At 37.8% G+C, this 144,179-nt stretch overlaps 1 protein-coding gene across 1 annotated transcript; it reads right to left on the bottom strand.

The window, feature by feature from the left end:
• Positions 1 to 47,439: 47,439 nt before the first annotated feature.
• On the bottom strand, positions 47,440 to 104,184 carry DPMS3 (dolichol-phosphate mannosyltransferase-like protein). The gene is made up of 3 exons (XM_089390590.1): positions 103,894 to 104,184; positions 103,674 to 103,781; positions 47,440 to 47,823 (listed from the first exon to the last, which is right to left on the bottom strand). The coding sequence occupies exons 1-3, from the start codon at positions 103,993 to 103,995 to the stop codon at positions 47,758 to 47,760; spliced, it is 276 nt and encodes a 91-aa protein (XP_089246716.1). The 5' UTR covers positions 103,996 to 104,184; the 3' UTR covers positions 47,440 to 47,757.
• Positions 104,185 to 144,179: the final 39,995 nt, after the last annotated feature.

Below are 144,179 nucleotides of genomic sequence, written 5' to 3'. Positions count from 1 at the left end.
ATAAGTGCCAGTACGGACTTGTGCTCCCACGTACCGTCGAGTATATTTTGGGAGACCCCTATAGGCTTAAATCCTTTATCCATAGGAAGCCGTGTCTTCCGCCCTATCGATCGCAATGTACTGAACACAGCATTCGGGAAGATTGACTGCTGTACCATAAAAAGTATTCTGCAGTTTTGCGATTGGTTTGGTACTCCCTCTACCTAGACTTCTAGAGTAGTCCCTTTCGTTCCTTTTCAGACTCCTTAACGGAAAAGGTCCATCTGAGCACTTGTCACTTCAGGCTCATTAAAAATCGAAGGAGACTAGAGTCATCTTTTGTTTTTTCTCGACTCTTAAAAACTGAAAAAACAAGTTGTGTCAAAGCGTATAAAAATTTATTTTAAACAGAATATTCATTACCCCTTTCCTACGTTGATCTTGGGTTGAGAAAATGGAGTCAACCAACCAAGGAATTCCCCTTGGAGGAAATCCTAGTCCCTTCTCCTCTTGGGGAGATGTTGGTGCACCCCATATGGCCACATTGTCGCTTCCAGGACTGACAATTGGTTTGCCCGTATGGCTCTTCTCAACCTCTGTTGTTCAGAACACCATTATTCCTGAACAATCGAATCAGCAATTAGACGAGTCCAGAGTTTCCCACCAACCTTCTACTTCTTCTAATTCTTCCTCTCCTCCCTCCTCTTCGCTTGATGGGGCTGGTAAAGCCAAAAGTCAAGTTCCTAAGGAGAAGAAGGAAAAGAAGAAGAAAGAGAAGAAGAAGAAGGAGCCAAAAGCGAATGGGGGCAAACGAGTGTCGTCTAATGAAAATCCACACACTGCACCGACCAGGCCTAAATCGCCATGTGTCATTTGCAAGGGAGACCACTATCACAGATATTGTCCTTGCATCCCTCGGATCTTAAGGGACTGGTCTCCCCGTTTGCACAACCCAGTGTCGTCAACCTCTGATGATCATGTTGAAAGCACACCGTCAACTAGTGAAAGTGAAGCCCTAGGACAAAAAGGGAAATGTAGATTCCCTTGTAAACTGTGCGAAGGCGATCATGCCGTCCACCGTTGTCCCTTCTTAGACGAAGCTAAAAGAGTTTTGGATGATCATCTGGTATCACCGTTACGACTTCCTCCTGGATATAAAAAACTCTTCCCGAGTTCGTCACTAGTTGAAAATCCAGCTGACCCGCTCAGGTGGTCGGCCGAAGCATCTGTCATTGAAGATGAACCATTTGAATCCACACCAGACGAAAGTCAAAAGGTCAAGGTGGCAGTTGACCCAGTTTTGCCTTCAGAGGTTCCATCTTCAGATGATACAGTCACTGAAGAGAACAAGGATGACACCATCCAAATTCTCTTCATAAACACAGACTCCGACGAACATGGGGGAAATTTACCCGTTCCTTTACCGCAGGAAGGAATTTCGTCAGAGCCGCACCCTGCCGTCTATTTGGTCCCACCTCCAAGCAACCTAGTTGTCTCCTTCGACTGGAATCAACTAGGCAAACCCCGTTTACCAGCTAGCGTACCATTCCGAATTATTGTTCAAATATATAGAATGGTTATGGTTGGTACCATTATAGATGAGGGGGCTTCTGTGAGTATCCTTTCCTCAACTACTTGGAAAGCGCTTGGTTCGCCATCGCTTTTGCCTGAGATGAGAAATCTGACAGGCTTTGATAAAGGAACCAGTCGACTGTAAGGGATCCTTCCCGATGTGCCCATAACATTGAGAAGGAAAACAGTTCACATGAACGTAATGGTAGTTCAAGGACCCCTGGAATACAATCTACTCCTTGGACGAGACTATATTTATTGCATGGGAGCAAATGTCTCCTCACTCTTTAGAGTAATGTGTTTTCCGCACGAAGGAAGAGTGGTCAAGCTCGTGGACCAGCTTTCATTTCCCGGATCATACAGAGCAAATAGTCATATACCATCCCTGAATGGTCTTTTCACGCAAGAAATGTCTCAATCTCCAGTCCATCCTCCTGATGAGCGCGAGTGATTCGAAGGGATATGACTAAAACCCAGGGGGCATGCATCCTGGTCTGCTTCGGTAGGAAAACCTCAGGTATAGGATAGGTTTCCGCGAGAGAATATGACCTCTGTACTCCCGTCTGTGATTGGAAGGGGGAGTTGGACTGGAACAAGATTCTCTTGTCAAAGTTATGTGAGTTGGCGAGCACCGCCGCTCACCTTTGTTTATCTCGGTAGACATCGCCGAAGAAGTGTTTTGTTTGCGCTGTGAATAGAACAATATTTGGGTAACTTGTAAGAGGTAGGCCTCTCTCGGTAAAACAAATGTTTTAACGGACTAAAGAAGGGGTAACCTTGAAACTCTGTTTTATACCTGGGGGCATGCAAACCTTTTGGAATGCAAGCGAAGAGCGACTATTTATTTTTTAAATTTTTAGGACCTCTAACCCTTTAAACCCGTAGGATTGGTCGTTTCCTAACTTGCATAAAGAAAGGATGTGGGGCAAAACTCTAAAAGTTGTCATTTTTATATGAGACATTCTTATCATACGACTGGATTAATTGAGCAATTTTAGCACATAGTTCAAACTCGTTAAAAAATAAACATAAGACATGAGCAAATGTTTCCACCCGTGTTTAATCTCATTAAAAAATGAACTATTCCCCGGTAAATAACCATCGTGAATGTAGTACTTCAGCCGTTAAAGCCTTGGTTGTGTTTGCACCGTCAACTCCACTTTTTCATTGGCCGATCATTCACCTCCATTTGATTTTTTACCCATTTTGAGGAACAGCTGCGAAGAGTGATTTCACTAGCCATCCTTGTGACACTGCCGTGATTGGAAAATTCCAAACCTTACCTGGAATCAGCTGCTACCCGTTTTATCACTCGTTCCTCAAAAGACAAGTCTCCTTTAAGCTCTTTTCAACTGACTCGTAAAATATGAAAAGATTGCCGAGTCTTTGGCCTTCCAGCTCGTTAAAGGGACAGGAAGTGCTATCCCTCATCTAGATTTTAATCTTTTTGGACCTGAGGGATTATTACACAAAAAGATCGAGCGCTTGTTTTGTTCGGCTCGTTAAAACTATCGAAAATTCATCCCTTCTGTATTGTTTTATACTTTTTCGGACTTAAGGGATTAGATGACGAAAAAGTAATTTTGGAGTTACCTTTACGTTCCTTTTCAGACTCTCTAAAATTGAAAAGGACCGAGTTATCTTTGTCGTTAAACTCGTTAAAAGATTAATAGCGACAAACTTGTCTTTAGACGAGAACGAGTTTCACTATCGCTAGGCTCGTTAAAACATAGCGATGGGTTTGCCCGAAGGGCAAATTATAGAACAAGCATATGTTATCCTCCTCAAGCTTGACAAAAATAAAGAGGTACTGGTCAGCAATGACTGGGGAAAATTGGGAAGAAAACTCAAAGAATCTTTATTGGTAGCAAGTCGCTCTTGAACATGACACTTCCACTCCGTGTCCGAATCGGGTTGGGTTGTTTCATTCACCGGTCACATCGCCATGGTCACGCCATACCATCCACATTTGGGGTTAATGCTACCAATCCATCACATCAGTGTCGCCGATATGTTCAAGAGAAGTCATCCAGAAAAGTCACCTGTGTCTCACCCACTACCATACATTATACTACATTCTTTCATGACCGCCACCATGAACATTATATCATCAGATTGTTTTCACCTCCATCAAAATCATTTGCTTCGTTCTGTGTCATTGATGTGGGATTCGTTAAGGCCCTCCTATGACGGATCACTTCTTGTCGACATCAGCTCATTATCCAAGAAGTTGGTCTAGGAACACCCCATTCAGTACTTTGAAGCTTGCATGCCTCAATGGCAAGTTTCTCACTTCCGACGACAGGTTTACATCAATGACCTTCGACCGAAAGATTTTGCGTGGTGTTTGACGCCAAGTCCTTTATTCACACCACGTGAATTGTACTGCAGTACCTTGAGGATCATTATCATTATCGGTGATTCCTCTTGACTGGTAATCAAGCGATGTCTTTCCATGTTCGACTTCAAAACATTTCTCACATGGATCGACTTGTACTTCGAGTAAAGATCGGACGAGATTGAAGACCCCGGATCTAGTTTCATCCATCCGAGCTGCGATATATATTCAGGGAAATAAAGACATCAAATGTACAGCATTGCAGCACAGATAATCATCCTACCAAAAGGATGATGGCTCTATCAGAATCATCAGTCTACCCTCAGACGATTGTCTGTCCTATGTACATGAAAATGAATTTATAAAGCTGAGCATGGGAATGCCTGCCTCAGCTAGATCATGAAAATAGTATGAAGATAATGTATTGTATTGTATCTTATTACAGGTCTCCTCCTAGCATTGAAAGAACTTTGGATCCTCATAATAAAGCATTTCACCCGACACCAAAAGGTTAACGGCCTCATACTTTAGGGGGAAACTGTTATAGACATTTTTGTGCCCTACAACTCTAAGCATGAAATGTCCATAAACCAAGGGCTCCTAAGTCCCTAAAAGTGTTGTTCTAACCCCTAAAGGAACAAGGTCAACAGATTACAGCTTCTCCCAGAAGTTCTCCACCGGAAACTGCTCAGAATAAGTCAAAACAGGATCATTTCAGCTGCTCCACTGGCTAGGTGCGTTGCATTGCACCTAAATACACTGTGAGGGTGTGTTGCATTTCAAAAGTCCCTTCTATGGGGTGTGATGGGCGAGAAATGACAAATGGCAGTGTCATTCCGCGAGGTGGAGAGACAATGGAAGCTTCCAGAATCTTCTCCTGTGACACTTGCCTCACTGAATTCGACCAAGGATGAGTAAGAGGCCTTCAGTCTCCAAGTGGAAGCAAGAACTAACAGAGAGAAGACACTAATCAAATCATAAGCTGACTCATCCTCCTTACAGATATCTATATATGGATCCCTCATCCCAGAGATCCAGAGGCTGGAATTTTGCATATTGTAAGGAATTGCTGTTGGTTTTTGAGACAAACATCAGAGTATTGGGTGATCTATGCTTTGTTTGAGGTGAAGAGGGGCTTCTTTGCTGGGAGGTTGATGCTGGGTCAGGAACCACCGGTTGTAACTCCTCCTGGATCTTTTCTTGTTTATCAATAAAAACTATTTTATTTTTTCCTCCATGCTTTTGTATCATTGATGCTTGTTACATTTGTATGGTTAACTTAAATCTGATCCTAAGTTGTTTATGAATATAGATCCATGTCTTTGTATAGTGTTCTTCTTCTGTGATCTTACAGGTACTTTGTGAAGCTGGGCAAGTAAGGGAGTAGGTAGCTGGAGACTATCAAAGAAGAGAGGGATTAGATCAAAGGATTAGCGCAAGACACAGGTTGGTTCTTTCTATTCCTCTCTATCTATAGTTCATAAAGGAAATACAAAAGTAGTTTTTCTCTGTTTGTTTCTAAGGCAACTGTCACACCTTAGTGGGATAGAGCAGTTCTAGATAGACACTTTTCCCTGTAACACTATCATTCATATTTGGTTGGTCAAATAGATACCGCAACCCACAATGATCACTCATCAATATAAACCTCCTGCCCAAAAGATAGTGTCTCCACATCTTCAACGCATATATGATTGTTGTCAACTCAAGGTCATGTGTGGGCTATTTCTGCTCGTGCTTATTCAGTTTTCACGACTCATAACATCACATGTCCATCCTGCATAAGGACTCCACCAAATTCCTTCTGGCAAGCATATTGCATACTACAAACTCTTTGTCTGGATATGCAACCTTTAACATTTGTGCACGTGTCAACAACTACTTGAGATGCTCAAAACTAGCCCCACACTCCTCTGTCCATTCAAACTTCTTACTCTTTCACTACAATGATGCAATAAGATAAGCAATCTGCGAGAAGTTCTTGATGAACCTCTTGTAATATCCTTCGAACCCCATGAAATACCTCACCTCATCTACATTCATGGGAGCTACCTACTCCATGATGGCCCTTATCTTTTCTAGATCTACTACAATGCCCTCCTTGGAGACAACACGCCCCAAGTAATGTACCTTTGTCTGAAAGAAACACTTGCTGAGCTTAGCATGTTCTTCCTCATTTTTATAATATACCAATATATCATTAATGAACACAATAACAAACTTATCCAAATACGAAAAATAGACTATTCATCAAGCACATAAAATTAGCTAGATCATTAGTTAAACCGAATGGAACTACCACAAACTCATAATTCCTATACTTAGTCTGGATCTCAAATAAATCTTCAATAACATTGTTTCTCCCTTCAATTGATCAAACAGGTCATAAATATTTGATAACGAATACATGTTCTTGATGGTCACTTTGTTCCATTGCCTGTAGTCAATGCATAATCTCAGAGTACCATATTTCTTCACAAACAATACCAGTGTGTCTTATGGTGATACACTTGGCCTAATGTATCCCTTGTCAAGCATCTCTTTCAGCTACAACTTTAATTCTACCAACTCAGGTGTTCTCATCTTGTAAGTTGTTTTTGATGTCGGAGTTGCCCCTGGCACCAACTCAATAGAAAAGTCTACTTTCCTGTGAGGTGGAAACTCTGAAATATCCTCAGGAAATACATCTTGGAACTATTTTAGAACTGGGTACTTTCTCAAAACATTTGCATCCTCAACTTCTTTATCTTTGTCACTAGAAATGTGCACTTCAAATAACACACACCCTTTCCTACGGCTACGCTTTTCGTACATATTCGTCATCATCCTAACTGATGTGGCTTTCTTCTTTCCCTGTAAGACTCTGGGTTCTCCATTTTCATCCAAGCACTCAATAGATTTTTCATAAGAATCCATCTTGGTTTTATGAAGGTACAACCAATCCATTCCCAACAACATATTGTATGATCCCAACAGTAATACATTCAAATGTGTTGTGGTAGGCATACCATTCAAATCAAATTCACAAGCTCTTACCCAATGGTGAACTTGCTTATTTGTACCTGTAGCCAACTGTACTAACCAAGATTCTGCATGTAATTCCTTACTCAAACCACACTTATCCACCAAGTCAGGACTAACATAACTATAATTAGATCCAAAGTCAATCAAAATAGAAATAAATTGTTCACAAAGCTTACTGTCCATCTCAATGATAGTTGTCCGATGGTATGCTTGTTTGTTATCCAATACTGCACAGATATAAGGAACTCTCTGACCAACATCCCTAAAAATTTGTGCATCCTGTGAACTATATATCTGAAGCCTACCACCCTGATTCTGTGGACAATCTCTCCTACAATGATTGTTTCCATAATTCCAACACTCTATAGGCATCCAGCCTACATCCTTATTCTGCTCCTTAGATTGAAATTCATGTCCTCAGTTTGATGCATTGAAATACTTAGATGGCACTACATTCTCTTTATTACCTGTACCCTAAGGTCTTACTCGCTTCTTGTCCCACTTTCCTTTGTTCTTTTCATTACCTTTCCAGTCTGGCTTAGTTTCATATTTATGCTTCGATTTCTCATAGAAATTCCTTATCTTCCGTATGGTCTCCTCCAATGATCTAGGCTCATCGAACTCAATCTTGTTTTTGATTGCAACCAATAATCCACTAATGAATCTCTAAATCTTGGCCTTCTTCTCCATGAGGTTAGGCACATACCTTAGTAGCTCTAAGAACCTGCTAGTGTACTCATCATATGTCATCAATCTCATCTTTAGCTCATAGAATTATTTTTCCTTGTCATCAAAGTATCTCGTTGATAGGTATTTATTCTTGAATAGTAACTCAAACTCACTCCAAGTAAGTCCTCCTCATGAATACATATGCCATTCTTCACATCTTCCCACCAAATGTATTCTTTCCATTTGAGACTGAATGTAGCTACTCTATCTTTCATGTTCTTTGAATAATCATGTAACCTTAAGAACTTCCTCATGCCAAGAAACCATGCCTCTACACCATGTGTTTTCTTCATCTCTCCATTAAAATTAGGTAGATTTTCTTTCTTAAACTCATCTAGAAATTATCCCCTATCACTCCTCCTGTAAGGATGATAACGATGACGATCATAGTGTCTATCTAAACCAGAACTAGAATAGTACCTGGGTCCATCACTTCTCCTATCCAGAGTGTCCAACAATCTGCCATCTCTCGCTATGTCATCTATATCTGATTTGTGTCATCCATATCCCCCATTAGTTATATCCTCCTACTCATGGTTGATCTAACATGGTCCCTGTTGCTGCAAATCTGACAAACTCTGAAGTATCACTGCATTTACCTCTGCTTGTTTCTTTTGTGCATGTATGATTTTGTCATTGTCTGCCTTACAACTCCTTATTTTTTCCTTTAAGCTTCTCAATGTGTCTACTAGATCAAAAGAATTCCCAACACCATGTTTCTCATTTGATCCATAAGGAGAGTCTTGGGAACTATAGTCTACCATCTTGCTAGTCATCTTTCATATTCTTCGTGGAAGGTACATCATGTCAGCTAAACCAAATCACAATAAACCAACGTACCTTATCATAGTTCGGGGAGGATACCTCATATGTAATATCAACCAATCAGTGTGATACATGTATAACATAATCACAACAACATATAGAAATACAACTCATAAGAATATAACCCTATAGCCACCATTGGGTATCCATCTAGGTATATATATGGGGCCCTCAGTTGTAACCAAATTATATTCTTCATTCATACATTTTATATATATATACTTGTATCCTCAATGGACATATTCATATTCCAAGAGTTCTTGATTATTTAACTTGTAAAATACGAATTGTGTTCGTTCCATGCGTAATGGCAATGTAGAAACAATGTATTCATATTTGCAATGGAAATGAGTAGAGATGGGAGACCACTGATTTCATTGAGTTGTTTGAATGTATGGAAAATATTAAAATGGGAATAAATACAAATGAAAACTCAACATAAATGGGAATTTAATATTATAATAAGATATGGTCAACATCAAAGCTCCATGCATCTTAGAAACCCTATAGGTAGAGTCCAGTCATCGATCATGCATGACCATGTCAACCACATATACCATGACCTCATGCATGGCAACATCAACCGTACCAATGTATATGGACAATGCACAACCCCAAACATAGACGATACACCAACACATATGTGAACAACACATTAGCATAACCATGGACAAAACACAGGCATAAACACATACAATCAAGATTAAATGAGAAATACGTGTAACAACATGTAGCAACATGTAACCAAGCATACAAGAATGATACATGTAAGTGACATTTAACAACATGTAACTAGTCATACACTCATGACAATGCACTCCACAACAACAACATCAACTTCCACATGGCGACATCACTACAACCATGATCAATGCCATGAAAATGCAACAAGCACATGGTCTCACAACATAAGACACAAATATGCAACCGAAATGCAATCACAACCAACACCCATCCCATCTAGTCTAAGGGGTGTGTTAGCACTTTGTAATTTTCTGAGGTTACAGAAGAAAATCACAAAGGTAACCACAAACCTACTTTGGAAGCTGAGATCTAGCCCTGCCAGCTTTAGAGAGGACTCTCTCTGTAACATTTAACTTTGTTGTATTGAATATTGCACTAGTTATGAATTTTAAGGTTTGATTTATACTTGAATGGTTGGTTGATAACTAGATTACCATTGGGCTATGGAGTTTGCTTCATAAAGTACGGATCAATTTCAATGTCTATAGATAGATATCACAGAGCAGGGTAACCAAACTGAATGGAATATTTTAGTTTATGAGATGAGAAAAGAAGAACATATTAAAATTCACTTTAGATATAGAGCATTCTTACCTGAATTCTATATTTAAAGATCAGTAGAAATCATTGAAATTATTTGTAGCTAGGAGCAGAGTGTAGATTTAAACAAATTACGTCATTTACTTATCTATTGAATAATTCAGATTAAGAAACAAATATGTGCGATAAACAAAGAAATATAAACACATAAGATGATAGAGGCACTCCACCAACAACTTGAAACAATGATCCTGTGAAAGAGCTTTATGTATTACTAGTAAATTAGTTGATGCTTCATCAATATAGAATAGTGTTATTCTATTTAAAAACCAACCCTCGATACTTCTAAAGATGAAGTATTTATAAATTAATTTACAAAATATCCTGAGATCTTCTATTAAACTAATATCAAATCCCAAAAAAGGAATTGATTTACAAAATATTCTCTAATAATCTTTGGAAAAATCTGAATAAAAATTATTACAAACAATATCTACCAAAAACATGTAGATATTTCCCAAAATATAACTAAGTAATAGGAATTCTATACTATTTGTGATCTTTTGTTCAGGATTTAAAGTGAATTGTTGTTGACTGTGGTTATTTCTAGAATAATCCTGCATAATAAACTAAAGATATGATAATATCTCTAATTTTCTTGCTAGAAACTCTGAACTGCCTGTAAGTATTGTGCATTCAAATCTGGAATTGGGCATTCATATTTGGAATTGGTTTACTAACTGCTGGAAATCTGTTGTTTCTGGGCATTCTGGTGGTGACTAACTGGGCCTTTAAATGAGCAATGTTGTTTTTCTTGGTGGCAGATGTCTATGTTGTCCTTTCTATTGCATTTTGTTTAATGATTGTGGTGTTGAATATATGCAGCAGGTTGTTGATGTCCTTCTGGAGATATGATGACTGATTGTGCATTGTCTTATCCATCATATTTTAAATACTTTGTTTTGTCACAAAATATTTGGATTTAAATAATATATTTAAATTAATATTTCCAAATATTTAAATCAGTCATATTTTCGAATCCATATACTATTTCAAAAATCCATGGCTTGTTTTCTAAATCCATCTATTGTTTCTCTTCCCATGGATTTTGAAATTCATGTGTTGTTTTCAAAAACCATGTCTCGTTTCTCCTTTTACCTTCCCCTGTAAATTTCCTTTTAGTCCTGGAAACCTTTGGATGGATTTCCAAAACCATGTGTTGTTTTTTTAAATCCAGGTTGGTAAAACATTTCTATTTTGAATTTTACCCATGTAAAAACAAAAATATCTTGTTTCTCTATAAAAACTCATTTTTATTTGTCCTCTTATGTGTAAAACTCGTTTACATGAAGCTCCCTATTTTTTCTCACCTATGCATTAATTTCATGAACATACGATTGCAAAATTTCCCTTTTATTTTCTTTCATGAATTTATTTTCTTGCACCCATGAATTTATTTTTCTTGCCTATCATTTCATTTCACCCACTTAGCCTTCTATCCCTCAATTTCCTCTAAAATCTGATTTCTGATCTCTTTCATTCAACCTCCCATATTTCTTTTTCTTGTAGCTGTAAAATTATTTTACTCCTTTGCTTGTCATTTCATTTCACCCACTTAGCCTTCCATCCCTGGATTTCCTCTAAAATCTGGTTCTGTATCTCTTTCATTCAGCCTCCCATCCACACAGCATTGGTTTCGTAATCGCATGAAATTCCATTCCTGCCATATTTATAAAAGTCAAACCAATACAGTTAATGGATTTGAGAGGGGCTGGGTAGTAAGCGGTTTAAGGGGAGGGGGTGTGAAAAAACATGAGGGCTAAGGGCCAGTAAAAGTGAAAACCACTTTTCAGATCCCCCTTTGGTTAAATGTCGAAGGGGATGGGGTCTGAAACATATTCATAACCATGGATTATAATATGCACACACCGTTGGGGGGAATTAATGCATGAGTGCAGGGTGGGCCATAGGCTTTGAATTTTGACTTTGGGTGACGTATAATGAATAAACGAATTTTTCATGTTTCTTTTAGAGTTTTGATTATTCATTTATTTTTTGAATTTATTTTAATACTTCAAAATAAATGATTTCTCACTTATGTCGTCTTCTTTGCTTGTGTATACTTCAACTTGCTCCTGCCTTTGATCCAGGAATTGGATTTGAGTGCTCTATATATACTATTGGAAAGTTTCTTCTGAGCTCTTTCTAATGAAAATACCTGCAGTCTAGTCTGATCCAAATATTTATATGAAAAAATCTCCCTAAATCTTAGTACTTGGTGTCGCTTTGGAAATAATTTGCTGGAGTAAATGTTTTTTTTTTTTCTAGGTAAAGGCTACTTCTATATTAAAGGAAGATAAATATTTACATAGATTACATCATCCAAGGGGGCTGTGGCCACCCTCTAACAGTGACATCTGGGACAGACTTTCGAACCAGTGATACAAAAATACACAAAATTGTCCATATGAGTTTCTTGGACAACAGACAGTTTTGTGCTTGGAAAGCCGAAAAACAGACTCTATTAATTTGTTGCCTCTAACCTTTAACAAACAGCCACGATAAGACTGAGAACTAGATCTGAGCGAAACCGAACTTTTGACCAAAAAAGACATGAACAAGTATACAAAAAACCTTGAGAAACGCCTCCGAACAGGATCAGGTTAGGTGACTGGGCGACGTTGGTGGCTACCTCTGCAGCGAACTGGGCGGATCAAGCCAAATGATTGACTCCTCACCATCCTGAAGTTGCCCCTCCGAACCCGGATGAACTGAATCCTGGCCCTCATTTCTGCCCTGAGCACGGTTGTTTATTGGCAGAATTTCTTGCACTGACTCTTCATGGGTTGAGTTCTCCTGATCTCGAGCTTACTGAGGCTGGCCGATTTGTTCTATGGCAGTCAGAGGGCGGGGCACACGATAAACTCTTCCTTGCATGTCCCCCAGAAGGATATCACTGCCCTGGAAACTTGCTGAAGCAGGGGAGGACCATGAGGGATTAACAGGTGCCGCTTCTGAAAGATAAACAGAGAAATTGACAATTACATCCGATTGAAGGATCCTTCTGGGAATTCTGAGGCGGAATTTCTGATAGGAATCCAGCAGCATCAGAAATTCCTCCTCAGAGCTGGAAGACGAGGGGGGGATTGCTGCCATGGGAGCGATTGGATGCGGCTCCTCCTCTTCATTCACATTTCGAACCCCTGAACGACCGCCTCGACGAGGCACTCCTCTGCGACGCATCACGGCTCCCAGTTTAAGCGATTTGAGACTCTGCTCTATTGCCTGGAGACAACACTGCAGAGAATTTTCTTGCCCACCTCCCGCGTCAAACAACATTCTCTGGACAATGCAGGTCTGGGCAGTGCTATTATATAACCAAGACTTTGCAATCACCGTATGCTGCGGACGTGACTCCATTACACCAGATCTCCTCGAGACAAGAGCAGGCTCGTTCGGCTTGAATGCACCCTCTACCGTGTTCTGCATATCCTTAATTCCGTTTGCCTTGAGCATTGAATATATCCCTGTCTTCATCACTGGCTTGTCCTGGCTTGTTGCCTCGGCCTTTCCACAGATGTTGAGGCGCGAGCTTGCCTTAATGGCACGTAAGGACACCCACATCCGGGTGCATTTCCTCAAATTGAGCTATGTCCTGAGAGATTAGCTCTCTGAGCTGATCCCTTTGTACTCTGGAAGGTAAGTTGTCTAGTGTTCCTTCAAAGTGATTGCTTTTTGCCTCCACTCCTTGCTGGAGTAAATGTTATTTACAACATCTCAAACATAATATGATCAGATATAATCAAACGATCCTTTAAAAATTATAGGACCCTAACAGTGGCTCCAACTGGGAATAACACTCTCCTTGTGAGGTGTCAATAACAATGTAGACTAGTAGTCTGATCCATTGGGCTGACCTCAAATCTGCAACCTGTTCTACCATAAAATCTCTGCGACTGAAACTGTTAAACTAAAATCAAAACCATTATGCACACTGAAAACTGAAATCTGAAATACACACTGAACTGAAAGTTGTACTGCTATCTGAAACTGAAAATACTGCAAATATGCTCAGAGTACTGAGCTTATTTGCACACTGCTACCTACTCTAATCTAATGAAATGACTGTAATATCATGTAATAACAAATTTCCAATGCAACCAGTCACGCAGATGACTACTAGTTTGAAGCTTGCATTCCATTTCTCCAAATAGAAAAATAAACACAACAAATGGAAACTCAAAATTCTGACTGGAGCCTTCTTCATAATCCATAACCAACACAAAATTCAGTTTTGTTCAAGGTTCCAGTAGTTTTTCCAAAAGATCCTCAAAATCATGGAGAATATCATAAACTATCTCCAAAACGTATCTATCCCTTTTTGAATTTTCTAGCGTTGTGTTTTCAAGGGATGTAAGATTATAAATATTGTGTTTATCATCTGTAGGATGTAAAACAACTTGTTGTTCTTCAGCATCTCCTTGAAACTCACTGATACAATTCTCTTGTATTGAAAAGGTGATTGGCTGAATTTGTTGATAATTATGTTCACCTTCATGTGACTTTGTTTGAAAATTGGCCTGTGCAGGTTCATTATGTACATTGTCCACACATACATCTTCAGAAATATGAACTTGACAATCTTCTCTTTGAAATAAAATTTTAGAAAGTGAAAATTCAGAAGAAAAAATTGAAATACAATCCTCATCCATATCATGATCAGATAAAAATTTGCAAGGCTGATGTAAAGTATTAAGTATTGGTTCCCAAGAGACTATATGATTTTCAATCTCATGGTTACTTAATAACTGTGATTTTTGAATAAAGGAGTCTCCAATGTAACAGAAAACAGGGTCATCATCTATATAAGAAGGTTGTTGCCCCATTATGCTAGTTTCATCTTGCTTTGTTGCTTCACCAGTGATCTTATAATTTTCTTTCAACTCTTCAAATGTAGCATAACATAAAGGTAAAGAGCTATAATCATCATGACTTTCTTTCAACATCTGAAATGTGGCATAACTTAGTGGTAAAGAGTTACCATTAGCATAATTTGCATTGTTTTCTTGATGTTCAATGTCTAAAATATATACATGCTCATCTGTCTCAATATTTTCATCATGTTTTTCATCATTGTCATAAGTAACACACACATGGTTATTGTTTTACTCAATTGGCTGAAATTCAACATCCTCTTGTTGATAGCCTTTCACCGGTTGTTGTTCTAAACTAGTTTCAAATTAATCCATAAAACAACAAGTTTCTACCTTTTGGTGATGTGACCCAACAACCTCTCCTTCTTCCTCCATATCTCCTTGAAAAGGAGGTACATTTTGTTGTCCATTAACAATAGGTTTATCTTGAAAAATACATGTGTTCATAACCCTTTCAATGGTTTTCATTAATGTCTCTAACTTAAGGTTTAATAAAGGAGGAAACTCCTCTTTAATTACTTTCCTTCTTTCAGCTTCCATTCTCAAACTTTTAATCAATAGGTTCATTTTCGACATCAATAACACTTTTTTGCATATCCTCCAAAGTGGAAAGGTTTCTTTCTCTGAGATAATACGCAATCTCAGCATCAAAACCATTTGGATAATGAAGCATAGTCAATCATGGGTGAGGCTTTATATCAGTAGGTATGGAATCATAAACACTGTTGAATCTGGTTGAGAAATATTGGATTGTCTCATCATGTTGCCTTTTTAGATTCCAATACTCATCCATAATCTGAAAGGGGTCCGTTTTGACCTCCCATCTATTAAGGAAAATACTTTGAAACTGTTGGAAATTAGGAATACTTCTAGCTGTCAAACTTCTATACCATTTCCTAACTTGTCCTGAAAGGCTTTGAGCAAACAACCTCAATTTGACATCTTCATGATCGACTTCCTCCAAGTCAATGAAGTCAATGACTTTGTCTACATGTTTCCTTGTTGTAATATTACCTGTACCATCAAATTGGGGTAGCCTTTGATCATAGTTCTTTGGTATCTCATGCAAAGGGAATGATAGATTTAATGATGCATACTGATGCATACCGGACAGTGGTCATAACTGAGGTCTGAGCTGAATTTGTACTAGCTAGACTATGTCTATTATTTGGATCTTGTTTGAGACAACCAATATTAAGATGAGATGCATTTTTAGCTTCAAGGGAAGAATATACATTCACCAAAAGGGGCTCATGTGCAGATTCATCATCTTGATTTTGATTTAATAGACCAAAGAGAATCCTTAAGATACTTTTAGGAAAAGACAGAAGGTGATTGTCAAAAGATAATACTTGACTTTAGTAAATTCAGGTCTAAATACTTGACTTTCACATGTTGTCTTCCCATCCTTGTGTTGACAAGGCATGTCCTTCTTTGAATCTAATTCGAAGTTTCTTAGAACCTATTATGTGAAGCCATCGAATCTAGATTCTTTGATAGTGGAGTCACCCTAAAAACTTTCAAGCTCTGGATACTTTGAAAGTGGAGTTGCGAGGTGAATGATACAACCTCCTTGTGTCTGATCACTATCCACCATCAGTAATCATATCTGAAACTTGATATACTTTTCTTAAAAATATAAAATGTTCAGGTCACCAGTATGGTCGCCAGAATGTTACCACTCTGTAATTTTCTGAGGTTGTAAAAGAAAATCGCAAAGGTAACCACAAACCTACTTTGGAAGTTGGGATCTAGCCCTGCCAACTTCAAAGAGGGCTTTCTCTGTAATATTTAACTTTGTTGTATTGAATATTACGCTAGTTATGAATTTTAAGGTTTGATTTGTATTTGAATGGTTGGTTGATAACTAGATTACCATTGGGCTATGGATTTTGTTTCATAAATTACGAATCAATTTCAGTGTCTACAGATAGATCTCACAGGGCAAGGTAGCCAAACTGAATGGATTCTTTTAGTTTATGAGATGGGGAAGGAAGAATAGATTAAGATTCACTTTAGATATAGAGAATTATTACCTAAATTCTATATTTAAAGATCAGTAAAAAATATTGAAATTATTCGTAGTCGGGACCAAAGTGTAGATTTATACCAATTATGTCCTTTACTTATATATTGATTAATTCAGATTATGAAATAAATATGTGCGATGAACAAAGAAATATAAACACATAAGACGATAGAGGCACTTCATCAACAACTTGACACAAGTATCCAGTGAAAGAGCTTTCTGTATTACTGGTAAATTCGTTGATGCTTCAGCCATATACAATAGTGTTTTTATGTTTAAAAACCAACCCTAAATACTTTTAAAGACGGAGTATTTATAAATTAATTTACAAAATATCTTGAGATCTTCTACTAAACTAATATCAAATCCCAAAAAAGGAATTGATTTACAAAATATTCTCTAACAATAGTTGGAAAAATTTGAATAAAAATTATTACAAACAATGTCTACCAAAAACATGTAGATATTTCCCAAAATATTACTAAGTAATAGGAAGTCTATACTATTTATGATCTTCTATTCAGACTTTAAAGTGAATTTTTGGTGGTTGTGGCTATTTCTGGAAAAATCCCGCATAATAAACTAAAGATAAAATAATATCTCTAATTTTCTTGCTATAAATTCTAAACTGTTTGCGAGTATTGTGCATTCAAATCTGGAATTGGTTTATTGACTACTGGAAATATGTTGTTTCCAGGTATTCTAGTGGTGACTGGGCCTTTGAATGAGCAATGTTTTGTTGTTTTAGGCATTCTAGTGGTGACTGGGCCTTTGAATGAGCAATGTTGTTTGTCTTGTTGGTAGATGTTTGTGTTGTCCCTCTTTCTACTGCATTTTGTTTGATGATTGTGGTGTTGAATATATGCAGCAGGTTGTTTGGTTTATTGACTACTGGAAATATGTTGTTTCCAGGTATTCTAGTGGTGACGGGGCCTTTGAATGAGCAATGTTTTGTTGTTTCTAGGCATTCTAGTGGTGACTGGGCCTTTGAATGAGCAATGTTGTTTGTCTTGTTGGCAGATGTTTGTGTTGTCCCTCTTTCTACTGCATTTTGTTTGATGATTGTGGTGTTGAATATATGCAGCAGGTTGTTGATGTCCAGATGACTGATTGTGCATTGTCTTATCCATCATCTTTTAAATACTTTGTTTTGTAACAAAATATTTGGATTTAAATAATATATTTAAATTAATATTTCCAAATATTTAAATGAAATTCATAATTTAGAATTCAAAGTATTTATTAGAATGATTTATAAATCCATCATGTTTTCAAATCCATATACTATTTCAAAAATCCATGGCTTGTTTTCTAAATCCATGTATTGTTTCTCTTCCCATGGATTTTGAAACCCATGTGTTGTTTTCAAAAACCATGTCTTGTTTCTCCTTTTACCTTCCCCTGTAAATTTCCTTTTACTCTTGTAAATCTTTGGATGGATTTCCAAAACCATGTGTTGTTTTTTGTAAATCCATAGTTGGTAAAACATTTATATTTTTACTTTTATCCATTTAAAAATAAAAATATCTTACTTCTCTGTAAAAACTCATTTTTAATTGCCCTCTTATGTGTAAAACTCCTTTACAGGAAACACTGTATTTTTTCTCACTTGTCAATTACTTGCATGAACATACGATTGCATGAATTTATTTTACCTTGTAGCTGTAAAATTATTTTACTCTCTATCATTTCATTTCACCTACTTAGCCTTCCATCCCTGAATTTCCTTAAAATATGGTTTCGCTTGATCTCTTTCATTCAGCCTCCCATCCACATTGGTTTTGCCTAATCTCTTTCATTCAGCCTCCCATTCACACAAATCGCGTGAAATTCCATTCCCTCCATATTTATAAAAGTCAAACCAATACAGTTAATGGGTTTCGGAAGGGGTGGGTAATAAGCGGTTTAGGGGGAGGGGGTGAGAAAAAATGTGAGGGCGACATCTGTAAAGGCTAGTATAGGGGGAGGGGGTCAGAAAAAATGTGAAGGCGACAGTTGTAAAGGCTAGTAAAAGTGAAAACCACTTTTCAGAGCCCCCTTTTGGTTAAATGTCGAAGGGGATGGGGTCCGAAACATATTCATAACCATGGATTATAATATGCACACATCTCTAACGTTGGTGGGCCATAGGCTTTGACTTTTGGATTTTTTGTGACTTATAATGAATCAACAAATTTTTCATGTTTTTTAGAATTTTGATTATTCATTTATTTTTGAATTTATTGTACTACTTCAAAATAAATGATTTCTCACTTATGCCTTTTTCTTTGCTTTCTAGTGCAGACTTCAACTTGCTCTTGCCTTTGATCCAGGAATTTGATTTGAGTGCATGATATATTGTTGGAAAGATGCTTCTAAGCCATTTTTGATAAAAATACCTGCAGTCTGATCTGATCCAAAAATTTATACGCAAAATCCTCCTTAAATCTTAGTACTTGGTGTTGCTTTGGAAATAATTTGCAGGAGGAAATATTATTTACAACATCTCAAACATAATAATGATCAGCTATAACCAATGATCCTATAAAAAATTATATGACCCTAACAGGGTGAACCATGCTCTGATACCACTCTGTAACACCCTCCTCCCACATCTACCCAAGTAACCAGCCAACTAGAGTAAACATGGGATGAGAGGCCACTATGATATGATTCGACTTTCTAAGTCACGTTAAGGAAATGGAACGAACGGAAATACACCATACAGACCTTCAACATTAGCATTAGGACCCTCAAGAACCATCCCAACCTTTCTGCCAATCAGCCCCTGGGTCCCACTGATATTTTAGACCATTTGACCCCCAAAGCTCCCATGCTATAGGCCTGCCAGCATCTAGGAGGCTTTGGACGCTCTCATGACAAGGCATTGCAATGTCCAAGGACTATTTTGCTCAGTGTTTTGCCAGCGTCCCCAAGATTTGAGCCAATTTTTTAGGCTGAGAGCCCAAGTCACTGCCCAGAATTGAATGACACCTTCAGAACAGAAAGATAACGATGAGACAATGAAGAAAATCAAATATTTGAACAAGTTGTTTATTGGACCCCTACTAGCCATGACAGGAGTTTTGTCAAACATATCATGAATATGTAATCTACAGGTTTAAATAACATATCTAAGCATAGCGATCTCATACTTAGCTGAGAATCACTAAGAAGCATTGATTCCTCAACAGATTAGTTTCCATCTCATCCATTAGGTCATAGATATATTGTTCATCCATTTACAAGTAAAAGCATGATGAGATCCATACATAGTTATTTTCATAAAACATATACATAACCAACATAATAGCACAGAAATATACCAAGGAAATCACAACCATATAATCCACATATGAACCAGTATAATACTCATAGAAATACAATGATAAATAACCTCATATTATTGATGATGTGAAAAATAAACCCGATATGGGACTTCCATGTTTCACCTGACCATAGAATGGCTGAGCCAAATATCTCTTCAGCCATTCACTGTCGTGCCATATTCCAAGCATGAATGTGGGATCTCATAGAACACATCAATCCAAAACCATCCAGGGCTTCCAGAGGCCAACTACCTCAACCCATCAAACAGTGATTCCACCTCATAGTCAGACATCACAAAACCATCATCATATTGGTCTCTACCCAAACCTTCCAGGGCTCTAGAGAATTTGCTCCAACCAAGGCTTCCAGAACTAGTAACTCAACCCACAGTTGTCATCGGGCTTCCAAAGTGTTTGTCCAACCAGGGCTTATAGGAACTAATAACTCAACCCAAGCTAAAGGAAACATGAGAACCAACCAAAACAAAACAAGGAAATAAACCCACAATCTCCATGGTTATCCAGGAAATGGCAAGGTTAGGAAATCCATTGTCAATCCAGGCAATCATTCATGCCAGTGACAGATCATGACCAATAATCCACATGCATATGTCATGCATTTCAAAACTACTACGGAAAGCATACATGAAACTCGGTACCTGCAAACCAAATCTATTGTAGTTGTTGATTCTGATGTCCTCTTGCGCTTTCTTTCTCTTCCTTTGCTTTCTTTCTCCAAAACTCCAAGTACACCACACTCTCCAAGAGTGCTCCAAGAAAACTCTAAGTATTCAAGAGAATTAGAGAGAGAATAATGAGAGAGCTCCAAAATTGAACAAACAAAATTCTGTGCACTGATCCTCATAAGCCTTTTTATGAATGAGGCCTCTATTTTCTTCATTTTCCTCCTCACATGCAATATGTGACTTTTCACCTTCCTTTTCTCCTAATTTCCATTATTACTATAAATAAATGTGCCAAAATTTCATTTTGTCTTTACAACGTCTTAGCCATTGCCTTCGTCAATTTCCTCAGCCATTAACAACCAAATGAACACCCACACTAGGATGTCATGCCCAACATTCAGCTTGGAATAAGTGTTTCATCAACCGTGGTTATTATTTTTCCTATATTATTTTTATTACACGGAATTTTCACGAGGGTTGTTACATAGGGTTCAAGAAGTTTGTTGGTGGTGGAAGAATTTATGGAAGGATAAAGCACCTCCAATGTGCACTTTATTCCTTTGCCTCATCTCAACTAGAATATTTTAACTCGGGATAGGCTTCAAAAGAGAAATAAAGCAAGTCAAAGCATTTGCATCCTCTATAGAAGTAATGAAGAAACTTCCTACACTTTCTTTTAAAATTCCCTACTCAAGACAGTTATGGAAAGAGGTTGAACATCAAACCCCACTTTGGCATATCGGGGATAAAGCAACCTTGGAGGATCACTTTCAAGAGTACTTTATTAAAATATAATTGAAGGAATATAAAACACTTTCATATATCATGCTTATTCAGGGAATCTAGTTGGCAAGGAATGCCAAGATTTTTGAGGATGTTCAAGCTCCCACTTTCAAAGTTTCATTACAAGCTCTTTCACGATTTTCTTCTTATAAGCCTAGTATAAAGCCAAAACCCAATCGTGCGATTGGAGAGGTGATTATAAACAAGGATTATGTGTGGAGCTTTTGTAATGGAATCTACCAAGGGCCAAAACACTTTTACAATCTGGGTTTTACTACTAAGGATCACTATTTCACTAGTAAGGAAAACCTAGTTATAGGGTCCAATAATCAAGGTGAATTTAGAGCATTACTCTTCCTATTGAAGTGTGATTTAGAGAAAAATATAATGCAATTACAAGTGTTTGGAGACTCTAGTATGACAATCAAATGGATGAATAAAGAAATCCATGTCCATAGTACTTGTCTTTGACAACTAGCATTATAATTTTAAGGGTATCTCTGGTCTTTACATGTAGGAACTAAATAGCTTTTTTGATTCACCAAGGAAGATTTGCACTTGGATGTGTTGATTTCTAGTAGCATCGGATGTGCTCCATGCCTCAAAATTTGCAGGGAGGCTAGGACACATGTATTCCACAATACCTAGAAATCGTTTTGGGAAATTCCACTCAGAGACAGTTTTATTAAAATAATTAATTATTTTTAATGAGTGCCTAATTCTAAACTTAGGAAATTAAAATAATTAAAAGGTATTAATTAAACTAGGGGTGAAACTTCTAGAAGAAGACAAGGATAAGTCAATATGATCTAAGCCATTGATTAGAATCTAATCTGGGTCGTTGATTACTCAACTAGAAGATTATAAAGGACTTAGATGGGCATTTGGAAAACACACCAAGCAGATGCCCAAGTAGATCGATTTTCTCACTGGTCGAAGTTCGACAAGAGGAAATCGAATCAAAGGGAGAGTTGCAAGTGAGAAAGAGAGAGGGTATCAGCATTAGTCGGGAGTGCAAGAGTAGAGGGAAGGCGCAGAGCAAAGAAGGGATAGAACAGAGGCAGTGACATTGGGACTGCACAGTCACTACGCAAAAGGTGACGCAGTGAGGGCACCAAGTCCTCTCTAGAGTCAAAATTTCACTGTGAAGCATGAGAACATTGTCTGTAAAATTTCTCACAGGAATTTCTCTTCTATTCTACTAGTTGTATCTTGTACATGAGATTTTGTTGAAGATCAATAAAGAAACCCTCATCTACTATACATTAGGTTTTTCTGGGGACAATTGTCCAAAAATAATTGTCATTATAATTATACTTGTGCTAGTATTTTTCGTTGCATTTACTTTCCGCAATATTTTTTAATTGTGAAGATTGCTGTAGAATTTATTTCGATATTTGTTGTAGAACACTATGAATAACTTATTTCTGAATTAATAAGTAGAAAAAATATATCAATCACTGCGATTGGATTTCTATTAAGAAATTTTCAGAGGATGAAGATTTTCTTATCTTGAATGAAGTTATTAGGGATATCTAGCTTCCTCAAGGTCTTATAATGTTTTAGACTTTTGACCTTTTTTTGTTATTGATCCATAATATGTCAATTGATGAAGACATTATTTGATATTTAAACTTTTGGGGCAGCTTATGAAAAAGATGTTGTTAGCGGGCATGTAGGCCACATAAAACTAGACATACCTTGTATGTGCATTAACACTTAAGGATAATATTTTCAATTTATCTTGAATAAAAAAGTACATTTTTCTTGCTAAAAAAATCAAGTTAAGCCATTGGTAGAATGAAAGCAATGTTGCAAATGTTATGGTTTCAACATATTGTATTCAGAAGGAAGGAGATACCAAATAAAAAGTGCATAGAGAATTTCATCAAGATAAGAACAAAAAGGACCATAGTTTAAATTCAAAGTTGAAATCAAATTTAAAAGAAATGTTGTTAAATAATTCAATAATAATTTTATTATATGTTAATAAACATCAAGGAAGGTGATATAGAGTAATGAAAGTGGAAAGAGGTTCAAGTTGGTGAATAAATCCAAAACTAAATTATAATTATTTTAAACAAAAGAGATAGCCAACTAAGCATTATCTTCTTTCCTCACTTCACTAGATCTATTTGATAGTTACAAACCAATTTGTTGGAATCCTTGAAGTCATGTAGACCAATTTTAAAAAGATATGGATGACGACAACAAATTTGAATCACCTATTCAATTATACAATAACCTTTTAAGGTGATGCAAAGAGTTGCAACATTATTGCTTCTTCTCTACTTTGAGAAAGCTCAAGAATAAAGTTGCTTTGAGCACTGAGCTCATTATATAGGATAATTACAACAATATAATAGGAGAGCATGTGACTTAACCAAAATATGGTGTTCTTGATCTTGCATCATTACTTACCAAAAATACAGTGTTCATGGTATTTCATTACATGATGAGCTTTATAAAGGCATTTACACATTCATGGTTTTCGCCTCAATTTCTTAGGAGTTAAACTGACTAAAAGCCCTAAGTTGCGTATCAATAAATAATGTCCAGCATCATTATATGATCAATTTGCCATGAATTCAGTCCAATCAAGCAATTTCCTTGTTCTCAAGGAATGGTTAACAACAATTTTGAACAAGGTTTAATTGATAGATGGGAAATGATAAGGTTTGTGATGTCACAATCCACACATATTGGAAGGAAGGGCCAAACATTTATAGCAACATATTCCATCCAAGCACTTTGGTGCACATGGTCCCAAATTTTTGACACATTTATCGATAGAGCAGCAATCTTTCCATGGTGTTCACTAACTTATTCACTTCTATAGGTTTTCAAATGATAGTCAATGGTAAGGGTCACTTCTACAAATTATCAAATGATAGTTGATGGTATGGCTATGTTAAAATTGGAAACTAGGGCCAAATTCTACTTTGCACAACTCATTTTATGGAGATGATTATTGCATTGAATTCCACTTTTCGAGAAGACAAAATCGACCTAAAGACCATCAAATTTGGATAAGAAAAAAATTGTTTTTGAATTGATGCCCACCATGTGAAAATTGTCAAGGTCAGCCACATCAACATGTAGGCTCATGAAGCCCAAGAGACATGTCACTTCATCCTCATCGATTTGTATAAATAAGAGAGACCTCCAACCTCATTTGGCACCATCTTATCACACACAATCATCTATTTCCTTCTTTGATTGGTCCGTACAGCTTACTGAGCATATCTTTTCTCTCACATGTGGGGCAAGAAGGACGAAGTACAGGGCTCAAATTTTGAACTTTTGTTGCAGGTTTGGCCAATGTTGACCAGGAACTTTGGCTAAAAATTTGACTACGATTTTTGTGTCAAAGTTTTGATTTTGGAGAGTTGCATCTACTAGCACAAAAACCAAGAAATTTTGAGCACATTTACCGACGCTAATCACGAGGTTGACAGTAGAATTGACCACAGACTTTAAGTGTGAAATTTGACCAAGTTTTATCGTTGATTTTGTAATTTTTTTGGGATGACTTTGAAAACTTCAAAAGGTCAAGTTTGACTTCCTTTGACCGATCTATAAAGAAGACTATTTGATGTTTATTTGACCAGCATTGACTTTATGGTTAGGGTTGTTGACTATTGCAGAAAATTACAGATTGACCAGGTTGCTTTGATCATCATTTGGCAAGTCAATTTTGAATTCATTGTACTCTCTCTCTCTCTCTCTCTCTCTGTTCAACATTTGATATAATAATAAGAGGAATTGATCAAAGGGTTTTCCCCATCTTGGGGTTTTTCCCTTGCATCCGCCAAATCTAGTGTTCCCTTGTCTTGGTTTGTCTTCTGCACTTTGTTGTTCATGTTCTATCTACAGTTATTGTCAATGTGATTTATGGTTAAAGTTATTTATGTTGGAAAGTCATTTGGAAATTTTCATTGGGCTACTAAAATTACATTGAAGTAATTGTGCTAAGCATAGATCATACAATTGTTAACTAAAATTAACATGGTATCAGATCCCAGGTGAAGACAAAGTCCAAGCAAGAGAGAGAAAAGCAATCACAAAGAGAGATTTGTTGGATAAGGACAATCGTCAATGGCTTCTACATCTTACTTCAAGGCTAAGGATAAGCTCAATGACAAAGATGACTATCATGCATGGAAGATGAATTTGGACTTAACTTTGGAAGAGCGTGATGTAATGGACTATGTGCACGGAAAAGTGGTGGAGCCTCCTTCAAATGCACTTGTTGCTATGAAGACGAAGTATAAAAAAGGGGAGATCACTCTCATTGCTTTTGGAGGTCTTCCAATATCATGGGATGTATTTGTCACCGTTGTGCTCAACAATGACAAGATACCTGGTTTCGATGAGTTATTGGCTAGAAGCACTCAAGCGGAGACTAGGATGATGGAGAGAGATAAGCCCTCCAATAGAAATGAACCTACTACCTTCTCTGCTCATGCAAAAAGGAAGAATAATGTTGGCCCAAGGAGACAAGGACAAGGATTCAAGAAGGAAGAAAAGGAAGGTGCTACAATTGCAACAGGTTTGGCCACTATGCTAGAGAGTTTCCTCACAAGAAGAATTATCCAAGGGATGATGACAACAACAACCACAACAATTTCAAAATCAATGGAAATCAAAGGAACAACAAGTTCAACAACATAGGAAATAGAAATGCTCCCATTGCTTGAAATGGAAATGATAGACCTCCCAAGAGGACAATAAATGTCAGGTATGATGGAAGTAATGTTGTAGAAAAACAAGATGAGTTTCGCTCTATCCACTGCCTCTCCTCTAGATACGTTGGATCATTGGTTGATTGATAATGGAGCCTCAAGACACTTCACCAAGTACAAGGAGGTCGTCTCAAATTTGGTTGAAAAGAAGACTAATTTGAAGATCATACTTGGGGATAATGCCACCTACCCCGTGAAAGGGATAGGTATTGTCACTCTTCACTTGAATCAAGGTCAAACCATTCATCTACAAGAATTTTTGTATGTGCCCAATTTGAAGAACCTGGTGTCTACTCTGTGATGGAAGACAAAGGCTTCAAGATAACATTCATTGATGGAAAGTTATGTATTTGGAAAAGAAACCCTAAAGATTCATTTACTCTTGGATTTAGGGTTGATGGTCTTTATCAAGTTGGAGGAAGTCCTTTGGCAACTTTGGCGAGCGATACTTCTCTTCAATTTGAGATATGGAACCAAAGATTTTCCCACTTACATTACAAAGCCTTACTTTGGGTAAGGAAGATAGTCACAGGTATGCCCAAGTTCAACATGAATCATGAAGGTGTTTGTCAGGGTTATGCAATTAGAAAACTTACAAAGGGATCATTCCCTTCTAGTGAAAGCAAGACTACCAATATTCTTCAATTGGTCCATTTCGACTTGTCTAGTATGTTGACTGTAACATCATTGGGAGGATATTTTTATTATGAAATCTTTGTGGATGACTTCTCATGCAAAACATGATCTACTTCTTAAAGAAGAAGGATGAAGTGTTCAAATTTTTCCATTCTTTCAAAGCCTTTGTGGAAATAAAACAGTGAAGAAGATCAAAATATTGAGGACCGACAATGGAATCGAATATGAATCAAATGAATTCAATGAATTTTGCAAAGAGGTTGGCATTAAGAGAGAGAAAATCATTCCATACACTCCTGAGAAAAATGGAGTTGTTGAAAGGAAGAATCAAACAATCATGGAAGCCACTTGTGCCATGCTCCATGATCAAGGTCTACTGAAGTTCTTATGGGGAGAAGCTGCCAACACTGTCATGTATGTTCAAAATAGCAGCCCGCATCAAGCATTGGATTTCAAAACACCCGAGGAGGTCTTCACTGGTAAGAAACCAGATGTTTCTCATTTTATAATATTTGGTTGTCCTGTGTATTTTCATGTCCCTAGAGAGAAAAGAAACAAGTTGGAAGCATCTGGGAAGAAGGGTATATTTGTTGGCTACAATGAAAATTTAAAGGCATATAAAATCTGTGCCTAATGAAAGAGATGTGGAAGTAAGTCGTGATGTCACCTTTGATGATGATACTTCCCTTGGGAAAGCCAAAGATCTTCCCATTCCAAGGAAGGACAATGATGATACTGCTGAAAATCAAGATGAACCTCCGATAGATGAGCCTATGCCTGATGTTCATGGTCTAATGGATCATATTGATCCACCTCCGAGAGATCCCTCTACCTCTAGGAAATGACCTCTATGGCTCAAAGATACTCTCGAAGATCTTGAAAGACATACTACTCCAAGAGTGTAGGAATTTACAGGGTAATTTCCTCAGATAGAACACCAAAGGACATCACTCACAAATAGATCACAGATCAATACACTGGTATTCTTGTCGTGGTTAAAACCCTCAAAGATGTTAACAATCTAGGGCTTGAGCCAACGCGGCTACTTCAGGCAATTTATTAATGTAAAAGAAATAAAATTTACATAAGATTCTCTCATGAACGGTCACCCTACAAATGACGCTCCATGCTCTTTAAATAGAGATCATGGACCAGTCGGGTGTTAAGCCACAGATCAAATGTTGGTAATACCGAGGAGAGAATGAACCGTCGGATCATTTCATGTCTAGAACATATCATGATCGTCAGATTGTAAGTTACAAAAGTACATAGTAAAGAAACACACTTTACCTAACTCTACACTAGACCAAGTTATACTTAAGTATTTCCTATGTGTCAGAATATCCTAACATCCCCCCTTAAGAACAACTTGGGATAGGATTGAAGGATGTACAAATGTGACACAATAGGAGAAGGAAGGAGGCATTAGAGCCTATCCCCTTTTAGTGACAACTTCCTGAACTCCAACCATAAAAGGTAGTTTAGTTAACTTCGCCTCTGTGAGAGCCTTTGTAAAGATGTCTGCAACTTCATCATCAGTTGAACAATATTGCACTTCAAGAAAATGGTCATGAATGATCTTTTTGATGAATTGCATGTGTAGCTCAATGTGCTTGTTGTGTTGATGTTGGACTGGATCTTTGCATAGTTGAATGAAACTTTGATTATCACACCAAAGTGTAGTCGGATGTTTCTGCTGAAAGCCAAACTCTGACAGGGTCTGACGAAGCCACAAGGCTTCATTACTAGCTTCTATGGTGCCACGATACTCTGCTTCTACTGAAGAAAGATAAATGGCACTTTGTTTCTTGCAAGCCCATGTAATAGGTCCGGAAGCAAGAGTGGAGACATAACCTGCAGTAGACTTCCGATCATCAGGGTCACCAACCCAATCAGAATCAGTGAAACCAACCAATAGAGGAGATGCTTCTGCACTATAATGAATCCCAAACTGAACTGTACCTTGAACATAAGGAAGTATTATTTTTGTTTCTTTCCAATGACTTTCATGTGGGCTTTTCATAAAAAAATCAATAAGGCCAACAGCAAAGGAAAGGTCAGGACGGGTATGGGTCAGATATAAAAGTTTTACTACACGCTGATGATATAAGGTAGCATCAACTTCAGGGGAAGTACAAGTCACTGAAAGTTTGGCTCCAGACTGAAAGGGAGAAGGGGCTGGCTTACATTCTTCCATGTGAAAGTGGCGTAGAAGATCACAGGCATACTTGGACTGGGAAAGGGAAATACCTTCCTTGGATTGCAAGACTTGAAGACCAAGAAAATAATGCAAGTATCCTAAGTTTGTCATTTCAAACTGCTTTTTAAGGTTGGACTTCACATGGTTTATAAGGTTTGGATCACTACTAGTAAGGATAAGATCATCAACATAAGGAACAAGAATGATAAGAGACTTACCCACATTCTTGGTGTAAACAGTGTTCTCAGAATGACACCTAGAAAAGCCAGTATCTAAAAGAAAGCTATCCATTTTGCCATACCAAGCCCAAGGGGATTGCTTGAGACCATAAATGGATTTCTTAAGATGACATACAAGGCTGGATTTTTTTTGTATAAAGCCATGAGGTTGTTCCATATAGATTTCTTCATGAAAGTCCCCATGCAAGAAGGCAGATTTAACATCCATCTGATGGACTTCCTATTTGAAAGAGGAGGCAAGGGAAAGAATAAGGCAAATAGAGTTCATTTTCGCAACAGGGGAGAAGGTTTCAGTATAGTCAATGCCTTCAACTTGCAAAAAACCCTTAGCAACAAGATGAGTTTTATGTTTATCAACTTTTCCATCTGGTCCAAACTTTGTTTTGTAAACCCATTTGCATCTAACAAGTATTCGTCCCTTTGGAAGAAGAACAAGCTCCCATGTATCATTTTCCAATAAGAAATGATATTCTTCATTCATAGTTGTGTCCCAATCTTGGTGGCCTAAAACTTCTGAAAAGGTATCATGATCATAATTCGCTGAAGCTTGAGCCAGTAAAGAAGAGGCTCTATTGAACTGAGAACGTGTACATCATTGATCTGTAGATCACCTACAAGAGCACTTGCTGCATCCCGAGTAGCACGGACCCATTTTGGAAGCTAAGGAGCTAAAGGATGATCCTGAAAAGGTGGGGGAGGATTGTCATTCTCACTGTCATCATCTGAAGAGAAATATTTTCAGAAGTAGAAGGGATAGAGAGAGGTGGCACATCCGTCGAACTAGGCTCGTAGGGCGATATATTTTCAGCAAACTTTACATTTGTTCTAATGATAACATTTTTGGACTTAGGTGAAAGAAGTCTATATCCTTTGACATCTTCAGAATATCCAACAAAAATACATTTTTCACTCGTAGGTTCTAAGGCTTTATGTTTCTCATCTGGAATATGGGCCCATGCTTCACTTTCAAAAACATGAAAGTGACATACATCTGGTTTAATTGAGCTCCATGCTTCTTCTAGAGTGAAATTCTTTAAAACCTTAGTAGGAGTGTGATTTTCTATGTAATTTGCACAATTAATTGTTTTGCCCAAAAACTAAGACCAAGCCCTTTAGATTGAAGCATACAATTAGCCATTTCCTTTAAGTTGTGATTCTTCCTTTCAGCTACACCATTTTATTGTGGAGTATATGGAACAGTATGTTGCATTTGAATTCCATGCTCAGTGCAAAAGTTGATGAATTTGAAGTTAACATATTCTCCGCCATTATCAGATCTTAGCTTAAGAATTTGATGTCCAGATTGTTTCTCAACAAAGGCCTTAAAGGCCAAGAACATGTTAAAGACTTCACTCTTGAGTTTTAAGAAGTATACCCAAGTGCGTCTGGAAAAATCATCAATGAAAGTTAAGAAATACTTTTAGCCAGAGAATGAAACAACTAGAAGTGGACCACATAAATCACTATGCACAAGTTGTAAAGGGGCTTAGGTGTGCCAAGAAGCACGTTTTTCAAAACTATCCCAATGATGTTTTCTGAGCACACATCCGGAACAAACACCATCTCTGCAAGATACCATAGGAAGACCTGTCACCATATTTTCTTTACATATATTTTGAAGGAAGCGATAGTTTAAGTGACCAAATCGCTCATGCCAAAGTTTGCTCACTTCATCATTATGAGCAACAAATACCGAGGGAAGAGTTGATGACCCAAAGTTGTTAAACTTATACAACCTCGTAGAATCATCAGCAATTCCAGTAGCTAAAATCTTTCTATGATCTCTTAGGTCTTTAATTACAACATTGTGAGGTGAAAATTCCATTGTTTTACCTTCATGTGAATGAGTTATCTGATATACAGATAGAAGGTTGCAAGATAAGGTTGGAACACATAATACATCATTAAATTGACCATTGTCTACATGAATAGTTCTAGTCCTTACAACACTAAGAGATCTATCATCACCAGCATATATATTTTTGGTGTTACAATCATTTAAAGAAGAAAACATGGCTTTGTTTTTTGCAATGTGATAAGAAGCTCCAGAATCAATGAGAGGCTCATGAGAATGAGAAGAAGAAGATACATTTAGTGCATAACCATACCGAGATTCTTGACAACCACATGCAGAAAGTGTTATTCCTGGAGATGAAGTTGAAGTTGAAGAGTGCTCCAAACGGATGTTATGCTTCTTCATTGTTGCTTCCAAGGCTTCCATCTTCGTAAAGCATTTGGATTCTAAGTGGTAATCTCGATTATAAAAGTTGCAATGTATATCAGTCTTCTTCCCTTTGTTTTTATTTTCCTTATCATTTTGTTGAATTGATTTTTCATTTTGAGATTGAAAGTGCTTAGGACTCTTGGTTGGTTTAGGACCATTCTTTTTAGGATGTTGCTTCTTAGGATTCTTTGAACTTGGTTGCTACTAGGTGGCTAAGGCTTTCTTAAAAGAGTTTCCAAGATTAAGAAAACCAAGATGTAAGAGTTTTTCTTGTTATTTTATTAAAGAAACACAAAAGGCATCAAAAGAGGGGGAGTTGTAGTCTTGTCCTTGAGAAATAAAGGCTTCTCTAGTAGAATGAAAGGTGAAAACAAACACAGAGTAGGTTGGTTTCAACTTAGTAAGAATTGAATAAATAAGGCTACCATCTTCTTTCTTGACCTTAACACCTTCCAAGAGAAGTCTAAGGGTCTTGAACTTGGACAAAAAATCTTCAATAGAATAAAAATTATTGGAGTCCAACGTAAGGAACTCATTTTCGAGTTGATGGGCTTTAACTTCATCTTTAATTCCAAAAACTTTATTGAGTTGTTCCATTACTTCACCAGAGGTATCAAGCTCTGTGATATGCAATCTAAGGTCTATAAAAATAGACATCCCGATCAACCCACGTGTTTGATCTTGCCTATTTTCCCATTTGGATTGCTTATCTTCATCTTTAGGTTTAGAATATTGGCCTGAGGCTATTCTGTAAAGACATTTACTTCTAAGTAAATCCTCCATGTAGGACACCCATTGAAAGTTGTTGGTGTTGTCAATAATAACTTGGCATGGACTTTCCATTTTAACAGAAACCGAAGCTGAAGATGCTGAAACTAAGTGTTCCAATGGAAATATCTCGAAAAAATAGTCTGTTTAAAAAAAACGGCTCTGAAAACGGCTTCCGGATGAAGAAGTTATGGCTTTTTGAATAAAAGTTATTGAAAATGTTGACGAAGTGCATGAATGTGTGGAAGTGAATAATAATGTTATATTTTTAAAAAATGAAAGTATCCTAAGTCTATGATTTCAAACTACTTTTTGAGGCTGGACTTCACATGGTTTATAAGGTTGGGATCACTACTAGTAAGGATAAGATCATCAACATAAAGAACAAGAATGATAAGAGACTTACCCACTTTCTTGGTGTAGCCAGTGTTCTCAGAATGACACCTAGAAAAGCCAATATCTAAAGGAAAGCTATCCATTTTGGCATACCAAGCCCAAGGGGATTATTTGAGACCATAAATAAATTTCTTAAGCCGACAAACAAGGTTGGATTTTTTTGTATAAAGCCAGGAGGTTGTTCCATATAGATTTCTTCATGCAAGAAGGCAGATTTAACATCCATCTGATGGACTTCCCATTTGAAAGAGGCAACAAAGGAAAGAACAAGGTAGATAGAGTTGATTTTTGCAACAGGGGAGAAGGTTTCAGTATAGTCAATGCCTTCAACTTTTGAAAAACCGTAAGCAACAAAACGAGTTTTATGTTTATCAACTTTTCCATCTGGTCCAAACTTGGTTCTGTAAACCCATTTGCATCTAACAAGTATTCGTCTCTTTGGAAGAGGAACAAGATCCCATGTATCATTTCCCAATAAGGAACGATATTCTTCATTCATAGTTGTGTCCCAATATGGGTGGCCTGAAGCTTCTGCAAAGGTGTCAGGATCATAAATCGCTGAAGCTTGAGCCAGTAAAGAAGAGAGTCTATCGAACTGAGAACAAGTACATCATTGATCTATAGGATCACCTGCAAGAGCACCAGCTCCATCCCGAGTAGCACGGACCCATTTTGGAAGCTGATGAGCTAAAGGATGATCCTGAGAAGGTGGGGGAGGATTTTCATCCTCATTGTCATCATCTGAAGAAGAAATATTTTCAGAAGTAGGAATAGAGAGAGATGGCACATCCGTCGAACTAGGCCCGTAGGCCAATATATTTTTAGCAAAGTTTACATCTGTTCTGATGATAACATTTTTGGACTTAGGTGAAAGAAGTCTATATCCTTTGAAATCTTCAGAATATCCAACAAAAATACATTTTTCACTTTTAGGTTCTAAGGCTTTATGTTTCTCATCTGGAATATGGGCCCATGCTTCACTTTCGAAAACACGAAAGTGACTTACATCTGGTTCAATTGAGCTATATGCTTCTTCTAGAGTAATATTCTTTAAAACCTTAGTAGGAGTGCGACTTACTATGTAATGTGCACAATTAATTGCTTTTTCCCAAAAATTAAGACCAAATCCTTTAGATTGTAGCATATTATTAGCCATTTCCTTTAAGGTGTGATTCTTCCTTTCAGCCACCATTTTATTGTGGAGTATATGGAACAGTATGTTGCATTTGAATTCCATGCTCAGTGCAAAAGTTGATGAATTTGATGTTAACATATTCTCCGCCATTATCAGATCTTAGCTTAAGAATTTGATGTCCAGATTGTTTCTCAATAAAGGCCTTAAAGGCCAAGAACATGTTAAAGAATTCACTGTTGAGTTTTAAGAAGTATACCCAAGTGCGTCTGGAAAAATCATCAAAGAAAGTTAAAAAATACTTGTAGCCAGAGAATGAAACAACTGGAAGTGGACCACATAAATCACTATGCACAAGTTGTAAAGGGGCTGAGGCATGCCAAGAGACACGTTTTTCAAAACTATCCCGATAATGTTTTTTGAGCACACATCCGGAACAAACACCATCTCTGCAAGATACCATCGGAAGACCTGTCACCATATTTTCTTTACATAGATTTTGAAGGGGGCGATAGTTTAAGTGACCAAATTGCTCATGCCAAAGTTTGCTTTGTTGAAAATAGCAACAAGAAATGCTAAAAATAGAAATGTTATAAATAGCATTGCTATAGATAGCATTTCAGGTACCAGTGTTGAAAATAGCAACAAGAAATGATAAAATAGAAATGTTAAAAATAGCATTTCAGGATAGATTCCAATTTTAATTAGTCCCTAAATTAAAATTGAGAATTAAAATTTGAACTTGATCTCAGCAACTGTTTGTAAAATAATTAATTAAGTCATCTTGAGTTAATTAGTTGGAAAAAATCAAACATGAAGCCTATGTGAAGACATGCAATAGTTATCCCTTTGATTGAGGAAGTTATCCCTTAATTAAGGAGATCGGGATGAGTTGTACTTTGAGTTGTAATTAGTTAGCTCAGTGAACTCAGTTAAGTCCAATTAAATTAGTTCCAATAGTTTGTGGAACTGATTGTGAGTTCAATTAGTTAATGCATGCATTCATGCAACTAGTGTACTTCAGATAATTGAATATTCTCTCATAAATAACTCATGCATGTCAGTTTAGACAAAGACCGAGTTGAGATTAAAGGAAGGGACAATGTAATATCAGTTGAAGGAATTTTCCTATATAGGAAACTCATTCATGCAGAAGGAATTATCTCCTTCAGGATTGCGTAGTTATTTCAGAGGTCAGAGCAGTGCGTGAGGGATTATTACACACAAGTGGCAGCTTGAGGACCCAGGAGAAAATGCGCAAAGAATAGGAGGCTTGGAGGACTGAAGGAATGCATATGTGTTGTCTATTCTATCTATGAGCAGCGATGAGGGATTGCACTGAGAGCTGGATAGCTTGTGAGCTAAAGCTTTGTGTAATCCTGAGATATTTCCACTTGTATGATAATACAGAGATTGGGGTTTTTAGCTGAGGCTTTCCCCAGAGTATTCTTCTGTGTTTCATGTGTATGATTTCTTCTTCTCTATTATATGTGTTCCAATTGATCTTGCTCAAATTGATTAAGCTTCTGCAAAGTTTGATAATAGAAGTAGATCAAGTATTTTGCTTTAGTATATTGCATTATCAGGTGATCTACAGTCAGAATTTCTACACAGTATTGGAGCAAAGGTGATCAAAGCAGAGAACAGTATACTGTGAAGGGAGAAGTTCGAAGTTTTGAAGTTCTTGATTGTAGGTACAAAATTGATTTCTTATCACATCTCAAAATTCACCAATGGCGTTCAATGGCTTGAGACTCGAGTATGCCCTGGATGACAGGTCCAATTACATAGCCTAGAAGGATCGCATGGAAGCGGTATTAGAGGACAATGGTTTGAAGGACTTCATTTATCAAGAAGTCCCCAAGCTAGCAGCAGCTAATGCTACAAAATTGGCGGAATGGAAGAAATGTGTGGCGAGAGCAAGGAGGATTCTTCTAGAGGGAGTTCGAGACTATTTTGTCTCGAGTATCCATGGGAAGGAGATTTCATTTTCAATGTGGAAGACATTGAAGGATCTATATCAGAACAGCAGCAACCAAAGGAAGTTGGTGTTGAAGGACAAGCTTCGAAAAATCAAGTGTGAAAAGGGCGACACGATCTCTACATATTTGAACAAGCTCACCCCCTGCAGAGATAAGCATGGAAGTGTAGGAATCACGACAGCCGATGATGATATGGTGAGTCTTTCTCTCCTCGATCTTCCTAAGAGTTGGCATAGCTACTAGGAGTCAGTGAATGGAAGAGAAAAACTGCCAGATTGGGAAAGACTGTGGTCGGATCTGATGTGGGAGGAGATCAGGAGGAGCACCAGAGATGGTTCTTCATCCAAGGAGGATGAAGAAAGTTTCTCCTTAGCGAGTAAGGCAAGGAAAGGGAAGGAGAAGGGTTCTCATCCCAAATCAAGTTCTTCTCATGGAGGGAAGAAGATTGAAAAATCTAAAGTGAGATGCTTTAATTGTCATGAGGTGGGCCATTATGCAACTAATTGTCCATTGAAGAAATCCAAGAAGAGATCCTTGGAAGGATCTGAAGGTGGGGCATTGGCCTCTCAATTCGAATTGGATTTTACCCTCATCGCATGCATGGTTTCATCGATGATGGGTTGTGGTTGGTTTCTTGACAGTGGAGCCTCATTCCACATGAACGGCGATAAGAGTTTGTTTAGTACCTTGGAGGAGAAAGACCTCAAAATACTCATAGAGATGGGTGGCGATAAAAGGTACCGTGTTTCAGGTGAAGGTACGATTGCTTTTCAGAGGGAGCATGGAGCTCACATCACCTTGACATATGTGAAGTATGTTCCAGGACTGAAAAAAAACTTGGTATTGATCACGATGGTGGAGGACAAAGGCTACGATGTTGTCTTCAGTAAGGGAAAGGTTTTCCTTAAACACATCACCATGGGTCAAGTGAAACAAATCGGATCACAGGTACAGAACCTATATGCTCTTGACGTTAAAGATGCATGCAAAACCTTGAAGAACAAGGAAAATGTTAGAGACTTGGTGGTTGAGAGCGAGAGTAAATTACCTCTCAAAATGCAGCGCCAGAGAAGCCTCAGACAATTTTGTAGGATCCAACAATTGGAGGAGCCAAGTGGGCAGAGGGATCACATGCATCCATACCTCCAGGTGGGAGGTGGGGCTATGTGAAGTGATAGTCCACTTCACATCCCAAGAAGGATGAAATAAGGGCAGGATCCTTGAGGTACTCAGCCTCGTTGATTAGACCTTGCTACGGGAGCCCCGACGAGGAGTAGCAGGATTGGCTAAGTGGGTAGAGACAAATGTGGATGGAGCAGCAAAGGAAGATTCAGCATCAGAGAGTGTTTCTAGCCCAACAGGGAGGTCAGTTGGGAGATCAATTACTTACTTCTCAGTAACTAAGTTACAGTGAAGTAGTGGGCAACACGATGCAACATGATGAGAGGAGGTGCAGTGCGGATGCAGTGCTGAGAGATAGGACTAGCAGCAATATGGATGCAGCAGGAGGAATCAGTGTGATTGATGCAATCAGAGATCAAAGTGACAAAGGCTAGAGCAGTCAGATATTGAAGAGCACAGAGGTGTAGAGTTTTTAGTCGACAAAGGCAATAGTAGTTAGAGACTTTGATGACAGAGGCATCATTCTGATTTAGGTTGGATATTTTTAGTTTCTGGAATTGCTAGAGCAACAACACTTGAGAGAAGTGTTGCATGCAGAACATTCCAAATGTTCAGGATTGGGTTCAAGTTGAATGTCTTTCTTGTTGAGAGGGAGTGTTGAAAATAGCAACAAGAAATGCTATAAATAGCATTTCTATAGATAGCATTTCAGGTATCAATGTTGAAAATAGCAACAAGAAATGATAAAACAGAATTGCTAAAAATAACATTTCTATAAATAACATTTTGGTATAGATTTCAATTTTAATTTGTCCCTAAATTAAAATTGAGAATTAAATTCAAATTTGATCTCAGCAGCTCTTTGTAAAATAATTAATTAATTCATCTTGAGTTAATTAGTTGGAGAAAATCAAACATGAAGTCTATGTGAAGACATGCAATAGTTATCCCTTTGATTGAGGAAGTCATCCCTTAATTAAGGAGATCGGGATGAGTTGTACTTTGAGTTGTAATTAGTTACCTCAGTTAACTGAGTTAAGTCCAGTTAGATTAGTTCCAACAGTTTGTGGAACTGATTGTGAGTTTAGTTAGTTAATGCATGCATGCATGCAACTAGTGTACTTCAGATAACTGAATATTCTCTCATAAATAACTCATGCATGTTAGTTCAGACAAAGACCCAGTTGAGATTAAAGGAAGGGACAGTGTACTATCAGTTGGAGGAATTTTCCTATATAGGAAACTCATCCATGCAGAAGGAATTATCTCCTTCAGGATTGCGCAGTTATTTCAGAGGTCAGAGCAGTGTGTGAGGGATTATTACACACAGGTGGAAGCTTGAGGACCCAGGAGAAACTGTGCAAGGAAATAGGAGGCTTGGAGGACTGAAGGAAGGCATATGTGTTGTCTATTTTGTCTATGAGCGGCAGTGAGGGATTGTACTGAGAGCTGGATAGCTTGTGAGCTAAAGCTTTGTGTAATCCTGAGATATTTCCACTTGTATGATAATACAGAGATCGGGGTTTTTAGCTAAGGCTTTCCCCAAAGTATTCTTTTGTGTTTCATGTGTATGATTTTTTCTTCTCTGTTATATGTGTTCCGATTGATCTTGCTCAAATTGATTAAGCTTCCACAAAGTTTGATAGTAGAAGTAGATCAAGTATTTTGCTTTAGTATATTGCATTATTAGGTGATCTACAATCAGAATTTCTACATGCTCACTTCATCATTATGAGAAACAAATATCGAGGGAAGATTTGATGACCCAAAGTTGTTAAACTTATACAACCTTGTAGAATCATCAACAATTCCAGTAGCTAAAATTTGTCTATGATCTCTTAGGTCCCTAATTACAACATCGTGAGGTGAAAATTCAACAGTTTTACCTTCACGTGAATGAGTTATCTGATATACAGATAGAAATTTGCATAATAAGGTTGGAACACATAATACATCATTAAATTGACCATTTTCTAGATGAATAGTTCCAGTCCTTACAAAACTAAGAGATCTATCATCACTAACAGATATATTTTTGGTGTTACAATCATTTAAAGAAGAAAACATGGCTTTGTTTTTTGCCATGTGATAAGAAGCTCCAGAATCAATGAGACGCTTATGAGAATGAGAAGAAAAAGATACATTTAGTGCATAACCAGATCAAGATGCTTGACAACCACATGCAGAAAGTGTTATTCCTAGAGATGAAGTTGAAGTTGAAGAGTGCTCCAAATGGATGTTATGCTTCTTCATTGCTGCTTCTAAGGCTTCCATCTTCATAAAGCATTTTGATTCTAAGTGGCCAGCGTGATTACAAAAGTTGCAATGTCTATCAGTCTTCTTCCCTTTGTTTTTATTTGCCTTATCATTTTGTTGAATTGATTTTTCATTTTGAGACTAAAAGCGCTTAGGACCCTTGGTTGGTTTAGGACCATTCTTTTTAGGATGTTACTTCTTAGAATTCTTTGAACTTGGTTGCTGCTGGGCGGCTAAGGCTTTCTTAGAAGAGTTTCCAAGATTAAGAAAACCAAGAAGTAAGAGTTTTTCTTGTTATTTTATTGAAGAATCACAAAAGGCATCAAAAGAGGGGGAGTTGTAGTCTTGTCCTTGAGAAATAAAGGCTTCTCTAGTAGAATGGAAGGTGAAAACAAACACAGAGTAGGTTGGTCCCAACTTAGTAAGAATGGAATAAATAAGGCTACCATCTTTTTTCTTAACCTTAACACCTTCCAAGAGAAGTCTAAGGGTCTTGAACTTGGACAAAAAATCTTCAATACAAGAAAAATTATTGGGGTCCAACGTAAGCAACTCATTTTTGAGTTGATGGGCTCTAACTTCATTTTTAATTCCAAAAACTTTATTGGGTTGTTCCATTGCTCCAGCGGGGGTATCAAGTTCTGCGATATGGAATCTAATGTCTGGAGAAATAGATATCCCTTTCAACCCACATGTTTGATCTTGCCTATTTTCCCATTTGGCTTGTTTATCTTCATCTTTAGGTTCAGAATCTTGGCCTGAGACTATTCTATAAAGACCTTTACTTCTAAGTAAATCCTCCATGTAGGACACCCATTGAAAGTAGTTGGTGTTGTCAATAATAACTTGCCATGGTCTTTCCATTTTAACAGAAACTGACGCTGAAGATGTTGAAACTAAGTGTTTCGATGAAAAGATCTCGAAAAATTAGTCTGTTTTAAAAAAAGGGCTCTGAAAACGGCTTCCCGATGAAGAAGTAATGACTTTTTGAAGAAAAGTTGTTGAAAATGCTAATGAAGTGCGTGAATGTGCAGGAATGAATGATAATGCTATATTTTAAAAAAATCTCTCCCCCTTTCCCCCTCTCTCTCCGCCTTTCAAAACTTAATCTAATTAACTCACTTTTTAAAAAAAATTATGTGACCCATTTTTATAAATAAGTGAAAGTTACTTTTACAATGGTATTTATGAGCTACCCACTAAATTGTAACTTAAATAAAAGATAAAGAGACTTTAGAATTATAAGTGACTCAGTTTTTATAATGAGTGAAAACGTTTTTACTTAAACTAACTTTAAAACATAAGTTACATGTGTTTTTTGAAAAAATAACTCAACAAAAACAAAAACTTGAACTCAAAACCACACAACCCAACCCAGACATACAAAAAAAACCAAACCTTATGGCTTGAAGTTAGCTTTTACCGAAAACTAAATATTTTCCTCAATGTTTCTAATTTTTCGAGATCATACTAAGGCGGGGCGAAAAAGAGCATATGCATGAGAAAAATCCTTCATTTTGGTTTCTGAATTGCCTAGATTGTACAAAGTCGTGGGGCAAAGAGAATACACAGAAATGAAAGGTATAGATCCAGTAATAGAAAACAGAGAGATAAATAAACTGAAATAAATAACTAAAACTGCAAATAAAAACTATATACCTCCATATCTTAAAAATGACGTAGTTAGGGCTACCATAAATTTTTTTGCATGAAACAAAAGCAGTTCCTCACTAGAACAGATGCTCCTAACACAATAGAGTAGTCCTCTTGGCCCGAAAGCGGTCAGAAACAGTAGATCTAGGGAATGACAGTCGGATGCAGTTGTACCGGCTTCGGATTTGGATCACCAATGGATCGGCCCTCAAATAGCTCTGATACCATGTAGGAATTTACACGGTAAGTTCCTAAAATAGAACACCAAAGGACACCGCTCACAATTAGATCACAGATCAATACACCAGTATTCTTGACGTGATTAAAACCCTCAAAGAGGGAAACAGTCCACGGCCTGAGCCAACGCAGCCACTTCAGGCAGTTTATTAATGTAAAATAAAGAAAATTTACATAAGCTTCTCTTATGAACGGTCACCCTACAAATGACCCTCCATGCTCTTTAAATAGAGATCATGGACCAATCGGGTGTTAAGCCACAGATCAAGTGATGGTAATACCGAGGACAGAATGAACCGTCATACCACTTCATGTCTAGAACATATCATGACCATCGGATTGTAAGTTACAAAAATACATAATAATAAAAAACACACTTTACCTAACTCTACATTAGACCAAGTTATACTTAAGTATTTCCTATGTGTCGGAATATCCTAACAAAGAGGGACATTTTGTGAAACTAAGAAGTCGAACAAGTATCAAGGGTACTTGGCTACTATGAGTATTATCGTTGAAGCTTAACCATGCAATTCGAAGAAGCTGTAAAACACCAAGCATGGAAGGATGCGATGAATGAGGAATATGAATCTATCATGAAGAATGATGTCTGGGAGGGGGTGCTTAAACCAAAGGACAAGTGTGTGGTCACCTCAAAATGGCTTTGCAAAATCAAACATGACGCTGGTGAGAGTGTTGAAAAATATAAGGCCAGGTTTGTTGCTCGAGGCTTCTCTCAAAAAGGAGTGGACTATGATGAGATATTTGCACCAGTTTCCTAATATACCATTGTCTGATCTATTATTGCTCTCTCTACCAACCAAGGATGGAACCTACATCAAATGGATGTCAAGACAGCTTTCTTGCATGGCTCGCCTAAGGAGGAAGTCTACTTTGAACAACCTCAAGGGTTCTAAGTACAAGATCAAAGGACACGTGTGCAGGTTGACGAAAGCCCTCTATGGGTTGAAGCAATCCCCTAGGGCTTGGTATGAGAGGATTGATAGCTATCTTATGAAGTTGGAATTTACGAGGAGCTATGTTGATCCAAACCTATACTTCAAATTTGAAAAGGACATGCCTCTCATTTTGGTCTTTTATGTAGATGATCGCTTTTTCACTGGTGCAGACTCTCTCATTTATCAATGCAAAGAGGGAGTTGACTTCCGAGTTCGAGATGAAAGACCTAGGACTGATGCACTACTTCCTAGGCCCAAAGGTCTAGCAAAATCCAGGCAAGATTTTCCTTTCTCAAGGAAAATACATTGAGAAGTTGCTAGAGAGATGTGAGATGGTGAATTACAAGTATGTGTCTACTCCAATGGAACTCAACTTCAAGAAACAATGTGTAAGTGTTGATGGGCTCGAATTGAAAAACCCTTCTAAATATAGACAACTTGTGGGGGCCCTAATGGTGGTCGAGGTGCAGGCGTGGTTGATAAGCGCTCAAAACCGGTTACTATCTCCTCTAATTCAGGTGGAATCCCTTCATCAATCTCAGGCAGTATATTAGTCATTTACCCCTAGATCAGACTTTTTCTTCATAAATGGAACTAACTCATTAAGAGCCGCATTAACAAAAGGTTTCTTTTAAAAGGTTGGATGCATTATTTAATAAAGATGCGATGCGATATTATCGCAATCGCACTTCGCAGTACACAAGGGTCGGGGCCTTTATACCATAGAGTATGCCGATCCGATGGAACTCAACGATCACCGATCACAATCGCAATGCTCTCGGGTCTGTTTCCTTCCGTCCCTTTATTAACAAGCGATGCGATATTATATTGTCGATCCAACGGTCCCAATTACTCACCGATCCGACAATCCCAATTACTCACCGAACAATAAAGTTGCTCGACGTTCCCCCGTCGTAGATCAAACCTCCAGTTGATCCGACGACCAATAGCGATTTCGGGCGCACAAACTGCACGACCCTTAATCAAAATCCGGACCCGATGGAAATTATAAATCGCCAATTTAAAAAAAGTTTGGGTCCGACCTCTCGCTTAACACCCATTCACTTTTTCAACCCGAAATCCGTCGGATGATGAGGCCCAAGTGATCTACAGCTTGCAGGATTACACTAGCGCGCAGGTTAGTCAATGAAATCAACGGTGTAGGATGACTGTGGTACGTCGCTTTTGCTTTAGGAGCTAACTCTTCCAACCCTCCGATCCGATATTGCCTTATGGACCTGATAAGGTTATAAGCCACAGTTTATAGAATTTCAGGTCCGGATTTCATAATAAACGCCAATTTCCAATGTAAATCAGACTCCGCTTACGGGATTTCTGTTAATGCATGAATTAAAAACCCAGGGCCGACTCGTTGTTAACATGACTTAAGAAATAAATGGAAACACGCCAAATCTATTAAAACTCTAAGATTTCAAAGGCAAACTAATATTTCTCTAATACACAGCAAGAATTCGGAGGTTGCTAATATCTCCAGGATTGAACAATTTTAATAAAAATACACAAAGATATATGAGTTCCGCGCATAATCCAATCAGTCCAAATCCCTGTTTCATCATTCGAAACTTACATTAATACACTCCACTCTAACTATCAAATCCTTACACATTGGATCGAATCTACCTATTTTACACAAAAATCAAATATGAACAATATCAACCTTAAGGCTCTCAACTAAATCAAAACTATTTTAATTAATTACAGAATCATTCAATCCTAAATTCTAGTTTAAAATCCTATCTAGAAAGTTGGTAAATTGATGGCTAAAGGATCCCATTCCTTTGCTTGTAGATTCTTTTGTATTTTTGGAATAAGTTTGAAGACTTTTCCCTCCAAGCCTCATGCTCCTGCATCACCTAATGTTCTTAGTAAACTCACGACCGAACATATGCTTCATTGTGAATACGTCGAGTGAATTTATGGTTAAGTCTCATCGCATACATTGGGTTGTTGCTAAGAATCTCTTAAGATATCTTCATGGCACAATCAACTATGGGCTGAAATACACTGCTAGAAATTTGAGCCTACATGGATATATTGATGTTGACTGGCCACATCGGGATGTTGCTTCTCATTGGAATCCACTTTGATTTCTTGGATGAGCAAGAAGCAGAAATCGGTTACTCTAAGCATTGTCGAGGTCGAATACATTGTAGCTAGTATGGCCTATTGTGAAGCTATATGGTTGAGGAAGCTCTTTAGTGAACTATTTGAGCATGTGTTGAATAGCACTTGTGATCTATTGTGACAACCAAAGTGGGATTCACCTTTCAGAGAATGTTGTGTTCCACGACTGCTCCAAGCACATTGATGTCAAGTACCACTTTATCCATGATATGGTACAACGGAGAGCAATAAGGCTCCAACTCATCGAGACCAATGAGCAGATTGTTGGCATTCTCACGAAGCCCTTAGGGAAGGTCAAATTCTTAGCCTTCCAAGAGAGACTTAAGTCATGGAAGGACCCTCCCATAAGGGTCTTCCTTGAGTTGGACATTGAGCTCTGGGAGCTCCTAGGGGCTTGGGGTACTTCTTGGAGTTATGAGCGACCAAAGGGTGAGTGGTTCGCCTTCCCCTGTGATACCCCATGATGGTTGACATGTGTGTAGGGTGAGTAGTTCGCCTTCCCCTACGATTGATGATATATGCATAGGATGAGTGGTTCACATTCTCCTGCAGATGCCCCAGCATACATCCTACCCATGTAGTCCAAGACTCATGGGAAGTACCTCTCATTTGGCCAATAAGTTGGGAAAAGTGAATAAGGACCATATCACTACAAATGGATGCATCGTATATTGTCGTACTCCCTATGTCTAGGATGCATGGTGTTCAACAACTTGATCTAGGATCAAGTCTAATTGGGGTTATACCCTGGGACTGCCTTTTTTCAGTGGAGAGTGGTAAGGTCTTGTGACTCACTCTCGATCGATGATTCTTCATTATATATATATATATATATATATCAGTGTTCAGCAGAGTTGAGATGGGATGCAGAGATGTACATGATGGCAGGAGTCATGATGATGGATGGATTGGCAAGTGAAATTATCCCTAGTTAAGGAGTGTTAAAATTGGCAACTAGGGCCAAATTCCACTTTGGACATCTCACTTGATGGAGATGATTATTGCATTGAATTCATGTTTTCAAGAGGACCAAAATCGACCTAAAGATCATCAAATTTGGATAACAATATGTTTTTGAATTTATGCCCACATATGCAAATTGTCAAAGTCGGCCACATCATCATGTAGGCTCATGAAGCCCAAGATACATGTCACTTCACCCTCATCGATTTGCATAAATAAGGGAGACCTCAAACCTCATTTGGCACCATCTCATCACACACAATCATCTCTCTCCTCTGACTAGTTCGTACAACGTATTGGGCATATCTTTTCTAGACTCTCACACGTGTGGCAAGAAGGACAAATTGGAGGAAGAATTATAAAGCCGAAATTTTAGACTTTTGTTGCAGGTTTGGCTAGTGTTGACCAAGCACTTTGACTAACAATTTGACTGCAATTTTTTGATCAAAATTTCAATTTTGGAGAGTTGCATCTGCTGGCACAAAAGCCAAGAAATTCTGAGAAAATTGACCAAGGTTGACCGTAGACTTCAAGTGCAAAATTTGACCCAGTTCAACCACTGATTTTGTGATTGTTTTGGGTTGACTTTGACAACTTTAGAAGGTTGAGTTTGACTACCTTTGACTGAGCTCCAAAGAAGATTGTTGCCGACTTGACCAGCATTGGCTTTCTGGTTATGGTTGTTGATTATTGCAGAAAATTACAGATTTGGTCGCACTGCTTTGATCATCATTTGGCAAGTCAATTTTGACTTTATTGTACTCTCTCTCTCTCTGCTGAACATTTGATATAATAATAAGAAGAATTGATCAAAAGGTTTTCCCCATCTTGGGGTTTTTCCTTGGGATTTGCCAAATCTGGCATTCTCTTGTCTTGGCTTGCCCTTTGCATTTTGTTGTTTATGTTATATCTACAATTATTATCAATGTGATTTATAGTTAATGTGATTGTTATTGGAAACTAATTTGGAAATTGTCATTGGGTTGCTAAAAATACATTGAAGTAATTATGCTAAGCATAAATCATACCATTGTTAACTAAAATTAACAGACTATATGACACAAGAATAATAAAAAAGCAGGACAAAGACACAATCCCCTATTCTTCTCTCATTTTCATTCCTCTATTTATTCTCTTCTCATTTTCATTGCTCTTTATTAATATAATAGAAATTATTATTTGGCATCAACCCAGTTCATAAGAGAAGAATTATGGCAAATCATTTTTATTGGTTGGCAAATCATTTTTATTGGTTTGGAAGTGATCACTAGGAGAGCCATTTTTAAAGATGATTTATTTTGACATGTACTCATTTATAAAAGGTCTTTTGATGCACAACTTATATCGAACTATATTTACAGTGCCAAATTCTTAGGATCCAAGAAAGCACGTGTGTTAAAAGGGTAAGCACCCATGGAATAATGTAAACTATTTTCTCTGACAAGCAAGGAAAGCATAGTTTTAAGACCGCCTTAATCCTTATCTGCCCAAATAAAGGTATATATTTGGGGTCTACAATATCCCTATGTTTTCAATAGCCTCAAAAGCATGGATCCTATACGAGGCTACGGGATATGCTTATAAATGTTATTGAAGAGGCTAAAAGAAACATAAAGAGCACTCTATGGTTGAAATAGAAGCATGTGCCCTAAGCACTTCATGACTAGTCATACATACACCCCTTGGAGAAAATCTGAGTAAGCACCATAATCAGAGTTTTACAAAGTGGAAAGAAAGTGAATTGCATGAGCACAGTTTAATAATAGATGGTACTCTGCATAATCTCAGGTTTCTTAATTGTGAAACTTCAACAAACCCTTGTTTGGTGACTTCTATTGGTGTTTTGTCCCAGTTCTCTGCAAAACATTAAGCTTTATTTAGACAGCTTGAGAACAATGAATAGCAAATTAAGTACTTTTTGCTTGCCATAAGAACTTTCACTTCAAATACAAATAACTTATTAAAAGGGAAAATGCAAAATAAATATAAAGGTGGTTTTAATGAAAATTAAAGAACCCAAATAGATATCATGCAATGAACAGGTCCAATTGTTATGGTAGCCAGACCAACGGATAGATTTCTTCTTGGTTCAAATTAGCGTTACCAGAATCACTGGTTATTTGTGTATTCAAAAAAAACAAGACACTTGTTTTCTGCCATTTCCTTTTCATTTTTTTCTCAAATTTTATGTCAGGCCCTTCCTGAGTACTCAAGAAAAAGAGAGCTTTTTGTTGATTGCAATTGTTTTGCAGTTTCCTCTCCAATTTTATTTTTCAGACCATTCCTTAGTATTAAAAAAAAGGAGAGATTTTGTTTGTTCCCAATCTCTTTCAATTATTTCTCAAAACTTATTTGCAGACCCTTGCTGAGTTATTGCCATATACATGTTTTACAACATTGGTGTTAACTGAAAAAACAGAAAAAAAAAACTACAAAAATATGGCTTCCCAGGAAATAAATGATTTTAAAACTATCTACTGATCATTTATCTCCAACCAATTTATTTCACTTCTTCAGACTCTGCATATTCTTTAGAACCACGATAATTTGCTGTTACATTAGATAGGCAATAACTTGTATAAATCCAAGATGTAGATGGTGTGACTTATTTAACCATCATGAGAACTGACATCCACCCCAGATTTCTCTAAAAACGCCTTGGCCTCAGCAACATCCTGCATATGTACCATGCGAAAGTTAGCCCAAATGCTAAAATAAAGCTGGAGGGTTGGAATACCAGAATAACAAATGCATCTGAGCTCATAGGGACATTAATCATGTATGGTGAGAAAATCAAGTCCTACAGGATTCATGTTCAAAAGCCATATGCTTCTTGTGATGCAAACAGCATTCATCATAGACAACGGCTTTACAATTATCTAAGTGAAGAAAAATGACGACAGCTGCATATCCAAATGACACCTAAGCCATATTACCAAAAAGGAATCAACTAAGAGGGAACCATAAATGCACACGTAAGTTTATTAATTGCTAACAATGGGCAATGTTTTGCAGTTGCAGCATAAAACAGTAGTAGCAAAGCCCATATTTTTAAAGTGAACAGGTCGAGTAGTTACCAAAATAAATGATTCAAATCATATCCACAAACATCCATTTGAAACTCACAATTTGCAAAGGGAAGTGATGGGTTTGAAATGTGAAAGAATCAAGTCCTACAGAATTCTTGTTCAAAAGCCATATGTTTCTTGTGATGCAAATAGCATCAAGAGCTATACAATTGTCCAACCAAAGACAAATGACCACATCTGCTAATCAAAATGACCCCAAGGCATATTACCAAGAAGGAATCAACTAATAGGGAATCATAAATGCACACGTAAGTTTATTAACTGCTAACAATGGGTAATGTTTTGCAGTTGCGGCATAAAACAGTAGTAGCACAAACCCATATTCTTGAAGTGAACACGTCAAGTAGTTACAAAAGAAGATGACTCAAACCATATCCACAGACATTCATTTGAAACTCACAATTTGCGAAGGGAAATGATGGGTTTTGAAATGTGAAAGAATAAAGTCCTACAGAACTCTTGTTCAAAAGCCATATGTTTCTTGCAATGCAAATAGCATCAAGGGCTTTACGAATTACAATTATCCAAGTGAAGGAAAATGACCACATCTGCTAGTCAAAATGACACCCAAGGCATATTACCAAGAAGAAATCAACTAATAGGGAACCATAAATGCACACGTAAGTTTATTAATTGCTAACAATGGGCAATGTTTTGCAGTTGCAGCATAAAACAGTAGTAGCACAAGCCCATATTCTTCAAGTGAACATGTCAAGTACTTACAAAAAAAATGATTCAGACCGTATCCACGAACATCCATTTGAAACTCGCAATTTGCAAAGGGAAATGACGGGTTTGAAATGTGAAAGAATCAAGTCTGTTAAATTTGGAAACTAGGGCCAAACTCCACCTTGGACAGCTCATATGATGCAGCTGATATTTTTATTGGATTCCTCTTTCTGAGAGGTGTAGGATTGATCTAAAGATCATCTCATTCTGACATGTACAAATCGAATTCTGAATTTAGTTCGTTTATGGACAAATTGTCAAGGTCGGCCAGCGATCTAATGTAGGCTCAGAAGCCCAACAGTCACATCTATTTATCCTCAACGTTGCATATAAATAGAATGTGTATTTGCCTCATTTGGACATCCATCATTCACACGCATCTCTCTCTCATCTGATTGGTTCGTACACTTTTCTGGGCAGCGTCTCTCTCCACTTTTCTAGTTAAATCCCTAAAATTCTAGAATATAGTTACCTAAGGTAAATGCCATAATTATTGTACATGTTTATTAATAATAGTATATTCATTTAATGTTATTGGTATAACCTATATTTCTAATAACTAGAATACTATTTATTGTTCTTTAAGAATATTAGAACTATAAATCATTAAGAAAATATAGATTATTGTTTATTACTTATTATTTTAATTTCGAATGGGCCTTTACAATTAAAAAAAAAAAAAAATTATAATAATTTATTGGATTTGTACCTTTACCTATTGTAACTAAACTCTAAGAACATTAGCAATTTATTACCATTTAGTTATAGTTAAATAATTTGGGAATATTAATAAATATAGGTTTTATAAAGATATAATTTATTAATGACCATTATATGTAGTTTACCATGACTAATTTACCATAATTCATTAATAACCATTATATCTTTACCATTGGATCCTCAGATATAAACAATTATTATTAAATAAATACACAGTTACCAAATTTTAAATATTAATAGTAATTTAATACTTTTTATTTATAATTAATTAATTTAGGAATAATAATAAATATAGGTTTTTATTAAATATAATGACCATTATATTTAAACATTATATTTATTATTTTCAATTAACTAACAATAGTATGTTTCTGTTAATAATAAAATTATTAGTTTGACTTTGATCATCAGGTCAAAATTAGCCGTTGGGGTCTCTGCACACTCTATTTATTCAAGCTGAGCCGGATCAGTTCTTCAACTTGTCCTGACGATGAACCACACTGGTTGGTTAGAAACGCGTCGACAAAAGATTGATTATGTGATTTTGCCGAAGATTCTAAACAATACATATATGATGTTTCAGCTGACGTTTCGGCTGACGTTTCCATATTTGGGATGTGACGTTTCTAAACATACCCATTTCGAAAACTCCAAAACGTTTCTTTCGTGCTACTAAGCATCTCATTCATCTTTATCTCTCTCATCTTGATTGGGTACGGATTTTTGGGCCTCTCTCTCTCCACACGTGCAAAAGGAAGACTGTCTTTTCCAGCTATTGCGTAGACCAGATTTGACTGAAATTTCAAGAGGTTGACTTTGACCAGCATTGACCTTGTTTGACTTCAATTTTGTGAGGGAGACTTTTGTTTGGGTAGGCCGCTATTCTAGGCACAAAAACCGAGGCAATATGACCCCAGCATTGACTGCCCTAATTAAGGTTGTTGCATTGACTTTTGTTGACCAGATTTGACTAGTTATTTTCACACTGTTTTTGGGCTAGTTGACCAAGGTTGACCGAGCTGTTTTTAAGGTCAATTTCAGTCCAGTTGACCAGCGTTGACTTTTGGTTGGGGATTTCTATTTCTGTTGTTTTGACTAATCAGTTTAGGCAAGTGAATATTGTAAATTGTACTCTCTCTGTTAAACTTTTGAAGAATTATAAGAAGAATTGATCAAGGGTTTCCCCACATTGGGGTTTGTCCCTAGCTGGTGCCATATCTTGTGTCCTCTTGTGTTGGCTTGTCTTCTACTGTTATTGTTTATGTTCTATCTGCATTTTACTATCATGTTGATGTGATTGCTATACTGGATATGATATTGGGCTAATAAAGAAAATTGAAGTAAAATTTCTCTAAGCATAGAACATACCATTGTTATCCTAAAATTAACATGGTATCAAAGTTGAGGTGAAGACAAAGCCCAAGCAAGAGTGAAGAGCAATCACTAAGAGGAGCAATCACTGATCAAGAACAAGTCTCAATGGCCTCCACATGCCTCAAATATGATGACAAGCTTCATGATAAGTCTGATTATCATGCATGGAAGATGTCTCTTGATTTGACTTTAGAAGAGCAAGATGTCATGGATTATGTGCAGAGAAAAACTCTGGAACCTCCTTCAAATGCACCGGCTGTTGCTAAGACAAAGTACAAGAAGGGTGAAGTCAAAGCCAAGAAGATCATCAGGGATTCTATTCATAAGCACTTAGTTGCTTACATCTCCGATTTGAATACATCAAAGGAGATATATGACAAGTTGGTTGGCATGTTCAAATCTAGCAATGCAAATCAAATTATTTTCCTCAAGAACAAGCTGAAGGATATAAAGAAGGGAAAAGGTGAGGATATTCAATCCTACTTCATGAGGATTACCGAGATCAAAAATGATCTTCTTTTGATTGGTGAAGCTATTGTTGACAGGGAGCTCACTCTCATTGCCCTTGGAGGTCTTCCTCCCGAATGGCATGTGTTCAACACTACTATTCTCAATAACGACAGAATTCCAGGTTTTGAAGAATTGTTGACTAGATGTTCTCAAGAAGAAACAAGGATGATGGAATTGGAGATGCCTTCGAATAGGAATAATCCTACTACATTCTCCGCTCATGCCAAGAGGAAGAACAATGCAAGTTCAAAGAAGCAAAGTCAAGGAAGACCAAGATTCAAAAATGGAAGGAAGGGAAGATGCTTCATTTGCAACAAGTTTGGTCACTATGCTAGGGAGTGTCCAAATAGAAGGGACATGTCTCATGATAATGATCATAGTCATTCCAAGGGCAACAACAACAATCAAAGGAATGGCAGGTTCAACAACAAAGGGAAAAGGAATGCTTCCGCTACTCAACTTGGAAATGATCGAGCTTCTAAAAGAACAAGAAACTCCAGGTATGATGAGTCTAATGTTGTAAATTCTAAGCAAAAGGAATTTTATCTTATATCTGCCCTCTCTACTGCCTCTCCTCCGGATACTTTGGGATATTGGTTGATTGATAGAGGTGCCTAAAGGCACTTCACCGGGTACAAAGAAGCTCTTTCAAATCAGATAGAGAAGGATATAAATTTGGAAATTATCCTTGGAGACAATGCCACCTATCACGTGAAGGGAGTTGGGACTGTTACCCTTCAATTGAATCAACGTAACACTATTCATCTTCAAGAAGTACTATATGTACCTAACCTAAACAAGAATCTAGTGTCTATCTCGGCGATGGAAGACAAAGGAATCAAGGTGGCATTCATCGATGGAAAGGTACATGTGTGGAAAAGAAATTTCAAGGAAGCATTTGCTCTTGGATTCAGGGTTGACAATTTATATCAAGTTGGAGGAAGTCCACTCGGAGCCATGTTTTGCGACACATCTCTTCAATCCGAACTATGGCACTGGAGATTTGCTCATCTTCACTATAAAGCTCTACCCGATGCAAGGAAGATGGTTACAAGTATGCCCGAATTCAAAATAGAGCATGAAGGTGTGTGTCAGGGATCTGCCGAGGGAAAACATACAAGGGGACCATTCCTCTCAAGTGATAACAAGACCACAGACATTTTGCAATTGGTTCATTCTGATCTATCTGGTATGTTGCCTGTAACATCATTAGGAGGATATTTATATTATGTTGTCTTTTTGGATGACTTCTCTCGCAAAACTTGGATATATTTCTTGAAGAAGAAGGGAAAAATAATCTTGTGGTTTCGTGCCTTCAAAGCCTTGGTGGAAAATCAAATAGGGAAGAAGATCAAGATATTGAGGACCGATAATGGAACCAAGTATGAGTCAAATGAATTAAATGACTATTGTAGGGAAGTTGGCATTAAGAAGGAGACTACTACTGCAGATACTCCTGAACAAAATGGTGTTGCTAAACGGAAGAATCATTCCATTATAGAATCCACTCGTGGCATGCTTCATGATCAAGGACTTCCAAAGTTCCTATGGGGAGAAGCTGCCAACACTGTTGTGTACGTTCAAAATCGATGCCCTCATCAAGCATTGGACTTCAAAACTCTCGAAGAAGTTTTCACCGGTAAGAAAACTGATGTTTCTCATTTTTGAATTTTTGGTAGCCCATATACTTTCATGTGCTGAAAGAAAAGAGAAGTAAATTGGAGGCATCTGGGACGAAATGAACTTTTGTGGGCTACAGTGAAACTTCTAAGGCATATAGAATATATGTGCCTAGTTAAAGAGAAGTAGAGTTGAGTCATGATGTCACCTTCAATGAGGATGCTTCCCTAAGGAAGATTAGAAACCTTCCTATTCCAAGGAAGGACAAAGAAGCAGATGCAGGAACTCAGGGAGATTTGTAGGATGAGCCGATTCTCGATGTTGAAGAACCAATGGATCCCACTGATCCTCCTCCTCATGAGCCCTCCTCCAAAAGGAGACCCTCATGGCTGAAGGAAACTCTCGATGATGCCGAGAGACATGTTGCACCGAGGGGGACATTTCGTGAAAGCAAGAAGCCTAATAGGTACCAAGGGTACTTAACTGCTATGAGCACCATTATTCAGTCTGAACCTTGCTCATTCGAAGAAGTTGTGAAGCAACAAGTATGGAAGGATGCTATGAACGAAGAGTACAAGTCAATTATGAAGAATGATGTCTGGGATGTGGTCCCTAGACCCCAGACAAATCTGCTATCACCTCTAAATGGCTCTAAAAGATCAAGCATGGTGTTGATGGAAGTGTTGAGAAGTTCAAGGCTAGATTTGTTGTTCAAGGCTTCTCTCAAAAGGAAGGTGTAGATTACAATGAGATATTTGCACCCATTGCTCGCTACACCACCATCTATTCGATTATAGCCCTTGCTGCCTCGCAAGGATGGAATCTACACCAGATGGATGTCAAGACTGCCTTCTTGCATGGTTCACTTAAGGAGGAATTCTATGTGGAACAACCTGAGGGGTTTGAAGTTCAAGATCGTCAGACACATGTATGCAAGTTGAAGAAATCCCTCTATGGGTTGAAGCAAGCACCCCAGGCTTGGTATGAGAGGATCGATAGCTATCTGATGAAGTTGGGATTTATAAGAAGTGAAGTTGATCTGAACCTTTACTTTAAGGTTGAGAATGATAGAGCTCTCATCTTGGTACTCTATGTGGACGATCTCTTTCTGACAAGTGTAGACCCTCTTATTCATCAATGTAAGAGAGAGTTGGCTTCTGAATTTGATATGAAGGACCTAGGACTGATGCATTATTTCCTAGGGTTGGACGTCTGGCAAAAGCCAAGGGAGATTTTCATTTCTCAAGGAAAATATGTTGTGAAGCTACTTGAAAGATTTGGGATGTTGGACTGCAAATCCGTGACTACTCCGATGGAACTTGACTTCAAGAAGTTATGCAAAAGTGTTGTCGGGCCCGATTTAGGCAATAATTTTAAGTACCGTCAACTCATAGGGGCCCTGATGTTATTGGTGAACTCTCGTCCAGACATATGTTTTGCAGTGAACACATTGAGTCAGTGTATGGTCGAGCCTCATCATATACACTGGATTGCTGCCAAGAATCTCTTGAGATATCTCCGGGGCATAATCACTCATGGATTGAGATACATTGTCGGGAATGTGAGGCTCCATGGTTACTTTGATGCAGACTAGGTTGGCAGTGTGGTGGATCGCAAAAGCAAATCAAGATGTTGCTTCTCTCTAGGTTCTGCTTCAATATCATGGATGAGTAGGAAGCAAAAGTTGGTTGCTTTAAGCATCGTTGAGGCTGAATACATTGTTGCTAGTTTGGCCTCCTATGAAGCTGTCTGGTTGAGGAAGCTCTTTAGTGAGCTGTTTGGACCAATGTTGCATTAATCGTTATCGGGATAATATCGGCGCGAGGAAAAAATCGTTTGGTACAAAAATATTCATTTTTTTCAATTTTTTTCATATCTAAACCATCTACAACTTAAAATAAATACATTGACACATAAATATGATAAAAGAACTAATATATAAGATGTTTAATATCATTTCTAGTGCTAAAATCACACATAACAATGAATCATGTCCTGAATAGTAAGTCCTGACTCCTGAGTCCCAACTCAGCCTTAAAATATCAACAAAAAATATAATAATGTATCTCATATCATGAGTCATAATGTCATATACAATGAAATGAACCAAATAACTAATACTATTGATTTCCTCTACCCCTTTTGCGAGAAAATGCTATAGCTTTCCCTTTCCCTCTAGATGTAGATGCTGGTGTTGGTGGAGTTGGCAGTGCAGTCTGTTGTGCTCTAGAAGCTGAAGAACTAGAAGTAGGAGCTATAGGAGGTAGACCACGTCCTCTACTGGTGGCAGTGGTAGCTCGGGCAGGTGGTGTCACCTCCTCTGTTCCTTGGCCTCCTCCTCCTCCTACTCCTCCTCCTCCACTACATCCTGCACTAACCAATCATCAGCAGACTCCATGAGAGGCCTCTCGGCCTCAACCCTCCATGTAGCAGTGGTGTCAATCCCATCCAATGAGATGGCCTCCATATCAGGTGTCCTCTCAAGTTGCCTCACCCACAATCAAAGATTGTAGTAGACGTAGACCATGTCATTAAGTCACTGGGACTCCAACCTGTACAAAGATCATGAAATAATAATTAATAATTATAAAAAAAAATATTGTTTAATGAATTCAAAAATTTATTTGGAAATTTGCAATATTTTAAAATTTAAATATTTAAGTGTTAAACTGTTGTGCTTCTTGTTGTGTATTTTTTCAAATACACTCCAGTTGCGCTCACATCCTGAGAAGCTACATGTTTGGCTGAGGATTCGAATGGCAAGATTTTGCAAAAGGGGTACCCTAACACCATACCTTCTCCACCATGCATCTACAACAAAATTACAAATAAAATTTTAAATAAACATAAGAAAAAAATGGAATTTGAAGAGACAATGAAATTTGAAACAAAGTTACAAACTAAAAAATACCTGGCATTTTAATCGTCCTATCAATCACAGCCATGTCAAAGCCAAATGTGCCACCTGCCATGCTATATGTCTCAATTTCTTTAGAGATCTTTGTACGTTTTGCTAGAGACCGCACCATCTTTTGGACACAGGATAAGAATCCATCCATGATCTCAGCATCAAATACAAACCCACATGCATAAGAAAATGTGGGGTTCAAGAAAAGCCCAGCAGCATGAATGGGACGATAGAGTGTGTTGTTCATCAACCACTCCCCATAGGAGGAGTTGTCTCTGAAACCCCTCATCTCCCTTATCATCATAGTAGGCCCGAATGGCTTCTTTGGCCCTGTCCATGGCCTCATACAAATAGCCCATTGCGGGCTTCTCACCATCAACTAACCGAAGAACCTTTACCAAAGGTTCAGTAATGGCGCACACCTCCTGCACTCCCACCCAGAAGTCTTCTTGGTATGAAACTAGTCTGCATACGACCTCTCCCTCTGGTTTGCGGCTCATTGGCAAAGCACGCCACTCCTCTAAAAGAAACATTCTCTTCACATCCCACATAGAATTCAATAGGGATTGAAGAGATATGAAACTGGTGGCAAACCGTGTAATGGCGAGGCGCACTAACTCTTTGTTGTTGGTAAATCTTCTCATCAAGCTAAGCACAGATGTATGGTTATATATAAATTTTGTAATGCTTTTGGATGACTCAACAATATCTTTGACAAAGGGAATTTTCCCTATGTCCTCCAACATCAAATCAATACAGTGTGCAGCACAAGGCGTCCAAAATAAAGTAGGATGTCTGTCCATAAGCATCCTGCCAGCAGCAACATAATTTGCAGCATTGTCCGTTATGACTTGGACAACATTTCTGCACCCACCTCCAAAATAAACACATCCAGCTAATCACATAAAGTTCTTGCATCTTTTATTTGTGCAGATGCATCAACAGATTTGATAAACATAGTCCCCTTGGGACAACTAACCAAGAAGTTTATAAGGGTTCTCCCCTTTTGGTCAGTCCAACCATCTGACATCACAGTGCATCCTGTTTGTGCCTATGATGCCCTAAAATCCTCCAATCTTTTGGTGCAGTCAAGCTTTTCATTTTGAAGAATCCGACCTCTGAAATCATGATAAGAAGGGATTTTTTACCCTGGGCCAACAGTTGCAATAACATCAATAGCAGTTTGGAAAAATGGATTATTCCTTACAATGCTGAATTGAATATCATTCCAAAAGAGAAATTTTGCTAGCAACTTGTCAGCTTGTTCTTTCTCAATTTTTTTTAGCATTGAATTGATAGATGGTTGTGAACCAGGTGTGGTTCGAGGAACAAAAAATGATGAGGCAGCTACCGGATTCGTTGATGCTGCAGTAGAACCAGTGCCACTTGTTTGTTCAGCTGACTTTTTTAGTTGCTTCTTCACTTTTTTTTGGCCTCTCTATTCTGGTTTAAAGTTTCCAATGCTTTCATGGCTCTTTGGATGAGTTCAAGATTTGTATTTTTGCAAGGCCCTACATCAAATCCAGGGATTTTTGCAAGGTGATACTTCAATCTGTACACCCCCCGAACATATGGTGCCCACACAACTTGCAAGTCAAGTTTAGTCTATCATTCAGAGCATTAGGTTCACCATATTCCCAGAAAGGATCCAATTTCCTTGGCATGTTTGATTTTGAACTTTGAAGTTGAAAACTTGAATGGTGTTTCGGTGAAGTTGTGAACCTATGGGAAAATAAGGATTACAATTTAGTATTTACAAGTTACAAACTTACAATTTAGTATTTTAATTTTTACATTGTACAAAAACTAAAAAAATATTACATACAATTTAAGAAACCCCATTCCAAACCCAACCAAAAAAACTAAAAAAACAATACATTGGACAAATGTCAAAAACCTCATTCCAAACCCAACCAAAAAAACTAAAAAAAATTACATTGGACAAATGTCAAAACCCCATTCCAAACCCAACCAAAAACATTGAAAAAAAACAAAAACAAAGTTTCAAAACACTGAAAACAAAAAAAAAATGGTGCCCATACCATTTTTATGGAGATAATCGGTCTCCTCCTTAGCACACTCTTTGATTTTCTCCTCCACGTAGTTGATTTAGCTCCAAAATGGTAAGATCTCCAAGCCTCTCCAACACTCCAAGTCTCCAAACCCCTCTACGCGCTATGTTGTCCAAATGAATAAACAAAAATCGTGTTTTTCCCTTTTAAAATCGTGCTGCCCAAGCCTCCCGCGATTTTTATCGAAAAAATCTCCTATAAAAAAAAAGTCCGAGTATTACTCGCGATTTTATCTTTTTGCTGGAAAAATTGCGAAAAAACGATAATATCGCGATTTTAACAACATTGGTTTGGACATGTGTTGGATACCACCGTGATCTTTTGTGACAACCAGAGTGGGATTCGTCTTTCTGAGAATCCCGTGTTTCATGATCACTCCAAGCATATTGATATCAGGTACCACTTTATCCGAGATATGGTACAGCGAGGAGCAATAAGGCTCCATCATATTGGGACCGATGAGCAGGTCGTCGATATTCTTACGAAGCCCCTCGGGAAGGTCAAATTCTTAACCTTCCGTGAACGACTTGGAGTCGTGGAGAGACCCTCTTATGAGGGTCCTGTATGAGATGGATAGTGAGCTCTGGGAGCTCCGGGGGGCTTGGGGTACTTCTTGGAGCGATGAGCGACCATAGGGTGACTCACCCTCCCCTAGTGGTGCACTGTGTACAGGGTGAATGGTTCACCTTCTCCTGTCGGCACATCCTACCCATGCAGTCTAGGACTCATGGGAAGTACCTCTCATCTGGCCAATGAGTAGGGAAATGAGGATAAGGACCATAGTACTACCGATGGACGCATTGTGTACTACCGTACTCCCTATGCTAAGATGTTGATATTGATCTAGGATCAATGGAAACTGACTACGGGTTAGTTAAGAGTGGTAAGACACACTCTCTGTTCTTGGAGACTGACTTCGAGTCAGTGGAGAATGGTATGATACATTCTCACTCATTTCTTATTTCTTCATGGTTCAGCAGAGTAGTGCAGTGATAGGGATGGTAGAAATTGTCAGACAGTTTGGTAGATGATGTTCTCCCTAGTTGAGAGGGAGTGTTAAATTTGGGAACTAGGGCCAAAAATCACTTTGGACAGCTCTTATGAGGCAACTGATATTTTTCTTGGGTTCCTCTTTCCGAGAGGTGTAGGATTGATCTAAAGATCATCCCACTCTAACATCTACAAATGAAGTTATGAATTTATTTTGATTATGGACAAATTGTCAAGGTCGGCCAGCCATCAAAGTAGCCTCCTCCAGCCTTCAACATTGCATATAAATACAAGGTGCCTCCTCATTTTAGCATCTCATCTCAGTCATCTTTCTCTCTCTCATCTTGATTGGGTACGAATTTCTGGGCCTCTCTCTCTCCACATGTGCGAAAGGAAGACTAACTTTTCTAGCTGCTGCGTTGACCAGATTTGACCAAAATTTCAAGAGGTTGACTTTGACCATCGTTGACCCTATTTGACTTTGGTTTTGTGAGGGAGACTTCTGTTTGGGTAGGCCGATGTTTTGGGCACAAAAACCGAGGCAATTTGACCCCACCAACGTTAACTACCCTAATTTAAGTTGTTGCATTGACTTTTGTTGACCAGATTTGACTGGTTATTTTCAAACTGTTTTCGGTTGCATTATCTTGTTGTTGGAGGTTGAGTTGACCAAGGTTAACCAAGCTATTTAGGAGGTCAATTTGAACCCTGTTGACCAACGTTGACTTTCTGGTTACAGCTTTTTGTTTCAGTTGTTTTCACTGATCAGTTTGGGCAAGTGAATATTGTAAATTGTACTTTCTCTCTTTGTTGAACTTTTGAAGAATTATAAGAAGAATTGATCAAGGGTTTCCCCACATTGGGGTTTGTCCCTAGTTGGTGCCATATCTTGTGTCCTCCTGTGTTGGCTTGTCTTCTACTATTATTGTTTATGTTCTATTTGCATTTTACTATCATGTTGATGTGATTGCTATACTGGATATGATATTGGGCTAATAAGGAAGATTGAAGTAAAATTGCTCTAAGCATAGAACATACCATTGTTATCCTAAGATTAACACCTCCGCATCTTACTTCAAGCCTAATGACAAGTTCAATGATAAGTCTAATTATCATGCATGGAAGATGTCTCTTGATTTGACTTTGGAAGAGCATGATGTTATGGATTATGTGCAGGGAAAGATTTATGAGCCTCCTTCAAATGCACTGGCTGCCACGAAGACAAAGTACAAGAAGGGTGAAGTCAAAGCAAAGAAGATTATCAGGGATTCTATTAGCAAGCATTCGATTGCATACATCTCCAATTTGAACACATCTAAGGAAATGTATGACGGGTTGGTTGGCATGTTCAAAGCTAGCAATGCAAACCAAGTTCTCTTTCTCAAGAACAAGTTGAAGGACATCAAGAAGGGAAGAGGTGAATATTTTTCAATCCTACTTCATAAGAATTACCAAGATTAAAAATGATCTTCTTTCAATTGGAGAAGCTATTGTTGATAGAGAGCTCACTCTCATTGCCCTTGGAGGACTCCCTCGTGAATGGCACATGTTCAACGCTATTATTCTTAACAATGACAAGGTTCCAGGTTTTGAAGAATTGTTGACTAGATGTTCTCAAGAAGAAACAAGGATGATGATGGAACTGGATATGCCTTCAAATAGGAATGATCCTACTGCATTCTCCGCTCATGCTAAAAAGAAGAACAATGAAGGTTCAAAGAAGCAATGTCATGGAAGGCCAAGTTTCAAAAATGGAAGGAAGGGAAGATGCTTCATTTGTAACAAGTTTGGCCACTATGCTAGAGTGTCCTAATAGAAGGGATACACCTTATGATGATGACAACCACAACAAAATTTTCAGGGGCAACAACAATCAAAGGAATGGGAAGTTCAACAACAGAGGAAAAAGAAATGCTCCCGCTACTCAACATGGAAATGGTCGCCCTCCCAAGAGATCAAGAAACACCAGGTATGATGAATCTAATGTTTTGAATCACTGACCGGAGAATCCACAGTTTTAACATTTTTGTACCAACGTTTCAAATCCCAAATGGGATCCATCATCAGGATATGAGAATGATGATGACAGAAGAGCAGCAAAGAATAATAAATAGTGATGAGGATAAAACTTTTAGAATAACAAACTGTCGGCTGAAATAATTTTTAATTAATTTTAATTAATTTTAAATAATTTAATATTAATTTGTTTTAAAAAAAAATTTAATATATTAATTTGTTTTATTAATATTCTATATATAATATTAATTTGTTTTAATATAAAGTATTAATTTGTTTTAATATTAATTTGTTATGATATTAATTTGTTTTATTAATTTTATACCTAGATCTAAATGAAATTAATATTAATTCTAAAATGAAATTAATTTTGTACCTAGGGAAATATTAATTCTAATATATTAATATGTTTTATTAATATTCTATATATAATATTAATTTGTTTTAATATTAATTTTAATATATAGAATTAATTTGATTTAATATTAATTTGATTTATTAATTTGCTTTATTAGTTTGTTATAATATTAATTATTAATTTTATACCTAGATCTAAATGAAATAATATTAATTCTAAAATTAATTTTAATAAATTTATATTAATTTGTTTTAAAAAAATTTAATATATTAATTTGTTTTATTAATATTCTATATATAATATTAATTTGTTTTAATATTAATTTTGTTTTAATATAAAGTATTAATTTGTTTTAATATTAATTTGATTCATTAATTTGTTTTATTAATTTGATATGATATTCTTTGTTTTATTAATTTTATACCTAGGTCTAAATGAAATTAATATTAATTCTAAAATGAAATCAATTTTGTACCTAAGGAAATATTAATTAATATATTAATATGTTTTATTAATATTCTATATATAATATTAATTTGTTTTAAAATTAATTTTAATATATAGAATTAATTTGATTTAATATTAATTTGTTTTATTAGTTTGTTAAAATATTAATTATTAATTTTATACCTAGATCTAAATGAAATAATATTAATTCTAATATGAAATTAATATTATACCTAGGGAAATATTAATTCTAATATGAAATTGATTTTATACCTAGGGAATATTAATACTAAAATGAAATTAATATTATATAATAATAATTCCTAAATAAATTAATTAATTTAATTAAATTATTAATATTAATTATTATAAATAATTAATATTTATAATAAATTGATGTAATGGTTAATATATTACTCAATAGCAATAAAGAAATTAATAAATCCTAGAATTTAATGGAAATTCTATACTTAGATCTAAATGAAAACAAAGATTGAAGACACAAGAAAGGAGAGGGATAACTTACCTGCTGAGGCCTTTACCAGGGGATGCGCTTGCGATTTTTATTTCCTTGATCAAGGGAAGCCAGCTCCCGCTAATCTCCACGCCATTATCTCTGTTCAGATTATGAGGATGTTTGATAATTTCAAGTGCTTCTCTGATCTTTCGTCTCTGATGTTGCTCTTCCCTGGCGATAATTGATGCGCTTTCCAGACATATATGGTGTTTAGTTTTTAAGGAGTGCTCTGCCAGGGCTGAAGTATGAGATCTTTCGTTCTTAATATCTGCGCCATGTTCCTTGAGTCTTGTCTGGAGGGAGCGACCTGTTTCACCAATGTACCTTTTTCCACAGGAACACTCTATTTTATAAACTCCTTTAAGCTGATGATTGTCGATGTCATCTTTAACAGACTTCAAACTTTGTCTGATAGTACCTGGAGCTGAGAAATGAGTGATAATGTTTTTCTTTTTTAGGATTTTAGCGATTTTGTCCGTAATCCCATGGATATACGGTAGAAAAACAATACCACAATTAGGCTGGTCTTGAGCCTTAGGCTCATGAGACAACAACTTTCTTTCAGCTTTCTCTATGGCCTTTTTGATTTCCTGTTCCTTGTAGCCTATACTTTTAAAAGTTAAGATTAGATGCTTCTTCTCTTCCTCCAGGTGCTCTGAGTCGGAAATTCGAAGGGCTCTGATGGCTAGCGTGTTTAGAACACCAACCTTCTGTGCAGGGTGATGGTGGGAATCAGCATGGAGGTAACTCTCTGTGTGGGTTGATTTCCTGAAAACCTTATGGCCCAAAGAGCCATCCTCTTTTCTGATGATTAGGACGTCTAAAAACGGAATGCTCTTGTTTTCTTCAAGTTCCATTGTAAACTTTATATCTGGAGAGATCGAATTTAAGTGAGTGAAAAACTTTTCGAGTTCTGCCTTACCATGAGTCCATTTTATATTGGTGTCATCGACAAATCGTTTCCACCAGGCTGGTTTCAAAGGATATGAATTCAGGCAGGGCCTTCTTTTCAAAGTATTCCATGTATAGGTTGGCCACTATTGGCGAAAGGGGGGACCCCATTGCCACACCGGATGTCTGTTCATAAAATACTCCTTGGAAGGTGAACACAGTCGACCTTAGGCAGATCTCAGCCAGCTTTGATAACAAGAAAAATGTTGTTGATAACAAGAAAAAGAATTTTATCTTATATCTGCCCTCTCTACTTCCTCTCCTCCGGACACCTTGGGAAATTGGTTGATTGATAGTGGTGCCTCAAGGCACTTCACTGGGTATAAGGAAGCTGTTTTAAATCTGATTGAAAAGGATACAAATTTGGAAATTATTCTTGGAGACAATACCCTATCTCTTGAAGCGAGTTGGGAATGTTACTCTTCAATTGAATCAAAGGTAACACCATTCATCTACAAGGAGTACTATATGTACCTAATCTAAAGAAGAACTTGGTATCTATCTCGGCGATGGAGGATAAAGGATTCAAGGTGGCATTCATCGATGGAAAGGTACGTGTTTGGAATAGAAATTTCAAAGATGCATTTGCACTTGGATTCGGGGTTGATAGCCTATATCAAGTTGGAGGAAATCCATTGGGAGCTATGTCTTGTGACACATTCCTTCAATCTGAATTATGGTACCTAAGGTTTGCTCATCTACATTATAAGGCTCTACCCAATGTGAGAAAGATGGTGACAGGTATGCTCGAATTTAAAGTAGAACATGAAGGTGTTTATCAGGGATGTGCTGAAGGAAAACATACAAGGGGACCATTCCCCTCAAGTGATAGCAAGACTACTGACATATTGCAATTGGTTCATTCTGATCTGTCAGGTATGATGCCTGTGAACTCTTTGGGAGGATACTTATATTATGCTATCTTTGTGGATGATTTCTTTCGCAAAACTTGGATATATTTCTTGAAGAAGAAGGACAAAGTATTCTCATGGTTCTGTTCTTTCAAAGCTTTGCTCGAAAATCAAACAGGGAAGAAGATCAAAATATTGAGGACCGATAATGGAACCAAATATGAATCAAATGAGTTTAATAACTATTGTAGAGAAGCTGGCATTAAGAGGGAGACTACTACCGCATGTACTCCCAAGCAAAATGGTGTCGATGAAAGGAAGAATCGTTCTATTATAGAAGCCACTCGTGCCATGCTTCATGATCAAAGCCTTCCAAAGTTTCTATGGGCCGAAGCTGCAAACACTATCGTGTATGTTCAAAATAGATGCCCTCATCAAGCGTTGAACTCCAAAACTCTCAAAGAAGTTTTCACAGGTAAGAAACCTGATGTTTCTCACTCTAGAATTTTTGGTAGTCCCGTATATTTTCATGTGCCAAAAGAAAAGAGATGCAAATTGGATGCTTATGAGAAGAAAGGAACATTTGTGGGCTACAGTGAAACTTCTAAGGCATATAGAATCTATGTGTCTGGTCAAAGAGAAGTGGAGAAAAGTCGTGATGTCACCTTCGATGAGGACGCTGCCCTTGGAAAGATTAGTAACCTTCCTATTCCAAGGAAGGACAAAGAAGCAGATTCAGGAAAGCAGGGAGAACCACAGGATGAGTCGATGCCCGATGTTGACGAACCGATGGATCCCATTGATCCACCCCCTCATGAGCCCTCCTCCTCAAAAAGGAGACCCTCATGGCTTAGGGAAACTCTCGAAGATGCCAAGAGACATGTTGCACCAAGGGGGACATTTCGTGAAAGTAAGAAGCCGAATAAGTACCAAGGGTACTTAACTGCTATGAGCACCATTGTTCAATCTAAGCCTTGCACATTTGAAGAAGTTGTGAAGCACCAAGCTTGGAAGGATACTATGAACGAAAAGTATGTGTTGATTATGAAGAATGATGTCTGGTATGTGGTCCCTAGACCCAAGGACAAATCCGTTGTCACCTCGAAATGGCTCTACAGGATCAAGCATGGAGTTGATGGAAGCGTTGAAAAGTTCAAAGCTAGATTTGTTGCTCGAGGCTTCTGTTAAAAGGAAAGTGTGGACTACAATGAGATATTTGCACCTGTTGCCCGATATACCACCATATGTTCGATTATAGCCCTTGTTGTGTCGCAAGGATGGAATCTACACCAGATGGATGTCAAGACCGCCTTCTTGCATGGTTCAATTACGGAGAAAGTCTATGTAGAACAATCCGAGGGGTTCGAAGTTCCAGATCGTCAGACACATGTATGGAGGTTGAAGAAAGCCTTCTATGGGTTGAAGCAAGCTCCCCAAGCTTGGTATGAGAGGATCGACAGCTATCTGATGAAGTTGGGATTTACGGGAAGTGAAGTTGATCCGAAACTTTATTTTAAGGTTGAGAATGGTAGACCTCTCATCTTGGTACTTTATGACGACAATCTCTTTCTGACAGGTGCAGACCCTCTTATTCATCAATTAAAGAGGGATTTGACTACTGAATTCGAGATGAAGGACCTAGGATTGATGCATTACTTCCTAGGGTTGGAGGTCTAGCAAAAGCGAGGTGAGATTTTTTCTCAAGGAAAATACATTGTGAAGCTACTTGAAAGATTTGGGATGGTGGATTGCAAGTCCATGATTACTCCGATGGAACTTAACTTCAAGAAGTTATGCAGAAGTGCTGCTGGGCCCGATTTGGGAAATCCTTCTGAGCATCGTCAACCCGTGGGGGCCCTAATGTTCTTGGTGAACTCCCGTCCGGACATATGTTTTGCAATGAATACACTGAATCAGTTTATGGTCGAGCCTCATCACATACATCGGATTGCTGCCAAGAATCTCTTGAGATATCCCTGGGGCACAATCAACTATGGACTGAGATACACTGCTGGGAATGTGAGGCTCCATGGTTATTTTGATGTTGACTGGGCTGGCAGTGTGGTGGATCGTAAAAGCACATCTGGATGTTGCTTCTCTCTAGGTTCTGCTTCGATATCCTGGATGAGCAGGAAGCAAAAGTTGATTGCTTTGAGCACCGCTGAGGCTGAATACATTTATGCTAGTATGGACTCCTGTGAAGCTATTTGGTTGAGGAAGCTCTTTAGTGAGTTGTTTGGACATGTGTTGGATACCACTGTGCTCTATTGCGACAACCAAAGTGGGATTCGTCTTTCTGATAATCTCGTGTTTCATGACCACTCCAAGCATATTGATATTAGGTACCACTTTATCTGGGATATGGTACAACGGGAAACAATAAAGCTCCGTCATATTGGGACTGATGATCAAGTCGCAGATATTCTCACGAAACCCTTGGGGAAGGTCAAATTCTTAACCTTCCATGAACGACTTGGAGTCGTGGAGAGACCCTCTTATGAGGGTCCCATATGAGATGAATGTTGAGCTCTGGAAGCTCTGAGGGACTTGGGGTACTTTTTGGAGCGATGAGCGACCATAGGGTGAGTGGTTCACTTTAATGGTGTATGATGTACAGGGTGAGTGGTTCACCTTCCCCTGTGATACCCCATATTGAGATATGCATAGGGTGAGTAGTTCACCTTCTCCTATGGCATATGAGCAGGATGATTGGTTCACCTTCTCCTACCGGCACATCCTACCCATGCAGTTTGGGACTCATGAGAAGTACCTCTCATCCGGCCAATGAGTAGGGAAATGAAGATAGGGACGATAGTACTACCGATGGACGCATCGTGTACTACCGTACTCCCTATGCTAGGATGTTTGATATTGATCTGGGACCAATCGAGACTGACTTCGGGTCAGTGGAGAGTAGTATGATACACTCTCGATTATTGGAGACTGACTTCGGGTCAGTGGAAAGTAGTATGATACACTCTCGATTATTGGAGAATGACTTCAGGTCAATGGACAATGGTATGATACATTCTCGAATCATTTCTTCTTCATTATTTCTTCATGCTTCAGCAAAGCAAAGCAGGGATGACAGAGATGCTACTAATTGTCAGATGGTTTCGCAGGTGGAGTTCTTCGTAGTTGAGAGGGAGTGTTAAATTTGGCAACTAGGGCCAAACTCCACCTTGGATGGCTCATATGATGCAGCTAATATTTTTATTGGGTTCCTCTTTCCATGAGATGTAGGATTAATCTAAAGATCATCTCATTTTGACATGTACAAATGGAATTATGAATTTATTTCGTTTATGGACAAATTGTCAAGGTCGGCCAGCAATCTAATGTAGGCTCAGAAGCCCAACAGTCACGTCTATTCATCCTCAATGTTGCATATAATAGAAGGTGCATTTGCCTCATTTGGACATCCATCATTCACACACCTCTCTCTCATCTGATTGGTTGGTACACTTTTCTGGGCAGCCTCTCTCTCCACACGTGCAAAGAAAAAGACAAGATTTTTTGTTTCAGCGTTGACCGAATTTCAGGGAGGTTTGACCAGCATTGACCTTGTTTAATTTCTGTTTGGGCAGGCCGCATTCCTGGACACATAAATCGAGGCAATCCATACTGTTTGACCAGTGTTGACTGCAGAAGAGTTTGACCACAGGTTTGACTCAACGTTGACTAAGTTTGACTGAGTTTTCCGGGACTGTTTTGGGCTGATTCGGATAACTGTTGGAGGCCAAGTTGACTGGGTTTGACCGAGCTAATTTGGAGGATAAATTTTGCCCTGTTGACCAGCATTGACTTTCTGGTTAGGGCTTCCTGTGGCTGTTGTTTGACTGGACAGATTTCACTTTGATTGGGCAAGTGAATATTGCATATTGTACTCTCTCTCTCTGCTGAACTTTTGAAGAATAATAAGAAGAATTGATCAAAGGGTTTCCCCACATTGGGGTTTGTCCCTGGCTGGTGCCACATCTTGTGTCCTCTTGTCTTGGCTTGTCTTCTACTGTTTTATTTATGTTCTATCTGCATTTATTGTCATGTTAATGTGGTTGCTAATCTGGAAATTGATATTGGGCTAATAAGAAAATTGAAGTAAATTGCTTTTGAGCACAGAAGATGCCATCGTTATCTAAAACTAACAAAGTCCTACAGAATTCTTGTTCAAAAGCCGTATGTTTCTTGCGATGCAAATAGCATTCATCGTAGGCAAGGGCTTAACAATTACCCAAATGAACAAAAATGACCACATCTTCTAATCAAAATGACAGCTAAGGCATATTACCAAGAAGGGATCAACTAATAGGGAATTATAAATGCACATGTAAGTTTAATAATTGCTAACAATGGGCAATGTTTTACTATTGCAGCATAAAACAGTAGTAGCACAAGCCCATATTCTTCAAGTGAACAGGTCAAGTAGTTCCAAAAGAAATGAATGAAACCATATCCACGAACATCCATTTGAAACTCACAATTTGCAAAGGGTAATGATGGGTCTGAAATGTGAAAGAATCATAGCCAAGAAAGGTTGGGAGTCTTATCAGGGAAGTAAACCAGGATTCACCTGAAAGCTAATCTGGTTGTCCGTGAAGTACTACATCAAAGTAATGTTACTGCAAAACTCTAGATGCAGCTTCAAACCCAAGAGAAGACGGGCACCCTATGGTCTCGAAGGCCAATAGTGAACATCAAAAGAATTTTTCATGGTAGCAACCATTTGAAAGTAGTTGATTTTGGTAAAAGATATTAAATTCATAATAACAAGGGTGATGAAACCATAATGTTTTTCTCTGATCACAAATGTCAAGATTGATCCAATTAAATGCAATCAAATCATACCCATAGCCATCAAGACACTTCTTTATCCAAAAAATAGTGACGTACAATTCCAGGGCCTAAAATATCAAAAACTGTTTACACTGGGTAGTGTAGCTTCAAAGACAGACATAACCATCTATTCCTGATGATAGAACATTTGTGTATCTGCTTTCATGGTTGGTAGTGAATGCCTAATTTCTGGCAACTAAATTTATCTTGTTTCGTTCTTCCCTCCTACCTATACCAACGTTCCCACAGCACCAAATGGGAAACTACACAAGAGAACCCAGGTGGACCCTTGACCACTTTAAGTAAAAGAAGCCCCTTCAAGATATGCACCTCTTGATCTCCATATAACAACCATCTCGAAGATGGATTTCAAGCTAGCCAACAATGACCACAAGGAAAATTCAAATCTACTCAAGTTTACTTGTTGCCCATATTAACACCAATCAAATTAACTAATATAAGTAGTCTACAAGTGATGACTTGAATTTGGAATTCAATCAGATAATATCTATCAAATGTACTCTCAAAACACTTGGGTCTTGGATCTCCCCATAGGCCTTCAACCCCAAGATGGCCTTTTATTACAAGCAATTCATGTCCACCCTAACTACACTCGACACCATTGGATGTGTATCCTTTGGATTCCATCAACCAGTTGTGAGTTTGCTCCTACAATCTATAAATCGAGGCAAACCACAACATCAAAGATTTGTCAACTATACCATCTCCAAGAGATCTAATCTAAGAAGCACTCTATTTCAAATGTCCCATGTACTAAAAGATTTGAGGGAGGTTCTACTACTTGTTTTGAGACTGATGGGGTTCCCTTCTGATTTTCTTCACAACGATCCACAAATTGGAGACTTTGTGTGGCCTCTCCAAACCTAGTATGGTTAGGCTCTTTACTTCTTTGTTTCAACCTATCTCAGTTGTTAAGAATAGTAAGCAGTAAGAAAGTTCCCAATTTTAGAGCATATTGATGGCAAATCAATGAGACAATAGACTCTCTCCTACCAGACCAAGAAACATCGCACCTCTAGGATACCTCAAATCTGGACCCACTCCCTACAGAATTCTGCCCACCAAGTCCAATCAAGTAACGAGACTTCCATCATGATGTTCTTCCCCTTGGCCTCTAAAGTTAGGAGAGAGATCAATTCACTCCAAAGCTCCTCTTGAGGCCCAAGGTACTCTATAGATGACATCATCAAGGTTTTCATCAGTGCCTTCACAGTAATAAAAGGAGATGATATACCTCTTCCCCCATTTTCACCTTTATTTTCTATCCAATTTCGATGTCAATATTGATTTAGGAACTCATGCCTCTTAAAGCTTTTTCACTTCTGCTTCCCCTAGCTCCTACTCCTCTCTTTAATCATCATGTATCTCTCCTTTTTTAATAACATTTTTGCACCTACAAGTGTTCCAAAAGCCCATAGTATATGGCCATTAGTTGTCTTCTTTTGTCCCATTAACCTTTTCCTTGGTCATTTGTGGACATTAACAAAATCATCTCATCTTATCTTATCTTATCTATCAATCAAGGCCCTATTATCCAAAACAACATAACTTGATGAAGATTATCGTAAACATCTTAAACAAGCTATAGGATGACATATTTGTTTTAATGTTAAATGAAAAGTCTATGAGATTAGATTTCCTTTCAAAATACTAATCAGTTAAACAAACCTTTTTCTAACTATGGTTATATAAGAAATAGGTTGCTACAACAAACTTTGAACAGCCCTTTAGTTTAAATGTCTTGCCAGTGACCACCCTCCCCATCACTTGGCTCCTTACTATAGCTTGTAGGTTTATATTTGCACTCTAGTACGAATATAAGAAATAGGTTACTACAACAAACTTTGAACAGCCCTTTAGTTTAAATGTCTTGCCACCCTCCCCATCACTTGGCTCCTTACTAAAGCTTGTAGGTTTATATTTGCACTCTAGTACGAATGCATTTTGGTGTCCAACATGAACACCTTTATAAAACAATGTATTTCCAATATCTCATATTTACTACCCTAAATAAGATTTCTACAGTAAAGGTTGAGTTGTATTGGTACAAACATTTAACATTATTAATTGAGTCAAGGCTTATGTACTCCAGCACAATGTTGCTTCCCTCTGGTCAATGCTTCCCCACATAAGAAACCAATATAATACGAATATCGCTAGTGAATTAACACATTCAACAATTGAGATTCAATGCCAACTAAAGACTCATATAGCTAAGAATCGATCTCTGGGTATGTGGCAGCATTTGGAATGCTAAACACAGACACCAAGTCAATCACAACCAGACCATTCTTATTCAACGGATAGACAAAAAGCAAGGCAATTCCCATCGCTATCAATTAACCTTGGCACAATCAATAAAGGTAAATAAACCATTTGAGCAAATAGTGGGTGGCTGTAGGTATATGTTGATAGAACTAACGCATACAATTTCCAACAATGTGTTTAATGTCCATATTAAAACGGAAGATGAATTCCAGATGCAATGCAGTATGAGATTACACAGCAACAAACATACCGACTAATTAAACTCCAACGATACAATAAATTGGAGATTGGGGTTAATTAAAGTTCAAGGTAGAGAATCACTACAGTTCTGGGCTGTGAGATTGGGGTTAATTAAAGTTCAAGGTAGAGAATCACTACAGTTCTGGGCTGTGCTGATGGTTTACACGGCACCCATACAACTTATTAAAGACCCAAACTGAATGAGACATAAATAAACTCATTCATACAACAAAGAATCACACCATAAGACAATAGAAATTTACCCTAGAAAACAAAATGAGAAAACTAGCTTCAAATTGTGATGCTCAGTATCTATTAATCAGCAATTTCAGAGGTGTTTACAAAATATTTGGCTCTCGGGTTCTGTAGCATTACCAACTACAGCCAAGGAAATCATTCTACTTCATTATGCCAGCATTTATATAGAGCCTGACTTCTGCTGGTGGTAGTCAGTAAGGTCAGTCGTCCCTGTCTCCTCAGCTTCCTCTTCTGCAGTGCTCTCTCTCTCTCTCTCTCTCTCTCTCTCTCTCTCTCTCTCTCTCTCATTTGTCTCTTGCTGGCAGTGTTCCACTTCTAAGTTACCATTGTTAATTTCTTTACAAATTTATTATATCAACAAAGAATCACAGATCTGAACTAAACAATGTTTTCTGATTTGATTTGTAACAATAAACATTCTGGGTTTTTAACCAAATAATCAGCAGAAGCAAAAATACACGAAACCAATCACATGCAATAGAGAATAACACAGATATACCCTGGAAACCGTAGTGTGGAGAAAACCAGCAAACGTTGAGCTTCTTATTCAGCTTCAGGAGAATTTGTTTTTACAGCAGACATGCAAGAATTTGCTCCAACAAATACACAGCAAAAAGATCTCGACCCTCTCTCTCGCTCGGCCCAGCAGAAGAACTTTATGCACAAGAAACTCAACCTCACAGTCCCAGTAGAAAAAACTCAGCCAATTTGTTCAAGATAACTCAGCCTCTTTGCTGATCTCTCTTGCCTTGATCTTGCTCCAGTTGGTTTGATCTAGCCTCTTCTCACTATTACTGCCAAATACTGCACTCCATTGAATCCCAACTCGTGCTAAAACAAAAAATTGTGCACCTCCTTTGGTTCAAACACCTAATTAAAAGGATCAAACCCTAATCTCAATGGTTGAGATGAGAATTCACTTTACCAAAATTGACAATCACGACTTAATCTGTCATTGACTTATTTTCCCTTTTATAAAAAGGTTCCCAGCAATTAAATTAAATTGTCGTCTAAAGTCCTAACTTAAAAAATTCACTAACTACCAAAGGAGATAATTGAGGCGACTCGTTGCATGTCATGGCACCCGATCCATGCAAAATCACCTTCCTCTTAGCACGGAAGGTGTTCTGCACAACACCCAACTTAGCCCTAGAAAATACAAATTTTCCCTTTATGAAGGCTTTCATCAAAATGTCTGCTACCTGGTCATTTGTGGGAATGTATTGCAGCTTCACTATCCCCTTTTGCACACAATCTCTGATGAAGTGGTACTTGATCTCAATATTCTTTGACTTGTCATGAAATATTCGATTCTCAGATAGTTTGATACAACTCGGATTATCATAGTGAATGATAGTCAGATATAGCTCCTGATCAAAAAGCCCAACAAGGAGTTTCCGAAGCCAAATAGCCTCGCATGCCACCATTCTGCCAGCCATGTACTCGACCTCTGCAAAACTTAGTGCAACTGACCTCTACTTCTTGTTATACCAACAAACTGCTCCTAATCCCAAACTGAAATTGCACCCAAAAGTTCTCTTCATGTCAGTTGTACTGCCTGCCCAACTTGCATCGATGTACCCCTCCAACTTCACTCCATCCTGTTGAGTGTACCTCAGCCCATACTAAACTATGCCTTGGAGATATCTCAAAACATGCTTCACAACTACCCACTGAACTTGCTTAGGCTCTACCATATACTGATTGATTGTGTTTACTGCAAAACAGATGTCTAGCCCAACATTGATTAGATACATGAGAGAGCGAATCAATTATCTATACAAGGTAGGGTACACTATCTCTGATATGGAAGTATTGATCTTCTTCCAGTTGGTCACAAGTGGCATAGCCATGGGTTTGCAATCCTCCATCCTAAATGCTTCAAGATCTCAATTGTGTTTTTTACTTGTCTAAGGAAAATCTCTCCCGCTCTCTACCACACCTCCAACCGCAAAAAGTAGTGCATCAGTCCCAAATCCTTCATTTTGAACTCTACTACAAGGTCCCTCTTGCAGTGTGCAATGAGCTCCTCAAACCCTATGAGAAACAGGTCATCAACATACAACACCAATATGAGAGGCTCACCCCTCACTTAATTATAGTACAAGTTCAGGTCTTCCTCACTCTTGGCAAAGCCCATGCTCTACATATAACTGTCAATCCACATATACCACGCCCTAGATGCCTGCTTGAGCCCATATAGTTCTCTCCTCAACTTGCACACGTGGGAATCCCTCCCATGCACTTCAAAATGTTGGCGAATGTAACTAGATTTGATCTTCATAATGACTTTTGTAATCATGACATTGTATATTTTATATAAAAAGAGAAAAAGATTTTTTATTTATTTATAAAGCATGGGTTTCATGCTCAAAGTCTAGGTCAAAGCATGTTCTTCATGCTTCTAGGGCTTGTTGAGTCAAAGAAGAATTTTTGTCATGTATTGTAGTCCTATTTGGACTTGTTGTAACAAAAGAAAATCATTATTTTTTAGTCTAGAAAGTCATTTTGTCCTCCAAGACCAAGTCATCCCTGCCAAGGAGAAGTTGACCTAGGAGAGGCTTATTCGACCTCTTAAGAAGTGTATATATAGCATGAGACTTCAACTCATTTGGAGACACTTCACAAGTTCAATCTGCAACAAGATAAGAAGGTAATCTAGAGCGAAAAGTCAAGGAGGAAAGGAGAAGTCAAAGTGAAGGAAGAAGACCTAAAAATCTGATCATTTCTACCCACACATGCGAGCAAATTAGGATTTACGTGCGAGTTGCAGGGCTGAGAATTGCAGGTTTGAATTGCAAACCTGAAGTTGCAAGGCCAAAGTTTTGGCAGAAGCAACTTCTGGAGAGTTTGACCTTCGTTGACTTTGGTAGACTTTGACTTGTTTGGAAGAGATCTTATTGGAGGGCTGACTTGGTGCTTAGGAGGAATCTTGACTTCAGTCTTGTTGACCACTCCATGTCAACTACCCGGTAGCTGTACATTTGTTCACGCATGGATTTCCATCATGTCTGAGCACTCAGATGATCCACAGATTCATCATTATCAGTTATATGTACACTGGAGTTTTGTAAACTCATTCTGCATTTTGTAATGTAAATGATCCTAGTAAGACAAATGTATGTAACAACCTAGGTAAATTTATTCTTCTGATGATGATTTCTATCCTATGAGGTTTTTAGTCTCACTGATTCATGTGTGTTTCTAAACACGGATGATCGGCATAGTTTTTTCCTCCAGCCTCACCCCAAAGCTAAGGTGGATTTTGTCGTCGGGATTTTAAATGAGTCCTAGTGCTATTTATCGAGTCTTTGTAAAAGTGATTTGGGAATAATTCTAACTATTTGGTTAGATTATTTTATTACAAGTCACTTAATCTACTAGATCATATTTTGTGTTGCAGAAATGGGTAATTATTGAGAGTCTATAACGAATGGGTGTTCCCCCTTCATGGGTTAGAAATGTAATATTTCATGTAAATAATATTTTAGCTTTAATGCTAAAGTATTAGAGGGTTGGAAAAATTAATAATCCCCTCATGAGTCAATTAATTAAATTTTCTGGCTAAAATAAATTAAAATACTAAAGCCAGAAATTTAATTAATTTAGGTCCTAGGAAAAATTAAATTCTCCAACATTTAAAATTCGTGGGTTTTAAAGTTTTTAATTTTTGGAAGTCCCCGGCCAAGGGAATATTGAAAATTTCAAGATATTTTGGACCCTTGGGCCATAGTAGTTAAATCAAAGTCAATTTTTTGCGGCAATTAACTCAAAATAATCATTTTTGAGTTAATTAAAAGGAAATTAAAAGTGATTCGAATTTCCTCAAAAAGTAATTATATCTCAACAGTGATGATTAAAAGATCATTTGATCTTCAAAAAACCTAACTTTTTCGCGCGCGCCGGAGATGGAGCTCCGCCCCCGCCTCTGAAACCCTGATCGTTCCCGCTTGAGCCTTGGCAGCCCTGCTGCCGGGCTTGCAGGCCCTTTCTGGCCCTCCCTGCTGCGCTCTTCGCCCCCCTTCGCTTGATCTAGGGGCGGCCCTCTGTCGCTGCTCGCCCTCCTGGGCCTCCTGCCCTCCCCCTCTTACCTTCGATGGATTCTCACGCTCCCATTCAGCCCGACTTTGAGAAAGCCTTTGCCTCTCTCGTCCCTGGAAATAACTCGGAGAGGATTCGACCTTCTGCCTCCAAATTTATCAAAAAACTTGATGAAATTCCAGAAATTCCTCTTCCCCTTTCTCTTCCAAGGAGATCGGTTGTAGCATTAGCTGAGCGAGGATTGGTTGGCCAGTTCACGGGGCTATGGCCCTCCCCTCGAACTGTCCAACGTTGGGTAGAAAGAAATTGGAATGCCATGGTCCAAGGAAAAATTGCCATAAGGTTCTGTGGAAGAGGATATTATGCATTCCTTTTTGAAACAGTGGATGATCGCAACCTAATTTTCAGAAACGGACCATACTTTATGGACTCAAGAGGCCTTTATCTCAATCGCTGGACCCCGGACTTCGATCCTGAAATGGATGTACCCAATGCAGTTCCCGTTTGGGTACGCCTTCCGCATTTGCCGCTTCACTGCTGGGCTGATGAAACTGTTCGAGCAATTGGAAATGCTATAGGTAAATACGTGGACAGATCAGAACCAAAGGAAAACATGTATGCATGCGCAAGGATCTGCGTGGAGGTAGACTTGGGCAAAGGCCTTCCAGAGGCAGTTAAACTCAGAGTGGACCAGTGGACGCATATTCAACAGGTGGACTATGAACAGCTCCCCTTCAAATGTAAGGTATGTCATGAGTATGGTCATTTTGCAAATAGGTGCCCTAAGTCCAAACCAGAAGTCAATAACAATCTGTCTGAATCTCATGAGGAAGAGTGGGAATTAGTAAGAAAAAAGAAGAAGTCAAACCCTCCTCCTGAGCCTGAGGCACCTCATGCCGGATCCCCTCTCTCTTCCCCTGTTTTCCCCTCGTCCTCCAATCCCTTTGGATCTCTTGCTTCAGAGGATCCCCCTTCTCCCCCTCCTTCCCCCAAAGATCCCAGAATCTCTCCCTCTTCCCCCCTCCGAACTTCCCCTCCTCACTCAGTGGATAGGAGCTTATTCAAAAATAAATCGAAAGTATCCGATGATGGCCCCCAATCTGATCAACCAGTTCTGACCCGCATTGAGCCCCCTTTGATTTCTTCGACCCCAGCTCAGCCAGTTCTCGGTTCTCAGCCCATAAGAACCACCAGAAGTTCCTCCAAAGACCTTGGTGCACCCAGTGACAACCACAAGAAACCTGGACCAGGCAGAAAATCAGCCAAGCAACATCGGGAAGAAAGCTCGCAAAAGGACATAGCTCTAGGGATACAGACCCCTATGGATTCATTCATTACAGGTTCTCAAGAGAAAGATATAGTAGCCAAAGAATTTGAGAGGCGAGCACCTCATCGACCGAACGCCTTATGATGAAGCTTTTATCTTGGAATAGTAGGGGTATGGGGCACCCCTCCAAAACAGCGGCCCTAAGAGACCTTCTTCATTCAGAAAGGCCTGAAATTGTTCTAATTCAGGAAACCAAGCAAAACCAGAATGATATGCAGTTAATCATAGATGCACAAAAATCCTTCATAGGGATCAGTAGCAGTTCCAGAGGAGCCTCTGGAGGAATCACTACTATGTGGAATAAGCAGCAGTGGAATTGTGTTTCCTCCGTCATCAACTCAAATTGGATCAGGACCAATCTAGTCAATAAGGAAGAAAGCTGTGATATTATCATTTACAATGTATATATCCCCAATCATTTTAGGGAAAAGGATCAATGCTGGAAGGAATTGAAGCAGGAAATAGACAAGGAGCAGAATACAAATCTTATCATGGCGGGAGACCTCAATCTAATTCTCCACGCGAATGAGAAAAGGGGGGGAGTCTTCACCCCCGACCCTTTCAGAAGACAGTTAGAAACCATCATGGCTGAATGCGAATTGCTGGACATCATCCCAAAGAATAGAAAATACACCTGGAACAATAGGCGTATGGGGCCAGGTAACATTATGGAAAGGCTGGACAGAATCTTGGTTAATGTTTCTCTCCTTTCCTATTTTGCTGCAGGACACACCAAAATTCTAAGCGCTACAGCTTCAGATCATTTCCCCATCCTTCTAACGATGGACTCCCACGCCAATTTGGGACCAATCCCTTTCAGATACAATCCACTGTGGAGAAACAGCCCTGAAGCTGAGTCTATTATAGAAGAAACTTGGAAGAAGCACGTTGAAGGCTCCCCAAACTACATTTGGGAAACTAAAATTCGAAACACAAGGAAAGCTCTCAAGGATTGGGCAAAAGCTAGCTACAAGGAACCAGAAAAAATAAAGGAAAAATTACAGCAGAGATTGGAAGACATTCATAAGCAAATAGAAGAGCATGGATTCACTAATCAACTCAAAAGCAAGGAATGGGAACTGCAGGGACAGCTAACTCAAATTAAAAGGGCGGAAGAAACCAAATGGAGGCTCAAGTCGCGAGAAATATGGTTAAAGGAAGGTGATAAAAATACGGCATATTTCCATAAGCAGGCCACTGTCAAAAAATCAAGAAACATTGTAACTACTATCACAGATAGTCAAGGCAGCAGGCATGAAGATCAGGAATCTATTAAAAGGGCAGCATTCCAACATTACAAAAGTCTTCTCACTGAACACCAAGGCGACAGGGACTATACGGCCTTTCTCCAACACCTTCCAGGAAAAATCTCTGCTGAGGAGAATGAGAGGATGAACAGAGAAATAACTGAGGAAGAGATAAGAAATGCTATCTGGACTCTTCAACCAGATAAATCTCCAGGTCCAGATAGGTTCTCTATAAATTTTTACAGAGACCATTGGCATTTGATTAAAAAAGATCTTGTAAAGATGATAAAAGGAATCCAAAGAAAAAAGAAAATGGGGGGGTTCACAAATTCAACATATCTTGCTCTCATTCCCAAGGAATCCAGGCCTACTTCCTTCTCCAGGTTTAGACCAATCTCCTTGTGCAACACTTCTTATAAGATCTTTGCTAAAATCATAGCTGCTAGACTCCAACCCTTGCTTCCTTCTATCATATCTGAAAATCAGGGCGGCTTCATGACCAACCGACAAATTCACGACTCCATCTCCTTGGTTCAAGAAGCTATCCATTCTAGTACCTCTAGACAAGAGAAAGGCTTCGTCCTCAAGCTCGATTTAGCCAACGCATTCGATCGAGTAAGACATTCCTTCTTGTACGCTGTCATGAGAAAAATGGGCTTTAACTCTGACTTCATAAGCACCATTGCTGCATGCATCTCTGGTCCATGGATCTCGCCTCTCATTAATGGCCGCCCCTGTGAAGCTTTTCAATCTTCAAGAGGACTAAGGCAAGGATGTCCACTATCACCCTATCTTTTCATCTTGATGGCGGAATCCTTCAGCAGCAATCTTGACCACAACCGAAGAGTCGGCCTCATCTCTGGCATCAAGTATGGGAATGGAGTTAAAAATATCAATCATTCACAATTCGCTGATGATACCTTGCTAATTGGCGGGGCTTCCACCACAATAGCAAGGCGCTTCAAATCTCTCCTTGATCAATTCATGGAGTGCTCTGGGGGAGAAGTCAACTTTCAGAAAAGTTGCATCTATGGCTGGAATATCTCTAATCAAACAACTCACAATATTGCCAACATTTTTGGAGTTGCCTACAAAGAAAATTGGGACCACTTCACATATCTGGGGATGCCGGTTACCTTGGGCGCCCTCAAAGCCTCCACCTGGAATGAAATAATCGACAAAGTCAAAAGAAAGATGCAGCAATGGGGGACTCAATGGCTCAATCCAGCGGGCAGACTAATCTTGCTTAAATCAGGTATTTCCTCCTTACCGTTGTACCGTTTCACTCTTTACCAAGCTCCAGTTTCGTTCCACAACAAGTTAGAAATTGCTCTTCGTAATTTTTTATGGCAAGGAGGAAAAAAAGAAAGAAATAGATACAATTTGGTCAACTGGAAAAGTGTAATTCAATCTCCAGATAGAGGTGGATTGGGAATCAGAATGCCCAAACTGCTAAATCTCGCCTTTGGGATTAAAATGGCTTGGAGACTTATCAGTGAACCAAAAGCCTGGTGGAAACAGGTCCTTGAATGCAAATATCTATCAGATCACAGACAAAGACTTCTTGAATCTGATATCCCAACAAGAGACTCCACTAAAATCTGGCAACTCTGCAAAAAAGCAATCCCCACTCTTATTCAAAACACTTCAAAGATTCCGGGGGATGGGAGCAGCATTAACTATGCCACTGACAGAATTATGGGCCTTCAACCCTTAATTTCTGTTGAAGAAGCCATTCCCATCATTCTTTACCTGCACAGTAAAGGCATTCAGAAGTTGGATCAAATCTCAAAATGGGACGCAGAGAGCGGTGCTTGGCTTAGCTGGGAATTCCCGGTTATTCCCCCACACTTGGACTCTAGCTATCAAGTCCTCCTTAAAAATCTTCAAAATAGAGCTCCTATTAAAAAAGGAACTCTAGATGGACTCAGATGGGACCCCTCGGGCTCAGGGTACACCATCAAATCTGGCTACCAATTCATCTGCAACAACAATTATCAAGCACCGGTTTGGAACCAGTGGCGAATAATCTGGAAGTCAGAGGCCATCCCAAAGGTCAAATTTTTCATTTGGCTGCTGCTTAAAGGGAAAATTCTCACTTCGGAAAATTTGCGAAAGAGAGGGATATATGGTCCATCAATCTGTCCTAACTGCTGCTCCGAGGAGGAAACCATCCATCATCTTTTTCTTGACTGTGCCTTTGCGAAGAAATGCTGGATCTTTATGGCCAACCTTGGCAATATAACATGGCATCCTCAGCAAAACATTGCTGAGACAATCCAAGATTGGAAAAGAACCTGCCCCTGGAAAGATAAGCGGAGCAAGATGGTCAAAAGAACCTGGGACATCATCCCCCACAACCTTCTTTGGAAAATCTGGCTTACTAGAAACAAAAAAAAATTTCAAAATCAAGAAGGCAATGTTAGAAAAACTTGTAACAGTGCTCATCTTCTGGCACAGGAGACGATGGCTGTTAAATATTCAGGCATCATTAAAGCTACTGACTATACAACTGAAGAGAGAATCATGATCAGGCACATCTTAGGTAGCACAGGCCAACATCAGAGTACTCTGAGAAGTGGAATGAAACCTCAGCACAGGACCAAAGAATGGGAAATAAGGCTTTCTTCTCAGGATTTCAAGAGATGGATTCTGAGCAAAAACTGTCCAACTTTATTCTTTGATGGAGCCTCCAAGTCCAACCCAGGACCAGCAGGAGCAGGAGGAGTTATTTTAGATGAAAAAGGTGAAGAGATATGCAGCTATGAATGGAGTTTAGGAGTAAAAACAAATAATAATGCCGAGGCTCTTGCTCTGTTTCAAGGACTGCTGCAGTTAAAAAATAGGGGAATCAAAATTGCAACTGTTTTAGGAGACTCCTCCATAATCATCGGCTATATGAACCATCACAGGACCTCCTCAAACTGTAGTCTCCAACAGCACCTCCATCGCATCACCCTCCTCATCGATTATTTTGAAACAATTCGATTCTACCATATTCTTCGAATACACAATGGAAAAGCGGATACTCATGCTAATAAAGCAGTTGGGAACCAGGAAGGAACTCTAAGGCACAGTCAACGTACTACCTTCCAGCCCCTGCCATGAACCAGGCCAACTCTGACAATGCCCAAGCGCGCAATCCTAGCAAGCGTGTGAGGGGTATGGTGAATCCCGTCTCTGGAAACAGCTCGAAAAGCTCCATCAATCAACCTCAGAAAATGCCCGGCAGACCAGTGGATATCCCAAGCAAATCTCATATCTACAGGGAAGGACTGAGGAAGGACTTCACCGCCACAGTCAATCGTCCTAGAAATCTCGAAAAATATTTAATTGCTGCAGAGGATCGGGTTGCGGATACGAATCCAGGGCGCTGCAGTCGAACTTATCCTATATATTTGAGCATAGGAACTCATATCTCTCAGCATTGTGACCAAGAGCAGCTCTGTGAAAGCCAAGGAAGCGTCCAGGATCAGCCTCGACAGAGAACTCTCGCTCTGGTATCGGGTCTCTTTTTTCTGTTTAACATTTCTCTAATAAATCTGTTGATCTCTTACAGGATAAAACCCAAAGGGAAGCTCAGAGCTTCAGTTGCCCTCTCTCATAATCTTCTTCTTCCCCCACAGCTTCTGTGCTGGCCGTCGTCCTGCTGTCCGCCATCCGGCTCCCTCTCCTTGCATCTTCCTGACTCATTCCCCCTCTTTTCAATCTCTTATTCCCTTGTCCTGTGCGCCTTCTCTCTCTTTTATCCTTTGAAGTTGAGATCTGGGATCTCGAACCTCCTCTGCCTGCTCTTACCCCTCACTGCTCTTTCTTAATCCCCTTCAGACCTGCCATTAATCTCAGATTTTTTTCTCGGCCCCCTCCCTCTTGTAGCCTGAAGAAGTCATTGGATTATTCTTGTGATCCCGCCTCTTTTAGAATCCATCCCTTTTCTGTGATGGCTCGTGCGGAGCAATGTTTCCATTGCCGAGACCTTCAAGCAGAATTCGACCAAGTCAGAGCTCAACAGCGAATTCTGGAAGATCAAGTGCGAAACATGGAAGCTAGGCATGCTGAGCAGATGCGATGTCTGGAAGGAAAATTTGAGGAGCAGTTCAGAAACATCCATGCTAAATACCGCACAGAAATGGGTTTATTTCTCCACAGGGTTCATTCGCTTCAGGAGCAGTTCAACGGGCTCAACAATAGATGCATTCATGCAGAGGAATCCTTGGCAATTTTAAGGGAAATTTTGGAAACCAAACAGAAAGAGAAATCAACTTCTTCAAGCGCAAAGCCAATGGAAGCAGATCAGCACCCAGAAGACTCTACTGCGAGAAATATCAGTCATATTTCCATTGATTAATTATGTATTGCAAATGCAAACTTTTGAATCATCAGTTCGTCCGGGTCTATAGTAGTTCTAGTTCTTTAGTAGTCAGAATTTTCAGGAAGCAGCTCAGGGATAGGAACCTCAAGCTCTATCCTTGGATTTGTAATGCTTTTGAAGCAAACTATGTACGGCTTTATGCCTTATCACTCTTTTCAATCAATATATAGCAACCGACTTTTTTTAAAAAAAAAAGATCATTTGATCTTCATCAACGGTTGAGATTGCTTTGACGAAGATCAAGCCAACTAGCTGTTGGAGAATTTTTCTATAAATGAGAGGCCTCTCTCCATTATTTGGATCCGATTTTTCAATCGTGTACTTGCTCTAAGAAAGCTCTTGTAACTTTTTCCTGGTTAATAAAACGCAAAGACTTTGGGGTTTCAGACCATGGTGTTCCTCTTTCAGATTTATGTGGTAATATTGTTCTTAATACTCTGCTGCTTTTATTTGCATTTGTTGGTTAATAGCCTTTGAGGATTGATCTGTGTACAGGTATCTTGCACAGATTTCTGGGTTTTTTAAAATATCATTTTTATTTGATAGAAGTAGTAGGTATCTCTATTTCTTGATGATTTTATGATCATTTTTTGAATCTCTATTAATCTAACAAGCAGATCTAAGTGTGCAGAAGTTATCATTCAAGATTTGGGCGTTTGGGGAAGTCCTCAGCTGGACCAACTGACTCTCAATTTACAGAATCTAAAGAGCCCACTACCTTTTTTAATTTCTGAAGTCATTTTATAAAATATTTTACTTGCAGGGTTTTTCTTGGGCTTGTGCCTCTTTAAAATTTCAAATTTATTTCTAAATTTGTGCAAAATTTGTTTAAATCTGGCTAATAGAGGGCTTTGATCTACATATCTATAGAATACTATTATAGATTTGTAAATGGCAAATTTCTAATTCATTGGGGTTCTGGGTATTTCATATTTTTGCATATACATGCTTTGGGTTTTTATCTGTTGTTTTTGCAGGAACATCTTCTGAAGATTGCAGGTGATTTTTGTGAATTCCAAAGAGAGGTTCAAGCCCCGAAGGGCATCTCCATTTTGTTTGCATCGCCATCCTCCTTATCCCTCCACCCTTACAGCCCTCTCATCCTCAGCCTGCTCCCTCAACTCTCCCCTCTCCTCCATTTTCCCTCTCCCTTCTCGGCCTGCCTATCCCTCTCTCCCTCGGCTCTCCTCCTCCTTCACGGCAGCTCCTCCTCCTTATCCCTCCAGCCTTTTGGCCCTCACTCTCGTCCACCTCCCTTGCTACCCTTTCGGCCTCCCTCTCAGTCGCTCATCTCGGTCTTCCCTTTCCCCTCACTCTCGGTCTTCTCCCTCATCCACTCTCAACCTCCGCTCTCCCTCTTCTCAGCCTCCCTCTTCTCCTTCAAGCCCTTCCTTCTTTCATTTCCTTCACCAAAAAAATTCTCCTAAATTTTTTTTTCTAAAAAAAAATATCTTTAAAAAAAAAATTATGAAACTTTCCATTTGGAATTGGAGGATTTCTAGTGATTCAGGCATTATACCTCCAAGTGGCTTCAAGCCCCTAAGGGTTGACTGGTGCACACTCTCTAATCGTTCCTCATTCCATTTCGAAAACAAGGTTAACACTGGCATAGATTTGCAATTAATTAGAGTTTAGCAGCAAATTTAATTTACATTTTTATTGTTGTATAATTGCAGAAATAGAAGTTAGCATCAGTAACTTTTGCAAACAAATTCCTGAAATTTGTTTTACTACTGTTCAGTACTTTATTTCTGAGTTTTTAAGATCAAATACATCAATAGATCAGAAAGAATTAAACTCAGAAATTTTATGAATTGTAGTTATTAGTTTGTCATTTAAAATTTACTGTTGTTATACATAGAAATTTCTGAATATTGCATGGTTACAGGACTGTTGTTTTAGAATATATTGTTGGTTTTAACATTTGATATAAGAGTAGATTACTATACTAATATTTTCATTTGAACTTAAAACATTTAGTTTAATTTATGAAGTTCATTTGTTTTTACATGCTTATGCAAATAGGATTAATCTAGTTTTACTTATGCATCTAATGATCTTGATTAAGTACTTCATACAAATGAATTTTTGAATTTAAAAGTGTTTTATTTCCAGCATTTTACATTTCAATCCATTGTGCATTTCATTAATTATTTGTGCCAATTTTACATTTTGCAGTGCTAGTATAAGTACCTTCTTTCACATTTAGATCACCACATTTATGAGCCTTAAGTTAAACAACATTTAAAACATACTTCAGAAATAATTTTAGGCCCTCATTTAACTACAATTAACCAAGTCCATGCATTTCACATAGTTTTAAGTTTTGCATTTGCATGTGATGCAATAGAGTCTTTTCAGCAACAGTTTCCCATCCTTTACTTGAACCTTATTTTCTTCACAAGATAATTGACCCCACAAGGCACTGGTATCACTTTCTTCAAATCATTTTGAATCCTTAAAATCTTACGCAATCTAAACAAGTATTGGTTGCTTAGTTGTGTCTCCTAGGTTGGTTGGTTCCCAACTAATCTTTCATTTTTTCATTTCCATAGGGTCTACCCCCTTAGTCTGCTATTGGGAAACAACTCAAATGAAGTGATTTGGGATCAGTGTGACAGCCCCCGATCTAAGCCGTTGTCGCGATGCCTACACATTATGTGCGACAACAGGTCTTTGGGTCTTGGAGGTCTCATTTTGATTTGATTTTATAAGAAGAGAAGTATTATTTCTAGGTTTTCCCCTTGGAGGGGTTTTGCCCTGGCTTGGAGCCTATATCTTGTCTTTGTGATATTCATGTTTTTGGTAATTGCTTGATGAAGAAGTAAATCTAAAATAATAAAAGGCCAACAAATATCATAAGTAATTATCAAGTAAGGAGAATCAATTATAATCAACAAATACCTTGATTTTCCAACATGGTATCAGAGCTAAGGTGAAGGAAGGAAGTTGGAAGATCACATCTTTGTTGGCACTTTTGTTGAAAAGCAGTCATCTACTCTCTCTTCTCAATTGCAAGTTGTATGAAGAAGGGTCTCAAGAATGTTAGGAGTTTCTTTGTAGTTATCAAAGGATACATCATGAAGTACATCTCCAAGCTATCAAAGGAAGTAATGGATGGAAGTCTATTCTCTGCTCTTACAGGTACTTTTGAAGATGATAATATATGGGTTATTGATAGTGGAGCTTCCAGACATATGACAGGTGAATGCAGTCAACTCCAGACTTTATCAAAAGGAGTCTCCTCCACAGGTGCGAAGTGTTAGGGCATCATTTCTGCAGTAGTAAGCACGAAGTTACAGTCATCTTCAAGAGCTATAGTTTAGACTAAGAAAAGTCTCTATAACAAGCTGAGTTGACAAAGAAGGGAAACCAAGAAGAATGAAGAAGAGAAAAGGGAAATTCGTCCATTTTCAAGTCTCTTATGTAACCTAGGGTTTCTGCAGAAGAAGTCATAATTGCAGATTTGTAATAGATAGTCAAGATTCTGAGTTAAGGGGTCGAGATCTGAAGCGGTAGTTAAGTATGACCAACGTTGACTTCAAGGAAGAAAAGCTCATCAAGGAGAAACTTTGACTTGGTCTTGGAGGGGGTTTTGGTCAAGGGTCTAGGTCTTGGAATTCGTCAATTGAAGATTCTATAAAAAGAAGAATTTTGTGGGTTTTCCTCTCAAGATTGGAGAGGTTTTGGCCTTGGTTGATTGCCTATATCTTGTGTCCTTTGTCTCATTGTTCTTTATGTTTTGATAATTGTTTGATGAAGTGAACACTATAATAATCAAGCTAAAAGAAGAACCTAATCAAGATAAGTAAAAAGCATTCACAAGCAATTATCATAAGCTAGAGAAATCACCCTCTCTTTCTGTCCTAGATTTCTCAACATAGTATCAGAGCTAAGGTGACAAATCAAGTAAGGACAGTTCAATAAGGGACACTCAAATCACTCAAGGATCGAAATTCTAGAAAAGTATCAAGGGCATCAAAGCATCAAGAAGATCCTATCATCTCCAAGGCTTTTCGAAGACAAGCACTACATCATCATCTTGAAGAAAGTATCAATACCCTAGCTTATTCAAGGAAAGAGTCTATACTTAAGCATTCTTGGGAATCTCGCTCAACTCATTATCACAAGGAAGGAGACCACAAAAGAGTCAATGACCCTACCTCTACACAAATTGAATAGATCTACAAATCAGAGTAACTTGAAGTTACTATACTCATCCAAGGGAAGCAAGATCAAGGATGTTGTCATCGTCATCAAGGATTCAAGGTGATCTCCCTCTATTTGGATCACTTTTGAGAGAAGACACCTTCTTCAAGAGGAAATTTTCTACTTCCATAGCATCATCAATATCAAGAAGGTAGCAAATTGAAGATATTGTCATCAAGTAATATCTTCTCAAGAGAAGTAAAATCGTTAAGGCAAGAACTCTACAAGATGAAGATATCAAAAGAAGAAGGAATAGCCTCATACTTTATGAGGGTGTCTGAAATAAGGGACCAACTGCAAGAGTTGGGAGAAATAATGTCTAACAAGGAGATGACTACCATAGTGCTCAATTCACTACCAAAAGAATGGGCAACTTCACATAAAGCATCTATGGGAAGAAGGAAGCTACTCCTTTCAATGATCTATGGTCACTATGCAAAATTGAAGAAACCAAGTTGAAGGCATAAAATTGATGTAGGATCAAACAAGCAAACCCAAGCATATGCTGCCATGGCAAAGAGGAAAGGTAAATTTGGGAAATTTGGTACTCGGAAAAGGAAGAAGAATATGGCCAAAGTTCAATGCTATGGATGTCAAGAATATGGGCACTACAAGACAAATTGTCCTAAGCTCAAGAAGGACAACAACAAAATAGGAAGGGAAGAAGCCCATATCACTGAAGAAGTGGAGGAAGCTGAAAAGAATTGGAAGATTCACCTATCGGAAGAAGCAAATGTCTCACCGAGAATTCCACCTTGTATGGGATTCATGGAATAATGGTATGAAGTCATAAGAAGCGAAGGAGGTCAAGGTGATTGAAGTTCTTTCAATCAAAGAAGCTGCTAAAGGAACTCTAGAAGACCTAAAGGAAGAGATGACATGTATGCATGTATTTAATTGAGTCATGTCATATGGTTGCAGATAACATGGATGAATGTTCTGCATCAAGAGCATGATCAAAAGAAATGATCTCCTCCTTTGGAAGGATGCATGAAGGCATGGTTCACACATTGACTATATGAAATCAACATAATATGTCCTCATATGAAATATGAGGTGGTTGACAAAGATGAAGGAACTATGATTGGAAGTTCTTAAGAAGAAATATGTGAATAAAGAAAGGAAGAGATCATGAAAAATGCAACTATGGAGAAGGTGTTAATTTTAGATAACAATGGTATGTTCTATGCTTAAGATAATTTACTTCAATGTTCCTTTAGCAGCCCAATGACAAATTCCTATTATATCAAGTAGCAATCACATTGACTTATAAACATTGACAGTAAATGCAGATAGAACATAAAATTATATGCAGAAAACAAGCCAAGACAAGCGGACACAAGATGTGGCAAATGCCAAGGACAAACCCCAATGTGGGGAAACCCTTTGATCAAATCTTCTTATTATTCTTCAATAGTTCAGCAAAGAGAGAGAGTACAAATATCATAAATACAAGCCCAAAACAGATCTGTCAAAACAACAATCAAATCAGCCCTAACCAGAAAGTCAACAGTGGTCAAAGTTGCCTCAAAACATCCTCCAAACATCAGTTGAATGCGGCCTTCCAAGAGAGCCAAAGTCAGCCCAAATTCTTCAATAAAACCTAATCAAATGAGAGAGAAAATACTGCTGCAATTTTCTGCGATCAAACCTGAAGTCAACATTGGTCAAACTGTCCCAAAATCCTCGATTTCTATGCCAATAAATGCAGCCTCCAAAAATCAAATTTTTGGCCCAAAAACCGAGGTCAACATTGGTCAAATCACCCCTAGTCAACACTACTCAATGCTTTTGAAATTTGGCCTATTTGACCCAAAAGAACTCGGCCTTTTGCCAGACGTGCGAAGGGGAGAGAGAGAAAGAGAGAGAGAGAGATCAGCGATATGTGCGAAGAAAGAGAGAGATGCCTCCAAGTTGTACGAACCAAGAGAGAGAAGATGATGTGATGAGATGATGTCCAAATGAGGAAAAGGTCACCTCTATTTATACAATTCGTTGAGGGTGAGGAGACCCATCTATTGGGCTTCATGAGCCTACATTTGACTGTGGCCGACCTTGACAATTTGTCCATAAGAGAAATAAATTCATAATTCCATTTCTGCTTGTCAAAATGAGATGATCTTTATATCAAAATTGTACCTCTCTGAAAGAGGAATCCAATGCAATAATCATCTCCATCATATGAGTTGTCCTAAGGTGGAAGTTGGCCCTAGTTGCCAATTTTAACACTCCCTCTCAACTAGGGAGAATTCCACCTACCAATCCATCATCATGCCAACCTGTCATCCTGAACCATCCCTGCCATCACTGCCCTACTCTGTTGAACCATGAAGTAATAATGAAGAAGAAGTGATCGAGAGTGTATCATACCACTCTCCACTGACTAAAGTCAGTCCTTGATCCCAGATCAAGTTGTTGAACACCATGCATCCTAGTCATAGGGAGTACGGCAGTACACGATGCGTCCATCGATAGTGCTATGGTCCCTAACTAGCTTTTCCCAACTCATTGGCCAAATGAGAGGTACTTCCCATGAGTCCTAGACTCTATGGGTAGGATGTGTGTCAGGGCATCAGCAGGAGAAGGTGAACCACTCATCCTGCTCATATGCCATAGGAGAAGGTGAACCACTCATCCTATGCATATGTCAATCGTAGGGGAAGGTGAACCACTCACCCTACATGCATGTGTCTGGGTAGGGGAAGGTGAACCACTCACCCTACACACATGTCAACCATAATGGGGTATCACAGGGGAAGGTGAACCACTCACCCTGTATCCAGCGCACCACTAGGGGAAGGTGAACCACTCACCCTATGGTCGCTCATAGCTAGCTCCAAGAAGTACCCCACGCCCCCAGGAGCTCCCAGAGCTCTGTGTTCAACTCATACGGGACCCTCATAAGAGGGTCGTTCCACGACTCCAAGTCTCTCTCGGAAGGTTAAGAATTTGACCTTCCCAAGAGGCTTCGTGAGAATATCTACAACATGCTCATCTGTCCTAATGTGTTGGAGCCTAACTGCTTCATGTTGTACCATATCCCAAATAATGTGGTACCTGATATCAATGTGCTTGGAGAGGTCGTGGAACACGGGATTCTCTGATAGACAAATCCCACTCTGGTTGTCGCAGAAGATCACGATGATATCTAGCACGGGGTCAAATAGCTCACTAGAGAGCTTCCTTGTTAAATTTTAGGTATGTTCCATGCTTAGAGCAATTTATTTCAATTTTCACAGTTCGCTCAATATCTTTTCCAGATTAGCAATCATATCAACATTAAAGTAAATTGCAAATAGAACATAAACATAGATCGCAGAAGACAAGCCAAGACAAGAGGACACAAGATGTGGCACTAGCCAGGGACAAACCCCAATGTGGGGAAACCCTTGATCAATTCTTCTTATATGTTCTTCAATAGTTCAGCAGAGAGAGAGAGAGAGAGAGTACATATACAACAAAAGTCAACACTTTGACTTATCTAAGTAAGAGCATAAATCATCTATAAGTAGATGATACATAAGGTAGTTGAACTAAGTTGAAGACATGCTGTTTCAACTGATTCTCCAAGGTGACTCCATCACCATGCTGCACCCATCATTGTGCTGCTCATCATCATGATGCACCTCACTATGTTGCACCATGCTGCACCCATTATCACTATGCTACATCTCATCATGCTTCACTAATCATGATTGTACCCATCATTGTACTGTTGTACTATGTTGAGCTATGTTATGCATTGCTGCTCTTGTGTGCACTATGTTGCACTGTATAACATGTACGCGTTGCAACTCCCATTGTTGTACCAATGCTGCACCATGTACCATTGCTCCACCATGAACCATTGTTGCACCATGTACTTGTTGCACCAAGTATCATTGTTGTCCCAAGTACCATTGATGCACCATGATTGATGTTGCATGTACTTGTCCCATGTACCATGCTCCACCATGATTGCATTTGCTACTATCCCACTATTAGCATTGTTGTACCATTATGTCGTCCCAATGTGTTTGCAGCACCATGCTATTGTTGTTGTCCCAATTGGCTATTGTTGCACCATGTCATTGTTGTTGTCCCAATTGGCTATTGCTGCTGGTAAGGACTTCTTGTGACAGTATATAGAATCTCCTCATAAATGAAGAGACCTCTCCAATCAAACATGACCCAACACATCTCCAAACACTGCTCCAAATATGTTTGTACATTGTTGTTCGTGATTGTTTTGGTTAGGGCACTAGGGCACACTGTTGCAGCCCTAAACTCCTTGCACAGTCCTTGAACAGCCCTCTGAAAAGTTGCGACACACCCTTAAGAGACACCTCCTTTGCTACGCTACTGCCTAGGGTCAATATCAACCCTTAATCTGCCCCTACGCAAGCCTTGTTGTGGTGTTAAGGCCTGCGGCCTAACACACAGCAATCCTGTAGCCTTAGGTCCCTCAAAATAGTGCCTAAACAAGCAACGTTTAGCCCTTAAGGGCTTGGCCTAGTACACAGCATACTCGGCCTCCATTACAATAAAAAACCCAAAACAATCCTCCTTTGTCACGTTGTTCCTGCCTCCTTATGTTGCGGCTAGGGCATGTTATAACCCTCCTTGACTGCGGCTAGGTACAGCTTGTTAAGGCCTCCTCTATAGCTGCGTCTAGGGCTTGTTATAACCCTCCTTCTTGACTGCGTCCTCTAGGTTATGCGTAGAAGCTAGGGCTGTGCCAGGACTGCGTCTAGGGCTTGTAGAGGGCAGCGTGTAGGCCTCCTTCCCTCCTGCGTCTTAGGGCTACTTCCTCCTAGATTTCTCTCACACTAAAACCCAAAACAAGTGGAGAGAAATCAAGAGAGAAGTGTGTGTGAAATGACTCTCAAGTCATCTCCTTTTATACTAAAGCGTTGAGCACATGTGGGGGTTATTTGGTTGCTGGCCAACCTTGACGAATTGTCTTATAACACAAATAAATTCATAACTCCATGAATACTTATCGGAATCGGATGATCTTTAGATCAATCCTACACCTGTCGATGGGAGGAGTCCAAGAAAAATATCAGCTGCCATAAATAAGATGACCCACATGGAGTTTGGCCCCAGTTGCCAATTTTAGCATTCCCTCTCAACTAGGGAGAACTCCATCCACTAATCCATCTGCGAGACTGTACTATGTCTGCCAACAATGCCCTGCACTACTCTGCTCTGCTAAACCATGAAGAAGAAGTATTGATCAAGAATGTCTCATACCATTCTCTACTGACCCGAAGTCAGTTCCATAGGAAGAAAGTGTGTCATACTACTCTTACTGATCCCAGATCAGTTCCAAAAGAAAGTGAGTTATGTCATTCTTACTGACCCAAAGTCAATTTCATTGATCCCAGATCAATATCAAAAGAGAGTGTCTCAAACCACTCATACTGACCCGAAGTCAATTTCATTAATCCCAGATCAATATCAAAAGAGAGTGTCTCAAACCACTCATACTAACCTGAAGTCAGTTTCATTGATCCCAGATCAATGTTGGTCATCCTAGCATAGGGAGTTCGGTAGATACACGATACGTCCATCGGTACTACTATGGTCCCTAACTCTATTTCCCTACTCATTGGCCAAATGGGAGGTACTTCCTATGAGTCCCAGACTGCATGGGTAGGATGCCTCGACAAGAGAACCACTCATCTTGTCCATAAGTCGCCACAGGGTATCACGGGAGAAGGTTGAACCATTCACCCTGTACACAGCGCACCACTAGGGGAGGGTGAGTCGCCCTATGGTCGCTTGTTGCTCCAAGAAGTACCCCAAGCCCCCTTGAAGCTCCCAGAGCTCAATGCATGCATCATACAAGACCCTCATAAGAGGGTCTCTCAACGACCCCAAGTCGTTCTGGAAAGTCACAAATTTGACATGAAGATCCTAATGGAAACATGACGTGAAGAAGGTAGCAAGGTATGAAGGAAGGCCAGATATGAACTAATGGAACATTTTCCGATGAAATGAAGGATGACATGACTAACATGATTCATGAATGAAAATGATGGATGGTCTATGCCCTACAAGAAGTCCGAAAAAGATGTAGGCTCCATAACAAAGAAGAAATCCATGACATTAAAAGAGGAAGTCCTACATGCAGTTGTTTGTCCCATGATCTCCACCTAAAAAGCTGCTGGAAGCAAGTCCCTGGTCAAGAGGGAGCTTGGTCAAGTCCCTGGTTAAGAGAGAGCTTGGGTACATTCCTTTTATAGGAATGGGTACATTCCTTCATTGGAATGGGCATATCCTCCCTAGATGAGAAGGAGAGATAGACACGCCATTCTCATCTTCACTTGGGAAGAAAGAATGGAGGATTAGGTAAGCATCTAGCATCTGATACTCTTTGAGGATGCGGTAGGGCATCCAAGATAAGAGTAGTCATAGAGGACTGATAGTCTTTGAGGACTGTGAATCCAAGATAAGAATAATCTTGGTGAAACATACTCTGAGAGAACTCGGATGGGGCATGTTCTGAGAGAGACAATGATGAGGGTGTCTATAAATCATTGTGCTCTGATCTTGTGGAGAGAGTTGTTAGTCAAGGCCTTGCTATATGACAATGTTGGATGATATGATTTTATACAGATGGGTTACCAATCCAACTATTCTTATGAGAATTCTTCAAATTGAGAATGTGCAAGTACCTTGTATGGATTATGAATACCTCCCAATTAAGAGGGAGTCTTGAAATATGTAACTAGGTTCGATCTTCATAATGATGATTTTATGTATTCAATGAAAAGAGAAAAATAAATTTATTATTATTGTTCTTGAGGCATGGGTTTCATGCTCAAGGGAAATTTATTTTAGGTCAAGCTCCCATTAAGAGTTTCTAGGATTTGTCATTGAGTCTATAAAGTCAAAAGAGTCATTGTCATGTATGAATAACCCTTCTTGGGCATGTTACATATTGTAAGAAAAATTATTTGAGTCAAAGACAAAGTCAAATACCCCTCCAAGACCTTGTCAAATGCAAAGGATCAAGTCAGCCTACAAAAGTGCAGTTGGCCTCTCTAGAAGGTAAAGTCGGCCTATTTGAGGGCTCAAGAAGGGCTATATAGAGAGGAACTCAGCCTCACTCAAGACAGATTTACTCAAGCATACAAGAGTTCGGTCAAGGAAGATAAAGAAGCCTAATCAAGGATGATGCAGGAGCATCCTGCTCAAGAAAATCATTGTATATTTGGTTGACTTGGGGGATCTGATGTTTTTTATTTCTTAATAGGAAATTTTGTATATTTTTAATAATTTGAGTGAGAAATATGTGTGTGAGGTTTTAAATGTAAATATTCTCAATTATGTGAGAATATGAGAGATGTTAGACTTGTGAAGATCTCATAAAAATCTTGGAGATTAGGAGATCCTAGAATAGGAAATTAGTTGAGTTAAAAGTGGATTGAGAGATTTGGTATAATCTGCTCATAAAGGCAGAATTTAGATATAGAACTGTTGTTGAAATCCTCAAGGGATCATTAAGAGATTTTAGGAACTAGTTGAGAGATCTATGGAGAAGATCATGGACCTAGAATGATCCATAATTATGTAATTATTCCTATAATTGTAAGCCTAAGAGGCATGTAGAGGCAAAGAGAGGTGTGTGTGGAGTGAGTTTGAATGGAAGAGACCAGGGTTGCATGCCCACATTGTATATCTGGTCAGGTTTGATGTATATTTGAATTCAATTAATAGATGGAAAATTATGTGCTTATGGTATGGCAAATATCTCTGGTTTATCTTGTCAATAGAATAATTGTTTCTGAAGGAGTGGCTAGTTGGTAACTTACGGTGCATATGATTGTCAATTCCAACAATCTGTATTTGCAATCAAGTTGAGAATTCGATCTGTAGAGAGGAGAGAAGGTCAGGGTTGTATGTGCTCATATTGTATATCAAACCAAGTAGCCTGTACATCTGAATTGGTTTCATGGATAACACCTTTATATGCTTTTAGTTTATGAATATCTATATGGGCGTTGTAGATATGCATTGTTGATATTTTGATTAATGTCTCTGCATGAGGAGAAATTGGTGAATTGATTGTGTATGTGATAATCCCTGTAATAAAACACGATTTATGACCATGGGGCTGAAACACAATTGAGATATACCGAATAGTGAATTCGATTTGTGGAAATTTTTGAAAACAAGCTCTATGTGTTGAATCACCCTTTGAAGTTGAATTGATGCCTGTGATAGTTTTGGTGCAATATTTCTTTTGGTGTTGAAACCGAGAAATGGCTCTCTGTTGGGAATTTGACAATCAAGTTGTGGAATCTAATATTATAGGTTTTTAGTCTACGCTGAGAAAATTCAACATTGAATTGGGTTTCTAGGTTGTGTGTTGGAAGGTTTAACTCCAACATCGGGTGTTGATCCAGAAATGATCAAAGTGATGAATATATCTCGCCATTGATGGTGTGTTTAGAAAGGGTCACACCAGAAAAACAGAAAATAGATGGGTCGCACCGTGGGTCGCGCTGAGACAAAAAGGTCGCGCAAAAACAGATGGGTCACCCAGAAACAGATGGGTCACGTTGAGACAGAAGGGTCACGCCTGAGATAGAAAGGTCGCACCTGAGGCAAAAGGGTAGCACTAGCAGTGCAGAAGCGCCACGCTTGGTAAACTCTGAAAAAAAATCCTTCCTTGTTTATGAATACTGATATGAGGGAAGTTTAATGAATCAAGGAGAGATACAAAGGGTTAAAGTCTCTTTGTTAAGACTTGTAGTGTAGCCTTAGTATCTTAAGACTATCGAATTGTGGAGTATAGACCTGGTAGGTCATCAAAGGAGAAGCAAAAGAAAAGGAAGATCGAAGCAATTATAGGTCTATTTGGGCAATGTTCCACCAAGTTTCCGGGACGAGGAGGCAAGGGAGCGAGGATACGCGGGAGCGGCCTATGCAAAAGCTCCCCACCAATTTTTAGGAAACGTGGGGGGACGTCAGGGTCTTAAAAACTTATAAATATAAAATATAATTTATAAATCAATGAATCATATAACTGAAACAAATTTAAAACGAAAAGCTGCAAAGCATGATCATTGATATAAATTATAATCATACATCATACATCAACAGTTACATCATACATCATACATTATGATTAATCATTAAACCATATTGAATCTTGATGTTCCACTTCCAAGTTCCTACTATGAACATTGAATACTGAATATTGAAATAAAATTATAAAAGTCAAGTCTGATACATCAAGAGTCAAAATTTTATAGAGTCAGAATAACATAAGAAGTTAGAACATCAACATATCAAAAGATAAACGAGCATAATTTTGCTCAAGGTAATGCCCCGCTAGTCTCTGCATCCAGTTGTTGCATGAATAAATCAGGATCAACCATATCACCATCAGAATCTGAATCACTAGCATTCTCAAACATGCTAAGTGGCACACCAACCAACCCCATCTGTCTCTCATCAAGTCTCTCCTCCATATCTAACTATGCATCATCCTCTGGATCAACATCCCATCGTGTTGTCGGTCCCTTCAAATACTCAGGTGTCTTCCTAATGCTCAAGACGTAGAGCACTGTGCACAACAACTAACTTCTCCATTCTTTTAGAGGTAAGCTTGTTCCTCTTGATAGAGTGGATGAAGCTATATGTCGACCAATTCCTCTCTGCTACAGAGGAACTAGCAATCTGAGACAACAAACGCATAGCTAGATGTTTGAGCTCTAGAGCACCATCCCCATGCATCCTCCACCAACCAATCGGGTTATCTTGGGCTAGAGCTATGTGATCTGCCCAAGCACCACGTGCGTTGAAGGGGCTATTAAGAGATGCAAACTGAACAAACTATCTTCGAAATCTTGCCCCCTCCTCCTCATTGTACATCTTTGCAATTGCATCTAGGAAGCCATTCTTTACTTCAGGATCATCAATAGGAGGCACCCTCCCAAGTCTTTCAACATACCATTTTGGGTTTAATGCATAAGTTGCCATGTGCAAAGGTGTGTTCGTGCAATCCCACCTATGCAGAATGATGGGTCAAATCTGGGATGTATAGAACTCTAATGAGGGCTCCCTTTGCTGAATCGCTACCTTCACATGACCCAACATGCTATCAAAGGTCTCATAGATTTCTCCAAGACTAGGAGCATTTGAATCAATGTAACGAATGACCTCCACAATAGGGCCCAAGAATGACACCAAATAAGAACAATCTGCCCACCAATCATTGTCCAACACCTGAAGCCTGACCTTCTTCCCAGTGTTTGTCTTTGATTCTGACCACCTTCCCCACTCTGAACTCACAACCAAGGATTGTAGAGGTACTTGTACCTCTAGCATCCTCTCCAATAAGAGAAAAAGGCTCGCATATCTAGTCTCAGTGGGCTTGAGGAATTCCTTCCTCGTGTGAGCCTTGTACATGGCCAAGGAGGTGTGGTGTTGCAAATAAACATCTGCACATCTCTTGCAGTTGTCACCAAGTCTGATATCCACTAAATCTTGTCAATGTCCTTCAGTGCATTATTGAGTGCGTGCACACAACAAGGAGTCCAAAAAATATGTTGATACCTGCTTTGAATCAATAACCCAGCTAATCTACAAACTGATGTCACATCTGTCACAACCTACACCACACTATCAGGCCCAACATCCTCTATAGCTTCTCAAAGAAGCTCAAATTGGAAAGATGCATCCTTGTGCTTTCCAGAACAATCAACAGCTTTAAGAAAGAATGGACCTTCTGAAGATGTCAGTATGATGTTGATTAGTGGGCATTTTCGGATGTCAGTCCATCAATCCATAACAATAGAGCAACCAAACCTCAACCATGTTTGTCTCATTCTCTCTTTTTGCACATTAATTTTAGACATTTGTCTATCCAAAATTGTTGTTCGTAGCTTATGTTCTCCGGGTGGTACATATGAAGGCCCTATTCTTGCAATTGCTTAGACCATTTCCTTGTAATAAAGAGAACGAACAACATGGAAAGGAATTCCATTGGCAAAAAGAAATTTGCCAATTGCATCATCTGTGTCATCTCGATCTAGAACATTGTACATCCCAGACACTGTAGCACCCATTGCATAAGAACAAGATGCACCAGTAGAAACCTTTGTCTTTTTTTATGAAGCATTGGATGGAAGCACTGGATGGAGGAATATTTGTGGATGGATAAACATGTCCGCTAGAAAACAATCCTTTTCCAGTGGTTTCCCTTTCTAGCCTCTAAAGTTGCTCTCTTTGAGTTGAATTCAAGTTCTTTGAGAGACACATATTGACTCCTTTACCCGTAATAGCCAAAATGTGTTGCTTCACCCTAGTATAGTTGCCAACAAAGTGATGCCCACAAATATTGCAGACTCAATCATGTGAGCCACCACCAACTTTTGGATTTTTTTCAGAAGTTTGGTTACATAGATTAGAAGCAGTTTTAGAGGATTAAATGTCCCCTTTGCAAATTTTTCCAGATCTCTTGGTGGGCCTTCAGAATCTACCTCATGCAAAGGCCTATTCTAGTTTCTTGCCCTCCTGTGACTGCTTTCAATTTCTTCATGTGCATCATGTGGCTCACTACCATTGTAGTTGTTGTCACTGTTCTCAGAAGAAGTCTGACTCTGACTCATAGTTGTAAGTTGAATGTAACTTGTAGTCTGTAGGTTGCAGCCTATAGTGAAAATAAAAAATTTAAAAACATTACACAGGCTAACTAATACTAACAAGCTAACAGCACACACACTCACCACTGAAAATATTTTTTTTTAATTTACAAGAAAAAAATTAAAATTAATACACAGTCAACACTAAAATATTTAAAAAATTTAAAATTTACAAAAAAAATGAAAAAAACACAATCAAGTTTCGACACTAAAAAAGTTAAAAAAAAAAAAAAAATTACAAAAAAGAATTGAAAAAAAAGTGCAGCCTACAGGCACACAAAAACACAGAAAATTTTAAAAAATTACAATTTACAAAAAAAATGAAAAAAAAACAATGACAGGTTGCAATCATCAATGTTAAATTCATAAATTGTTGATGTTACTTACAAGTTACTGTGCAAACTGTGGCCAGGTAAAGTCGATGGGGGCTGTAGTTCAACTTCAAAGTCGACGGGCTGCCTACAGTTCAAGTGCAACTAAAAAAGAATAAAAAATAAAAACTTCAAAGTCCCCCCTACATCCCTGGGCTACCTGCAGTTCAAGTCGTGGTTCAAGAATGAAGGCTTGAAGTTGAACAGCGAGGTGGTCTTGTGACTTGTCGATCGACAACGTGCAGCAGCAATGGGGACGGCGTGCAGCGGAGATGGGGGTTTCAACTTTCAACAGCGTCCAGCAGCGATGTCGGATGGCATCCACTTCTAGCAGTGATGTCGGATGGAGTCCATGGTCTAGCGTCCAGGTTTTGATAGGTTTAGATGGTGTCGGCGTCCAGCAGCAGCGGTGTTAGAATATTGCAGTGAGGGCATCGAGCTTCAACAATGAAAACTAAAGTCTAAAACCCTTGTGGTCGTAGTCAAAACAAAACAAAAAGAATTATGATCGAGAAAGAACACAAACAACCAAAAAAAATCATTAAAAAAAATCGAAATTAGTCAATGGAAACGGCCCCCCACGACCCCCGACGTCCCTCTTTTGCGGAAACGACCCCCTCTCATCCCCAAGTGCCCGAAGCGCGAAGGAGCTAGGAAAATTGACCCCCAGATGGGGGGACGCGGCCCCGTGGAACACTGGTTTTGGGTCATTCTCCTCCACACGTGTGAAGTGTTAGGGCATCGTTTCTGCAATAGTGAGCACGAAGTTGCAGTCATCTCCAAGAGCTATATTTTGGAGTAAGAAAAGTTTCTCTAGCAAGCCGAGTTGACAAAGAAGGGAAGCCGAGTAGAGCGAAGAAGATAAAAGCAAACTTTGTCCATTTTCAAGCCTCTTATGTAGCCTAGGGTTTCTGCAGAAGAAGTCGTCATTGCAGATCTATAACAGTTAGCCGAGATTCTGAGTTAAGGGGTTGAAATCTGAAGCAGTAGATAATTATGACCAGCATTGACTTCAAGGAAGAAAAGCACATCACGGAGAAACGTTGACTTGGTCTTGAAGGGGGTTTTGGTCAAGCGTCTAGGTCTTCGAATTCATCAATTGAAGATCCTATAAGAAGAAGAACTCTGTGGGTTTTCCTCTCAAGATTGGAGAAGTTTTGGCCCTGGCTGATTGCCTATATCTTGTGTCCTTTGTCTCATTGTTCTTTATGTTTTGATAGTTGTCTGATGAAGTGAACATTATAATAATCAAGTTAAAAGAACCTGATCAAGATAAGTAAAAAGCTTTCACAAGTAGTTATCATAAGCTAGAGAAATCACCCTCTCTTTTTGTCCTAGATTTCTCAACATGAAGAACCATAATCTATGGAAAATGAGACAAATTAACTTCTAATTTGTTTTAAAACCTACCTACAAATTAACCTATCGTTCTTATGTTATGGCAAGATAATGTGTTATCCAACAAGAAAACCATATATATATTGTGTTTCCCCCAACATACCCAGTTGGGGAGGTTGGGGGGTCACGTTTCCAGGTGTTCCTATTTCCAGAACTGGTACAGTTACCACATTTTGTGCAACTTAGATTCAGGTAGATACTTAACTTGTTAAATTTAGGTATGTTTTATGCCTAGAGAAATTTATTTCAATTATCATAGTTAGCTCAATATCTTTTCCAGATTAGCAATCACATCAACATTAAAGTAAATTATAGATAGAACATAAACATAGATCGCAGAAGACAAGCCAAGACAAGAGGACACAAAATGTGGCACTAGCCAGGGACAAACCCCAATGTGGGGAAACCCTTGATCAGTTCTTCTTATATGTTCTTCAATAGTTCAGCACAGAGAGAGAGAGAGAGAGACATAGTACATTTGCAACAGAAGTCAACATTTTGACTTATCTAAATAAGAGCATAGATCATCTCTAAGAAGATGACACATGAGATAGTTGAACTCAGTTGAAGACATGCTGCTTCAACTAATTCTCCAAGGTGACTCCTTCACCTATCATTGTGTTGCACCTCGTCGTTACGTTGCACCTAACCATGCTGCACCCATCATCACTATGCTAGACCTCATAACCATGTTGCACACATCATACTACTGCACCTTATGCTGCCATTGTTGTCCCATGTGCCATTGTTGCACCATGTTGCCACAGTTGTCCCATGTGCCATTGCTGCACCATGCTACCACAATTGTCCCATGTGCCATAGCTGCACCATGCTAGCCACTGTTGTCCCATGTGGCATATTGTTGTCCCACTGTTAGTGACATTGCCATTCCATGTTTGCTTGTCCCATTGTTTTGTTGTTGTCCCTTTGTTTTGCTATTGTCTCATCACAGCTTGCTATCCCAATTGTGCCATCATTGCACTATGCCATTGCTGCTAGCATTGTTGTCCCATCACACTGCACTGTTGCACTGTTGCTCTCTGGTTAGGGCATCACCTATAGCCCTATTCCTTCACACACCTCAACAATCAGCCCTCCAAAAGACTGTGGTTTACCAAGGGAGTATGCCTCCACTCCTATGTTGCCTTTGTCTGCTTGTTTTACCTCAAACGCAGCACATAGATGGCCTCTAGCTGCTGGCTATGGCCTGCGACCTAGCCCAGCAACTAGCTATATCTGCGACTCCCTTATACACCACCCAAACAACCCTTAAACAACACTGTTTTCTCCTCCAGATTTGCAGCCTTCCTTGCCCAGCAATCTGCACCCAAGACGGCTCTCAAACAAGCCTCAAAGCAGCCCGCTATAACCTACAACAACTCGGCCTCTCCACAGAAATACCACGCTGCTCTTTAAGCTCCCCCACGCTGTCCCTTTGGCCCTTCAAACTGCGGCTAAGACTCCTGCAATCCCTGCTCTAAATCTGCACTTGAAACAACCCCAAACAGATTTGTCTAACCCTTAAACTTACCTCAGAAATACGTTGTCCATACAGCCCTTCCATGCTGTCTAGGGCAGCCTCCTAACCACAGTTCCAAGCCTCCTTCTCCACGCAAAATTCATGCGTAGAGCTGTCATAGGTTAGGGCTTGCTAGGACTGTGGCTAGGGCTGCTAAGACCTCCTCCATAGCTGCATAGATCCTCCTTCTTACGACTGCGTTAGGGCTTGTAGAGACTGCATTTATGGCTTCATACTAGGGCTCCTTTACCTTCTGCATTTTAGGGCTTCCTCTCTTAGATTTTTCTTCCACTAAAACCCAGAACAAGTGGAGAGAAATCAAGAGTGAAGTGTGTGTAAAATGACTCTCAAGTCATCTCCTTTTATACTAAAACGTTGAGCACATGTGGGGTTTATTTGGTCGTTGGCAGACCTTGACGAATTGTCTTATAACCCAAATATATTCATATCTCCATGAATACTTATCGGAATCAAATGATCTTTAGATCAATCCTACACCTCTCGATGAGAGGGATCCAAGAAAAATAACTCTCAAGTCATCAATAGTGAAGTGTGTGTAAAATGACTCTCAAGTCATCTCCTTTTATACTAAACGTTGAGCACATGTGGGGTTTATTTGGTTACTGGCCAACCTTGACGAATTGTCTTATAATACAAATAAATTCATATCTCCATGAATACTTATCAGAATTGGATGATCTTTAGATCAATCCTACACCTCTCGATGAGAGGGATCCAAGAAAAATATAAGTTGCCATAACTAAGATGACCCACATGGAGTTTGGCCCTAGTTGCCAATTTTAACATAACTTCCATGCAGGCAACATTCAGGCTGAAACTCAGCATAGTTGCGGCTGTACTGCTGATATTTGGTTTCTATTGTTCTGTTGTGATTGATGAGAATAGATGAAACCTGTAAAGGATCTCTTTTTAGTAGTGTTTTTTACTATGAAGACAGTAGGCCTGCAAAGTTTTGGCTTTGTCATAAAATTTTGATGAGATCTAGCACGGAATTTGTTTGATCTGCCAGCTGATTTTTGTTTAAGGTATACGGAGTTCTAATGACTTGCAAATGCTGGTGAGAACAGGTGCAATTGTAGAAGTTATCATCTTTGTGATTGATGTGGACGCAAAGGCTGCTGTCTGTGATGTTTGGTTTTGTCATATAAGTATGATGTTATAAGAATTAGCGGTTGACAGGCTAGTGCTGGAAGTTGATCTTTGTTTATGATTTTCACAAAGATAGCTCCGCTGTCTTTGAATATACTAATGTAATCAGAATGCTGTACAAGTATATATACAATGTACTCGTTTTACTATACTAATAAAATCATACGACTTTTTCCAAGAACAAATAAATTGATTAGTAATGTATTAGTGTAGTGCCAAGACCAATAGGGGAACAGAACGAGAAATAGGTTTTCAAATTAGTTTTCTGGTAACAAAATTTAATAGAGATCTAAGTTAGTAGGGATGTAACGACTTTGTTGTAAATGCGTTGTACATTATTTTTTCCAATATTAGGAATTGATTAATAAAAAGAACAAAAAAAACAGTGCACCATTAATGGAAAATCCCAGGGCCTGCAAACAAATACCCTCACCGACAAAAAAGCAGATAAACTCACTTTTTCCAGCAAAAGAGCCTCCTGTGGGCATGTAGGGAATACCAAAAGGCCGATGCCCACCATCCCCAACCCATAGCAACCTAATGCTATGATAAGATATACTGGAAACTGTACAAAAGCCATCTAAACAGTTAAATCTCTCTCCCATACATGTAATGTTTTCCCTAACAGTTGTTTATCTAAATAGAAAGAACAATGGAAAGAGAATGAAAGTACCAACCAGGAGAGCGTCTTGCGGGGAAATAAGAGAGGACTGAAGTAGGCCGATCCACACTGCCAAAAGAACTGCAAGCAATCCTGCAATTTTGATAATATGCCTCATCTCTGTTTTTGTTAATAAGTATTCGATGTCTAATTTCTCCTCGAAATGCCCAGACAGGTATTTTTCATGGTAAATGGATGCAAGAATTGAAGACGGGATGGGCCTGTCAAAGCCCTGACTGTGACGATAGATCGTAGACGGGATCGAAAACAGATGCCCAATTTCATTAAGTTAAAGAAAATTAATCACATTGTTGGGTTCAAATTATGATTTAAATTGGTGGAATTTGATGCCATTGAGGGTAAGAATAATTTAAATTATTTTTATATTTCTTGAGAAATTATGATTTAAATTGGTGGAATTTGATGCCATTGACGGTAAGATTAATTTAAATTATTTATATACTTCTTGAGAAGTAATTTTTTATTTTTTCCAGTATGGGTTGAAATTTCAAAATTAATTGTGAGTTAATTTTAGTGGTGGGGAAGAGAGTCCTTCAAATTAGTATTAGTATTAGTATGTTAGGAATGTAATGTATTGTAATGTAAAACAAAAATAACTTCATAAAAAATAATTTTTTTAAATTAATTCTCCAAATTAATATGTTAAAAATGTTGTAAAGTAAAATAAAAATAATTCTATAAAAATAAAATGGGTTTTTTGCTGTGGTCAAATTTTATAAAAATAAAAATAAATTTAAAAAAATAAAATTAATAGTTATAAATATTAAATTAAAACATTTTTATTTAGTCAAATAACATAAAATAAATTTTATAATTATAATTATACTTAATGTGATGGGAACTCACATTTTTATTTAGTCCGAATAAAATAAATATAATTTTAGAAAAATAAAAATAATATTAAAAAATATATATATAGTATTAATGTAGAATATAGTTTATTTAAGGGGGGAATTAAACCAACTTAGATCCATCTTAATTTTGGATCTACCAAGCATTGAGAGGGATCAAATCTCTTGAGATGCAAACCAAGTCGAGAGGGATTAGATTTGCTTTCACTCTAAAAGAGGTTTAAATCTTAAGAGATTTGATCTCTCTAGACGCCTGGTAGATCTGGAGTTAAGATGGATCTAGATTAGTATCCATCTTAACTCTAAATCTACCAAGCACTAAGAGGAATCAAATCTCTTGAGATGCGAACCTCTTTTAGAGTGAAAATAGATCATAGCACATCCAAAATCTCTTGAGATGCAAACCAAGTCGAGAGCGATATCATATCCAAAATCTTTTGAGATGTAAACCAAGCTGAGAGGGATTAGATCTCTTTTCACTCTAAAAGAGATTTGCATCTCAAGAGATTTGATCCCTCTCGGCACTTAGTAGATCCAGAGTTAAGATGGATCTAGGCTGGTACTAGTTACCCTCTCCAGCCCAATATGGTAGAGATGTTGTAATGTAATATAATGTAATGTAATGTTTTGTAAACATTTTGACTAGTTCAAAATAAAAATAAATGAAATTAATAATTATAATTATCAATAAAATATGTTGGCCGATAAAATTACATAAAATATAAATATAAATCAAATCAAATAATTAATAATTGTAATTGATAATTAAACCAGCATGATCTACCAAGTGTCGAGAGGGATAAGATACAAACATTTTTTAAAGTAGTAAGAGATTCGACCCCTCTCAACACTTGGTAAATTTGGAGTTAAGATGGATCTAGATTGGTATTTGTATAAACTATAAAAGGCAATTCAAGATATATTCATAAATGTACTCATACTCATATATATATTAGTGTTTTTTAACGATCATATATCTATTAATGGTATTACTATTTTTTTAACCATCATATTTCTATTAATGTTAGAGAAAGTAAAGCCCATGAAGTGAGAGTTAAGGTTTTTTTTTATAGGACTTGAATATATCGTTATGCAAAAGTAATTTCCTTTGCATTGTTATCACATTAGACTGGAGCCTAACCCTTAGGTGCAAAGTGAAAGCAGCGATAGCAAGTGCCTTGGGAGGGCATGAAAACCCCTCCTTCAAGAATGTGGTTACAAGGGATGGAGGTTATGGTTGAAGTCGTCATATGCAATCACCCTATGGATTAGCTTTGGGTTGAATTCGTGCAGACAAAAACAAAGACAATCCTCCACTAAGGGTGAATTGGAAAAATCATATGTGAGGGAGATGTCTCCCAAAGGTAGTGAAGGATCCAAATTTCAAAGTAAAATCAGACAAAATTTAGAGCTACATCTAGCATATGAAGGATTATGCCTTAATATGCAAGTTCATTGGCCTTTAACCAACAAAGAGAGCTTTGGTTGGATGGATCTAGCAAAAATGGCAGTTGAAGGGACACATTGATCTCAAACAAATAGCAAAGGGTTTATTTACAATGATTTTTGCAAATCTAGAAGACAAAAACAGGCATTCGAGAATGGCCCTTTTTTTTTCAATAATGCAAGGTTGTTCATGAAATTTTAGCAAGAAAGGTACAATCTGGAAAAGGAAAAATTCTTGGCGGGCCCAATTTGGGTTTGTCTATTTTCTTTGCCAAAATAATATTAGGAGGAAGAAATATTAGAAGGTATATAAAATGTGATCATAAATTTTGGGAAAATATTTGAAGTGAACAAGTGGGGATGCTACACCTCATATGCGAGGATATGTGTGTATATGAATATCTCCCAACCACTGCCAAAATCGATTAAAATATCCTACCATTCAGATGTCACAGGTTCCACGAATATGATCATCTCTTCAAGGATTGTCCCTTGAACCTCAGAAAGGAAACAAAATAAAATCAACAAAAAATGGATCACGAAAAATAACCTCATCGAAAAAACTCTTCAGCGCAAAATGCGAAAACACCAAAGGAGTCGCTTTAATCCAAAAATTATTATGAGGCATTGGCCAGAGAAGAGCGTGAAATGTCAAATCAAGTACATCTTTAAGAAATGGATCAGGAGAAGGGCACAATAAAGCTAGAGGCAAAAGCTCACAAGAGAAAAGCGCTAAAGGAATCCACAAATAATGCACAAATAGAGGAAACGAATATGTCAGACATACAGGGAACAATGAATGTTGATGGGCTAGAGGACATGGATATGGATGGAATCGCATTGTCAGACCTCATTGAAGAATGACAGGCTAGGACCTAGGGAAGATACCAAATCAACAGAGAAATATAATTAAACAAACATATTGATAGCTAATAAATAAAGGGAATGTGACTTCAAAAAGAGAAAGCTCACCCCCAACAAATCTTGGCATCCAATCATAGAGCTTCAAAGGTACTCCCAAGCTTGTGAAGGAAGACAAAAGAGAGCACTGGAAAGCAAAAACGATTTAATATAGGAGATGGAGGATATGCTTATCAATTCTAGATAAGTGGCTCTCTTAACATAGGTATTTTTCTTTGCCCAACATTCTTCTCGATGAAGATAGTTTTGTAGAAAGTAAGAGGCCTTAACTATCGAGGGAAACAAAGGCTTCTCAAAGAGAAAATTCATAGGGAAATCCCTACAATAGTAACATCATAGGAAACTAAATGTGATAGTGATAAAGTCAGCTCAATAGTATTTCATTGTTGGAGAGGATGTCAAACCATAGTACTAGATGTTGTAGAATAATCGAGGGGACTAGCTATCTTATGGAATCCAAATGAAGTCGAATTTACAGATTGGATGGATACCCTGGGAATAATATCTAGTAGATTCCACTATTTAGGATCAAAAGAAACAAGATGCATAACTATTGTCTATGGCTCAAATATGGTGAATGAAATTGTAGGCTTTCTTAGAAACTTTGTTCGCATTATATAACTTCACCAAGATAAGATATGGATTTTACGAGGAGACTTCAACATGGTGACACCACTAGAGGAAAAGAGGGAGGTATTTGCCTTTTGGACACAGACTCCCAACAATTCAAACAGTTGATCTAGCAAATGATGTTGGCCAATGTGGAATATTTTATGGAGTATTCACCTAGAAAATTTGTCATGGCAATAAGAACCAAATAGCATATCACTTGGATATAATTTGTCTTGAAATCTCTCTTAGAAGTGGATGTCTTCCTAGAAGCACATGTTCTTCCTTGCACAAGTTCAGATCACTCGTCAATCTGTTTAGAAATAGATCTCAAAGCTACCCCTAAAAATAGGCCTTTCATATTTGAGAGTTTTTTGCTTAAGGATCCATCCTTCCTTGAGAAGGAGAAGGCATTGTGGGAAGGGATTCAAGTCTAGGGTCCCTCAAATATGACCAAGTTTCATCAAAAGCTCAAGATTCTCATGTCAAAAATAAAAAAATAAATGGAATAAATAGGATTTTGGAAACATTTTACTAGAAAAACGAGAGTTGGAGGTATAGAGGTAATAGGTTTAACAACAAATAATTCTAGAGGGAAACAATAGGGATTTGGCTGCAAAAGGAGGGAAATTGCTCACGAAAATAGAGGACAGAAGGTAATAGGAGCAAAAATCAAGAATCTACTGGCTTCGGAAAAGGGGAGAAGAACACAAAGCTTTTTCATAAATCAATGTTCAAAGACCAACATCATAACAAGATCTTTTCGCTTAAAGATGAAGCAGTGCAAAAATTCACAGTTCACAAAGAGATGGAGCAAGAATATTGTGGATTGCTTTTATTTAAACCAAATCAAAGTCAATGGAGATCAATTACAAGATCATAACAAACATCCAAGCGTTAGTTCAACTAGATCATAATGTTGCCTTAATCTGAGATTGTTAGGCCCCTATACTACTAGTGTAACCCCTTATTGTTATTAGTACAACCCACTTATTATATTGATGTACCCATGTAGTGCCCATATTGTTACTATTGTGCCCCATAGAAGCCCACTATTGTTATTATTGTGCCCTTACGTTATTATTGTTATGTTGGCTCTGATTATGTTATGATCCCTTAGACTCCTATATATAGAAAGGAGGCCTTTTCATTTGTATCATCCAAGAATTGCTCATTTGTGTAATGTAAATGAGGTTGCCCCCTCGAAGAGGCTGAATTCTAAGGCGTTGATCTCTCTTTTCTATATTTTTGTGAGCTAGTTTCATAACAGAGATGTATCCTATGTTGAAGTTGAAAAGGCGGTAATGTCCATGTCAAAAGACAAAGTGTTGGGTTTGGACAGGTTCACCATAGATTTTTTTCTAGGCTTGTTTGCACTTTCCTAACAAAGAAATCCATGACCTAGTGGAGGAATCCCGCAGTACATGATCTTCATTTCCAACCTTAATGCCACACTATTAACACTAGCACCCAAGTCTGATAAGGCCCAAGATCTTGTTAACTTCAAACCAATAGCCTTATGCAATGTGATATATAATATTATTTTGAAAGTCATTGCAAATCATCTAAATTCACTCCTATCAAATATAATTTCAATGGAGCAGGCCGATTATGTGGAGGGTAGATAGATCTTCGATGGAATAGTAGTAGCCAAGAGGTGCTCCATTCATTGAAAAATATATAAAAATGCAAGAATGCTAATTAAGCTTGACCCATCTGGGGCCTTAAACAAACTTAGTTGGCTTATCTCTTCAGTGTTCTCACAGTCTTTGACTTTTCAAGTAGTTGGATTAATTGGGTAGGAGCTATGGTTGCAACCCTTTCTTCTCAATGGTGTTGAATGGATCTCCTTCCTCAACATTCAAGTCAAATGGAATTTAGCAAGGGACCCTCTCTCACTGTTCTTATTTATTCTTGCTACAAAAGCATTGGGATGCACCATAAAGGTAGCAATAGCACAAAGAAAGATAAAGTATCAAGCCATCTATGATAATGATCTTTCCACCTCCATGAATAGTTTTTTGAATATACGATACTAATGGGAGTTCCTACAATAAGAGAAGCTAGAGCTCTAAAGCAGATCCCAGAGGACTTCATGGAGGCATCAATTGAATCCATTGTCATGAAAAAATCTCAAATCTATTTCTTTAATACTAACTTAGCAAGGTAGGGACACCTAATGAGATTGTTGGGTTTTTAATGCAGTTCTCTCCCTGCTAAATATCTAGTGGTGCTTTGATAAATAACTCCCTTAAAATTATTCACTGGAAGGAATTAGTCCATAAAATATCCAAAAATTTGGATTGTTGGTCTTTCATATGTCTGAATTTTACTAGCAGACTATTCTTGTTAAAATTAGTCTTGCAAGCCCTTCCGATTTATTTTCTCTTTGTGTTGGTGACACTTGAAGGAATCCTCAAATCCATCAAGATTATTTGCAAATCCTTTATTTGGGAAGGGCCTATGAGAGAAAGTGTTGGGTCCCTATAATACTAGTGATTACCCCATTACTATTGTAGTTATACCCCTTATTTATATTGTTGTGCCCCTATTACCCCCATATTGTTATTTCTGTTCCCCATAGAATCCCTCTATTGTTATTTTTGTGGCTTTATATTATTATTGTTAGGTCGGCTGGATTATATTGTGACTCCTTAGACTCCTATATATAGAAAGGAGGTTTTGTCATTTGTATCATCCAAGAATTGTTCATTTATGTAATGTAAAGGAGGTTGCCCCCTCGAAGAGGCTGAATTCTAAGGCGTTGATCTATCTTTTCTATCTTTTCTTGAGCTGGTTTCATAACATTTGGTATCAGAGCTTTGGATTCTAGGGTTTCGCTGCTCCAAACAGGTCATCGTGGCATTTTCGCTATAACTTTTTTTTTTGGTGATGTTTCAAAAGTCGCAAAAAAAACCCATTTGAGAAGAAATCGCGTTGAACCTTGGGTCCGAATTTCAGAGCTTTTCGCCCGATATTTACGGAAATATGATCTGAGGAAGTTGGTCTTTTTGCAGACTCCTGAATTACATTCAAAACAGGTGACCTGGGGAAAATCGTCATAACTTTCTCTCTGGGGATCGGATTGAAATTTCGTCAGAAGGAACAGAAAGAGGACGGACTGTAGTTTCTTGTGTGTGTGTTTCAGATTCAAAGGTTGAAACAGTGACTCGTGGCACGTCGTACAAGTTCGCTCTACTGAACCAGTCTAAAAACAAGTCACTATGGGAGATTTCACATAACTCTTCCTTGGAGAATCCAATTTGGCTCAGACTTGTGGCATTGGAAAGAGGACGCAGAAGGCTACTTTAGGTAGAAATTTCAGAACTGGATGATCCGAAATTACAGAGATACATCAGATTCAATATCAGGCTTCTATAAAGTGAAAAAAGGTGTGTAGTTTTTTTTTTAACTTTTGTGTAAGCTTGGTTTAACAGAATTCAAAGGGCATAGTAAAGCATTATTATCGGTAACTGATGCCCCGAGGAAAGAAAATGCAAACACCTAGTAAGGAACCTGAAAGCTCTAGCATGACTCATGAAGAAGAGGAAGAAATGCTACATGATATATCAAAATTACAAGAACAAGTGCAACAAATGTCACGTTCACAAAAGCTAACAGAAGCTAAGATAAGTGGCGTGGAATCTAAGATAAATGGCATGGTGTTACAGGGAAAAGTGTCTATTTAGAACTACTCTATCCCACTAAGGTGTGACAGCTGCCTTAGAAACAAACAGAGAAAAACTACTTTTGTATTTCCTTTATGAACTATAGATAGAGAGGAATAGAAAGAACCAACCTGTGTCTTGCGCTAATCCTTTGATCCAATCCCTCTCTTCTTTGACAGTCTCCAGCTACCTGCTCCCTTACTTGCCCAGCTTCACCAAGTACCTGTAAGATCACAGAATAAGAACACTATACAAAGACATGGATCTATATTCATAAACAACTTAGGATCAGATTTAAGTTAACCATACAAATGTAACAAGCATCAATGATACAAAAGCATGGAGGAAAAAATCAAATAGCTTTTATTGATAAACAAGAAAAGATCCAGGAGGAGTTACAACCGATGGTTCCTGACCCAGCATCAACCTCCCAGCAAAGAAGCCCCTCTTCACCTCCAACAAAGCATAGATCACCTAATACTCTAATGTTTGTCTCAAAACCAACAGCAATTCCTTACAATATGCAAAATTCCAGCCTCCGGATCTCTGAGATGAGGGATCCATATATAGGTATGTGTAAGGAGGATGAGTCAGCTTGTGATTTGATTAGTGTCTTCTCTCTGTCAGTTCTTGCTTCCACTTGGAGATTGAAGGCCTCTTACTCATCCTTGGTCGAATTCAGTGAGGCAAGTGTCACAGGAGAAGATTCTGGAAGCTTCCATTGTCTCTCCACCTCGCGGAATGACACTGCCATTTGTCATTTCTCGCCCAACGCACCCTCACAGTGTATTTAGGTGCAATGCAACGCACCTAGCCAGTGGAGCAGCTGAAATGATCCTGTTTTGACTTATTCTGAGCAGTTTCTGGTGGAGAACTTCTGGGAGAAGCTGTAATCTTTTGACCTTGTTCCTTTAGGGGTTAGAACAAAACTTTTAGGGACTTAGGAGCCCTTGGTTTATGGACATTTCATGCTTGGAGTTGTAAGGCACAAAAATGTCTATAACACATGGAATCTAAGATAAAGGGCATGGAAGCTAAGATGGAGGATTCGATGGCAAATTTGAAGATAGATTTGAAGACAGACATGGAAGAATTGAAGAAGTTGCTACAAGAAAGGGTCACTAATGGTGAAAAGGTAGTAAAGGAAACTCATGATGAGAACAAAAGAAATGTTAATCATGATTCCATAGACGCTAATGTTGGATCGAAGAATCACCATATTCCAAAAATCGATATGAGGAAGTTTGATGGCAAGGATCCCGCCACATGGATATTACAGATGGAGCAATTCTTCGATCTCAATAATGTGCAAAACGCACAAAAGGTACGTATGGCAACTGTATATTTGGAACCAAATCAGTTTGTATGGTATCAATGGCTTTGCTCTCGTAAACAATTTATCACTTGGGCAATTTTTACGGAAGAATTGATAGCACATTATGAAGATACAAAAAGCAACACTTTTTTTAGCCAATTGATAAGTCTCAAACAAAAGGGTTCAGTAATGGAGCACATTGAGGAGTTCCAAAAATTGAACATAAGGGTAAAAGATATTCCAGAGGAGCATAGGATTGATGTGTTCATAGGGTCTTTAAAGGATAATATCCAACATGATGTTCGCCTTTGGGAACCTGATTCATTAGAGAAGGCATTCAGGTTAGCAAGAAAAATGGAAAGCAAAATTATGGCAACCAGGAAGCATACCACTCACAACTATAAAGACGGAAGTGTTGTTGCCCCTAGTCTTCCACAACCTATAAGGTTGACACCACAACAATTGGAAGAAAAAAGAGCAAAAGGGCTTTGTTACAGTTGTGATAGCAAATACACTAAAGGTCATAAGTGTGCTGAGAAGAAATTATTCTACATAGATTGTGAAGAGGAAGAAGAAAAGGAGCAAGAAAGGTCAAAAGAAGAAGATATACTCCAGGAACAAAGCCTAGATGAAGAACAAATAAATCCGACCATATCTTGTAATGCATTGGCGGGAATTACCACTCCTCAAACCATCAAGATAGAAGGACAAATCAAGAAGAAAAAGGTAATAGTGTTGATTGATTCAGGAAGCACCCACAATTTTATTCATTGTAGGGTAGCAAAAGAATTGAATTGCTTCCTATATCCAGCACCAGAGTGTCAAGTGATGATTGCAAATGGAGGAACAATAAATTGCTCTGGAAAGTGCCATAATATCAAGCTATCCATGGGAGAATATGTATTGACTAGCCCAATGCTTTCCATTCCAATGGGAGGTGCTGATGTTGTACTAGGAGTCCAATGGCTACAATCCTTGGGTACAATAGCTTTTAATTTTCAAGAACTTTTCATCAAATTTTCTACGGAAGGAAAGGAAGTTGAATTAAGGGGTATTGCAGGGAAACCAGGAAAGATAATCAGCTCTAATGGCATGACTAAGCTTCTTAAAAAGGAGCAAAGAGGTGTAATTGCACAATTATGTTCGCTAGATGTTTCCACATTGGAATCATCTATTTCTCCAGATCTCCAAAATGTCCTGGACAATCATTCCAAGGTATTTGAGACTCCCAAAGGTCTCCCACCTATGCGTGATCATGATCATGCTATTCATCTGATTCCAGGAAGTGTTCCTCCAAACATCAGGCCGTACAGATATCCCTATGCCCAAAAAAGTGAAATTGAACGTATGGTTGCAGAAATGCTAGAGGCTGGTATAATTCAACCAAGTCAAAGTTCTTTCTCAGCTCCAGTAGTATTGGTGCACAAGAAGGATGGATCATGGCGCATGTGTCCGGATTATAGGGAGCTCAACAAGCTCACTATTAAAGATAAGTTCCCCATTCCTGTTATTGATGAATTGCATGGATCAATTTACTTCACCAAGTTGGATCTTCGTTCGGGATATCATCAAATCAGAATGAAGATTGAAGACATTCCGAAAACGACATTTAGAACTCATGAGGGTCATTATGAATTTTTGGTCATGCCTTTTGGCCTTACCAATGCACCTTCAACATTTCAAGGTTTGATGAATTCAATTTTCAAACCATTCCTTAGAAAATTTGTGTTAGTATTTTTTGATGATATACTAATCTACAGCAAGTCTTGGAAGGATCATGTTGAACATGTTGACAGGGTGCTACAACTATTGGAGGAGAAACAATTATATGCAAAAAGATCCAAATGTTTCTTTGGAGTCCAGGAGGTGGAATATTTGGGTCATATTGTATCTCATGAAGGAGTTAAGGTAGACCCTAGCAAAATTAAAGCCATTAAGGAATGGAAAATCCCCACATCCATAAAGCATCTGCGAGGATTTCTTGGGTTGACAGGGTATTATCGCAAGTTTGTTAAGAATTATGGGAGAATAGCAGCACCTCTAACAACATTATTGAAGAAAGATTCATTTTCATGGACTCCGGAAGCAACAAAGGCCTTTGAACATCTTAAAGAGGCAATGTGCCAAGCACCGGTCTTAGCTACACCGGACTTCACAAAAACCTTTATTGTGGAATGTGATGCTTCAGGAAATGGAATTGGTGCTGTTCTAATGCAAGATGAAAGACCCATTGCTTTTGAAAGTCGTCCAATCAAGGGAAAGTTTTTAAGCAAAGCTATTTATGAGAAGGAAATGTTGGCAATACTCCATGCACTTAAGAAATGGCGACCCTACCTAATGGGAAGACACTTCAAGGTAAAAACGGATCATGATAGCCTTAAATACTTTTTAGAACAAAGATTATCCTCTGAAGAGCAACAAAAGTGGGTCACAAAGATGTTGGGTTATGACTTTGAAATCATCTACAAAAAAGGGAAGCAAAATGTGGTGGCAGATGCACTCTCAAGAAAGGATGAGGATGTGGAAGCATTGTTGTGTGCCATTTCTATTATCCAACCAGATTGGATAAACGAAGCAAGGGAGGAATGGAAGAATGACGAAGAAGTGTGGGCACTTATTCGAAAGCTACAACAAGATTCCAGTACTTCTGATACATTTAGCTGGCAAAATGATTCGTTATGGTACAAAGATCGCTTATACCTCTGTAAGAATTCCCAGCTAAAACAAAAGATTCTTATGGAATTGCACACTTCTCCCTTAGGAGGGCACTCAGGATTTTTAAAAACTTACCACAGGGTTAAGAAGGAATTTTTTTGGGATGGCCTTAAATCAGATATTCAAAAGTTTGTGGCGGAATGTTTGGTTTGCCAGCAAAATAAAGTTGAAACAATTAAGACACCGGGTCTATTACAACCTTTATCCATTCCAAGCCAACGTTGGGAGGAGGTTTCAATGGATTTTATCACAGGTTTACCCAAGTCTGAGGGAAAGAGTGTCATCATGGTGGTAGTTGACAGACTTACCAAGTATGCACACTTTTGTGCATTATCACATCCATTTAAAGCCAGTACAGTTTCTACTGCATTTATGGAAACAGTTCAAAAGCTACATGGAAACCCAAAGATTATTGTAAGTGACAGAGATCCCATTTTCACTGGAAATTTTTGGACAGAATTATTTTCTTGTCTTGGTACTCAGTTAGCTCATAGCTCATCTTATCATCCTCAATCTGATGGGCAAACTGAGATAGTAAACAAATGTTTGGAAGGATATCTTCGTTGCTTTGTATCTGATAAACAGACACAATGGGTCAAATGGTTGCCTCTGGCTGAATGGTGGTATAACACTTCCTTCCATACAACAACAAAAATGACCCCATTTATGGCACTTTATGGGTATCAACCACCATCCATCACATCATATTTAAGAGAAAATTCTAAGGTTCAGGCAGTGGAACATCACATCGAACATCAACAACAAGTCCTCCAACTCTTAAAGGATAACCTCGTGTTGGCACAAAATAGAATGAAACAACAGGCAGATCAACATCGCAGTGAAAGAAGTTTTGATGTAGGTGATTGGGTATTCCTACGGCTACAACCATATAAGCAAATGTCCCTAAAGCAAGCTAAGAAGGATAATAAATTATCACCAAAGTATTATGGTCCGTACAAGGTGTTGCAAAAGATTGGTACTATGGCATACAAATTGGAGCTTCCTGCAGCTTCTCGATTGCACCCAGTTTTCCATGTTTCATGTTTAAAGAAGGTTATAGGTGACAAGCTCCCAATTCAAACAATATTGCCAGAACTTGACGAGGAAGGAAAAATTATATTGGAACCGGAAGCAGTCACAGAAACAAGAACTCGACAGCTACGAAATCGATCAATTTCAGAGTATCTTATCAAGTGGAAGAACTTATCCGCTGAAGATTCCACATGGGAGGATGAGAATTTTATGCAGAAGTATCCAGAACTACTCAAGCGTTGAGGACAACACTTTTTTGAAGGAGAGGGGCATGTTGGGTCCCTATAATACTAGTGATTACCCCATTACTATTGTAGTTATACCCCTTATTTATATTGTTGTGCCCCTATTACCCCCATATTGTTATTTCTGTGCCCCATAGAATCCCTCTATTGTTATTTTTGTGGCTTTATATTATTATTGTTAGGTCGGCTGGATTATATTGTGACTCCTTAGACTCCTATATATAGAAAGGAGGTTTTGTCATTTGTATCATCCAAGAATTGTTCATTTATGTAATGTAAAGGAGGTTGCCCCCTCGAAGAGGCTGAATTCTAAGGCGTTGATCTATCTTTTCTATCTTTTCTTGAGCTGGTTTCATAACAGAAAGAAAATGGGCCCTTGTGGCCTAGGATAAATTAAGTCTTCCCAAAATGGTGAGAGGTCTTAGTCTTTGTGATCCAGGAATTATAAATAACATTTTGGAGAAATTTATGGTGGAGGTGGATCCAAACTAGCGAAGGGTTATGGAGGTGTCTTTGTAGCAGGAAAATGCAGGCCCTCTCAATCATGAAAACAACAATGAAGAGCTTAAAACCTTATTCAAGGATCTTCAATATGGAATTTAACCAATGCTAATAAATTCATCGTACAACAACATTGTTTCTAAGAAGTCTAAGAGAGAAAGGATGCCTTGTTTTGGATGGACTCATAGTATAAATATTCAAATCTTGATAGTAGGGCAACATTTTTGGAACTAGATAGTGGAGCACACCTACGGGAGAGAATGGAAAAATAAGGAAAGTCGACCTCAAACTCTTGATCAAGCCAATATGGACACATTAATGGAAGAACTTCACAAATGAAAGATCACACTCTCTGAGGGAGGGGACAAACTCTTATGGGTCTTTAACCAGAAGGGTATGTTTCAAATCCAAGAGGCATATCAACTAGTTGTAGGCCACACCAATCTTCCTCATCAGCTAATTTGGAAATAGGTTTGGGCTCATAACTTATGGCCCAAAGTTGCCCATTTTCTTTGGTTGTTACATAAAAGAGCCCTTTCATGGGATAAAATCATCTACAAAGGATTTGAAGGCCCTTCCCTCTATTTTATATGTAGATCAGATGTAGAGGACATGGAGAACTTGCTCAATACATGTGTTTTTTTTTAAACTCTATGGTCTAAACTCTTTAGCTTATTTAAATACTTAAACAAGAACAAGAATGGCATCATGGAAATGATTAAAGGTTGGAGACCCTATATGAAAAATAATCTGATTGTAAATTGAGCTTGGACCCTCATTCCAGGGTTTTTGCTATAGAACATATGGTAGGAGAGGGACAACCACATCTTTAATAATTGATCACCGGAAGGGGAGGTAATCTGGGAAAAAGCATTGCAGAGTGTTTATGAAATAGTACTACTCCACCCTTGGTCATCATCAAACTGGGAAGATGAAGGTTTGGATGCCACGGTTTTGTGTAATCTCCAGTTGTTTCCATCTCCTTCTATCAACCCTTTGGCTCTAAGAATCCCATCTTTTAATCCTCTGTCCTCGTGGAACCCTCCTCCCCCTAAATTCCTTAAACTTAATTTTGATGGGGCATCTAAAAGAAAACCAAGTTCTATTAGTCTTAGAGGAATCTTTTGTGACAACTATGGGCAATTAGTGTTTCTATTTGCATATAGTATGGGATATTAAAGTAATAATGTAGTCAAATGTGCAGCTCTCGAGACTAGCCTTGTTATCGCATCATTACAAGGCTTCTCCAAACTAATTGTGGAGGGGGATTCTTAGCTAGTCATCTCAAGAATAAAGAAATTAATCAATGGAGCTTCTATAGAAAAAGAATTCCAAAATCTAGAGATTCGAAAAACGTATCACACATATTAACCATATGATCCATTTGGTTCTAGTAACTATTCCCTCTCATGTCAGAACATGCAATAAGGTAGCAAACCTTTTGGCCAACTAGGATGCAATAACATTCACCTTCATATTTTAGCAAGCTCGAATAGTCACTTATGGGGACTAGAGACAGAGACTTATTGATCTAATAAACAAAGATCAAGAAACCTTGTTAGGGGTGGAAGAACATGAAGATAAGGCTTGCATTGAGGAACAACTCTGCAAAAAACTAAATCTGTAACCCCCAATCAATCCAACCATTTCAGCCACCATTGATATTTCCATCTCCACTTATTGGTTTCAGTTAATTTATGGGTTTTCTACTTCACTTGGAATTTACGAGTACTATAGCATAATGTATTGCATAATCAATTCTTGGTTAGTAGACATTTTTACATGTATCTAGTTAGTATACATACATTTGGGACAAAAAATATTAACTTTTTCCATTAGTTTGGTTTCCGATATGACAGACCATGGCAAAAGGCTTTTGATATTATGTAATATGGCACCAGCTTAATAGAAAGAAGTATTTTTACAAAAAAAATGTTAGAAAAAATAATACAGAGAGATTTGATAAAAATAATGTCTCTATATTTATATCAATACTAAAGAAACTCATTCAAGTCAAATCTAGAGTTTGGACGGCCATATTTATATTTATGTTGCTCAAATAAAATGTAAGGTTTAAAGGATCTAAACTAAAATTAATATTTTTACTTATAAAATTTAAATATTTTAGATAGAAATAATACTTCTTTTGTTATGAAACCAGCTCACAAAAAGATAGAAAAGATAGTTGAACGCCTTAGAATTTAGCCTTTTCGAGGGGGCAACCTCCTTTACATTACACAAATGAATAATTCTTCGATGATACAAATGACAAAACCTCCTTTCTATATATAGGAGTCTAAGGAGTCACAATATAACCCAGCCGACCTAACAATAATAATATAAAGCCACAAAAATAACAATAGAGGGATTCTATGGGGCACAGTAATAACAATATGGGAACAATAGGGGCACAACAATATTAATAATGGATACACCTACAATAGTAATGGGGTAATCACTAGTATTATAGGGACCTAACATGCCCCTCTCCTTCAAAAGAGTGTTGTCCTCAACGGTTGAGTAGTTTTGGATGCTTTTGTATAAAATTCTCATCCTCCCATGTGGAATCTTCAGCGAATAAGTTCTTCCACTTGATGAGATACTCCGAAATTGATCGATTTCGTAGCTGTCGAGTTCTTGTTTCTGTGACTGCTTCTGGTTCCAATATAATTTTTCCTTCCTCGTCGAGTTCTAGAAATATTGTTTGAACTGGGAGCTTGTCGCCTATAACCTTCTTTAAACATGAAACATGGAAAACTGGGTGCACTCGAGAAGCTGCAGGAAGCTCCCATTTGTATGCCATAGTACCAATCTTTTGCAACACCTTATACAGACCATAATACTTTGGTGATAATTTATATCCTTCTTAGCTTGCTTGAGGGACATTTGTTTATATGGTTGTAGCCGTAGGAATACCCAATCACCTACATCAAAACTTCTTTCGCTGCGATGTTGATCTGCCTGTTGTTTCATTCTATTCTGTGCCAACACGAGGTTATCCTTTAAGAGTTGTAGGACTTGTTGTTGGTGTTCGATGTGATGTTCCATTGCTTGAACCTTAGAATTTTCTCTTAAATATGATGTGATGGACGGTGGCTGATATCCATAAAGTGCCATAAATGGGGTCCTTTTTGTTGTTGTATGGAAGGAAGTGTTATACCACCATTCAACCAGAGGCAACCATTTGACCCATTGTGCCTGTTTATCAGATACAAAGCAACGAAGATATCCTTCCAAACATTTGTTTCATATCTCAGTTTGCCCATCAGATTGAGGATGATAAGATGAGCTATGAGCTAACTGAGTACCAAGACAAGAAAATAATTCTGTCCAAAAATTTCCAGTGAAAATGGGATCTATGTCACTACAATAATCTTTGGATTTCCATGTAGCTTTTGAATTGTTTCCATAAATGCAGTAGAAACTGTACTGGCTTTAAATGGATGTGATAATGCACAAAAATGTGCATACTTGGTAAGTCTGTCAACTACCACTATGATGACACTCTTTCCCTCGAATTTGGGTAAACCTGTGATAAAATCCATTGAAACCTCCTCCCAATGTTGGCTTGGAATGGGTAAAGGTTGTAATAGACCCGAGGTCTTAATTGTTTCAACTTTATTTTGTTGGCAAACCAAACATTCCGCCACAAACTTTTGAATATCCGATTTAAGGCCATCCCAAAAAAATTCCTTCTTAATCCTATGGTAAGTTTTTAAAAATCCTGAGTTCCCTCCTAAGGGAGAAGTGTGCAATTCCATAAGAATATTTTGTTTGAGTTGGGAATTCTTACAGAGGTATAAGCGATGTTTGTACCATAACAAATCATTTTGCCAGCTAAATGTATCAGATGTACTGGAATCTTGTTGTAACTTTCGAATAAGTGCCCACACTTCTTCATCATTCTTACATTCCTCCCTTGCTTCATTTATCCAATCTGGTTGGATAATAGAAATGGCGCACAACAATGCTTCCACATCCTCATCCTTTCTTGAGAGTGCATCTGCCACCACATTTTGCTTCCCTTTTTTGTAGATGATTTCAAAGTCATAAACCAACATCTTTGTGACCCACTTTTGTTGCTCTTTAGAGGATAATCTTTGTTCTAAAAAGTATTTAAGGCTATCATGATCCGTTTTTACCTTGAAGTGTCTTCCCATTAGGTAGGGTCGCCATTTTTTAAGTGCATGTAGTATTGCCAACATTTCCTTCTCATAAATAGCTTTGTGTAAAAACTTTCCCTTGATTGGACGACTTTCAAAAGCAATGGGTCTTTCATCTTGCATTAAAACAGCACCAATTCCATTTCCTGAAGCATCACATTCCACAATAAAGGCTTTTGTGAAGTCTGGTGTAGCTAAGACCGGTGCTTGGCACATTGCCTCTTTAAGATGTTCGAAGGCCTTTGTTGCTTCTGGAGTCCATGAAAATGCATCTTTCTTCAATAATGTTGTTAGCGGTGCTGCTATTCTCCCATAATTTTTAACAAACTTGCAATAATACCCTGTCAACCCAAGAAATCCTTGCAGATGCTTTATGGATGTGGGGATTTTCCATTCCTTAATGGCTTTAATTTTGCTAGGTCTACCTTAACTCCTTCATGAGATACAATATGACCCAGATATTCCACCTCTTGTACTCCAAAGAAACATTTGGATCTTTTTGCATATAATTGTTTCTCCTCCAATAGTTGTAGCACCCTGTCAACATGTTCAACATGATCCTTCCTAGACTTGTTGTAGATTATTATATCATCAAAAAGTACTAACACAAAATTTCTAAGGAAGGGTTTGAAAATGGAATTCATCAAACCTTGAAATGTTAGAAGGTGCATTGGTAAGGCCAAAAGGCATGACCAAAAATTCATAATGACCCTCATGAGTTCTAAATGTTGTTTTCAGAATGTCTTCAGTCTTCATTCTGATTTGATGATATCCTGAAAGAATATCCAACTTGGTGAAGTAAATTGATCCATGCAATTCATCCAGTAATTCATCAATGACAGGAATGGGAAACTTATCTTTAATAGTGAGATTGTTGAGCTCCCTATAATCCGAACACATGCGCCATGATCCATCCTTCTTGTGCACCAATACTACTGGAGCAGAGAAAGAAATTTGACTAGGTTGAATTATACCAGCCTCTAGCATTTCTGCAACCATACGTTCAATTTCACTCTTTTGGGCATAGGGATATCTGTACAGCCTGATGTTTGGAGGAACACTTCCTGGAATCAGATGAATAGCATGATCATGATCACGAATAGGTGGGAGACCTTTGGGAGTCTCAAATACCTTGGAATGATTGTCCAAGACTTTTTGGAGATCTGGAGAAATAGATGATTCCGATGTGGAAACATCTAGCGAACATAATTGTGCAACTACACCTCTTTGTTCCTTTTTTAGAAGCTTTGTCATACCGTTAGAGCTGATTATCTTTCCTGGTTTCCCTGCAATACCCCTTAATTCAACTTCCTTCCCTTCCGCAGAAAATTTCATGAAAAGTTCTTGAAAATTAAAAGTTATTGTACCCAAGGATTGTTGCCATTGGACTCCTTGTACAACATCAACACCTCCCATTGGAATGGAAAGCATTGGGCTAGTCAATACATATTCTCCCATGGATAGCTTGATATTATGGCACTTTCCAGAGCAATTTATCGTTCTTCCATTTGCAACCATCACTTGACACTCTGGTGCTGGATATAGGAAGCAATTCAATTCTTTTGCTATCTTACAATGAATAAAATTGTGGGTACTTCCTGAATCAATCAACACTATTACCTTTTTCTTCTTGATTTGTCCTTCTATCTTGATGGTTTGAGGAGTGGTAATTCCAGCCAATGCATTACAAGATATGGTCGGATTCATTTCTTCTTTATCTAGGCTTTGTTCTTGGAGTATATCCTCTTCTTTTGACCTTTCTTGCTCATTTTCTTCTTCCTCTTCACAATCTATGTAGAATAATTTCTTCTCAGCACACTTATGACCTTTAGTGTATTTGCTATCACAACTGTAACAAAGCCTTTTTGCTCTTTTTTCTTCCAGTTGTTGTGGTGTCAACCTTATAGGTTGTGGAAGACTAGGGGCAACAACACTTCCATCTTTATAGTTGTGAGTGGTATGCTTCCTGGTTGCCATAATTTTGCTTTCCATTTTTTTTGCTAACCTGAATGCCTTCTCTAATGAATCAGGTTCCCAAAGGTGAACATCATGTTGGATATTATCCTTTAAAGTCCCTATGAACACATCAATCCTATGCTCCTCTGGAATATTTTTTACCCTTATGTTCAATTTTTGGAACTCCTCAATGTGCTCCATTATTGAACCCTTTTGTTTGAGACTTATCAATTAGCTAAAAAAAGTTTTGCTTTTTGTATCATCATAATGTGCTGTCAATTCTTCCGTAAAAATTGCCCAAGTGATAATTTGTTTATGAGAGCAAAGCCATTGATACCATACAAACTGATTTGGTTCCAAATATAGAGTTGCAATACGTACCTTTTGTGTGTTTTGCACATTATTGAGATCGGAAAATTGCTCCATTTGTAATATCCATGTTGCGGGATCCTTGCCATCAAACTTTCTCATATCGATTTTTGGAATATAGTGGGTCTTAGATCCAACATTAGAGTTTATGGAATCATGATTAACATTTCTTTTGTTCTCATCATGAGTTTCCTTTACTACCCTTTCACCATTAGTGACCATTTCTTGTAGCAACTTATTCAATTTTATATTCAATTCTTCCATCTTATCATCTATGCCATCCATTTCAGCGTCCATGCCATTCATCTTAGCTTCCATGCCTTTCTTTAAACCATCCATCTTAGCTTCTACACCTTTTTGTGCAAGTGACACTTATTGCACTTGGTCTCGTAATTTTGATATATCATGTTGCATTTCTTACTCTTCTTCATGAGTCATGCTAGAGCTTTCAGGTTGCTTACTAGGTGTTTGCATTTTCTTTCCTCGGGGCATAAATTACTAATAATAATGCTTTACTATGCCCTTTGAATTCCTCCAAACTAATTTTTCAAACCAAGCTTATGCAAAAATTTAAAAAAAATTACACCTTTTTTTACTTTGTAGGAGCTTGATATTGAATCTGATGTATCTCTATAATTTTGGATCATCCAGTTATGAAATTGTGATCTGTAGTGTCCTTGATCCAAATTGGATTCTCCAAGGAAGATTTATGCACAATCTCCCGAGATGACCTGATTATAGACCTTTCCAGAAGAGCGAACTTGTATGAAGTGCCACGTGTCACTGTTTCAACCTTTGGCTCTGAAAAATATATACAAGAAACTACAGTCCGTCCTCCTTCTGTACCTTCTTACAAAATTTCAATCCGATGCCCAGAGAGAAAGTTATGACAATTTTCCCCAGGTCACCTGTTTGGAATGTAATTTAAGAGTCTGCAAAAAGACCAACTTCCCCAGATCATATCTCTGCAAATATAGTGCAAAAAGCTATGAAATTCGGACCCGAGGTTCAGTGTGATTTCCTCTCAAATGAGTGGTTTTTTTTTTTTTTTTTTTTTTTTTTTTTTTTTTTTTTGTTTTGTTTTGTTTGTTTTTTTGTTTTTGTTTTGTTTTGTTTTGTTTTTTGTTTTTTGGTTTTTGGTTTTTTTTTTTTTTTTTTTTTGTTTTTTTTGTTTTTTGTTTTTTTGTTTTTTGTTTTTATTTTTTATTTTTTATGTTATAGCGGAAATGCCTCAATGACTTATTTGGAGCAGTGAAACCCTAGAATCCAAAGCTCTGATACCAAATGTTATGAAACCAGCTCACAAAAAGATAGAAAAGATAGTTGAACGCCTTAGAATTCAGCCTCTTCCAGGGGGCAACCTCCTTTACATTACACAAATGAATAATTCTTCGATGATATAAATGACAAAACCTCATTTCTCTATATAGGAGTCTAAGGAGTCACAATATAACCCAGCCGACCTAACAATAATAATATAAAACCACAAAAATAGCAATATAGGGATTCTATGGGGCACAGTAATAACAATATGGGAACAATAGGGGCACAACAATATTAATAAGGGATACAACTACAATAGTAATGGGGTAATCACTAGTATTATAGAGACCTAACATCTTTATATATATATATATATATATATTTTTTATTCATTATAATGGTACAGACGCTGATTAATCTATCTAATGAAGTCTTTTGTTTTAGAGACAACCTCATAAAGCCATTAGACACACTCTAAAGTCCTAAGTGTTTCAAACAAGTTTATAAAGAAGTATTTCATGTGAATGCATGAGAATGGTAGAATTGCTTTATTTCACATGAATGCGTATGAAAAGGAGATTTATGTTTTTGAATTAATTTTTTATTTAATGAGCACGATTTTAAATTTAAAAGCTAAATTTAAATTTGTTTTATTTAAGTTTGATTATTTATTATTTATGTTTTTGAATTTATTTTTTCATTTAATAAGCAGGAATTTGAATTTAAAAGTTAAATTTAATTTTGTTTTATTTAGGTTTGATTATTTATTATTTATTTTTTAAGTTTTTAGATGATAATGATGATGATGGTGGTTAACGTTTGCTGAGACCAAACATTGGTCTATCGGACCTAAAGAAACAAATTGTTTATTTTGATTTAAGATTTTATTCCTACGCTGAAAAAGCTTGGAGAGAAGCCTCCCGAGCTCACTATAATTTTGACATTGTAAAAGGCTAGGAAGGTCAGTATTGTAACAAAGATTGTGAAACTGAGATCTAATGTGGTTGTACGCGGGGCACTCTAAGAGGAAGTGGTTTTCATCCTCGATGTTCCTATTCTCACATATATGGCAGATCCTTTCCATCCATGGCGTTTTAGGAACTGCCCAACGACTTGTTTCACTATGGAGCTCATGAGAATTCGTTATAATCTTTGCTATATTAATTTTCTTCTTTGAGCTAGTTAAAATAGAGAGATACTTTTGATCTTCTAGGGTGGGGTTGATGACCTTCTTATAATAACTTAATTTTCATTTAGCCGCTAAATCTTTCTCACACCACATTTTTTCTTTGAACTTAGAAGTAACAATACCTTTAGTGTTATTTATGTTTTGCAATGCATCATTCTCGTTGATCTCCCAATAGTTTAACCAGGCCCTTGTGTCTTTATGCCACCCCTGATTGAGCCTGAGGTGGTTTTGGCTAGAATTTAAAGCTACCTTAGGAAGTCTATGTTCGTCTATGTTATTGAGTTTGTGCTTGTACAGTGGAAACCTACTAGGCTCTCAATAGGGGAAAGACCTGCTTCTATAAGGAGAATAGGATAGGGTGTATTACTTTTAATTTTCAGGTTATAAGTTATAAAACGCTTCTGGATTTGCTCAATCTTTCTCCATGATTCTCTGAAGATGTTGCAACCCCAAACCTCACAGCCATATAAGATAACAAGAGTGACTAAATTTTCAAAGAGGAACTTCTTTTTATCCCACGTTACGATGTTTGTTGTTTTACAATTATTTTCAAGACCAAAATAAGTTTTCCACCCCCCATTAATCCTCTTCTCAATGCTATGGTTCTAGTTGAGCTTGTGATGAATATCAATTCCTAGGTACTTTTAAGAATACACTTCCTCCAAGTTATTATTGTCATACATAAAATTAGCATAAGTGTCCTTCTTGGATTTGATAATCATAACTTTTGTTTTGTCAATGTTAACAGTCATACCCATAGTAGAGCAGAAATCCTTAAGAAGCCTGAGTTGCTTATCAAGAATTAATTGTTTTGATTATTTAAGTTTGATCTAAATATTATTTTTATTTTATTATATTGATTTTATTAATTGTTTTGTTGTTTTTATTATTTAGTTGTGATCTAAATATTATTTTTATTTTTAGATATTCATTTTATTTTTATTTTATTTTCATTAATTTGTTTTTTAATTTAATGTTAATAATTATATTTTAACTATTATTGTTCTATATTAAAATACTATTTATTTATGATTTTTAAGATTTTTATTTTTATTTTTTATAATATGAATTAGGGAAACCTAAATTAAATTATTAAATATTTAATTTAATTCTCAAAATAATTAAATTATTTAAAAAATAATTATTTTATATATAATTTATTTATAATTACAAAATTTTAAATAATTTGTAATTAATTTGCCATATAGATGATTAGATTTTTTATATTTGATTTTAATTCCATGAAAATATATTTATGTAAGCCAAATTTCATATTGTTTATTATAATATGTCATAATTTAATTTACTTAAAAATAAGTCATTATATTAACATAATTAATTTATTAATTTATTATTTTTGTTGGGCAAGGTATAACAATTCGAAAATCATTAACGATGTTCAATTAAATTTGAGTTGAACAAAAATTAAATAAGAAATTATAATGTTAATGTTATAAAAAAATATTATTCTAATTCTATTTTTCTTAATTGTGATGGGTTAAGCCAGCTAGAGTCTTATTATGCCAGGATGATTATGCCATCAGTTCATACAAGCGTAGATGGATTTAAGATTACACCCACATTGATAGAATGTCTGAGTTATCAATTTCTTTTTTTCAGAGAAAAAAGCTGTATGGATTATATTAAGATCATATAATTATCAAGATTTACATGGATTTTCATGGACTTTCATGGAGAGATAGGCCTCTGCCAATAGAGCCAAGAACATTTGAGCAAAAACGCTGTGCATGGGAAGGACAGATTCCCAAATAGATCTGAAGGTGCTGATAAAAAAGATATCAAAATTGTTCAGAAAAGAGGCAAATAAACACATGCGCAAGAGATATATAGAAGCTGTAAGGCAGACAGCTTAGTCCGATGGCAAGGATCCCGAAATCGAGGACATAATGGAATCAAGAGGCAAGCAGCAGCCCTGAAAAATACGTCCATTTCTCCATTTCCAGATGTGCCAGCAGGTAAGAATGAAGAGGGCGTGCCAATTGGGGCATTGGGTGGCCCACCAGAAGAAAGCTTCCTGTACAGAGGAGAACAAGCGGTGAGGAAAACCATAAAACATGGAGAGCTCATACCAGATAGCAGAGGAGGCGGCACATTGAAAGAACATGTGATTGTTCGATTCCGCTTCGGCCAGACAGAGTTGACATCTTCCCGGTTCGTGCCAACCTTTCTTTTGGAGAACTTCCCAGGAGAGGTTCTTGTTGGAGAAAAGAAGCCATGAAAGTTTCTGATTTTTCTCTTTCTTTAATAATTTTCACACCCTAACTTTTAATAATTTTCACACCCTAACCATTAAATGAGTATAAGCACCACCAGAGATGCCTTCGAAATTTCTCCATCAACCTGCGTTTCACAATAACTACTTAAGTTTAAATCAATTTCTTGTTCACTTTCTTTTTTCAGAAAGAAAAGCATTATATTTATATTAAGGTAATATATACATCATAATTCTAATGGGTCTTAAGAAACAAGACCGCGACATAGAGAACAAAGTTTTAGGAGAAAAACAACATATTAAATGAGAAAAGTTTAAATCAATTTCTCGTTCACTTTCATTAATATTAAATGAGAAAAGTTTCAATTCAATAATGTATGTGGTTAGATGGAGTGAATTTGTCTTCATTTTGAGTTAATTTGTCACTCACTCTCATTAACCTTAAAAGACGAAAATTTGTAAAAATTTTATTTAATTAATTTTGAATATTAAGTATTTATTTTATTTCTAAATAATATTTAAAAAAAATAAATAAATAATTATCTTAATTATTTTTTAATAACTATTTATTTAAATGGATGAGAATCATAAATAGATATGGTAAATTCATGAACAAATAGATAATTTATAATACTAAATCATTTATTATTATTTAAGTTTTTTTTATAAGCAATTATAGATATTCAATTTAGTGTTTAATTTTTATTATTCAAATGGTTTTGGAAATAAAATACAAAATGTAGGGATGTAATATTAGAATTAAGTTTAAAATTTTATAATATAATTGGTAATGCTCTAAGTAGCAACTAGTGAAATTATACTAGTGGAAGTAAAATGAAAAAAGGTAGTGATTAATATCATTGTCATGAATATAATAATTTTGTCTTTACCTAATAAAATAATAGTGTATCCTTAAAACTATTATCCATCTTACCTAGAAACTTATAATTATGGTTATGGAATAATACATTCATGTGCTTTTGAGAGCTTACTATTGCTTACAATAAAGCAAAGTAGTAGAAATTATTGCAACTTCTTCTTGTGGTATAGTTCAATGGACAAGGGGGTCAATATTTACTAGATGACATTTGATGTTGAAAATTATTTCCCTTCCATCTATTATGTTATTTTTCTTAGCTTTCTCATTTTTGTTCCCTTTACCAAAAAAAACATGAAAAAATCAAAATATGTACCTGATCATGCCCATGACTTCTTCTATTGGCTAATCAAAAAATGTTTTAGAGGTATCTCATTGATGCAATATATTTTATAAATGATCTATATCACATCCACGCTCCTAGTGTGATTCCTCTATCACTTCCTCCACAACCTTCATTCAACTACCAAGAAAACTTCTCTCAACCATTGGTTAGATTTCTTTCCCCTTTTCCACATATTCAACTTGTCCATTCATGTTCTAGTCCTTCCCTTCTCTTCATTAACTCCACTTACCACTTCATCTTTCTAAAAGGATTTCCAATACCTTGTCCTTCCACCACTTTTCAAAGATTACACCTCACTTTTTATACTGTTATTCTCTCCCTTGATCTTATGCCTCCTCCATAACCCATTCTTTTGAATTCATCATAGACTACTACCAAGCACAAGTTCTTATGCCATCGTGATTGGTGCGTTAAAAAGAATATAGTCATGTTTCACCAAAACCATCTTTGTTTAGGTTGCAATTTCTTTTACTATCCTTCAAAAAGCTCCCTTCTTGAACTCCTCCTCTACGTGTGAAAAATATTGGCTAAATTTAGTTGCAAATTCAGGGATGTATCCTTCTATTATGATTTTAACATGAAAATCAACAACTCTTGCAACTTCAAGATTAACCATATACAATACAATTAGGTTCTAAACATTCCACTAAATCCCTCTCCTCACTTTCTAGGCTAGCCAAGAATTCTTCCCTACTCTACTCATCTAGTCAAAAAATACCACTAGACATTATAAGGAGTTGACATCATAGTTGTCATGGTAATCATGCAATAATGCACATTGACAACCTTGGCATATTGACTCAAACTAATGATGCTTTAATGACGCTCCACATTAGTTCTTTTCTAAACTAATGACGCTCCACATAGCGCTAGGTTAACAAGAAAATAATTCTTCCAAAACCATGCAAACTTCATGATAATATCCCATGATGAAACCATTTTTTTTAATCAATTTGAAGCCTAGGTACAAATCGATGTCCAACAAGAGGTTCATTGTTATCTAGGTGCTAGCATTTTGAATCCCCTTGATGGGAGATGTTTCACCTGCATTATACCCAACCATAAATGGTTTACTATGGATTTAATTAATATAGCTAACATGATCAATGCCCATCCTAAAAATCATCCTAAGCAAACAATCAATATTATAGACCACTAACTGCCATACCAAAATCAACACCTAAAGAGTTAATTAATAACCATTCTCTCTAACAATATTATTCTAACCAATAGGTGCAATAACTTATCCAATCAAAGAATAATCATTTTATAGAATAAATAAACAACAAAAATAAAATATATCATAACCATAAGCTAGAATTTGAAAGGAGAGCCTTATTCCATTGATTTGCATTATAATCTAATACATCATGACCTAGTTTTGATCAATGGTTAATGTGGAATAGCATTATAGAATAGATTATAAATCCAATGCATTCAATCATTTAACATTTAAATTTTATTTAATCACTATCTAATCCTTTAGTATAATAAAACAATTTATACTCATGCATTTGAAGTTAGAAAGGTTAATTCAAAACCATGTATTTTTTGGAGTACTTCAAGCTCCCTTAGTCACGAACTAGGTGATATTTGTCTCACATTTGGATAGGTAGACTCAATTTTGCACCACTCTCTTAACATACATTTTAATTTAACTATATTTAAACTAAGTTAATTTAGTTATATTTTAATCTAACACCACACATTCATTTTTTCCCATGAGAGCGTTTTTAGAAGGCAGTCGTACCTTTTGCCAAAAAAATATACATTTTGCATACAAATCTATACAAGTAATAGATTAAAATGAACAAATATGATATGAAAGTTTATAAAAAAAGTCATCCACAAATAGAGTGTTTATTATCTCTCCCTAGCTAGAGATAATGTAATCATGAATTATCTTGCTATTTTAATTGTAATTTTTATTAATATATATATTTTTTGTTTTTGTTTTTATTGTTTTTTTACTCTAATTTAACTATATTTAAACCAAGCGAAGGTAGCTACTTTGTAGCCCTTGTTCAAATATGGGATTTGGTTCATGCTTTCAAAGTTCAATAATTAAACTAAGCGGCAGGGAATGCTAGCTATGCGGCCTTGTTGAGTACTTGTTATCAAGCTAATGCAATCAATTTATTGTCTTGTTAAAATTTGTTGTTACATTAATATGGAAATATGTTGTGCTAATGAGAACATATTATTGTCTAATGCAATTTTGTTACATTTTCAAGAACATGTCATACCAATATAATCGATGTGTTGTACTTATGAGAACATGGTTGTCCCATCAAAACATAATGTCCTACTAATATGAATTGTGTATTGCAAATTCTTGTAATATCTAATAGTTCAATCCTTGTGATAATGCGATATTATGTTGAACCAACCAATTTTTTGTGCTATCTTGAAAAATATCATAATTACATCCACCTAAGAACATGATTTTGTATGAATATAATCATTTTGTTGTGATATTGAGAATACGTTATTGTGCTACCAAGAATATGTTGTCATGCTAGTGCAACCAATTTGTTGTGATATATTATAATATCTCATAATTCTTTTCATACAAGAATATGTTATTATACGAACATTAATTGAGATTATCTTGAGTGGTTGGGAGCAATGGTTAGTATCCTCTCCGCCCATGTTTTGTTAGGTCCCTATAATACTATTGTATTCCCTTATTATTATTGTCATTGTAGTCGCTTATTGTTATTGTTTTGCCCATGTTGTCCCCATATTGTTATTATTGTGCCCCATAGAAGCCCATTATTGTTATTGTTGTGCCCTTACATTATTATTGTTATGTCGGATTTGACTATATTGTGACCCCTTAGACTCCTATATATAGAAAGGAGGTATTGTCATTTGTATCATCAAATAATTGTTCATTTGTGTAATGTGTTGGAGGTTTCTCCCTCGAAGACGCTGATTTTGAAGTCGTTGATCTATCTTTTCTTCTATTTTTTTAGCTGGTTGCATAACAATTGGTATCAAATCTTTGCATTCTAGGGATTCGCTGCTTCAAACAGGTCGTCGTGGAATTTTCACTATAACTTTTTTTCTAGGATGTTTCAGAAGCTAAAATTAAAACTCATTTGATCCAAAATCTTGATGAATCTCAGGTACGAATTTCAGATCTTGTCTCGCTATATTTTCGGATATATGATCCAAGGAAGTTAGGGTTTTTGCAGGCTCCTGAATTATATCTCAAACACGTGACCAAGGGAAAATCATTATAAATTTCTCTCGGAGCATCAATTTGACATTTCGTAAAAATTTATAGAAATAGGACAGACTATATTCTTTTGTATATTGGTTTCAGGTCCGAAGGTCGAAACAGTGACACGTGGCACTTCATACAAGTTCGCTCTACTGAACCAGTTTATAATCAGGTCATTGTGGGAGATTTGGAATAACTCTTTCTTGGAGAATCCAATCTTGATTAGACTTGTGGGGTTGGAACGAGGACTCAAAGGGCTACCACAGGACGAAATTTCAGACCTTGGAGATCCGAAATTACAGAGATACAACATATTCAATATCAAGCTCCTACAAAGCCAAAAAAGGTGTGTAGTCTTTTTAAAATTTTGCATAAGTTGGTTTGAAAATTTAGTTTGAAGGAATTCAAAGGACACAGTGAATCATAATTATCAGTAACTGGTGACCCAAAGAAATAAAATGGAAACACATAGTAAGCAACCTAAAATCTCTAACATGACTCATGAAGAAGAGGAAGAAATGCAACTTGATGTATCAAAATTATGAGACCAAGTGCAACAAATTTCACTATCACAAAAAGTAACAGAAGCTAAGATGGATGGTTTAAAGAAAGGTGTCGAAGCTAAAATGGATGGTTTAAAGAATGGCTTGGAAGCTAAGATGAATGGCATGGAAGCTAAGATGGATGGTTTAGAAGTAAACATTGAAGATTTGAAGAAAGACATGGAAGGTTTGAAAGGAGGTTTGGCAAAGTTGCTACAAGAAATTCTTCTTAATGGTGAAAAGGTAGTAGAGGAAACTCATGATGAGAACAAAAGAAATGTTATTCATGATTTCATAGACTCTAACGTTATATTGAATACCCATCGTGTTCCAAAGATCGATACGAGCAAGTTTGATGGCAAGGATCCTGTAACATGGATACTACAAATATAGCAATAGTTTGATCTCCATAATGTGCAAAACACACAAAAGGTATGCATTATGACTTTATCTTTGGAACCCAATCAGTTTGTATAGTATCGATGACTTTGCTCTCATAAGAAAATTGTCACATGGGCAATTTTTACAGAAGAAATGATAGCACATTATGAGGATACAAAAAACAACACTTTTTTTAGCCAATTGATAAATCTCAAACAAAAAGGTTCCATGGTGGAGAACATTGAGGACTTCCAAAAAATGAACATAAGGGTAAAAGATATTCCAGAGGAGCATAGGATTGATGTGTCCATAGGGACATTAAAGGATAACATCCAACATGAGGTTCGCCTTTGGGAACCTGATCCATTGGATAAGGCATTCAGGTTGACAAGAAAAATTGAAAGCAAAATTATGGTAACAAGGAAGTCAATCAATCACAACTATAAAGATGGAAGTGTTGTTGCCCCTAGCTTTCCATAACCTACAAGGTTGACACCACAACAATTGGAAAGAAAAAGAGCAAAAGGGCTTTGTTACAATTGTGATAACAAATACACTAAAGGTCATAAGTGTGCTAAGAATAAATTATTTTACATAGATTGTGAAGAGAAAGAAGAAAAGGAACAAGAAACATCAAAAGAAGAGGATACACACCAGGAACAAAGCCTAGAGAAAGAAGAAATGAATCCGACCATATCTTGTAATGCATTGGCTGGAATAATGACTCCTCAAACTACCAAGATAGAAGGACATATCAAGAAGAAAAAGGTAATAGTGTGATCGATTCAGGCAATACCCATAATTTTATTCATTGTAAGATAGCGAAGGAATTTAATTGCTTCCTATATCCAACACCAGAGTGTCAAGTGATGGTTGCAAATGGAAGAACCATAAATTGCTCTCGAAAGTGCCATAATATCAAGCTATCCATGGAGAATATGTGTCGAATAGTCCAATGCTTTCCATTCCTATGGGTGGTGTTGATGTTGTACTACGAGTCCAATGGCTACAATCTTTGGGTACGATAGGTTTTAATTTTCAAGAACTTGATTTATTTTTTTATTTTATTATTATTATTTATTTATTTTTAATTTTAATTTTTTTTTTAATTTAATTTAATTTTTATTTTTATTTTTATTTTTTCAGAAGGAAAGGAAGTTGAATTAAGGGGTATCACAGGGAAAATAGGAAAGATAATCAGCTCTAACGACATGACAAAGCTTTTAAAGAAATAACAACGTGGTGTATTTGCACAATTATTTATGCTAGAGGTTCCCACATCGAAATCATCTATTTCTCCATATCTCCAAAAAGTCTTGGATAATCATTCCAAGGTATCTGAGACTCCCAAAGGCCTTCCACCTATTTGTGATCATGATCATGCTATTCATTTGATTCCATGAAGAGTTCCTCCAAACATCAGGCCTTATAGATATCCATATGCCCAAAAGAGTGAAATTGAATGTATGGTTGCAGAAATGCTAGAGGCTGGTATAATTCAACCTATTCAAAGCTCTTTCTCTGCTCTAGTAGTATTGGCGCACAAGAAGGATGGATCATGGCGCATGTGTCCGGATTATAAGGAGCTCAACAAGCTCACTATTAAAGATAAATTTCCCATTCCTATCATTGATGAATTATTGGATGAATTGCATGGAGCAATTTACTTCACCAAGTTGGACTTTCGTTCAGGATACAATTAAATCAGAATGAAGACTGAAGACATTCCGAAAACAACATTTAGAACTCATGAGGGTCATTATGAATTTTTTATCATGCCTTTTGGCCTTACTATGCACCTTGGTTTGATGAATTCCATTTTCAAACTCTTCTTTACAAAATTTGTGTTAGTATTTTTTTATGATATACTAATCTACAACAAGTCTTGGAAGGATCATATTCAACATGTTGATAGAGTGCTTAGAGTGCTCACACTATTCGAGGAGAAACAATTATATGCAAAAACCTCCAAATGTTTCTTTGGAGTACAAGAGGTGGAATATTTGGATCATATTGTATCTCATGAAAGTGTTAAGGTAGACCCTGGCAAAATTAAATCCATTAAGGAATGGAAAATCCCCACATCCATAAAGCATCTGCGAGGATTTCTCGGGTTGATAGGGTATTATCGCAAGTTTGTTAAGAATAATGGGAGAATAGCAGCACCTCTAACAACATTACTGAAGAAAGATGCATTTTCTTGGACTCTAGAAGCAACAAAAGCCTTTGAACATCTTAAAGAGGCAATGTGCCAAGCACCAGTCTTAGCTACGCCAGACTTCAAAAAAACCTTTATTGTGGAATGTGATGCCTTAGGAAATGGAATTAGTGTTGTTTTAATGCAAGAAGAAAGACCCATTGCTTTCGAAAGTTGTCCAATCAAAGGAAAGTATTTACACAAAGCTATTTATAAGAAGGAAATGTTGGCAATACTACATGCACTTAAGAAATGGCGACCTTACCTAATGGGAAGACACGGCAAGGTAAAAACAAATCATGATAGTCATAAATACTTTTTAGAACAAAGATTATCTTCAGAAGAGTAGCAAAAATGGGTCACAAAGATGTTGGGTTATGACTCTGAAATCATCTAAGCAAAATGTTGTTGCAGATGCACTCTCAAGAAAGGATGAGGATGTGGAAGCATTTATTTGCGCCATTTCGATTATCCAACCAGATTGGATAAACGAATCAAGGGATGAATGGGAGAATGACGAAGAAGTGTGGGCACTCATTCAAAAGCTACAATAAGACCCTAGTACATATTTAGCTGGAAAATTGATTCGTTATGGTACAAAGATTGCTTATATCTTTGTAAGAATTCCCAACTAAAACAAATGATTCTTATGGAATTACACACCTCTCCCTTAGGAGGGCACTCAAGATTTTTAAAAACTTACCACAAGGTTAAGAAGGATTTTTTTTGGGATGGCCTGAAATCTGATATTCAAAAGCTTGTGGTGGAATGTTTGGTTTTCCAACAAAATAAAGTTGAAACAATTAAGACCCCAGGTCTATTACAACCTTTATCCATTCCAAGTCAACATTGGGAGGAGGTTTCAATGGATTTGATCACAGGTTTACCTAAGTCCAAAGGAAAGAGTGTCATCATGGTGGTAGTTGATAGACTTACCAAGTATGCACACTTTGTGCATTATCTCATCCTTTTAAAGCGAGTACAATTGCTACTGCATCTATGGAAACAATTCAAAAGCTACTTGGAAACCCAAAGATTATTGTAAGCGACAAAGATCCCATTTTCACTGGAAATTTTTGGACATAATTATTTTCTTGTATGGGTACTCAGTTAACTCATATCTCATCTTATCATCCTCAATCTGATGGGCAAACTGAGATAGTGAACAAATATTTGGAAGGATATCTTCGTTTCTTTATATATGATAAACAGACACAATGGGTCAAATGGTTGCCTCTGGCTGAATGGTGGTATAACACTTCCTTCCATATTGCAGCAAAAATGACCCCATTTATGGCACTTTATGGATATCATCCATCGTCCATCACATCATATTTAAGAGAAAATTCTAAGGTTCAAGCAATGGAAGATCACATCGAGCATCAACAACAAGTTCTCCAACTCTTAAAGGATAACCTCACTTTGGCACAGAATAAAATGAAACAACAGGCAGATCAACATCGCAGTGAAAGAAGTTTTGATGTAGGTCACTGGGTATTTCTACGGCTATAACCATACAAACAAATGTCCCTCAAGCAAGCTAAGAAGGATAATAAATTATCACCAAAGTATTATGGTCTATACAAGGTGTTGCAAAAGATTGGTACTATGGCATACAAATTGGACCTTCCTACAACTTCCCGAGTGCACCCAATTTTCCATGTTTCATGCTTAAAGAAGGTTATAGGTGACAAGCTCTCAGTTCAAACAATATTGCTAGAACTTGACGAGGAAGGAAAAATCATATTGGAACTTGAAGCAGTCACAGAAACAAGAACTCGACAGTTAGGAAATCGATCAATTTCAAAGTATCTCACCAAGTGGAAGAAATCACCCGTTGAAGATTCCACATGGGAGGATGAGAATTTTATACAGAAGCATTCATAACTACTCAAAAGTTGAAGACAACACTTTTTTGAAGGAGAAGGGCATGTTAGCTCCCTATAATACTAGTGTATTCCCTTATTATTAATGTCATTGTAACCCCTTATTGTTATTGTTGTGCCCATGTTGTCCCCATATTGTTATTATTGTGCCCCATAAAATCCCACTATTGTTATTGTTGTGCCCTTACATTATTATTGTTATGTCGGCTTTGACTATATTGTGACCCATTAGACTCCTATATATAGAAAGGAGGTCTTGTCATTTGTATCATTAAAGAATTGTTCATTTGTGTAATGTAAAGGAGGTTTCCCCCTCGAAGAGGTTGATTTTGAAGTCGTTGCTCTATCTTTTCTTCTATTTTGTGAGCTAGTTGTATAAGAGGTTGTTGATCATATTGTTTAATGTCTTTGAGCTTTGTTGTTGAATGACCTTAAGCTCTAGAGACAACACAACCACATTAGTAAAAGTAGTTGATAGCCTAATAAGCATAATTTTTCACCTTTTAAATGAAATATTTTAAATTAAATATTAAAATAACAATTTACTATCAATATTTAATATTAATAACTACTATCAATATTTAATATTAATAACTACAAACAATATAGTATTGCATGTACACACTTGAAGCCTAATACATGAAACTGTATAAGTCACTAAGTGATGTAAAATTGAGAAAATCGCTTTTACTCATTGTTTAATTAATTAATTAATTATTATTTTTTTATTTTGAAAAACAATTAAGTTTGACTTTATTAATTAATTTTGGTTGAAAGACCTTCATTTTGATTTAATAATATTATAATTAATTTTATTTATTATTTCTTTGTTAATAATAATATTCAAATTCAAGCTTTGTGACCCATACTCTGAATATTTGAAACATTTTCAGAAGAAACACGTAGACCAAAATCTTCCAATATGATTTCTTCCGAAAATGTTTCAAATAATAATATTTATAATAATTAAATTATTTTCATTCAATTTTATTTTATTGTTTGTGACTTTATTATTTGTTCCTAGTGAAAAGACTTTCCTTTGGCGGGGAGCAGATTGTTATGATCCTTTTTGTTTCTCAGTGGTTAATTTTAGTCTTCTCTATGATCAGCGAGACCATTTTAGACTCTGGCCTTTAATGGCTGTTAGTTTTCTGTTCTCTTGGCATGCTCTGTTTTGATGCTTTCCAGTTTTGGCTGGAGCTCATTTTGGTGTTAATTCTCCATTCCTATGTATAGTCTCATATATATGAGGAACAATTGTACTGGTATAATGTTATATTTATATTTCTGATATAAATACAATTACGCTTTTTTCGACCTGAAATGTTATTAATAATACAAAATTAATTTTATTAATAATATTATTTATAATAATAAAATAATTCATTCATTTTTCATTTTATTTTGTTTTATAAATTTATCTATAATTTATTTTATTTATAATTTGGTTCGAAACGCGTCGACCAAAAAATTTTCTTATGTGATTTCTACCGAAAGACTTTGCTTAATTCATTATGGATCACAGAAGCCCGAATACAAAAAAAACAATATATTTTCTGTATTCAAACTTCTGTGATCCATAATGAATTAAGCGAAGTCTTTCCGTAGAAACCACATAAGAGAAATTTTTGGCCGACGCGTTTCGAACCAACAAGTGTGGTTCATCATCAAGACCAGATGAAGAGGCCAACCATGGCAGAGGCTTAAATAGAGAGCAATGTAGAGACATAATTTCAAGTAATGGCTATATTTGAACAATAATATTTAAGTTATGATATTAGTTTATTAATTTATTAAAAACAAATATTAATAAGTAACTACTATATATATATGTTTAACAGAAATGGTTGAATTTTATTTATAAGCAGAGGTTGGGCATGGCCAAACAACCTCTATTACAGTCAATTGAGAGATTTCTGGCTTTTTTAGAATCCTCATAAACTGGATTTAGTAACAGAAGTTAGTTGTTGCTTTTGATTCTTTTGGAGTGGCTGAGTGCTCTTGATTTTTGTATAACCTGTCTTGCATTTCCGCTTTTCATTGTTGCTTTGTAACTTTGTAACTTGCCTGACTTAATATAATTCCCACACTTATATTAATCCCAACCCGAATAATATAAACCCACATATATTAAAATATTTTAATATATATCCTGACCCCACCTCCTTTGTGTCCTGCGACTCTTCCGTACTCGACCCCATTACAAGGTTAACACCCCACCATAATCATCGCGCGATAACCGTCAGATCTTCCCTCGCCCAGATTCGACGCTTTTCGTGTCCCTTGCTGTCTGACCCTTAACTCCTCAGAAGTGCGCGAGATGGGCGGTTTTGTCCTGCCACACGTCATTCCCTCAGGTACATCGCGTCCGTTTAATAAAAACTGCCCAACGGCCAGAAGCGGTGCGATGAAAACCGCATACCTCTCCTCGAGTCATTAACGCCCCACCTTGTTCTACGCGCGCTAACCGTCAGATCATCCCCAACCTAGATTCGACGCTTTTCGCGTCCCTCATTGTCTGACCTTTAACACCTTAGAAGCGTGCGAGATGGGCGGTTTTGTCCTGCCACGTGTCATTCCCTCGGATACATCGCGTCCATTTAAGAAATACTACCCAGCAGCCAGAAGCGGTGCGATGAAAACCGCAAACCACTCCCCGTGTCATTAACTCCCCTCCATATTCAACGCGTGATAACCATAGATCTTCCCCGCCCGGATCTGACGCTTTTCGTGTCTCTCGCTGTCCGACCCTTAACACCTCAGAAGCGCGCGAGAAGGGCGGTTTTGTCCTGCCACGCGTCAGTCCCTCAGGCACATCGCGTCCATTTTGAGAAATATTGCCCAGCAGCCAAAAGCGGTGCGATAAAGACTACTTACCACTCTCCGCGTCATATACAACCGACCTCCATTTGAATTCAATTTCGCGCCCTGCTAAAACACCAAACCACTGATGGCCCATGCAATAAACCGTTAACCTGTTGGTTCTGCTCGATGTTAATCCATCATGCCACTTTCCCACTCTTTCTCGTCCGTGACTGTTAGCCTATGCTAGAGCCTTGGTTCTACGTATTTCTTCTGCACTCATTTAAGTTTTGCAGTTTCATGGAGACAATGCTTATGCATAGGGATTCAGACTCACTACCTTGTCAAACCTGTCCATGTTCAGCTCTCCTTTTCTGTTAAGGAATTGGGTGCCTTTCAGCTTCTTCATCGTTTTTTGCCAGCATACCTTGAGCTAGAAGACATCCTTTGTTGGCCATTATATCAGCTTCCTTGTTCAGAGTTCTCAGGACATGGTAGGATGAGCAGGAAGTGAAATTTTGAGTCAACTTTCTTATTCTTTCAAGGGTCTTGTTTAGAGCCGCACTATTGAGTTGGTTGCCCATGTTAAGGATTTTAATCAGGATTTCGGAGTCCCCGAAGATTTGAAGGTTTTCCCCTCTGTTCCTCAGGGCCAGCTGACACGCTTTGAGCAGTCTGAGAATCTCGGCCTAATTGTTAGTGCTATGTCCTAGGCCCCAACTGAAACTGTCCTTTTTGTGCCCATATTTGGAGTAAATTGTTCCTCCTGCACCTGATATCCCCGGGTTTCCTTTGGAGGCTCTATCGAAGAATATCGTGACTTTGCCCTGATTTTTCCACCACTTTTTAAAATCCTCCTCAGAGATCTGAAGCTGCCACTCTGGATTGTGACTTGGCAGGGAGATATTCTTTTTGATGCTGGCCCAACTCAGGGATTCACCTATCTAGCTGAGCTCTTCAGGGAGTAGGGAATTGTCAGACTTATATGGTCTATTTTCAAAAGTTTCCAGTAGCAGAGCTTTGGCCTTGGCAGTCACTGAGTTGGTGGATTGTAGTTTGTTGTTGAAGATGGCTTCATTCCTTGCCAACCAGATTCCCCAGCAGATATATTTTGGGATTGCATTCCAGATTTTATTCCATGTTGATTTGATTTTTAGAGTGTGAGGATAACGTTCCTTCCATGTTGCGAAGAGACTATCAACTGAAGTCTATTCCAGGATTTGGGAGTTGAGCCCCATCATTGCTTTCAACCAGACTTCTTGAGAGAAGGGGCAGTCTATGAACAGGTGATCAATCGTTTCCTGGGCCTTGCAGCAGAGAGGGCATCTGTGGGGACCAATGATTCCTCTTTTCTCTAAGTTATCTCCAGTGAGGGTCCTTTTGTGCATGAGTATCCAACAGAAGAAGTTGATTTTTGGGAGTCCAAATGGGTCCCAAACATGCTGCCAAAGCTTTGTAGTGTGGATCTGATGTTGTTGTTCTTGTAGAGCTGCAAAGCCCAGCCGTGCTGAGTAAGCTCTGGACTTCCCCCAACCCCACTTGTCCCTCGAATGGAGATGCACAGGAGCCAAACCATATAGTTTATCTAGTAATTGATGGAGTTGAGGGAGCATCCAATCAGGGGGGCGATGGAGGGCCCAGTTACTCTAGTTCCCTGCTAAATCCCAAGTGCATATGTCAGCAAGTTTGTGGATACCTTTTTGGATGAGACAGCTACGCATGTTTGCTATTTCAGGTGCAAGATATAGGGGTTGGAGGCCCATGATCTTATCATCCCATAGTCTAATTCTTTTCCCATTTCCTGGAATTCTGTAGAGATGATCTTTAAAGAATTTCCAGCCTTGGCTGCACAACTTCCACAACGTGGTTCCTTTGTGGGAAGCTCATTCTTCCATATTCTTTATTGAGAGTCTGTGCAGATATTTTTTAATTAGAACTTGACTTACAGGGTATCTTTGGCTTGAGAAGGTTTTCCAGAGGATCTTCCCTCCTATTTCCAAATTAGCCAACCAAGGATCTCTTACCAGAAGTCCACCTTCAGATATCGGCCTTTTCACTATGTCCCAGCTTACTATATGAATTTTTTTTAGTTCCCCTTTCTTCCTTACCATAGAAAATTTTGAATCAACTTTGCTATATGTTCGGCGATCGTTTTTGGAGCTAAAAGGAATAAAGCTTATTAGATAGGAAAGGATGAGAGAACTAACTTGACCAAAGTGAGCTTCCTAGCTGTGTTAAGTCACTGTCCGCCCCAGGCAGTCATTTTTTCCTTGATTTTGCTGATAATTTCCATCCAATGAGGGGCCTTAGTGGTACCCAAGGTTAAAGGCAGGCCAAGATACTTGAATTTTTCCCAAGAGACATATTCGGTGAAGCCCAAGGCTTGGGAAATCCTAAGTATAGATTGTTGGTCTACCGCCCAGCCGTACACTGCACTTTTCCTCTTGTTGACCATAGCTCCGGAGACTCTGCAGAAGCTTTGGATTACTCCATTGAAGGCTCTTGCTATTTTAATGGAGGATCCTCCCATAAGGATAGAGTCATCGGTGAACAAGGCATGATTAATTGAGGTTGTTCCGGTTATCGCCCTGATGCCAGGAAGTGTCCCATTGAGCTTCTCATCTGTGAGCTTTCAGCTTAGAGAGTCTTCCATCAAAATATACAGGAAGGGGGACAGAGGGCAGCCTTGCCTAATTCCCCTCGAAGCTTTGAAGTAATTTTCCGGCCTGCCATTTACTAGAGGGGCTATCCAAGGTTCTCCAATGCATGCTTTAATCAATTTTACAAATTCAGAACTGAAACCAAATGCAAAAAGAACTTGGAGGAGGAAGGAGTGCCTTACTCAATCGAAGGCATTCGCCATATCCAGTTTGATGAGCATGCCTTGCTCTTTGCGTTGATGGCTGGAATGGATGATTTCTTGCACCAGTATCACATTGTCCAGGATATGCCTGCCTTTGACAAACCCTCCTTGATTGGGTGAGATGAGTTTTTCCAGCAGAGGCTTTATTCTATTAGCAAGTAACTTGGTGAGAATTTTGTAGGACGCATTACATAGCGAGATTGGTTTGAGTCTATCAAACACCTCTCGGTTGGCTTCTTTGGGAATTAGAGCTAGGAAGGTGGAGTTTGTGCTTCCTCCCACTTTGGCTTTTCGTAGGAATCCTTTGATCATTCGGTACAAATCAACCTTGATGATGTCCCAGCAGATTCTATAGAAGTGTATTGAGAATCCATCAGGTCCTGGGGCTTTGTCTAGTTCCATCTTCCATATTACATTGCTAATTTCTTCTTCAATGAATGGCTTCAGGAGTTGCATTGTCCTCCTTGTTAACCATCCTTGGAACATGCTTGAGGAAGTCATGAGCTTCCTCATCATCCTCCGCGCCTTCTTCTTTGAACAACTGCTGAAAATGAGAGGTTGCCACCTCTTTTATCAAAGTTGTGCCTTTGAGAACAGTCCCATCTGGCGAGGTGATTTCAGCAATGTGGTTTCTAGAGAGGCGGGTTCGAATTTTCTTGTGGAAGAAGGCTGTATTTTTGTC

This window comes from Pinus tabuliformis, chromosome 1_1 (genome assembly GCF_031772625.1).
Source record: "Pinus tabuliformis cultivar Carrire ecotype Pingquan chromosome 1_1, CPIR1, whole genome shotgun sequence".
Taxonomy (NCBI): domain Eukaryota; kingdom Viridiplantae; phylum Streptophyta; class Pinopsida; order Pinales; family Pinaceae; genus Pinus; species Pinus tabuliformis.
The sequence above is the reverse complement of the archived record's forward strand: the minus strand, read 5'-3'. Positions and strand labels throughout refer to the sequence as shown.

Bases quoted from the DNA above. Each gene is read 5' to 3' on its own strand.
- DPMS3 (XM_089390590.1), bottom strand. From the start codon at position 103,995: ATGAGGCATATTATCAAAATTGCAGGATTGCTTGCAGTTCTTTTGGCA. The intron at 103,782-103,893 runs GTTGGTACTTTC...GCTTTTGTACAG, and splicing joins CCCCGCAAGACGCTCTCCTG to TTTCCAGTATATCTTATCAT. The intron at 47,824-103,673 runs GTGAGTTTATCT...GTACATATGCAG, and splicing joins AGGCTCTTTTGCTGGAAAAA to GATGTTGCTGAGGCCAAGGC.